The 142,474-nt window shown below is 43.6% G+C and overlaps 4 protein-coding genes across 12 annotated transcripts; 2 read left to right on the top strand and 2 right to left on the bottom strand.

Annotated features, from left to right (window-relative positions):
- Positions 1–28,933: 28,933 nt before the first annotated feature.
- On the bottom strand, positions 28,934–35,468 carry LOC309577423 (uncharacterized protein). 5 transcript variants are annotated; one of them, XM_082289432.1, is made up of 8 exons: positions 35,190–35,468; positions 33,303–34,256; positions 32,988–33,051; positions 32,015–32,452; positions 31,145–31,257; positions 30,654–30,752; positions 30,031–30,229; positions 28,934–29,703 (listed from the first exon to the last, which is right to left on the bottom strand). In XM_082289432.1, exons 2-4 carry the CDS (start codon positions 33,682–33,684, stop codon positions 32,419–32,421), a joined length of 480 nt encoding a protein of 159 aa, XP_082145558.1. In that variant the 5' UTR covers positions 33,685–34,256; positions 35,190–35,468; the 3' UTR covers positions 28,934–29,703; positions 30,031–30,229; positions 30,654–30,752; positions 31,145–31,257; positions 32,015–32,418. The 5 variants fall into 5 exon arrangements, with proteins under 5 accessions (XP_082145558.1, XP_082145560.1, XP_082145559.1 ...); XM_082289434.1 differs by having other exon boundaries at positions 30,659–30,752; XM_082289433.1 differs by having other exon boundaries at positions 30,654–31,257; positions 32,015–32,124; positions 32,288–32,452.
- Positions 35,469–39,610: 4,142 nt separating this feature from the next.
- LOC309577465 (UAP56-interacting factor-like) lies at positions 39,611–51,156 on the bottom strand. Of its 4 annotated transcripts, none has more exons than XM_082289516.1 (9): positions 51,013–51,156; positions 48,564–48,707; positions 44,683–44,825; positions 42,850–42,974; positions 41,941–42,025; positions 41,470–41,513; positions 41,314–41,388; positions 40,564–40,675; positions 39,611–39,807 (listed from the first exon to the last, which is right to left on the bottom strand). In XM_082289516.1, the coding sequence occupies exons 1-9, from the start codon at positions 51,092–51,094 to the stop codon at positions 39,712–39,714; spliced, it is 906 nt and encodes a 301-aa protein (XP_082145642.1). In that variant the 5' UTR covers positions 51,095–51,156; the 3' UTR covers positions 39,611–39,711. The 4 variants fall into 4 exon arrangements, with proteins under 4 accessions (XP_082145642.1, XP_082145644.1, XP_082145643.1 ...); XM_082289518.1 differs by having other exon boundaries at positions 41,470–41,510; XM_082289517.1 differs by having other exon boundaries at positions 41,941–42,022.
- Positions 51,157–59,400: 8,244 nt separating this feature from the next.
- LRCH2 (leucine rich repeats and calponin homology domain containing 2) lies at positions 59,401–100,820 on the top strand. 2 transcript variants are annotated; one of them, XM_082289172.1, is made up of 21 exons: positions 59,401–59,690; positions 73,441–73,585; positions 75,704–75,830; positions 76,634–76,739; positions 76,840–76,976; positions 77,199–77,332; positions 77,462–77,549; positions 77,872–77,983; positions 78,259–78,356; positions 78,457–78,524; positions 78,757–78,861; positions 84,067–84,135; positions 85,440–85,488; positions 86,601–86,717; positions 88,682–88,726; positions 89,131–89,181; positions 90,250–90,307; positions 90,946–91,058; positions 92,227–92,364; positions 92,663–92,740; positions 93,879–100,820. In XM_082289172.1, the coding sequence occupies exons 1-21, from the start codon at positions 59,405–59,407 to the stop codon at positions 93,996–93,998; spliced, it is 2,244 nt and encodes a 747-aa protein (XP_082145298.1). In that variant the 5' UTR covers positions 59,401–59,404; the 3' UTR covers positions 93,999–100,820. The 2 variants fall into 2 exon arrangements, with proteins under 2 accessions (XP_082145298.1, XP_082145299.1); XM_082289173.1 differs by lacking the exon at positions 88,682–88,726.
- Positions 100,821–117,403: 16,583 nt separating this feature from the next.
- On the top strand, positions 117,404–129,517 carry IL13RA2 (interleukin 13 receptor subunit alpha 2; the record flags this gene model as incomplete). The annotated part of the gene is made up of 9 exons (XM_082289728.1): positions 117,404–117,482; positions 120,309–120,460; positions 122,528–122,681; positions 123,151–123,271; positions 125,008–125,192; positions 126,731–126,888; positions 127,678–127,822; positions 128,460–128,562; positions 129,475–129,517. The coding sequence occupies 9 exons, from the start codon at positions 117,404–117,406 to the stop codon at positions 129,515–129,517; spliced, it is 1,140 nt and encodes a 379-aa protein (XP_082145854.1).
- Between the last annotated feature and the right edge of the window lie 12,957 nt (positions 129,518–142,474).

The following is a 142,474-nucleotide window of genomic DNA, read 5'->3' as shown; positions in this document are numbered from 1 at the left end:
AGCACACTTCCTGCACTTCATGCTGCATGTTATGGAGGAGGAAAACAAAAAGCAACAATGCTGCTGAAAAAAAACCAGAGAGGGGGATTTGTTGTTGTTTTGGTTTTTCTCACAATACCAATGCCAGACAAGCTCCACTTATAACCTGACACAGTAGGAGTAATTGAAGAAGATTATGGGATTCAAAAGGTGATGCTGCAGTCAGGTATCAGTCAAGTCTATTTCCTTTAGCAGTGCAAGAAGGTTACTTGAAATAACAGAGACAAGGAATTATCCAAAAAAAAAAACCAATCCCGAAACACTAAAATAAGCGGAACAGTCACAGCTCAAAATGCAAACTGGTACCTGACCTGCTATCTTAATTTTTTCTATATTCTTGCAGCTCATGAAACAGTTCTGTGGTTTGGTTTTTTTAATCATTGTATAGAGTTTTTTAGCTTCCCAGTGAACATGTAGAGATTTTAGCCAAATTAAAAAAAAAGCAGTGTATCACAAGCAGGACAACTGCTTTGCGTGGTGCATTTAACAGATCTAGAGGGGTACCTGAGTACACATGCAGGTGGTTCCTTCTCTATATAGTGGGTATATTCATGCTGTTGTTCAAACACACACATAACACACACAGTTTCAGTTTTTTAATCTGAAATTGGGTACATTTAATATTTATTTTCTTTTTTTTTAAGCAAGTCCCATCCAAAAAGCATGTTCTGATTCAAAACACAATACTGTAGTCTGAATTCCATCATCAGCCCCACCAACAAAGGACTCTTACCATGACCTGTAGGTGCACACACAAATAGCACCACAGAGAGCACCTGAAAACATGTTTGCCTAAAAACACAGCTTCTCCTTGTGGCACAGGTTTCATGTGTGATGTATGGTTGCTTAAAAGTTTTGCTTCTAATAGATGTTTAGTCACAGTTGTTTTCTCAGACACAAGGAAACGAGTTCCACAATTAAAGAAATGCATGATTTCTGCAGACTTCAGCAGGATAGCTCAGCAAGTACCAGTACAAGCTAACACTTAGAAAGTTCCTTCCTGACTTGTTAGAAAACCCAAACAAAACAGAACCAGCTTCAAAATAAACCAGCCATAAAGAAGAGAATGCTCCTTTTTGTAATTAATAGGCAGAAAACAAGGAGGATTCTGCAGGGAAAAGTTTTTCAATACCACTTGATGTAGACACAGCAGCTCCACCTGCAGCCCGTGACTCAAAAGTGCCACAGTGCATCAGCAGAACCAGGCTGGCTGTAAGGAAGCCCTCCCTCCACAGCCTCCATAACCTGTTCTGTCAAAACCTTATGGAAAATAATTTCTACATAGTGATTCCTTTCACAGATGTGATTACAAAATAATTAGCAGCAACAATTCTTAGACTAACAATATTCAGATAATGTTAAAATAAATACAGACGTGCCTAATGCTGTTGTTGGATTTATTTATCCACATCGTTTCACTGGTAAATAAGATTAATTAGTTTACATCACTTACTTACTCCTATGAGACAGTTCTGGAAGTAACTCAGAACAGCAGCAAATCCCAGTGTCTCCATCTCCTCAGAACCAGCTATGAGCCACATCAAAGTGCTCCAACAGCCCAGGCTTCTTCCCCAGCAGTGTATCAGCTAATTAATCATTTTACCAAGAGCCTCACAATCACTCTCACCCACAGCTGCTCCCAGCCAGCTCTCAGCTCATTTTTTGGGTCTGATCGTTCCCCAGTGCTCCTCCCCTCCAGCCTGGCACTCCAGACAGGGCAGCTGTGGGAACTCTGCTCCCCACACCTGCAGCTGCCTCCACTCTTCCTCAGCTTCCCAGGATTCTCACCTCTGACTCCATCCCAGGAGCACAAAATCTATAGCAAAACATATAATAAAAATTAATAATATAGTAAGAACAATAAATAGTAAAGTAGTGTTATTATGGGACGTGTGGCTTGGTTGGGGAGTGAGGAACAGGAGTATTCTAAGGTTTCATTTTGTTCTACCCAGGTGATTTTCTGAAATGCTAAATGAGATTAAGAACTGTTTCAGGAGCAGCTCCCTGGTAGCATTGCTATTAGTCCTGGATAACCTGTTGCTTTCACTCACTTTTAACCTAGTGTACAATCTTCAAGTGAGGCCAAAACCAGCTCATTAACCAATCTTTTGAAGGCTTTTAAATATTGTATTTTTGTATTTCAGAATACGTGTGTGTCTACATTTTCTGGAATCAGCATATGCTCTTGAAACACCTAAATTTAATATTGCAATAAATAGTGTATCCCAGGCTATTTCTTTTGTAATTCCTACCCCCACCTTAACAAATATTGTACAAAATAATTGTGTCTGTAAAAAGTACAGACACACGTTGGTTATGCTCAATTTCTATTTGTTTGCATTTGGTGACTACTTGAAGTACTGAGCTTTATTAGTATAAATGCTTTGGAAAGTGACTTTTCAGCTTATAAAAGTGACAGTTTGTGAAAGCAAAACTTAAATTTACAAATATAAACTTTTCATCTGGGAAGCATTCCTGTGTATAATTGGCTTAAACCAACAAGGTACATTGTTTGACTCATAAAAATGAGGCAAGACACCTACATTTTCAAAAGGTCCTTGACAACAGATGGAGCTTCAAACTGATGTTTGTACAGGAAATGCAACTATTACAGACAGAAATAAATCTGCTTCTGCATTTGTGACAATTAAGACAGAAGCCACATTTCAAGTTATTCCTGGTGTGTGATTTACTCAAACTCCTCTGTTAACTTAACCTTGAGGGGCTTTTATTGTGTTCTAGAGAAATTATTCTTATGCTCTCTACAAACACATTAGGGCTTGGAAATGTTGCTACCCCTGCTTCATCTCTGAACTCTTTGCTGACATTTCCATTTAAAGAGAATCTGTAGCAGATATTCAGGAGCACATTTACACTTATTTTACATAAAGCCAAAACAGCACAGTTTCCACATTAGTAGGAGAACCACAGCCTTTGCACTTGCTGTGATTTTCTCTTTTTGAAGCCAGTAAAAATTGAAATTTAGGAAGCAGTCTCATGCACTGTGCTTTGCATAAAGTTAAACTGTATTTTTACACTGATTCATTAAAGTGTCTCTATTTTATTTTCTATTCACTTTGACTCTCCACCCAAATTTTAATTCTGAGACAAGCCCTGTATGCGTTGCATAATACATCACATAGGCAAGAGGTCTTCCATCTTAAACAGCTTCATGCAGCTGTTGCATTTACTTTACAAACCAGATCAAATACTCGAGAAAATGTTACTCCTAGTCATCTTAAGGGGCAGCATCCTGTTATATGGATTAGATCCCCTTGTTTAGACCCATTGCAGTCACTCCAGGAACCAGTGGAAATCTGAGTTTTTCAGGATGCTGGTGCATGCATTGCAATTTTTTTTTTTTTTTTTTTTTTTTTTGTCAAAAACTGTTTCCAGTAACAGATCAGATACCACCTCTGAAATATTTTGGCATCAGCTGAACCACATATTCTAATTGCCTTTCCTTTTTCTTTTTTTTAATGTGTCCCAATCAGTTCTAGTCCTAAGTGTTTCTGAAATAATTGGTTTCTTTTATGGTGCAATTAATTTAATGGATTGCTTTAAATTTGTTTAGTAAAAAAACCTGTTCAGCACCGTGCAGCAAAAACACGAGACAGGTTTATCTGGACAAATTCTGCTCTTGTCTTCTTCAGTAATTCCCACAGCTGTTACTGAGAACAAAATGTCCCCATCAGCTGGAAGTCTCATAACAGCACTGTCATTGATGCATAGGAATAACTCTGAAATGTGTCCTCTTTACATCAAACAGAGCAGAGTGTTCTGCTATTACAATATTAGTAATTAACATTTAAAAAGTTACAATGCAGGATGTGAGTTGTGAGTCTTAATATATTCCTAGCCAGCCTACAGCTGGAATGAACTCTGTGAAGTATCCTGTATTAATTTATTGCTACTGTTTAAGCAGCAGGTGAGTTACAGCTGAACATTACCAGAAAATTACTGATCTAATCTGAGATACTCTGTAAGTTCCAATCACTCATGCTGAGTAATGATGAATAAAGGATGAAACACAGTTCATGAGATTTTCAGGAGTAAGAAAACTGTCCGGCTTTAAAAAGGAAATAAAAAGAAGATGGTTTGTTTTGGCAAAAGACATAGGTTCTTTAAGGGTAGAGGGGAATGTAAGAGAATTCAGAGAAAAATGCTGGCCCAAAATTTGACCAGAGTGAACTGGCTAGAAATTAGAAGTCTGCACATCAGAATGGTGAGATTCACTGCAGGGCAGTAGGTTTGGGAGGAACAAACTACCTGTTCTAAAGAGAGGGCTTGCTAAAAGTGTTGTTGCCTGTGACTGGCTATGACACAGCAAAACATTTTTTAACTGTAATACAGAATCACACTTGAAATCCTAGCAGTGTTTTGTAGTGAGTGTTAACACAATATCTATGAGCAGAGTATTTGAAGCAGACCAAGGCAAGTTCTGGATACTCTGAATGAATTGCAGTTTCATTTTGTAGAGCTTAACACTACTTGACCCTCTTGTACCCTCCTGTTGCTATACTGCTTGTACTTAAAGCAGAGGGAAATGTTCGAAAAGCTGAAACTGGTACAATAAACTAATTAAAAGTAACAGCAGATGAGCTGAAATCTGTCCTATTCATGGACCATAATGTCATAGGTTGCTCAGTGCTGACAGTAACTGCAGCAGAAATTGTGTTTTTCCTCTCTGGGGAAAAGGGCAGCATGACTGGGATGAGTGTGACTACAATGGCTCAGGGTTACATTGTTAATTTAACTCAGCTGGATCCCTTTGCCTGCGATGAGACTGCCCTTTCATGGAACCTGGCAGCTCCTTTTCGACTCTGAGGGTGTCGAGTTGCCCACACATCTAATTCAGCCACCTTTTGGTGAGCTTTGTGCTGTTCTGAGAAGAGCAGTGATGCCACGTGCCTAAAGCTGCGCTGCTTTATCTAATTGGTTATTATGAGATTGCTTATTAGAAAAACTGAAGGCACTTTTTTCTAAAAAGCCCTGCATTTCAAGGGAAATCCCTTTCCCCACAGCCAAGTGCAGAGCAGCAGCAAGGTCACTTAGAACAACGAGTCCAGGTGGCCCTTTCTCTCTCGCTGTTAAATCTTGGGTGAAATATATGCTGTCAGCCCCTGAGATTAATAGTTCTATTTGCTGTTCAGTATATTTGAGAAACTCCTATTATTAATTTAATTTGGGAAGAACTTAAAGTTCTCAGGGCCTTTTTTATAAGAGTCTATGTGTGCTGGTAAGGTTCTTTTTAACATCTTATAAAAGGCAACATAACGTGGCAAATTTATCCCCGTATAATTGTGCTCAGAAATATCTGACTGGCATATTTCTCATTCAATAATTATCCCTTATAGCTCTATTTGCTCTCACTTTACTTGCTTTAATTAAAAATAATTATCTGGAGATCAGAGATGCATTAAGTCTTGCTTTGGAATTTGTAATATATTCCCATTATTCTGGATGAGTCATATATTATTTTCTTCATTAAGCAGAAACATGATTTTGTGTCACTAGTAGTTTTAAAGTAGCGTATGCCTTGCCTTTGGGTGTTCTGGTAGAGATCGTAAAACTGAAAGATATCAGCAAAGTTTCTCATGTCTCCTTCTAATAGGACAATGTCTACATCAGTTAGTACAGCTTTTACTTCAAGCAGTAGGCATGGATGCTGAAATTGAAACTGTTTACATCCTTTTATAATGCTGGTGTAACAGGCAATTGCATTATACCCCAAAAACTGTACCTTAGACTTCTGATCACTATGAACACAATATTTTAGTTGCCATTTTAGTGAATTCGTTTAAATTTGTAATAAATGTATTATTACAAGGTAGGCTGTAAGATTAAAGTCTCATTAATAACTAAATTTCCATATGTCCTTATGTTTTTCAGTACCCTGTAGACAGCAGGTAACAAGGGTAGCTTGGATTTTCTTTACACATAAACTAAATATAACATATTCCTGCATTCTTCTTACATCTGTGGTTTGGCAAGTTCTCTCACCTGTTGCCTCGTTACTCTGGGGTGGATCCCATCAGGGCCCACAGACCTGTGAGTGTCCAACTGGCAGAGCACATCAATAATCACCCCGGGGACTACAGCGGCTTCACTCAACCCTCCATCCCCAAGTTCCAGCTCTGGGGGCTGGGTATCCTCAGGAAAACTGGCCCTGACATTAAAGACTGAGGCAAGTAATGCATTAAGTACCTCCAAATTTTGTTCCTCATCCTGTGTCACTACACCATCCTCTGCATTCAACAAATGAAGGCCTTGCCTTTCTTGGCCATCCTTTGCCCTTCCTAACAGTCCCTTGAGCTGCCTTCCCTTGCCTAACCCTTCCTTGGGTTTCCTCACCTTCCCTGTCCCTTCCTTGCCTTCCCCTCTCCTTCCTTTCCTACACCTGCTTGCCTTGCCTTGCTTTGCCTAACCTTCCCATGCCCCGCCTCGGCAACACCTCCCTTGCCTTGTTTCCCCTTCCCTTGCATACCTCTCCCAGCTCCACAGTCCCTATCCCAGCCTTACAGGGATCCCAGCTCCAGCCCCACAAGCTTTATTTCACTGCCAGTTCAGTCATGTCAGCTCCAGCTCTGCACCTCCCACCACTGCCAGGCAAAGCTGCGCCTGGTTCTCAGGGTAGGATCTTATTTATGGCTCCAGCCCCACAACTGCTCTCCCAACTCCACAGAAATTTCAGCTCCAGCCCCACAGGCCTTACGGCAGCCCGTCAGTGATTTCACATGCAGCACCAGCCTTTATCCCAGCCCTACAGTGATTTCAGCTTCAGTCCCACAAGCTTTATTTCATTGCCAGCTCTGATGTCTCAGCTTCAGCTCTGTATCTTCCCAGCACCACCAGGTGAAAAGGGGCCTGGCTGTCAGTGAAGGATGTTCTTTATGGTTCCAGCTCTGCAAGGTTTCAGCTCCCACCCCACCATCTTTATCCCAGCCCTACAATGGTTTTGTGCCCAGCCCTACTGTCTTTGTGTCTCTGCCAGCTCTGCTACCTGAGCTCCAGCTCCTCAGCTTCCCACTGCCTCTAGCTAAAAGCTGCCCTTGCTTCTCACTGCACCTCTGGGCTGTTGACAAGGGCATAAATCAGTCCCTGTCATCACTTAAATATATCTCTACAAGCTGTTACATCCATGCCCAAGGGCGCTCCCACTTTGGTGGGAGCAGCCAGTCAACCCCTGGCTCCCCTGGGACTGGTTCTGAGATCTGCCCTCCTGCCTTGTGCTCGGTATCACTGTGGGGGCTGGAGACCCCAGGGCATCTCCTGCAGCCCCTTCCCCAAGGGATTTATTTCAGCTCCACACCACTTTGGGGCTGGCTTCAGCCCCAAGGCTGTATGTTGGTGAACACAATTGGTGTTTTGGCTTTACCACCTTTATTTAATAGGCACCATGTATTAAGTAACAGAGTAAAAAATAACAAAAATGCAGTAATGCTATAGTATACTACATTAATAGAATAGTAACTAGAACACTAAAGTAATGTAATAGTAAGGTGTGGTAGTAGTAGTAGAAATAAAAGTAGAACAAAGTAATAATAAAGTGAAACAGCTTTATTGCCCTTATTTTTGATATTACTTTAACCCCCGCACCTCCGTGGGGCCAACCCCGGCCCCTTCACTCATCACCCCACGGCAGCGGCCGGTTCCCCCGCCACCCCTGCGGGTCCCGCACCAGCCTGGCGCTGCCACTGCCCTACTCCCCCCGGGGCACTCGGGGTGCCGGGCCGGGCCAGCACCACCGCCCCGGGCCAGCGCCCGCCCGAGGCCCCGGTCCTGGCCCCGGTCCTGGCGGACGCCAGCACCACCCCACAGCCGCACCCCCGCCACCACACCCAGCAGCACCACCGCGCCCGCCTTTTATACCCCAGGGCACGGCCAGCCCCGCCCCGCGCCGCCGGCCCAGCCAATCCCAGCCCGAGGCAGAGCCCGGCCCCGCCAATCGCGGCCCGCCCGTTCCCGCCCCGCTCGTCCCCCCGAACGCCGCGGTCCCCGCAGGCCCCGCTCCTGCCGCCGCCGCTCCGGGTGGGATGACGCCGCCCGCTCCCCGCCGTCCCTTCCTTCCCCCGGGAGAACTCCCGGCCGGGGCGTGAACGGCAGTGCCCGCCGGCCCTTCCCAGGCCACAACAGCACCCGCCGGGGCTGCGGCAGCGCGGCCGCGCCGGCTCCAGAAGCAGCGTCGGCGAGAGCGGGAGGAGCGTCTCAGGAAAGCCGGGCTGAGGGGCCGGGTAAGGGGCGGGGCCGCGGCTCGGTTGAAAGAGCGGCTGTGATTGGACAGGGCGGAGAAAGGCGGGCCGGGATTGGCGGGGCCTCGGGGCGGGGCGGGCGGGGCTTGGGGCCTGTGGTGCTGAGGGGGACGGGCCGGGTCCTTCGGCAGTGAGCGAGATGTGGAGAAAAATCGCTCCGAGTGACAAAGTCTGTTCTGATGTAGGTGGTGGAGCGAGCTTTATAGTGTTCTAAATTGCTGCCATGGAGAATAGTTCCCAAACCTGCTATACCGCAACTTATGTGACTCCCTTTTTACGCATGATCCAACTCGCCCAAACAAAATTCCAGATAAAAAGCAGAACGTATTCTATGCGCACTAATTTTGTAAACTTACTATCTGCAGTGAGTTATGATATATGATGGGTTTGTGTAATTCTTGGACTTTTTAAATACCTTTGACATGACTTACTGAAGAGTTTGTTTTCTGTTCTGGGGGCAGGGGGGGTTGCGGAATGTATGGAGGAAATTATACATGTGGTAGAATGTAACAGATTGCATTTTAAATAAGGAGCAAACAAAACGTGCTGGCAATCTTTCCTGAAAGAAGACTAAAGGAGTTGCCATGGAAATTATTGTAATTTATGAGCCACTACAACAACAAACATTTAATTTGTGATTTTTTTGTTCAACCTATAGATCTCATTGGAATCTTGCAAAGATAGCCAGGAGTGCTGCATCATGTTTTCATAGAGTTCATAGATTTATTATTTTTCTCATAGTTTCTAAAAATAGAATAGCTAAATTTAGATTTAAACGGCTCTGAAGTTAGAGGTAGTTCATGTTACACGCTGAATTTTCAGCTAAAATCCTTGTTTTATTAAAAGAGGGGTTTGTGCAGTGGTGGAAAAAGCAATATAAGTTCAGAAATATGCAGCTAATTTTCAGCTTTGTTACCCTACCATTTCATGCAATAGAAGAAATATTAAGAAGTATATTGACATTAAGTAGTCAATCTTTGGACCTATGTTTAAAAGATTTGCCTATGCTTGAGAGCTCAGGTTGTAGCCTAGAGCCACATTTCCTCTGCAGCCTTTGAACAACCTTCCGTTACTCTGCTTACAAAAAAGTTACTCAAGAATAAAGTTTCATGGCAACATCAATATTGTAGATTATTTCCAATTAATTTGTTGCAAATTGCTTTTGTTTACTCACTCTCCTGTGATAGCAACCATCATTCCCACTTCTGCAACTCAGGGCTTTCAAAAAATTTTGAAAATGCCCATTTAGAGGTTTTGAAAGCCTACCTTTCACATTCCAGTTGTGTCTTGTGGGGTAAGGTCAGTTGGGAAGAAGAATTTTAGTTGACAGTTTGGGGTTTTTTTAAGTAAAATCTAAACTTTCATTACTGGTTAAATAGAAAGTTAGTATTTCCAGTAGAGAAGAAATATTAGCAAGAAGGCCTTCTGAGCATAGATTTTAAAATAGATCAATTTCCTCCTCTGTTTGAGGCTATGAGAAGAATTGATTTTAAATAAGGATATTTAAGATGGGAAGGTTTTCACCAGGAAACACAGCATGTGGTTGGAGCAACAATTGCAATATTTGCCTTAAAGTCCAATTATAAAACTAATCCAAACATCATCATTTTATTTTGTTATTTTCATTAGAAACCTACTTCATTTTACTGATACATTTATTTTTTTTAAAAAATCTAATACAACTTGTTCATTTTCACATTGAGTTTTTATATTTATTTGCATAATATTACCTATAGTAGCAATATAGATAATACTCCAGCATTATAAAATGGAACATTAAAGAAAAATATGGGTATATAGCACTTACATAAACCATTAATTCAGCTTTGCTGCGGGTGGACCTCATTAAAGTCTGTGATAGTGGCATGCTAATGTTTACAAAATGGCATATATCAGCTGTAAGAATCTCTGGACCCTTTTTATTACAAAAAGGACTAGTTTTCCCAAAAAGCCTCTTTGAATTCAGCTAATTGTTTCTTTGAATAAGTATTTCTGCATCAAATAATTCATGTACAATGCTACTTGTTTATTTATCTGTTCATTCTTTGCCTCTATATATGCAGTCTAAAAGCATTTAAATCCCTGGATTTTTTTCAAAGTTATATTGGGTTTGCCTTTTGAAAAGGAGCAATTGCATTGTAGTACATTAAAAAAAAAATTTACATTTTTGAAAAAACTCGTTTTCTTTTAAATGCAGCCAGCTGAAGTGTAATTTTAAAAACCTGTGCAGTTGGAATCTGCAATCCCTCCAATAGCTGTAATTTTAATTGTAATCTGCAGAATATCTTTGAGGTAAAACGAGGTCTTAACTCTTTCAAAGTCTAAGGGACTTCAAGACAAAGAAAGCAGTTCAACTGCCACAATATTGTTGCAAAAATAAGTTTGGACACAGCAGATGCTTCCATTTGCAGCCCAGAGCCAAGGAGCATCCCACAAGTCTGGACCAAATAAGGACAGCACGAGTGGCTGTCTCTGTGGAGTGCCAGTCTGCATGGAGCACCCAAGAAACAGCAAGGAGAAGGCCCAGCTGAGGCCCTAAGTGGGATGTTGGTAGGAGAGGGCAGAGCTAAAATCACTCCAGGTATGGACTGTCTGAAATGAAGACCAGTATTGCAAAAATTTTGGTCTTTCTGTGCACTGCTCCTAATTTAAAAAAATAAATAAAGTAACAACAAAAAGCAAAAACAACCAAAAAAAACCACAAAAAAAACCCCAAACAAGCAAACAAAAAAAAAAAAAAAAAAAAAAAAAACCACATAATTACTTGCCTTTTCTTTGTTATTCAACTTTTTTAACTGGCTTTCTCAAAGAATTAACTGGGAGCTCCAGCACATTAAATGGATATAAGTGATGTACAGAAACAGTGGGCAACAAAATCAGCTGGGGAGCAGAATGACACAAATATTCTGCAATGCTGCAAATATTCAAAGCAAGGTTCTTTTTCAATATATTAGTTGACTAAAAATTAGTTTTCTTCTTCCCATGGCAGGTGAGCTGCTTAAAAGCTGCTTTAGTGCTGTGGGAGAGGTTTGGGGGAATTAGGAATGTGGCCATATCCAACTATGCTGGAAAAAGAGTTCCACCTTTTGAATCAGTAAAGTCTTGGAATATTCACCCTGAAAATCAAGAACCCACATTTCTCCACAGCAAGCTTTGAGTGGGCTTTGAGTTGGTAATTGGAATAATTGCGACTATTCTGGCCCTCTACATCCTCTTTTTTCTACGTGCTTTGTCTGTGATTGCTCAGTCCTAGCCAGAGGCTTTGAACATTTTAGTGCTCTCGGTTTGCTCAGTGCTCAGTGCTGAGACAGTGAGGCTTAATGAGGGCCTTCAAGTCATGCTGTAAAAGAAGAGTGAGAGCAACAGACACCTTTAAAATATGTTTTGCTTCCTTCCCTCTCAGCTGAGCAGGACAGAAAAGTTTACCACTTGGGTTTTGATGCACTTACCGTCTTACACAAGATGGCCATTAGTGTTCATCAGGGCGCTTTTTTCTGGTTTTGTTCGATTTCTTTTTAAAATGTTGTCATTTACGAAGAGATAAGCAGTCTGTAAATGTAAATCCACGGGGTTTTTTACAGTTCTTACATAAACAACTAAGGCTTCTCAAATCACTGAAGGTCATTAAAATTTAATGCTGTGTAAAGTTCAGTGATCAATGTATCCATTTAGTAAACATACCTTTTTGTACAAGCTTTTAGGCCTCACCTTGTATTATTCAGGTGGAACCATTATATTCTAAATATGTATTTTAAATGAAGCTTTTAAAAGCTTCCTCTGGCTTTTAAGTTTATACCCTTCAAATTAATAAAAGGTCTTCCATTATGTGATGTCATGTTTTGCAATGTTTGTTTATATAATGTTTTTCTTTCCTTGTATTTTTATCTTTTGATGCAGTTGAAAATATGAATTTTTAAAGCTGTTTCTAAAATGGAAAGCTTTCTTTTGTTTGGCCACAATATAAAGAGGACACTTATGAAGACGAACTCAAATCCTTTTATTGCTTATGTAATCTTAAAATTTCGGTCCAATAAAAATGATTTTTGCACAGCAATATTCCCATCAGTTCTGTGTCTTGCTCCAGCTAGACCAATCTACATTTATACTCTGCTGTAATACCCATGGCCTTGTTAAGCCTTGCTACATATACAGCCTTCAGCTTTCCTCATAAGAGATTATCAGGGTTATTCCAGCCTGATGGAGAGGTAGCCTGAGATAGGTAGATATTTTCTTCAACCGAGAATTGTAGCATGATATTGGAGCTGGAAATAATATGTAACTGTCCATTTAAGTCTATCTTATCTCTTTTTTTTATTTATTTAAACTGAAATAATATTTTTGCTCTAGGGTCAGCTTTTAAAAGGGATTTTATGAGCAGGTCATTCCACTTTACTGGATTCTGCAGAACTGAGGTATCTCTTCATTGCAGACTTGTTACTAAGTGTACTTGTTTCAGAATTTGCTTACGTAGTTTTGGTAGCTCTAAAACAAATGCTGTTCCAGAATCCTCCTATGAACTTAAAATCAGCATCCATTACCTAGACAAGCAATGATTTTCGTTTTCTCCCTTGTCCATGTATCTGAAAAAGTAGTTTTACATGTAATGCTTACAGCTTCCATTTATCATTACTTGTCTTGATCTGGATGATGATCTTGATTTGAACCTTAATAGGGAACATTAAATAGAAGAAATGAAGCCCAAAAAACAGCCTTGGCAGACACATAACTGAACATGCATACAGAGAGATAATTGCCCTCATCTCTTCAACTCCTCATGTAGGCACATTGATGTTCATCTTAGGCCAGCTGATGTTCACACCCCAGGGCTGCAGCAATCAGCTTGGAATGGTGGGATTGGGCTGAGAACTGAGCACAGAGCTTTGGTATTTCATACAACATCTGTGAGTGACTGTGTGTCTGTATACCCGTATATATATATGGAGAGAGAGAGAGAGACACATATGCAAATATACATACACATTTGCAAATGTTTCTCTTTTTTTCCCAAATTTATTAAACTTTATGTGTATTGACATCACTGCACAAGAGTGTATTTAAATATAATAAACATTTGTGTTCCAGCTCCTCATCATGCCTCCAGTCCTGACCATATGAAATGGGTAGAATTTGGCAATTTGGCTTCGAAGTATAATCACTCAATCATATTCACCATAATTGATAATGAGTGTTAAACTGAAGGTGAAAATTAGAAGTGAATGTTCAACCTTTGGTCTTGAATTACTATGATTTATCTCCGATTTTAAAGGACTTTTTCCTTTTTAATTATAAAAACAAACTAGGTGCCACCATTTAAAAAAGTCAATAGGAATGTGGGTTTTAGCACTGGGATGAAATGATCCTTTTTCCTCCACTCAGCTGTACTCCTCTGTTTGCAATGAGTAACAAGCCTTTTTTTTCGCCTGTCTCACAAACATACACTTGCAGATGCACTTGCAGTTCTAACCCCTTATGAGAAATAAGCTCTTCAGTTCCATCTAAGTTCCAATAATAAATGTTTTCAGACAGCAGGCTTGGGTAGTCAATTTGGCTAATCACGGCTATCTAGTCTGTCTACATGTGAATGCCACATGGTCAGAATTGTTTCTCAGGCCAAAAGAACATAAAAAAACCTGGGGGGGTTGTCATCCTCTACATGAACTATGTACTGATGTCATGGAAGTACAGGAAAACAGCTTCTCACAGATAACAAACTTGGACAAACTTTAATCCACAACCAAATTCTATGGCCAAGACTAACAAACAAGGTGTATCCACGATGATGCTCCAACATCCTCCCAGGTTTCCGGTTTGCTGTGCCCAGGATACAGTTACTGCACGGGCAGGAATGATGGCCCGAAGCTGCTCTTGATCTGGATGATGATCTCGATTTGAACCTTAATAGGGAAGATTCAATAGAAGACACACAGACACCTCTCACTCAAGGGCAGCCGGCAGATCGGGCTGTTCCAGCCAAAGGGTCAAAGAATCCCTCAGGGGTATCCAGCAGAAAAACAATCACTCACCAGAGGCAGAGGGGGGGGTAAGGGCCCTCACTCCCAGACAGTCCCTGTGGGTGCTGCCCCACGCCCCAGGAAAGATTTCCCTTCACTGCTCCAGGGAAAACTGCACTGGTGGTGCTGCTACATAGCTGGCTCCAGGCAGTGTTGCCTTCCCCTGGGCAGGAGTACAATCTGCTGCTGGCCTCCATCAGGTTCTCTGCTTTGAAGGGTAGGCTCTGTCCAAGGTTAAGACATCTCAGTGCTTGTGATTGGACTCAGGCTCTTATAAGCTCAATGCCATGCTCTGTGGAGAAAATGTGCCAAGAATTTGCATGCTTTGCTGTCCATGCCCAGTGCACTGTGAGCTTTAGGAGTCCTCCTGCCATCTTTCATCCTACAAGACTATGCACTACCCAGCAGTGAGGAATGAGCATCCTCTGTGGGGTATGTGCTGCTAAGAACATTCACTGCAGAATGATCTATCATGTTAGTAACACTTTCTTTAGTCTGTGCCCAGACTGCTGCAGGCACTTGTTTATTCTTTCTTCTCCATCTGATTTTTGTTTTAGAGTTTGCTTTAACTGAGATCTCATTCTCTCAGCTGGGTTTTGTTTAGCAGCTCAAAATAGCAGGGCCAGCAATGCCTGGAGTCACCTGAGAGCAAGATTTCTCCTTCTAAGCTTTAGAAATAAGCAGCACCCGTATTCTGTCCATTCACTTTCTTACATTGGTTTCTAGATCAAAATCTATGCGTCTAAAGGTCACTGAATTACTTGATGTGTGAATGTGCAGTTGATTCCTCTCACTCTGCTGCTGTTCTTACCAAATAGAGCACTCTTAGCTTGCTTGAATTTGAGAATCCACATTACATTTGAAAGCTTTTTCAACATGACCAGAATTGGATTCCCTCAGATGCAGCTTCACAGAGACAGAGACTGGGCTGGAATCACTCATCCGATTCACCCGGTGTGGATGTATTCTGTCAGTGGGGAGTGCATGAGGAATCTCATTCCCCTGTCTGGTTTTGTTATTATTACTGATCTCCCTGGGTCTTGCATCACAGATAGAACCTTGCACTTGCAGAAAAAGCAGAATTTATCTTTTTCTAGGTAACTGATGTACAGGCTCACACCTCAAAGAATGAGCTCTGTACTGCAGGCTAAGAACTTCATTCTGAGGCATTTCATGCCTGAGGCTACTTTGTGCTTCTAAATAAGTGCCTGAAGAGTTAAGCTGTACTTCTGGGGGAAGCAGCAAGGAGAGGGAGACCTCAAGGGAGATGTGAGATCTTGTCAAAATTCTATTTTTACACATAATTTTCTGGTCAGAACATTGTTGCACCATCAGAGCACACCCTCATGTTCCAGTGAAGATTCCTGTGTCTTCACTCCTCTTATAGGTATAAACACACTGAGACATTAACATTTGAAGTTAGCATTAGGATAGTTTTCAAAGAAAAACAATAGTTTTCAATTATTATGTAAAATAACTCTAGCAAGTAATAATTTGGATTTTATTCTATATACTGTTGCCCTTGAAGTAGCTGAAGAGATTTTGTGGTTGAAATGTTTTCTTCCAAGTCCTGTGCTGCTTTTAGGACTGTTATGAAGACTGCCATTTGTGATCTGTACAATTACATTTATCATCAGCTCCAAATAAGTTTTGGCTGATTTTCTGGTTCGTCTATCAAGAAATTATTTGGGTCATCCATGTAGGGGGCTTAATATAGTAGAAGTTTTCCAAGATGGACATAAGGCTCTCTATAAAATAAAAATGTAAGCACAAATGAATAGAGGTGTTCAAAACTTGATGAATTTTACCTGTTCTTTACATTCAGTATCCAGCTCCATAAGAACTGTCCTGAAAATTGCAATTTGACACTGCTCCATGAGCTGTTTATCCCAGGGTGTTTTTCAGCATTTCCCCTCAAATTTTTAATAGTATTTTATAGACTCAGAGACCTGTTAGTAGTTCGTTTGATTTGGGCTTACCTCTGTTTTCATTGAATTAATACCTAAAAATAGTGAAGTTTCTGTACACACTTCAAATAGCAACCCATAAAGGAAATGGAAGGAAAATTCAAACAGTTTTGTGCAGCTTATTATAACTGATAGTCCTTGGGAGAGGACTGAATAAATAACAGTAGACTGAATCACTTTGTAAACTTCATTCAAGAAACTTTAAAATGATGGAATAAATCTCATTCTCTCAGAGTTGATGGTTTGTTTTTCCTTCTTGCCCTTGCAGAGGATGCAAGTCATTTGCTAAGTACAGCAATAGTTATTCTGCAGATTACTTTACCCAAAACAAACAGGCTTTGTTCTTACCTTTCAGGTCTGCAATCTGGTAGGGTAGGTGTGCATGACAGATTCTTGATAAATAAATGCATAATAAAATGTGGCTAGACTTTATTTTTCCCCAATGTATTGTAATATCAAAAAGAGCTTGGCAGATACTTTACCTCTGCTGTGGCAGGTATGCACATAATTATTCCTCATCCTTGCAAATGTAAAAGAAAAAAGCAAAAACAAAACCAAAAACAAAACCACTTTGTTGCTGGCCAGGATTAAAATTGAAGCCTGCCTTTTGGTGATGACATGAAGAAAGGATATAACTTTGGTGATATGAATTTCATTGCCTAGCTATTCTACACATTTCATTCACTCAAATTCTTTGTTTTGAAAATAAAATGCAGGGTAGCAGGATTTTTTTGAAGCTTCCATGGCTCTCATTACTTTCTAGTGACCTTTCACTTGAGAACTGTATCCCACTCTCTTTTTACTTCTGCTTCTGTAGTGGGGACTGTCACAGACACAAATATCCACATTGCTATTTTCTTTAGAATTGTGCATAACTAAAATTTTAAAATGTATTTCAAGGACTGAACAGATTGTTAAAAACAGGAGAGGGAGAGATGGGAATTGCAAAGCCACTAGGTAAACTGGAGTGGAAACTATTGTGTGAGGAAGTTATCCAGAAGAGAAAGGCAGAAGGAGGACAGAAAGGAGAAATGATGGTCAGGAGAGTGGTCAGACAATGGAGGGAAAAATCACAGCAAAGCCTCTAGTGACACAACAGCTACATGAATGGGTAAATATTCAGTGAGCAACTGCCTTGACCAGGGTTAAGAATCAGGTGTAAATTAGCAGGAAAATATTCTGTGATCTATATGACTTACTGCACTATTAATTCAATTCAGGTTACTTCACTTTTCTTTGTCCTTCATTTTAATTCCCCATTTCACTCCCTGTTGCTCATCAACCAGATGCTTTTCTTTCTCATCTTGCTTTATCCCAACACTTTCACTGACTCAGCTAGAATCCCCTTGTCTGTACTGTTTCGGTTTGATTTTTTAACTCTAAAAAAAGCCTGGTGCCATTTTCTTCATGATTTCACTTTGTCATTTTGGGGTTTCTTTCTTTCTTTTCTTTCTTTTCCTTCCTTCCTTCCTTCCTTCTTTCTTTTCCTTCCTTCTTTCTTTTCCTTCCTTCCTTCTTTCTTTCCTTCCTTCCGAATTCCTTCCTTCCTTCCTTCCTTCCTTCCTTCCTTCCTTCCTTCCTTCCTTCCTTCCTTCCTTCCTTCCTTCCTTCCTTCCTTTCTCCTGCAGAAATAATTACTGTTTGTCTGGCAGTAATACTGAGAATAACTTGGCTTCATATATGTCAAAGCAGGCCTATGATACAATAGAGGAATCCAGAAATGCTGTTAGCAACTATGAAAATCCAGAGTTTAAACAACAACTAGTTTTTTATTGTCAGTAGAGAAACCCTTAACTTTTCATAAATGAAAGCCATCCTCTCTAATACAAGTATCCTTTTCATAAGCAAATTACTACTGATATGCAGTTAATCTATTAAATGGTTTGCTTTAGTTCAGAGACTTCATCTTTTATGGCAAATTATTTTTCTAAGAGACCAAAGCTACTTCATTAGCTTCCCAAAATATGAGGCAATTATTAATTAGATACATCTTTTTTCCTTACCAATAAATAATCTAATGCACGTTTGGTTGCAGCAAAGTCTCAGTTATGCAGTAAAATCTTCTAGCTTTGAGTTCAGAAATTAATTTTCTGTACTGAAAGCATTCCTGGGAACTGCTGAGCAATTGTGACCTCTGCTGGAAGCCTTAAAACGGCTTCGGATAGATGGCAACCACTGGAAACCATCATTATTGTTACTGTAGGCACTAATCTGCAGCGTGCTGGGCACTGTACAGACAGATTAAGAGATTGTACCTACTCTGAGGAGTTTACAGGATAAATAGAAAAGGAACATACAACATAAATAGAAAATATAAATGAAACCAAAGAGGTCATCAGTGGTAGTGGCTCTTAAACTGCACATGCTACCTTTGAAATAGTATAAGATATTGATGAATATTCACCATGCTTATGGACATGGTTATAAGTATCCTGATAAGCCAAATACTCCAAATTCTTAGATTGAAACAATATTCCTTATCATTATTTCTAAATACAACAGTGAAACGGGTAAATTTTTGTTTAGGAAGAAATTCAGTATTAAGTTTCTGCTGGAAAAAATATTATATTCACATGTGTATGACAGAGGGAGGCTTTAGTGGAAGTACAAAGAACTATATATTCATTGATCTGGGATTGCCTTAAGCCACCATTCATGATTCCAGCCCAGCGTAAACCTTGAGGTGCTTATAACCCCAGTGCTTTAAGTGATGCAAGGCTGTGAATCAGCATGAAATGTACAATTAAACACAAATTCCATTTGTATTCTTGGAAAGAGACGTTTATATTTGACAATTTATAGTGAAGAATGAACTGATTGTGGAGTTTTGAAAAATGCAAATGAATTTATGGCTGTTCTTAGAGTGGAGCATTTGCCATCCTGAACATATGGTTCATTAAGGCTTCAGCAACTGCCTACTGTGGTTAAAAACAGGGGTTTGGGAATTCTAAAAAGCAATGCAGGAAGATCAGAAGGCCCTGAAGCCAAGGCTGTCTTGCTCTTCCCAGTGCATCCCTGCTTTCTGTGATGGTCTGTACAATATGTGACTATCATTTTTAAAAATCCTTTTGTTGTGATTGTGTCAAAAAACAGGCATATCCATAAGAATCTCTTAGGTGTAAGTGTCATGTAATGAAAAATTGACCTGCATGAAACTAGTTGGGAAACAACATTAGTTTAGTACAAAGAGTAGCCCATTTACTGGATGCTCAAACCTGATTGTCACACTTGAAGGAACCAGCTTACCATCCAAATTAAACCTTTAGGCATCCTCTGAATAAATGGGAAAACTAACATTGATTTTGGTCAATGATGAGTTTAGACATAAATAGCTTACAGTGTATAAATAGCTCTTTAAGAGCAGGGGAGAAGATGCAGGGAAGAATTGAGAGATGGGATGTCTGTCTACAATAGGGAAAGAGCACTATGAGCCCTCTGCCTATTCCTAATCCTTCTAGCAAAGCAATTGGGGATGGTGTCATTTCTTAAAATTGCTGGAGAGGAAGAATATTCAGAGAAAACTTAAAAGACTATTTACTGAGGACAGAAACAAACTTGGAATGTTTCTCTTTTCCTCAAGAGAATAAGTCTTCACACAGTCCTTTTGATGAACTTAACTGAAATATAAAGCAAATACCAAACTAACCCCATTCTTTATTTCCAATGGATTTTAACTTCTTATACATCCCTATTTATTTCAGTATGTCTATTTAATCCTTCTTAGCTTTTGCAGGGACCTTCAGGGTGCTTTTTTGTCATACCTTAGTTACCATGCTTCAGCAGTATGCTTTGAATTATTCCAGATCCTTTCAGTGCAGATGCAGAGCTAATATAAATCAGGTGATGAAACTGTGAACCAAGAGGAATGTTAGATGGTATTCTTGGTTTTTTTCTTTGCAGATTCTAGAATTGTATTTTGTTGTTAACAGACTCTTAGATTTTCCTGGAGGGGAGTGGGGGGGAAAGTAATATCCTTGAAGTACTGGTGGAACAGCTGGAGCAGAATTCAGAGGAAAATAAAGGGAGTTTTCCTTATTTTTTCTGTGCTTTTAAACCAAGAAAAGTGTTTCATGCATTAGTGTCTTATAGGGATGAAGACAAGGAATTCTATACCTTTTGAGACAGCAATGAAGAACCAGCAACTAATTTGTCTTTCCAATAAAAAACAGCACAGCAAAAAGAACAATGTAATTTCAAAGCACATGTTAAGGCAAAATACTGATCCTTTTGAAATTACATCAGCATTCTGCTAGGGAATGAATAGAGAGAATATTAGTCCTCATTTCCTCACTGCCAAACAGACAAGTACAACGAGATTGGCCCAGCATGATGAGATACCTAAATGGAAGACTAATCATGTCAGGCTCCCTTTGGAATAACTGGGGAGGAAAAAAAATGTCTAACTCAGTGTTTGGAGGAGCTCCTCTGTCATTGAGCTCTCTCATGTGACTTCATGCCCACCCAGAGACCATTTAACTGGCGTGCCTGAAGTAGAGTGAATCTGTCTCAAAGATCATAGACAAAGGATGTTCATGGGGATTTCAAGGCAGGACAGTGCCTATATTTTATTGGGACTGTGAATAATTAAAATTATTGAAAATATGGGGACTCATGTTTTAGATAACTCTAGGGTTTAGAGAGTCCAAAAGGGTCATAGGTTAGATTTTGCTGCAAGCTGTAAAAATAAGTTTGCAGATGAGAAACTGAAAATGTGATTAATCTCTAAAGATGCACTCTCAAATTGTGAACAGATGTACTCATTTCGATCTGAGAAATTGCAAGGTTTGTATAAAATCTCAGTGAAGACCTAAATATTCAAAGTATATATTGTGCACTATGGTAACATTTTGAAATGGTGGGAGTGAAATGATTGAGAAAGCTTTGCCTAATATGAGAACGAGACAAATTATGACTGTCAATAACACAACTGGTATTAAATCCTAAGCAGGTGTGAATGCAAGATGGAAGGAAATGCATTTCTCAGCTCATGGGTGCCTTGCTTGAAGCTGAATGTTGCAGGCAGTAAGTACAGGCTTACCTAAGTAATATTTTATACATGATACTACTGTCCCTAGTTCCAGTAGCCCCTTTATTACATTAGTATTCTAAGTCCTTTGTGCTTCCTTTGTGGAGGAAGTGCTAACTTTGGCAATTGCAGTTTTCCAGCTCTAAGACTAATGAAACAGGAGTGCAAGTGAAAAACCTTTCATTTGTTGTGTTTCTGCTGCTGGAGGGCCAGCAGAGGGAGCTTAAGTAACAAACACTCTTCCCAGGGCTTATTAATAATACAAAGATACATAAACAAATAAACAAAAGTCTGCCATGATAGCCTATTCCCTGTAGGAAATGGGAGGAAAAAGAAAATCAGTAGCTCTTGAATGGAAAACGGTAAAATCAGCAGGGAAAGGAAACTTTCCTAGTAAACAAGAATGCACTAAAACTACCATAAAAAATAGTTTTTAAAATCTATAAATCTCTGTCAGATTTGCAGAGAATAAATGGTATTGCTATGTTCTTAAGCTTTTATCCGTACCCAAGAAATTTATTGTTAGTCTTGCTTACTTTTGCTTTTTTATGCATGCTCAGAGTTTTAAAAAGCAAAGTCTTGACTTCTTTTTTTACACACCATTGTCCTACAGGTGCTGTGACTTTAGGAAAAATAGTTGGGATAGATTTGCACTGTGCTTTCTAATGCAGTAGAATAATGTCCAAGCAATTCCTAAGTCCTTTTATCTCTTTACCTATCTCAGCAGGGCAATCAAGTTGGTAGGAAGTAAGAGATAAACAAACAGGAGAATAATATCCATCTCTTCTTCAAGGAGCTACATAAGATACCTCAGTTGGCTTTTTCAACTAAGACAAGCAAATACTGTGCTCCAGGATCACTTGACAGAGCAGTGACAGGGGAACTCCAGTTCCTGCTCACCTGAGGAGCCTGGGGCACTTTGTTAGAGTGTCATGAGCATCTTATTTCAAGTGTATAAATTTTGCCTATGCTGGAAGGAGGAACATAATTTTGGGAAACTATATGAAGGTCTGGAAAAGACATGAAAAAAAATCACAAGTGTGTTCTCAGGTGATTTTTCTTTCCTTGTTTTTAAGTATGTATACTTTTGTGCTCAATATTTATAGCACTATTAGTTATAGAAAGGTTGGGGTTTTAATCAAATTATATCAAAGATTTCCTAAGAATTGGTAGCTAGAAAGATTGGTTAGTATTGAATAAGAATTTTCTAATAACAACTTTGCTGTTAGAACCCAGTATTGATTGTGCAGCTTGTGGCAGAGCTGTCCACAGGGCACATTGTAAAATGATATCCTCTCACTTAGTTTCTTTCACTTGCAGCATATTAGGGAGCAGTTGCTGAAACAAGTGGCAGTGATCTATAGACTTGCTGAATGTATAGTTTATTTCCAGCTACACACACATTTATTTCACATTGCCACTTCTGAGTGCCAAGTTTGGGGGTGCTCTCCTTGAGAACACAAGACTTTCAAGTTATGCACACTGTTCTGATTTGCTTTTCATCTCCATAAATAAAATTGGTTTATGGCTTTGATAACAGGAAAGCAGACCCCTCAATAAAAGATTTCTGAGTTCCTTTCTCCTTCTTGTGGGTCAATACAGCACTTGGCTGCCTGCCTCTTTGCAGCCAAGCAATCAATCCCCTTCAGAAAAGACCTAGACCAATTTCACACTTGCTGTGTACTTCATAATTGGCCCAGTTCATTCCAGTGTTAAAATTATTTATTTTGTCATCATGATAATCTCTGTCCAGTAGTCCTAAAGTGTCACCTTGTGGCTTCTACTGGTTATGATTTTATATCTTCAACAGAAAACATACCCAAGCATCAAATACAGAAAATCTGTAAGTTCCTCTCTGGGTATTGATAAAATTAATTTGGGGAGTCAAGTTTATTGTATTTTAACTGAGATTGCACTATTGGGGTTTACTTTTGAAATAACTGGTGATAGGTAAGAACAAAAATCTACTAAGTAGTTCATAATCTATTTGCAAGCTACTAATAGATTTTTCTATGGTTAAATGCAGTCAAATGACTTTAGGATGTGTGAAAAAACAAGATGTAACAAATCATTAGATCTTTAAAATGCTGATTGTTAATAAACCTAATTTTCACACTACAATGAAACAAACAAATGTTTATTTTAAGAGGAAAATGTATACAGTCCCTGACTGTTTTTGCTGGTGGGTAGGGTCAGAGACACAGACACCAACTTAAGGAACAGTGGCATTTACTATGATGTAAAACTGCAAAAAATCACGAAAGGATAAGCTAAGCAATGCACCTAACCATTAGCAAAGAGTTACAAAGGGATAAGCTGAGCAATGCTAATCATTACTAGGAGAGAATGCCCACAGTGATTAAGAAAGATACATCACCACTTACCCAATAAAATAAATCATCCAAGTGCGAGAGGCATCAGCTGTGGGGGGAAGCTGTCCCAGCCAAGGACTGGAGAACCACGCCTGGAACTGGGAACTCCTGCAGTGCCTCCCCCTTTGCAGCCACGAGGCTCCCCCACTTTGCTCTGACAGGGGCCCAGTTTTTACACTGCTCAACAAACAAGCTGACATAATTTCTAATTTCATTTTCCTGCTAGACTTCTCCCAAAGCCTGGCCAGGGCTCAAGGAAGATCCAAGGGAGTTGTCCTTGATCCTACACCCCCCTAATTAGGCCAGATGTGGCCTTATCCTGTTTCTAGATCCGGAAAAGTGAATAAATTCTGCCAATAAATGAACACATATAACACTACTTCGTTAGGAGCAACTATATATATAACATTAAGTTGGAAGGTTCATCTAGAGGTCAGCTTTGGCTCAGGGCCTGTTGTTCAGGCCTGGGTACTTCAGTGACCCAGAGCACATGGGATCTAAGTTCATTTGCATAAAGGGCAGGGGAATTAATGCATAGACAAGATGATTTTTCTGAGATGAGAGTTGCTAATGAAAAATATTCCTGTTGTTTCAAGGAAAGTGTTGTTATGAGCTCATTTGTGTGTAATATTTTATACTGCATAACATGTCTTTAAAATAGATTTTTGAGTTATAAGTTGTGAATCAGCTAGCACAGATACCCACTTTAGTGATAACTTCCAATGAATTCTGCTTCTGAACTACTGCTAAGGTAAATTAGATATTGATTTCTGACAAAATGGAAGATTTGTCTCATAGCTGAATTTTGAACCTTACATATTAAATAAGAATTTGATAGCTGATGCTAAAACTTCTTGTTTTGTTTGATAGATCCAGAGTCCTAAACTGAAAGATGCCACTGCACAAATGCTCAGTTTCAAAATAAATACAAACAACAACAACAAACTGTTTTCCCAGTCAGCTCTGCTCTGCTGGAGCTTTGAGTGATGACTCTGAAGTGTTTCCTTAGCTTGAACTTCCTTTTTGCCCAATCATTTTCTTGGGGTGTCAGGTTATTTCTGCTGCAAGCAGTAAATTAATGACAACTGAGACTGGCACTGTCTGTGTTCACACACACAGGTGGATTGCTCACTGGCTGACATTGATCACTTGCTGCATGGCTCTGACTGAGAGCCACATATTGAATTCATTATTACTGTATGTCTGTTATCTGCAAATCTCATATGTTAAACCAGGCTTGCTGATAAAGCAAGAGATATTTCAAAAGCAAGAACCTCAAGAAAACAATTACTGGTAGTTTAGGATGAACAATTTAAAACTTAAATATGTGGCAAAAAAATAGATCTTTTTCTTCACCCTTTAGTACTTAACTTCTTTTTTAACATTAAAGTTATAAACCCTGTGTCAGAATATGTGATGAGATTCTGCTGAGAGTCACTAGCAATGGTATAACAATACTAAAATTATTTATGTCCAGTGACATAAGTTGAATGAGCTAGACCTTGGGTTCAAAGAAAATATGAGGTTTTACGTAAATTAAAATGGATTTTTACTGGCCACTAATCAAGTGTTTACCTGTTTCCATTAAAACTACATTGAGTTTAATCAGTATGCCTTCTAATGCATGCATTTCTCCCTAAATAAGCAGCATATTTGTCATGAATATTTAAATTGGATTTTAAGTCCATGAAAGTGTAATTTAAATAAAAAGTGAGGTGGTTTTTTCAGGGTTGGAGATTAGCATCCTCAGATCCTATTCAAAAGTTGTAAACAAATTTTCAAATTAATGGTCTCCAAATACTTTTTCTTAGCATTTGGGATTAAATGTCTTTAATTGCAAAAGGCTTAAAATGTAACTACAGTTAATATAATGCTATCTGTACATAAAAATAAAGGGGTTTTTTCTTGTAACTAAACAGAACTATTACTGAATAGTTCAGAAATGGGCAGAATACAGAGTATTTTAAATATAAAACATGGATATATAACTGCACCTTATTCAAATGTCTGTGAAAAAAAGGCCTCTGTGTGTTGATTTCTATGAATATATATTATATGTATACAAATAGAAGTGAAGCATTTCATGCTGTAAAGAGAAACCAGAATACAAGGAAGCAGGGAGTTGACAAATGATGACCAAGTAAGTAATTTTATGTTCTCTAGCGATTTAGAGCACAGCCTCTCCTAATTTCTCCTGTCTTTTCACAGGAAGTGAGACAGACCACCAACAGCTCAACTTCCTGTGAGCAGCTGATGTTTTAGGACATTTGAAGTTAAGCCCTTAATAAAACCCTGGTTCTGTCCAAGTTGATTTGACACTTACCATGGACTGGAATAAAGCCAGACAGACACCCCTATTATTCCAAAAACAGAGGTTTTCTTTGACCTTCAAGGTTTATTTCAGATAAGCCAGCAGCAATGGAGTTGTATTGAAGGTGTAGTATTGCTCAGGATGCTCTGTAACACACAGAAGTCCACGTGAGAAAGGCTGTCAGCAGGCTGGTTATCACTGCTTGTCACTGTCCCAGGGGTTTGGCATTGCTGTTCAGGCACTGAGTTAGTTAAGTGTTGCTGAAAGATGAAGGACTGGATATAAATTATGTAAATGTTCGTGAATACATGCACTGTACTGTGATACTGTCACTCGGATTCACAGAGTGTAGGAAATGTTACTCCTTGCTGGAGAAGCTTGGTCTCAGTAGTTTGAGGGGCTTTCTCGTTGTATAGAATGAAACCGAACAGACAAGATGAACTGCAAAGATGGTACCTGAGGAGAAAGTAGCAAACATGGGCAGGGATAAATGTTGACACAGGTCATTCACACTACATGCAAGTGAGGTCTGGAAAGCCATAGAACTGAAGGCAGGATTTCCTGAGGCTTTAATGCAACCAGGGTTTCGCTCTCGATTCCTAACCTGGACACTTGCTCCTTCCAAGTTTTTACATGTACTCTCCCCTGCCTTGCCTTTCAGCACTTTTGGCTTGATAAACAGCCTTGACATTGTTAAACTGACTTCAAGTGTTTTGATCAAGACTTGGCTTAACTAGGTGTGGAATGTAGCCTGCTTTCTGTTGAAATGCTAGCTCTATAAGATGTATAATAATTGCCTTTATTCAGAAATTACCTCACATTTTTATAGGTAATTTCTCTCTTAAATTCTAAAGAATTTTACCTGTGAGTCATCATTGGCCAAAACTGAACAGATTTCCTCCACTGGCAAGAATGATGGTATAAGAATCAGGCAGGGAATGGCAGTGGAGAGGTAGGAATGTTCTTGTATTCCTACTCTTGAATATAATCACTGGTCTCCAGCTTTTGACTCGTGTCTCCCACAAAAAGAAACAATAAACATAGGTTCATTACTTTTTACTTTAATAAGTAGTTCCCAAAACACTTACCATATATTTAAGAAACAGAATCTCAATTTTAGTCTTAACTGGTTTTATTTTTGCTTTTTAAAACCAACAAACAAGAACCTACTGTGGAAAATAGCTCTCGTGTGTCAGAGAACCCTAGCAAGTTTAAAGGCAGAGAAAAGGAACAGATTAAAAACTATTTTCAATCTTGAGAAAAGGAATATTAGATTTCATAAAATGCTTCTTGTAAACGCGCCTTCCCCATCCCAGTCATCGTATTTTGGTTTTTCCTGGTGACTGCCTTGGTGCAGTTGAGGCGAGTATGAGGTGCCTAACGCAGTCCTAATTTGCCATCTCGTGGCACGTTTGTGCATTACCGCGGTTACATTTCCGACAATCAATTAAGTATTTTTACATTCAAGAAAGTGTAGATTAACGTGTGTAAGCCCTCAGAAAGGCATCTAGCCTAGCCCCTCATTAGGTACTTAAAAACCTAAGGGAGGCAGGTATCCAGTGTCGGTTTATCAATCACGCCATCTTTAATTAGGCTCAAACGATGCATAAATGATGCACGGACGAGCCTGGCGGGTCCCTCCCAACTCAGCGGCCCTGCACGGCCGGTACTGCCCCGGGGCTCGGCCGGTGGGGAACGGACACAGAGTCCCGGACTAACGGACACTCGGACTAACGGACACTCGGACCAACGGACACTCGGACCAACGGACACAGTCACGGACCAACGGACCAAGGGCCCCGGCGCTCCGGCCAGCGGCGCCTCTACCGCCCCGCTCCCACTCTTGCCCGTCCTCCTCCTGTCCCTCTGCCGGGGTCCCTCTCGCGGCCTCCCGCTCCCCCGCCGCTCCCTCCCGGCCCCGGGCGGTCCCGTCGCAGTCTCGCCTCCGCCCGCTGCTGGGCGGGCAGCAGTGGCTGACTCCGGAGCTGTCCCACTGTCCCCGGGCTCCGCCTGGCTCCCGCGCCTCCCCCGGTCCCCGGCCCGAGCTCCGCCGCTCGGCAGCCCGGCCGCCGGCACCCGGTAGCGAAGCCGGGCCCGCGGCGCTCGGGGGCCGTCCGTGGGGCCGGGCCGAACGCTGACAGACGCGTCTCGCCAGCAGCGAAGGCGGAGGAGGCCCTGCAGGAGCAGTACGGGATGGGTTCCCTACGGGGCAGCGGCGGCTGTGGCAGCGTCTGCTCGGGGCCCGCCGATGAGGGGCGGGGCTGGAGGGAGTAGAAGGGCAGAGAAAGGACGGGACGGGCGACGAGCTGAGACCGATGCTTCTCTTGACTCGCAGGTGGCCACCAAATGCGTGCCCCGGGACCGCATCTCCCTGCCAACAGCCTCCAGCACCCACCCTGTGCCGGGATGGGCCTGGGTTGCTGGGAGCCAGCACGACAGAAACAAACACCCCTGAGGCTACCAGACAGAGCCCGGGAGGCTCAGAATCGCGCAAAGGACGCTTTGGTTGGTAGGGACGGAGGGGCCTCAGCTCCTCCCCTGCCCTTATTTGACTTGCCATATGATTCAAGTTTTTGGCCGAAGTGAGGGTATAAACGCATGGGTTTTCTCCGCCACTGGCCGCGCTTTTCCCTTGCACGGAATAGCTGGGCCTTCCCTGGGCCCCTTCTGCCCTCTTCTAGCACCAGGGGCATTTTTCACCACCCAAAGTTTGTAAACAAGAGTCGGATGCACTCGAGAAGGCTACAAGGGCCTCCTTCCAGCCTGGCTCTGCAGATGCTGAGGCTGCTCTGGGCTCTGCCAGGGCTCAGCTCTGGGCACGGCTGGGGCCCACTCTCCCCTCACATGGCTCCGGCCAGCTGAATCACAGGGTGAGAAGGAATACTTCAAGGGAGCTGAGGTTTAACAGAGTTTTTATTCAAAAAACGAGTGTAAAAAACTAGTTGTCCTAGCTAACAGAACAAACTAGTTGTCCTAACTAGCATAAAAAACTAGCTCTCCTAACTAGCATAACTAACCAGTTGTCCTAACTGGCATAACAAAAAGCTGTCCTCAAGTGCTTCATCTCTGCTGCTCCCTCAACTACTTTGCTGCAGTGATCAGAGGTGTCAGGCTGGAGAGAGGCTTGGCTGATGATAAAAATGGATATTGCCCAAAGAATAAAAAATAGAGAAATGAAGCATTACTTTCCAAACTCAAGCTCCTTACAGGCTCTGGTGCAATAGGACAAGGGGGAGTGGTTTTAAATTCAAGAGAGGGAAGTAGACCCAGATTAGACATCAGGAAGACTTTTTTTACAAGGAGAGTGGGGTAACACTGACAGAAGTTGCCCAGAGATGTGGTAGGTGCCTCACCCCTGCAATCATTTAAGGTCAGGTCAGGCAGGGTTCTGAGCCATCTGATCTGCTTGAAGATGGCCCTGCCCATCACAGAGCACCTGGTCCAGATGACCTTGAAAGGCCCCTGACAACCCAAACCAGTCTAGGATTCTGCCTGCTCTCCATTTGAAAAGCACCAAGACTGCAGATTACAGGACAGGGGCCTGACAAGAAAACCCCTCCCTTGTGCTACTGTTTGCCCTGCATTTACCTGCAGCAGCTCCTGGGCAGAGCAGCAGTGCTCCTCGTGGGGCTCCAGGCTGCACTCCAGGAAGTCCCGCAGCAGAGCCGACAGGCACCCGGGCTCCTGCAGGGCGGGGTCCCGTTCTGCCGGACCAGACAGCGAGCCTGGGAAAAGCCAGCACAGCACTGCACCAGTTCCCTTCATACCCACAGGTGCTCACAGCCACCCCAGGTTCTAAACCCCAGGCTCCAGAGGCAGTGTCCACCCAGACAGAGATGCTGTCCAGAGATCATTTTTCTGTACCAATAATAAAAACCCAAACCCTGATGCAGCCACAGCTACATCCAAACAAGTTTCCCCTGACAGCCAGTTTCAGTGAGTCCTCTGGGAATTCCCTTCCACCATGTGCAAAAACATCCAGCAGCTCATCCCAGTGCAGAGCCACTCTGTGCACACAGGCCCACGCAAACACTTGGACATCTGCCTCTTACCATGGCCACAGTTTGCTTGAAGTAAGGAGGTTCTCCTTCCACCACCTCGATGGTCACTATCCCAAAAGACCAGATGTCCACCTTGGGGCCATAAGGAGAACAGCTCACAACTTCTGGGGCACCATCCAGTGAGCAGTGCCCACCACAGAGCTCTGTTGATCCTGCTCAGGGGTCAGCTGAGTGCAGAAGCCAAAATCAGCTGAGGACAAAAACAAACACTGTCAGAGTCAGCGGGAATTAAAAATCCAAGCAAAAGAATTCCCAGCTCTAAGTCTAAGAATGCACCACTGACTTGCACTAAGCTGCAAAAGGCCTCAGGGCTGTAGCCAAGGAAATATGCAACTGGCCACTTAAAGATACCCTCAGGTTTTAGGCAGTGGCTTTTATGTATTCACTTGAAGCTTTAGATTCTAACTCCCTCCCCTCTGGAAGGGACATACACAAAGCAAAGCCACTCTTGACACCCTGCTTCTCTCCAGACTCCTCTGCACATTGCAGCTGCTCTCAGCTGGCAGCAGGATCCAGGCACTTCCACCAGCACCACTTTTGGGGAACTGGCCATCACTGGGAAGCAGCCCCACACCCACATCCCAGGAACACTGTGCCTGACCAAGGATATCTACCCAACTTGACAGTGCCATCCATTCCAGAAGGATGTTGGAGCTTTTCAGATCTCTCTGGATCACCTGCCTCGAATGAAGGAAATACAGGGCTTGCAGACACTGAGAACAAGAAACACGAGGGTAAAAATTAATGACCTGAATATACAAGAAAGGACAGTTTAGAATTCTGCCACCAGCAACTTTGCTTTGACAGGGCAAGAAGTGCAGTGCAGCCCAGCTCCAGACAAAAGAGTTCAAGGAAAAGTTGAGAACAGCAAATAAAATCAGAAGAGAGAGAGACAGAGTACAACAACAGTCTAAGAGTACAAAAAGAGAGCAGAAGTGCAAGGATACTGACAGGTGGTTCATTTAAGAGGCTCTCTCTTCTCCAGGGCATAAAAAACAACACAGAAACAAAGCTCTGAGCATGAAGCCGTTCCAGTTCTCACCATCTCTTTCAAAGGACCATCATGTCCAAGCCATGGGAAGCACAAGCAGGAGCCCTTACTCACGGCTGACAGCTGCCATGTCTTCTTCAGCCAGATGTGTCTGTCTATCAGCATCCTGGAAAGTTCCTCCATCCATGTACTCCATCACCAATCAGAGATCTTCATCAACAAGGTAGCTGAAAGAAGAAAACAGTGGCATGGACATGAATGTGCACAGCTAAACTACCATATGAAAAAGACTGCAGGGGAGTTTTGCTTCCAGGTCAGTTGTAAATGAACACAGAGTAAAATGGAGAGACATTCCTGTAGGCTACCATCCTTGGAATCTGCACAGTCTAAATGAGAAGGAGACACCTGTGAAAAAGGAGATGCCTTACATGGCAAGCACGTGAAAATGCAGTTTAGGAGGAGCTGAGATCAGTCTGGAACCACAACAGTTGCCACCAGCTGGTTCACCACCTTAACTCAGCAATTCCACCAGTAACTCCAGCAGCAAGGCGACACAACTCTGAGTTATGCACAGAAGGAGGCTGTGCACCACTTAGCACAAAAGTGGTCAACTGTCTGGAAAACCTTGCATAAAGAACCTTCAGAAACAGGCAAGGCAATTGAAAAATGGGCAAAATAGGTGTTTCTGGAAACAAGAACCTTGTCTTCCTGGCATCCACAGCAAGGGAAAAGAGCAGGGGAGAAGCCAAGGGAAATAATTTCTACCACACTTTATCAGCACTTCTCATAAGACACAGAAAATAGGGTCAACTTCAAGAAAAAACTAAACCAAAGCAACAAAACAACAGGGATGTACTGAACTGACAGGCTGTTGTTTTAGGAAGCTGTGGCCAAGTCAGGCTTTTTCTAAACAAGCTACAAACTACATCTGCCAGAAAAGATTAATTCAGGACCAGTGCACGGGACAATACCTGAAGCACTCACCTGTCCAAATAGCTGACAATGTTGGGATGCTTCTTGTCCTTGAGGACCAGGATCTCATTCACAGCTTGTTCCTGGTTCTGCTGTTCATGATTTATTTTCTTTATGGCCACCTAAAAGGACATTGAAGACCATTAACTGGAGAAGGCTGCGGCATGAGACCACAACAAACATGCAGCGAGTCTTTTTGGAGTGAGGGAGCCAGGCTGTGCAAAGTGCCCTGGGATGAGACACCAGAGCACAGTCAGTGATGTTCCCCCCTCAGGGGCTGCTTACAGGACACATGGCCAGAGACATTTGGCCTTGGAAGCCCTGGAGAAATGGGTCTCTCATCCATCACCCACAAAACTCTAACAACATTCTCTGCACCTACAATCTTCTCAGTTTATCACCACTATTATTAATATTCACATAGCTTGCAAGCAGGAAGCAATTCTAGTCCTGTGAAAATAGAGCAAAATAGTTGAGAAAGGATTTGGTTATTATTTCAAATGCCACTGCTGCTGTTTGGGATTGCATAACAGAGCAAACACACAGCATACATTACTAATATGATCACTGTCATGGGCTGTCACTGACACCAAACCTAAACACAACTGTAGTGTTTAGGAGAGAGCTTTGCTGCCTGTGCTGAAAAATCCCATGCAGCAAGGCAGCCCCAAGAGAGCATTTTGCTTTCCATATACATCTTCTCATTTATCTCTCCCTTTCTATGAATCTGCTGCAGGAGGACTAAAACCCAAAACTGATCCCAAGCAGGATCTCTCCTTAATTAGGTCTTGCAGTATCCTTTGAAGTTACTGTCCTAACCTGGGACTATAAATTGGCCCTCAATAACGGCAGTCTCCACCAGCTGATGCATTAAACATTTTTAGAGAATAAGACCAAGCCAGCGTGTCCTGCTCTGAAAGATACCACTGCCCTCCAGCAAAATCCCTGGCCCCTGCTTGTGTAGAGGTCACTGACTTGAACTTACCCTTGGCCAACTGCCTCAACTTCAGTGTATTTCTTGGCAGGTTCCTCCACCCTCACGGTGTTCCCTGAAAGAAACAAGAAAGGCAGTCACTCCAAGATGGAGATCCCGCCTTGCAGCGGAGCCAAAATGCAGCTCCACTCTCTGGGGCTGTGAGCCCCTTGTACTCAGGTGGGCAAGAGCAATAAATGACATCTATGACATTCAGCTGCAGAGGAACACTGAGTACAGCTGATGCTCAGACACACACACACAACAGCCTGCTCTGGCAGACAAGGCAGAGAGCAGACATACCCAGCTGCATCAGGCACCACTCACCTCTCCCCTCTGTCTGTAGGGCTGTGCTGCTGTCAGAATGCTCAGCCCATGATGCCTCAACAGAGGGAGGTTCACTGTCCTCTTCCCAAAACGATGGAGCTTCACCACCCTCTTCCCAAACAGTGGGACGTTCACGGTGCTCTTCCCACGCGGAGAGATATTGTCCCTCCTCTTCCCATGCTGCATGATGTTCCCCATCCTGGTCCCATGCTGCTGGATGTTTGCCCTCCTCTTCCCATGCTCCGAGATCTTTGCTGTTGTTCTTCCCACAACGCAGGATGTTCCTACTCCTCATCCCACGCTGCGAAACATTCACCATCCTCGATCCACACTGCTGGAGCTTTGCTGTCATCTTCCAGAATGGTGGGAAATTCACCCTCATCTTCAAGAACTGTGGGAAGTTCACAATCGTCTCCAAGAACAGAGGGAAGTTCACTTTGTTCTTCCTCTTCTCCAGCCTTCTTGTCTTCCTCCTCTTTGAAGACAGACAGAGCCAGAGGAGGCCCTAATGCAGCTTTTATGCTTTGTGGACAGACAGTAGCATGAGGGACAGCAAGTCGTATCACACTGATTATCTTATTTATCCTCAGCTACACGTCCAGCTGCACTAAAGAGAAATAGCATTCTGAGGTGTTGAAACTAACAATGGGCTAGAGTAGACATTGCCACTGATGGTTGTGAATTAGATACTCCATCACGGCTAAAACCAGCAAGCAATCTTTTGTCTGCAAAATCATTCCTGCAGCTGTTCAAAAGCTCTTCAAGAGAAAAGGAGAAAACAGCCAGGGATCCCTTAGCTTCTGCTGCTGCAAAGACACTGACAGGAACTTTCTGTCCAGGCTGGCACTCAACTGCAACACGCCAAGCTCACAACTTGCTGTACAATTCTCAACACCAAAGGTTCCTCTCCACTCCCCGAACGAGGAGTTTCTCGGTAGCCACCCGTGACGTGCCCTGCAATGAGAGAGGGAAAATTAACCAGATGCTGTCAGGAAAATAAAACGCCTGTGCTGAAAAATCCCACGCAACAAGGCAACCCCAAGAGAGAGCGTTTTACTTTCACAATATGCCATCAGGAGTCCTTTCATCGAAAGCGCCACTGCACACACGGGGACAGAGAGCACTCCATCCCGAAACACACCGAGCACCTCAGCCCGCGGTGAGCTCGGACACGCACAGCCACGTGCCCCTGCAACCACCGACAAACACAGAGCCCTGTGCCCTTCCACACTCACACACAGCCCTGTGCCCTCGCACACACAAATACACACAGCCCTGTGCCCTTCCACACTCACACACATCCCCTGTGCCCTCGCACACACAAATACGCACAGCCCTGTGCCCTTCCACACTCACACACGGCCCTGTGCTTTCGCACACGCTCACACACAGCCGCTCGCCCCCCACCTCCCCTGGCACCTCCGGGAGCCCCGCTCCGCTCGCACACACGAGGCTCAGCGTGCCCCGCTCTCAGCCCACACCTGCACGGCCGCTCGCCCCACACCCACGCGGCACAACCGGCCCCCAGGGCGCCCAGCAGGGCAGCCCCGACACTGCACCCCCACATCCTCCAGGCTCTGTCCTGCACGGAGAACCCCCCCAAACGCGGAGCCCCCCCGCTCTCCTCCACTGCCCTCACACAGCGGGGCCCCCGCTGCTCACCCAGCTCGGCCGCTCCCGTGACACCCCCTCCACTGCCCCCACAGCCCTCCCGTGTCACCACGGGGACCCCTCCGCTGCAGCCCCGCACCAGGGCCCCGCACCCGCCACCGCCCGGCCCCAGCGCCCGCCACAGCGGCAACGCGCCCCCCGCCCTCACCGCCGGGCCCGCAGCGGCCCCGCAGGACGCCCGCAGCCCCGGCCCAGCCACGGCCGGGGCCCACTCACCTGCTTGCGTGGTGTCGCTCAGGTCGCAGCCGCTGCCGGGGAAGTCGCGCAGCTTCCTCCCGCTCAGGCACAGGATGCCCGAGCTGCCCGCCTCCTCCAGGGCCCGCTCCAGGCTGCGCACCGTGTGCGACTGCGGCAGAGCTGCCGCGCCCCAGTGCGGCCCGGACGAGAAGGAGAGGGTCAGGTGCGCGGGGATCCCGAGCCCCGCCGCTCCGCTCCCGGGCGCCGTCCCGCTCCCGCTGCCGGTCCCGTTGTTGCCGCCGCCGCCCCCCTGCCCGGCCGCCATCTTGACCGGCCCCTCCACAACAACGGCCGGGGCCGCCCCGCCGCCGCTGCGCAGGCGCCGCGGGGCCCGCAGGGGGCGCCGCGGGACGGGGCGGGGCTTCGCGCCGCCCCTCGGCCGCGACAACCAATCCGCGGCGCAGGCGGTGCCGGCGGGGCGGGGCTTCCTCAGGGGGCGTGCGCGCTTGTGTGCCCGGGGGCTCCTGTGCCGCTAGGGGGCGCTGCCGGGGCGGCGGGGCCGGGGCGGAGGGGCCGGGATCGGGATCGGGATCGGGACCGGGACCGGGATCGGGACCGGGATCGGGATCGGGATCGGGATCGGGACCGGGATCGGGATCGGGATCGGGATCGGGGTCGCGACCCTCTTGGCAACGGGGGCATCCCGGGAGCCGGGGGAGCCCGGGAGGGGCGGTCCCGCAGCCGGGACGGGAGCGGGCGCGGGGCGCCGTTCGGGAGGGCGCGGCTGCGGGGAGCCCTTCGGAGCCGAAGGAACGCGCAGAGATCGCCTCGGCAGCCCCGGCGCCGCTGGGAGCGCGGCCCTGCCCGGCCGCGGGGCCCGTCGGCTCCGTCCGCTGCCCTCAGGCACCGCTCGCAGCTGCGCTCGCAGCTGCCCCGGCAGCGCAGAGCAGCGCCCGCTCCTCAGGCCCGAAGCGCTCCTGCGCCGGGAGCATCAGAGCCGCCACGGCCTCTGCCTTGCAAACCCGGCACCGGCAGAGCCGGACTGCGGATCCCCGCGTGTGGCAGCGAGAAAAAGCACCCAGGAATCGGCCGTGGCAGAACAAAGGGAAGACGAGCGAGCGGCTCACCCTGAAATGGGTCAAGGAACGCTCACACAAAAGCCCCAAAGGCACGAATGCCCGTGGCTCAGAGTGCGAAAGGGCAGTGGGGAGACATAAATCAGAAGCCGCTTGCAAGGTCCGGGGCCCAGTTACCTGAATAAAATGCTGCACGACTGCTGGGATACTCTATGGATGGATAATTGCCTCTCCTACCATGTAATCAGTTCTTGTTAGGTGCTGCATATTTACCTTCCAAAAATGCCTCTGGAGCTGTGATTAGGAAATGCTAAAGAAAGCCTCATTGAGCCACATTTTAATGCAATTGCTCTGTGTTTGGTAAGCAGAATCTGCTTTTAAGCCTCGAACCTCATGAAGATCCTTGCATTCTTCAATTGGCTTGGGTTGGTTTTTTGTTTATTTGTTTTTTGCATCCATATGTCATGCCTAATTTGGGGATCTAAGGGAAATTCCCTTTGTATGGAACACACTGGCCTTCAGTCAGCAACATATCACTGGGAGATAGCTGAGCCATTATTGATCACAAAAGGATCAGACCCGAAATATTATGTGCATGATGTCCGGGGGAAATTCAGCAGAACGGACTGAGCCAGGATCCCTGAGAAGGTACTGAAGAGTGAAGGCTTCAGTCCTGCGGTGCAGCGCTGCCTGGATTTGGGGATCACCCTGTCCTGGCACACAGACTGCCCTTCCAGCAAAGAGGTCTGTGTGCAACATGCAGGTGTAGGGGAAAAGGGTCCCTTTGTCCCCTGCAAATCCTGTGGCTGGCTGCTTCCTCTGACCTCAGCTGTGGATCCTTGTGGGGACTGTGGGATTCAAGCTTACAGATGAATATCTACCAATCAGTCTGGCTGGGCCAGAGCTTCTGCTCTTGCCCTGAAAACTCATAATACTGCCCTTTGGAATCACAGACAAATAGAAAGCAAAAAGCAATAGTGGAAGAATCCTCCACCAAGTGCTGTGAAATACTGAAGACACAGATCAGTGGTACTGGGGGTTCAGTGCAGTGACCAAGCAGGGCCACACACTTGTGCTGGTGTCTCCCCTCCCCTGGGATGCACTATGGCGGACTTTCTTCTAACCCTGTGCAGTTGCTTCTACATTTTTAAACTTCTCAGACACCATCTGAGATGTTACTCTGGACGTGGCGTTGCCTGGCCTGAAACAGTAGAAGTTTTCCAGGTGACAGATCTGCCCCTTCACAGTGGCCCCAGCCTGTGTGCAGCCATCCTGGCAGGGAGCTCGGCCAAAGCCAGCTGCTGCCACTCCCCAGGTGGGGAACTGCTGGGCCACCTGTCCAGCACAGGACACTGCACAGGAACTGTCAGACCCTGGATGAACACAGGCCACCTGTGCCCCTGGCAATGGCTCAGGAAGCAGCTGAGCACACAAGCACCCTCCCCCAAAGGACAGCCAAGCCCTGTGCAGCAGCTCACCCTGTGCACCACAGCAGGGATAATTCTGTTAGAGACAATTATTCTGTGGGTATTTTAGTACTGTAGCAGAAACGGGGATTTTATGCCTGTTGGGGTGAGCTCACACTGTGGCCTCTCCCAGTATGTTTTTAGTGTGATGGTTACACATTTCGGCTACTTGTGAATTCGGTGCAAAGCCTGTTTTATCTCCTGTACATAAAAAGTCACCCAGCACTGCAAGGGAATCAAGCTAGGAAAAAAAAGCAGTTTTTATCACCTCAGCCTTTAATTTAAGGAATGGTTCAAAGATTATAAGGTACAGATTGCTAAAAAACATTTCTGTGGAGAACAGAATCAGGGTGCACTCTGAACAGCAAGAGGATGGTGCACACTCAGCTGTTCTTTCAGGATTGAAGGGCTCCATCCCTTTGCAACTTGATTGAAGAAGTGCTCAGGTTTTCCTAGCAAGTCTGCCATCTTCTGCCCATATTTATAGTCAGGAGGCAACTGAAATCAGGGACACTGCCATTTGTGACAGTGTTTCTTGTTCAACTTTTCAACTTTCCATGACATACAGATTACTTGCATAAAGGGGTGACGTCTCCTCCAGAGTTCGTTAACCTGGGCATTGGGGTGCATTTGTTTAATTTTGAACATACTTGAAGCCAGGACTGCTCTGATAATTTTGCCAATAACATTCTAGGCAAAAGAGCTCACAGCAATGATTTTACGAAATACCTATTGAAAACCTCACACTGCTTTGGAGGCAGCTTTTAAAGCAGTAAACTGCCTGCAGGTGGGCACCAGTGGGGACCCCGTTTCCCCCAAAGCACCAGCCCATGCAGTGTCATGCTGAGAAGCTGAACTTGCACCAAACAGCTGTTGAAGGAAAGGAAATAATCAGAGGTGACATTTGACAAGTTAGGTTTTTATTCAGTGCACTGGACTCATACATCACGGCTTTGTCAACTAACATCATTTCACACATTCCTGTAAAATCAATGCCAAGTCCAGTCTCTTGTTAAAGATGCTCGGTGTAAATTGTAAAGCAGTCTATCAAATATTTCCTTTTTAAAGTACAGCTTAGAGCCCAATAACAGGCTGTGTCCAGCATGTTCAGTGTTGGGTTCCAGCAGTGGCTGGAGAATGGAGCAGTTACTCAGGGTTGATGCAGGGCTTCATTAACAACTGTCTAAACCCAGCTCATTAACATCTCAGCCAATGTTCATCAGAGTGCTGCTGCTAGTTTGATTATGCTGCTGCTTTGAGCATGGGTGGAGCTGCAACTACAAAAACCCTAATGTAGAACTACTCAGCACTGGAAAACGTGATCTGGGCTGGGGCAGCCTGTCTGTGCTCTGTGCTGAGGACAGTCACTCCAGCAGCACGGCATGGCACGTCTCACCCCGTCCCCACAGCTGGGCCAGCAGCAGCAGTCAGAACAACACAGCAATCCACAGAGAAATGCAAGGTGCTCAGGCCTGACTGTCAGGGAAAAGCAACATGTTTTCAGGGTGGAGGGGTCTTACACTGCAAACCTCTGGGCAGGGATGCCTGCAAGCACAAGCTGGGCAATTAGGTGGATGCTGGGGATTGTGGACAGGTGGAGCATCCCTGCTTCCCTGTGTCTCTCATGTGGGCAGGCACAGCATCCTCAACCCTGTCCCACCCAACAGGACAATGTAGGGAAGGCTCCATGGTACACCCTCCCACTTGCAGGAGTCACCCTGGTCAGCACAGGGTGCCCTGGCCAGAGGACTGGGCTTGTGCCAGCCCTACAGTTTCCCAGCAAATTCATCTCCACTCATCCCTGTCCACCGCCCTGCCCATGTCCCACCTGCCCTGTGCTCTGGCCCAAACTCTCATCCTGCCTCATCCCTGCCCTCAATCACTCATTCACTCTGTGTATAAGGAAGGAGACAGCACATTGCCAAATCAGCTATCTCGAAGGGAATCTAGCGACTTTTATTGAGCCCTAGTGATGGAGCCTGGACTGTTCCAGGCAGTCCCTGTGACGAGCACGCGGTGCTAAGGCATGGTGACCGTCCGTCCGGCGCTCCTGGCCGCTGTAAAGCGCCTCTTATTCCTCAGACCAGAGAACCTCTCATCCAGCGTCAGGCTGGTCTGCAGGGGAAAGCGAGAGCGAGTCAGTCCCTTGTCTTGTGGCAAAGCACAGCCAAACCTGTAGCAGGGTATTGATTAGAGCCCATCAGTCAGGCTGGTGTTTCACAGCTGGTTAGTCAATTAAATCACTCAGCACACAGAGACAGGGAGCTCGACAGACTGTGTGCGGCTGGAAAACCTCCAAGCAGCTCCCAGCCCCAAGACACAGGGCATCCTCGGCAAGAACAGGAGCAAGCAGATGGCATTTGAGCACAAGGCATCAAGTAAAACCAAACTGTCCAGACAAGAAACGCCGGCAATGAAGAAGGTGGAGCAGGATTTCTCAGCTGCCCCAGGGCTCTTGGACCATACTTCAGTGTAAAATATGACACCAAGAAGGGCACCAAAGCAAAGAGCGAGCAAAGCCCAGAAGTGCCGTGTGTCTCTGAGGAATGGGAAGCACTGACAGTGAAACAGTCCCCTCTCGCCAAGACTACTCATCAGCAGGATCTCCCTGCTCCAAGCAAGCACATGGACAGGCCAAGACAGGCCATCAGAGTGGGGAAAACTGGGCTGAGTCTGTAGTTGCTGAACAGTCTTCTCAAGTGCCTTCAGCTTTGTGAGCAACCTGGCCAACACAGCTACGGGACTTTCCTCCCAGGTTCTGTTAGATAAACCCAGCTGGCAGCCCCAGAAACCTGAGTGTGACGTTAACAGCTCAGTGGCAGGGCTGCTGCAGGGAGCCAGGAGCCTCCTGTCTCGTCGACAATCCTCTACCTGGTTGCCCATCGCGCGGAAGTTGAATCTCAGCAGCACCCCTTTGGGCTGGGGCTTGGCCACCCGTGCCGGGGGTCTCTGGCTTCGCAGGAATGGGCGCTTGGATCCAGGCCTGGGAAAAGCACACAGCTGCAGTCACTCAGGATGCTAAGGCAGCTCACTCCCCACCCTCTGCAAACCAGTGCAGAGTCAAGAAGACACCCACACCATCCATCCTATGGCGTGTCTGACCCCTGGCAGAGTCAAAAGGCAGCCAGGAGAGCAGCCGTGCAGGCAGAGTTCCAGCACTGGGGACTGTCACATCCAGGCTATTGAGGGGTGCTCTTGGCACCCAGAACATGCACAGTGCCCTCAGCCATCCTTCTCTCTGCCCCTACGTGGGTGCCAGGTCCTGCAGCTGCCCCTTTCCAGCCTCTGAGCCCCTTTGCGGCACACTGTTTCTCCCAACACCCCACAACCAGCACAACCAGCCTGCCACCTCCTCCCACAATGGTGCTTCCATTTCTCCTCACTCTGCATAACAAACAAGGGCACGTTAATTACAGATTACCACGTAATTAGAGGTAAATACAGGAGATTTTTATCTCCTTCTGATATGCTGGGAAAGGAACCAGACATCATTTACTAACCATTTTGGATCTGAACCATTCATTGCACACTCATTATAGAAGTGAAGCTGCAATAATGCTAAAGGGATTTGCAATAGCTTTTGTAGGGCTCCCACCCTAACAAATCACCTCATTTACTTACGAGCTGGTCTGGCCTGCCTGGGGATTAACCACAGAAACTGTCAGAATTGCTCCCGGGCTGGGTTTCACTTGCCACCTGCCGAGACAGGGAGATTCATCCAGCTTCAAGCGTGAAAGAGCACGTCATATTTGCATTGTGCCTTTGTTCACCAATTACCTTCTCATCCTTGGCGGTTTCCCTTCTCCTTGAGAATCCATCTGCTGTAAAATATATTTAAAAACAATTACTTAAAAGAATTAGCTCTCAGAAGCAATGGTTTTTCCAGGATTTTGTTTGGTGTATCTGAAGAGCTCCTTCCTCACAAGTTGTTAAGAAATGTGCTAATTTGGGGTTTCCCACTGGCAGTGATGTGTATGGGATGGCTTTACCTTGCCCTGCTTGTGCTGCTCTATAAACTGCAAGGTTTATTTTTATCACCCTCCCAGGATTTACTTCCCAGCTGCCAGAATACCAAGCTGCATTAAAAGTTGCCTGCAAATGCTTTCCTTTCCTACCAACACATGCAGCGTTCAGGTCATCCACCTCTCTCCCCCAGCTACTTTTGGAAGCAAAGCTACAACAAAGGCTGGTAAAATTTAAAGGTTTGTCACTACCAGCAGACTGCAGAAGAAATGTCTCAATACTGACCCCTCTCTGGAAGCGGGCTTTGGAGAACCACGGCTGCACCCGCTTCTGCTGGAATGCTGGTCCCCTGTTCAGCAGGAAAGGCCTGCTGGTAAAGGAGAGAATGACAGAGGTGAAGATGATGCCAGGTCTCTCTAATGTTTAATGCCAAAATACCTAACCCGAGGTGGTCTTAAAAAGCAGAGTAAGAAGCAAATGAGGCGGTGTGTTACCGAGTTCAGCCCAACAGGTTTTTCTGCCAGCAAAGGGTTTCAGAGGAACTTGATTTTCTGCTCAAATGAGACAACAGCTTGTGTGTTCTGAACTTTGCTCATTAAAAGCAAAAAAACATGGGAGGAAAATCACAGAGAAAAAATCAGGTCAAGAAGGACCTCTCAATGTTATTCAGTCCCTGTTCTGCTCAGAGCAGAGACAGGATTGCAAGGAGCTTCCTTTCGAGCTCAGAGAACATAATGATCTTGATGAGACAGGCACCAAGACAGTGCCCAGCACCTGGCACACTGCCTTCCTCACAGCTCTTGGGGCACAGTCTGCTCCTGCAGCCCCTCATTAGGACAGACTCCCTGTCTCTGCCTATCCCTTATGGCTGGAATCTGTATTTCCTGCCTTTATGAAAATAAATGCTATTTTGCCCTTCAAAGTGTTTCCCAAAGCGACAAAGTTTAATAAAAATACAAAGGTCACATTTTCTGTGCTTCCTGAAATAAAACGACAGATTAGTATCAGCATTATTAACTACGAGCATGAGGTTGTTTTCTTTCCAGGTGCTTTCCTAACATACCGGGGGTATTTTTCTCATATTGCACAAGCACATGCCCAGCTGGCACATATGGAGAGCAGAACCCCATGAGCTGCACTCACTTCCGGGAATCACTGAAAACCAAAGTAACCCAGAGCTACCAAAGATTTTACCTTCTCCCTGGGGTGCGGATGCTGGAAGGATCTGCTCTGAATCTCTTGGGGCCTGGAGATGGCTGTGGCTGTTCTTCCTGTTGCCCACTGCCGCTTTTGGCAAAGGCATTGCTCTTCTTGTTGCCCTGAAAGAGCAGTGAGACCTCAGCAGTTGTCACCTGTGCCACAGTCTCGGTACAAGAACGGGGAGTGAGGACAAGGGACAGCACACAACATCCTGCTCTCCACTGACTGCTGCTGACACTGCTGTCAACAGTCAGGGTGTGGGCCTTGGTTCCTGGACGTGGAACTACAAGTGCCAGGAAGAATGTTTCATTCTAATGCTGCAGAAACCAAGGAAGAAAAAAAAACAATCAGCTCATGGAGAGCAAATCTAGCAGAAGCCATGCATTATAGCCCTGCTCAGGTGTGGCAACCTGTTTACCCATTGCTTTTCCTATCCCACATTGTTCCCCCCCTGTTCCTTGCCCTGGCCATTCCCTCGGGTCCTCCCTACTGGTTCCTGTACCCCAACTCTGCCCATGGACCGCCCCTGAGCCCCTGACAAAACCCCCTGCGCCCGGATCACGAGGTCTCTCTGCCTCTGTGGGTCACTGGGACAAGATGTAACCATTAAAAGATCCTCTTAAATCCTTTTGGAGAGACCCTTCTCTCCTCCTTCACCATCACTGGCTGTAACGCTGATGGCTGACCAGAGCAAAACCGCGGAGCCGTCCGGAATGGGCTACGGGATGGCGACACGGTCACACTGCCCTAAGCAGCCCTGCTGAGCTCTCAGGAGAGCTGCAGCCTGCTAAACCAAACCTAGCATTACAACACTCAGGTTTCCTTCTGGTCATCAGCTCTTTCTTGTCTGGACACCTACATTGCCTGGACCACACCCTGAAGCATGAAACACACCAGAAGACCCCTCAGCAGCGTCTCTCCTGCAGTTCCAACACAAACTGCCCCAGGCTTCAGCCTGTTTATTTCTGTGGGACAAGTACCATCACTGTTACTACCCTCTAACCGAGCTGTGTTTCCATATTCTTCCCCCTTGGTTTATTTCTGCCAAGTGGAAGCTACTGTAGAATTATGCCTCCTAGCAACTGCTTATTACTTTCTGTAAATACCAGCCACGCTCAATATTTGAGTCATCCTGGTCTTTATCTTCGGGAATAACCTCACTCCTTGCACATGCATGCTCAGTTTAGGGCGTTCTTATTTATACCCCTACAACACATCCACTAAATGCCACCCTGATCAGCACTTGCATTTTTTTAAAAAGCTTACTGAGCATCTGTGACCTCCTAACTGAGTGGATTTTCATCAGTGCAGGAAAACCCAGCTGACTCTCACACTATCTGTCAGTACTGGGAATCAGTGTCTCTGGTGGAAAGTATGTCTCTGAACCAGAGCCACCTGACAAGTCACCAAGTCTGTCCTCTGACTTCACAGGAACTTGGAAAATGCTCTGGGTGGACAACAAATAACAAAGAATCTTAACACACCTCCTCTAAATGATAATAATAAGATGAGATGCTGTGGAATTAATTTTTATGGAAGTATTTTTAAACCTTTTAAGACCAATTCTTAAAAAATCTTTTTTTGCAAAACCCATGGGAACTGATCAGTAAAATTATGCTAAGTCAGAAGCTTTATAAAACCAACTGGAAAATTGCTATTCCATATGCATGTATGTCTGTACTCACCTATGCATACAAATGCTGTGCACAGGCGTATAAAGGATGGTGTTTTTTATGTAGATTGTTCTTTGGGGTGATCCAGGATCATAAAATCGAGCAGATTTCTACATGACATTTGGGAGAAGCCATACCTTCCTTATTCCCCTACCTCCTGAGCCGATGTCTGGCGATTTAAAGGGCTCACTCCATCGAATGCAGCAGCTGCTCTTCTCTTGCGACCAGGCAAGGTATTCCTGAATTGTCTCCGATTGAACTGCTGCTGTCCAAACCCTCTTCTGAAACGGTTAGGTCCTACAAAAAAAGCCCTCTTATTTTAGCATCCTTCAAAATTCGATTTATGACTACAGCTTTGTAAATAGATTACAAGGTTAACTTGATGTGATACAGGAGTATCTACACAAATAGTGGTGCAAGAGTCATGCTCATTCATATTAAATAATCAATTTTTCCAATGTCTCTCTGGCATTCTTACTGTATGTAGGACTGACATACACATTATTTGATGTGAGAGAATACAGAACAGAAAAGCCTTTCACAATTCTGATTCCTTGTAAAGGCAGGAACACCCACATCAGGAGACCTGTCAATCTGTTGTCAGAGCTCACATTGCTATGAATTAACTATGACACAGAAAAAGCCTTTTGATACAGATACACAAGTGATTTGAGCATCCCAAAGCCAACCCCACAGTGCCCTGAAATAGCTCTGAGTGCCCACATTATAGCATAAATTTTATTTATATATATATACTTTCATTTTCTTTGAGCTTGACATACCATTACTTCCCATATTGGAGGGGACACCTCCTGCTGGCTTTTTATGATACACGCACACCCGCAGTCCCTCTTGCATTTAACCTTTTCCCCTAAGCCTGCTGATGATTTTGAAGAGTGCTGAAGTGTTGAGCAAGAGGAAAGCCCTGTCAGACTGAGGCACAGTGCTTCCAAACCTAATTACTCCACATAATAAAATTCTGTAGCTGTAATGAGACAGAAAGTATCTGAGTCACTGTATGAGCTGATACAGACACAACAACAACCACAAACTCACAGCTGGAATGCCAGGAGGGAATTTATTTTTTACTTCACAAACCAGCAGATCCCTGAAGCAACACCTAAGCAGAGCCACTTGGGCACCACTAAGCTTGGCTCAGTGCTGGACAATCCCCAAGCTGCCATTCACACCAGTTTATCAAGGGTTTGGAGCCTGCACAGAGTTACAACCACGCTGTGTTCTGATCTCTGTACCAAGGCAGGGAGCTCAAGCATGTCCAGTAGGATGCCCCCAAGTCTACCAAACACCTCCACCATCTATAAGCAGATGTTCTACTTCTCAATGCACACAGAGGGTAAACAGCAGTAGATGTGTATTTTTCTTCACTGCTACTTCAGACTTTGCTATCCCCAGCTGCGAGGTCACTTGAGCATACAGCACCTCTGTTTTCAGCCCACTCCCCCCAACAGCTGCTACACCAGTGAGATGTGCACACATCTTGGGGTTGTATAAGTCAGGCCCAAAGCTGTGCATGGCAGAGGACAGAGAGTGCACCCAAACCCTGGATCTCACAGCAGAACCTCATTGACACAAACCACAGAGCAGTGAGCTGCGTGTATTGATCTTGTACCATCGACTGTGATGTGACAGCAATTTATACTGACTCGCAGCAGTTGGAAAGGAAGTGTTCTGAGGCAGCAGTGACATCACAGTGAGGGGCCAGCACTGCCATAATGAATGAAGGCTCCAGCCTCAGGGTGTAACACCAGCCAGCACCAGCCTGAGCTGCTTACACTGGAACGTGTGTGAAGATGATTTGAGCTGCTCTGGCTCTAAAACAAAAGGGCACCAGGGCAGGGCCGTGGGAAGTAGATCCCAAACACCATGCTTCGTGCCCTATGGCCAGAGGTGCTGGTTGGGAACACACACAAAAATGCAATGCAGTTCACAAGCTCAGGGGCCAGTTGTTATTTCCTTTGCAAACAATGCCCTCTCACTGCAGAAGTGCAGATGTGTAAACGTTCCTCTCTTGGCAAACATTCCATTTTGGCAAACTGTTTCTTTTTGACCAGGTGTGGACTTGCTTTATTTAATGGCCCTTTGATTTTTTTCTCCTGCTTCTATTCCCCCAGTTTGTTTTTGCCCAGCCTTGTTTCTCTTCAACCCCCACCCTGCACCCATCCCTATCTCTTGCCTATTTGCTGGGCTGCTCTCCTGCTGGCCACCAAGCCTTGCTGCACAGCTCTCCTACACCCTGGAGAGGACAAGAGACTGAGCTCAGCTGCCTTTCCTGAATATTCCATCAGGGCAATGGGAGGGAGCGCTGCGGAAGGCAGCCCTGACTAGAAAATCGTACCCCTGTCAGTCTGTTCCTATTAGGGAGCCTGTGCTCAGCAGCGCACTCAGGCACGGCCCACCCAACACAAATAACACATGACAGAGCCATCAGCTTCCAAGGGGGACCCCATTACACCAGCTGGGGACCAAGGCCTCGCTCTGTCATGTGTGTCCTGAAGTGTGACACATGGGAGGCTTCATCTCTGCAAAAGGCCTGGCAGATATTTAATAATGTAAGAACATTTCAGTAAAACCCCACAGCATCAGCAGCTGGGGAAGAAACCTCCCCCCACACACATCCCATGTTTGGGTGCATGCTCAGAGCCTGGTGCTGAGCACAGCTGGGATGGCCAAAAGGCATCTCTGCTCAGCCAGTCCACTCTGGGCACAAGCTCCCATGTCTGACAAGACTCTTTTTTCCAAGGAGATTTGAAATTCAAATTTCTAGTCATTAAAAATCATCTTTCCCCCACTAGGGAGATGGTTTAAGCCATATTCCAAGAGGGATTAACAGCACTTTGCTTGCTGGTTTAATCAGTGTAATACCCTTCCCCCTCCTATGTCATTACAGTGCTGGGCTTCTCAGATCATCATTTTGATAATGGTTATCACATCTCAGCCCAGAAGGGACTGCATTTCAGCAGGGACTGGAGTGAATTGAGCCCCTGATGAATTATGGGCTAAATTCCCAGTCATGCTGAGCTTCCCCAAATTGCTACCGACAATCAGCACCACACAGCATGGTGGGTCTCTGCACTTGGCATGGCTGAATTCAGACTCACTGAAAACCTATTAAATACTAAAACCAGCAGAAATAATTCTATAAATTAACAGAAAAGTTTTCCCATCTAAGGAATAGGGTAAAAAATATTTTATTGGATTTGCCTCTGGATGCAGTGCATGAGTGTGGGAGAATATCAAAGCCTGTGAATTTTGATAAAAAAATCAATTTACTAAGGGCATTTTTCATCATTCTGTTTCGAATTGGAACAATCCTCAGAAAGGCACTGTGTGGTGGACACCAAGAACACAAGGATGGGAGGCAGAGCAGAGGCAAGCAGGATTGCTCCCAGTGATCCCACTGTCCTGATGTGTGATTGGCACTCCAAAATAAGACTGCAAAGATATTTCTGCAAAATATCCCTAAAATCTTCAGGGAGTGACTTAGCAGTAATTAAAAAAAAAATAAAGTTCACAGAGATGGCATTTCATGCAGCAGATAACTTTGGTTTGTAGGTAAAAACCAGTGGAACAAAACAAAGGTGTGATCACTCGGTATTATAAAAAAAAATCACCATAAAAATAGCATGCTTGGCAAAAGTGACAATTTAGCTTCAATAACTGAGCTATCAAATACAGTTACTGAGGGGGTAATTGGGATAATTTAAGTCTGCTCTGGGAAAATGAGGATTAGGAAGAGGCATAATTAAAATATGCAAAGCCAAGGGGAATAGAGAATAGATATTAAGTCACTTTAAATTAGTAATTCATGAGAGAGTGGAAGGGAGAGAAATGGATGAATTATGCTCTGAAAGGGCCCTGATATTCCATTGTTACGGGGAGAAAAGCTAATCAGAGCCCGAGCACATCTTATACACACAGAGAAATGAGATAGGAGAAGGATTTAAGAGCCGGATTTTGCTACAAAAATGCATTTTCCAGCCTGGCAGGCCTCTGCTGTCTCAAGTGCCCATCTACCTTGCAAATTCCTCTGCTTCCAGGCGCGATATCGGGGCCGCCCATAGCCCGAGGCTGAACTCCTGTTCTTGACCGGCTGCCTTCTGCTGTCGCCCGCGGCACTGGCATCTGTCTGCTCTTTCCTGTGGAGCTTTATGATGTCATCTAGAATGAAAGGAGAAGAGCAGAAACGCATAGCACCTGCACTTTCCACCCACAGTGATTCCCTCTTTGGGTGCTTGCAATTGTCCGCAGTAAACACGGAGCTTGCTGTTCTGTGAGCTACGCTGGACAGACAATGGAAGATTAAGCTTAGCTTAGAAAGTATAGGATCAATTTACCGGGCTCCTGCGAGCTGGAGATTAGAGTGCAGCAAATGATTTAAAAATGTGCTACCATCCAGCACGTCCCCACCGTGGGCAGGACAAAGATTTCAGACCCACATCCACCAAGGGATCTGATCCTGCAGGCTTCCCACAAGCCTAAGGGAAGATGTTTTTGCAGAGGCACCAGGAGCTCAGTGCTGGGCAGAGAACTTTTTTGAGAAGGTCTGACTCGAGTGGCTCTAGGAAAGGTGGTCAAAGGGAGGAGGATGTCACAGGTGTTGAGCTACTTGGATCACACACAAAGTACTTTCAGATGCAGAGCTGTATCAAGAAACAGCTCAGGTGCCTCTGTTCTCAATCAGCTGGTCTGCAATCAACGGGATCTTCTTAATTCAAGCTGTTCAGATGAAGAGGAATGGAAAAGGCAAAGGGACATATCTTCATTAATTCATATTTTCCAACCTCAAATCTTCCAGAAAATACTTCGCAAATAATAAAAGCCACATCTGTGAAGCTCCACGCAGAATGTTTTTAACTTGAATAAATTAGCAAGAAATGAAGTGTCCAAACAAGGCCCTTTCCCAGGCAGTGGCTACTCCAGCTCCTTAATGTATCACTGGAGTCAAAGGACAGAAGTACCATTTGCTTTCAGGGGGTGCTTACCATGAGTTATCATAGCCCCAGCACTGGTCCCTTGTAATTTTCCATCAAGAACTCCTGTGTCCAAATTAATACAAAGCCCAAGGAAAAGAAACGAGAGCAGATGTAAGAATAGGCTGCTTTTATGATTTCTCTTTCAAGTCTGCCAGGAAAAGAATAGGCTGGGAGATGCTGGGCCATGTTCTTGGGATGAATTTGCTAATGGTATCAGCTAAGTGTGCCTTTGGGACATGTGTGATTTGGAGCACAGGATGCTGTGAAGCATTTTGAAAGCATCCCTGCACACTCTGCAGGGAAGAGACCGCACGCATCCAAGGGTGGGCTGTCTACAGCGTGAGGAAATGAGAGGAGCTGAATGCTCAGGTGCCTGATCTGCCACCTTTCAATGTCTTTTTTGTTTGGGTATGAGTTGTTACCCTTCTTTTCTGCCCATAAACATGATGGGATTAACAGAGCGTTGTAATGGACTTCTACACAAGGCTGCAAGGGGATTCTGAGAGGTCACTTATGGTACATCTATGCCCTCAAGGCAGAATTAAATCTATCAGGGCAGCTTTAGAGCAACTCCTGCAGTTTTTTTGTGACTGCTAACTCGTGTAAGGCACAAATATATCTGAAAGCATAGAAAAACCACCTGATGGAAAAAGTTCTTCACCAACGGGCTCTTGTTTTTCAATTCTCTCTTCTACCCTGAGTAAGGTGTATTCTGGATAGAATATGGAGTGGGACCACAGGAGGTGATCGAGAGAAGCTCTAAGGGAGAGCAAAAGCAAAGGGAGCATCCCACATCAGCAAAGAGAAAAAGGGTGTGCAATACTATGGGAGAAAAATAAATAAAAAATGAGGGATCTGCTGTTGCGGATATAGCTCCTCATAGAGATATTAAAATAAAGGTGCATCAGCCAAGGGATCAATTTGAGTTTGCAGCGGAAAATGTCCTGCTGTTCCTGACAGATGGCTCTTTGCTGGAAATAAATGACACAAGGTTTCAGTTAGGAAGCTGACCCAATAATAAAAGGTGCTGGTGGACTTTCCTTTCACAGCAGAGACGCCAACACGATAATCCACCAAGATCTCTCGTCCATGCGTCAGAATCCAGGCCTCGGGAGCTCATGACAGGGCGGTTGCTGGTTGTTTATGCACACTCCACATTCCCAGTGCCAAAGGAATGGCGAACATCGGAGCAAGCTGCTATAAATAGCAGCACGGCGAGGCCGTGGCTCCCCTTCCCATGTCCAGGGGGCTGGTTTGCGTGAGCCCCCCCGGGCCGCTCTCCCTGAGCTCCGGGCTGCTGCCAGCCCAGCGCCGAGGCCGGGGCCCCGCACACACCTTCTCCTCCTCCGCCGCTGCCACCCGGACAGGGCCACCCGCACGGCGGGGCCACCGCACGGCCTCTGCCCGGCCCGGCCCATCCCGCGCACACCCACCCCGGCTCCCTTCGCCGCACGGAGCCCCCGCGGGGCCCGGCAGCGCCCCGCACCTACCGAGGGACATGTCGATCTCCTCGGCCGCCGGCTGCGGCCCCGCCGCGGGGCCCGGCACGGGCTGCGGCCCCGCCGCCTCCATGGGCCCGCAGCGCTGTGCGCTCACTGCGCCTGCCCGGAATGTGCCGGCCCCGCACCGGCCCCCGCCCGCCCCGGCTGCCCCGGCCCTCGCCCCGGCTGTCCCGGCCCCCTGTGCCCGGCTCCCTGTGCCCGGCTCCCTTCTCCCCGCACTCAGCGGCCCCTGCGTCGCCCACAGCCAGCGCTGCTCCCCCGCCTGCGCTCAGCCCTGCCCTGGCTCCCTGCCCTCCGCACCCTCCCCGGCGGTCCTTTCCATCAGCACCTCCCCTCTATCCTTCTCTGCCTTAAGCAGCGTTCTCCAGGCTCTGGGCTGACACTCTTCCTCTTCTCCCCCTGCATCCTCTTCCTCTGGAGTTTATGCCAGCAGCAGATGTATCTTAACAACCCAGCAGTCATTTCTGAACCAGAAAAACAAGGCAACTCTGCAGAGATACTCTTGGCTCATATTCGTGCGTGAAGTCTGTTCTCGTATTTGTGAGCGCCTTGCAGAGGAAGCACCCATTTGGGATTAGTGTTAGGGCAGCATCCCGAACTCACAGAACTCAGGTTCGTCAGATCTTTCAGTCTCTGTGTCACATTGGTTATGGCACCGAAACTATTCTACAGTTTGAATACAAAATGTGAGCTAAACCATCTTCCTCTACTTCTAAAGACGAGTGAAGACAATAAAAAAGAGATGGGAGAACAATATCTTCCAAAGGGCTGCCATGCATCAAGTGAGGAGCATGCTTTTCTCTGAAGTTTCCGTATGATAATACCCTGAAATAAACCTTCTCATCACGTACATAATAGGGGCCACATAAACAGTGAACAATGTCGGCATGTTTTGTGTTTTCAAGTCAGGTTTTTTTTCCCCACCTTGCACTTCAAATGGGAGAAAAATCTCTACACGCAGATCAATCAGGGCAAGGATTGCCTCCTGGTATGTGTACAGCTCTTAGAAAGATCAAGTGCTTCTGAAAGTGTTGGTTTAGGGAGGTGTTCTTTCACGAAAGAAAATAATAGAACAGTGTTGAGAGAGCAACAAATAACCTTTGCTATCTTTTGCAGTGACACTGCGGAATGACCATGAAAGCAGATTAAGGTGAGATGTGAGGAACTGGGGTCATGACACCCTGTTTGCAACATTCTGTGGTACACAACGTGTGCTGGGGGCTCTGCTGCTTTCTGGGGAACCCTGGCACTAATGCTGCCCGAGTCCAACAGCTTTCCTCCAAAGAGAATCCTTGAAATTTCCCAGCAATTTGGCCAGAGCAGCCAGGGAATCTGTGGCTGCTGGGAAAGGACTGGAAGTATCCATATAAGCCCAGTTTTTAGCAATAGACTGGAAGAGGAGGTTTACAGCAGTATCATTTTCTGCCACCTAAGGAGGGTGTTGGAGCAGGGCTCTGGGCAGTGTCCTGCAAAGCAGCAGCTGTCTAGAGACACGAGGGAAGGACTGCAGGAGGGATCTGGAGTCTCCTTGGGTACAGGCCAGCCGTGAGCTGAATGACCCAGGTTTCCACATGGGGCAGCAGCTGGAGTTGGTCCCTTTGTGAGAACAGTGTCATGAAAGCTTTCGTGGCTTTCTGTAAAATCTTGCACATTTGTATCTTCAGAAAATCTGAAAGCAACAGTTGAGAGATTTCCAGCAGTGTTTCTATTTGATCATTTTTAGTGAAACAAACATTTGAGACCAAAGAAGACAAAGGCAGAGTTTAGAAAGGGCAACTTATAAAATATTCAAAGAACATTTTTTTCATGGAACTACACCACAGCTTTTTCAGCAAATTCCACTTCACCAGCCGAGAGCTTTAATTAGCTGCTTTCCTTCAAGTGCATTAAAGGCAGTGATAAAACCTCTCCAAGCCATATTTCTTCATCTGGGAAGTATGAGCTGATATGTGCTCTTATCTCTCAACTGCCAGTCTGTGACCTCTTAACATTTTGGCAAGTGTCCCATTTCCTTAGTATGTCTAAGCACTGCCGTCATCTCAGTTCTGAGTAATTTCTCACATCAACAGTGTAAGTGACACATACTGGAGGTGGTGAAAAGGCCTGAAGAGCCAGAACCTCCTCTAAAGCACAATCCCCCTGCACTGGAGAGGACTGCAGGTGTCTGGCAGACAGACTTGACTCTACATCCTAAAAAAAGGATGTCAGGAATGTGACTTTCACAACGAAAAAGCAGGATTAATAAAAGAACAATGAGAAAAGAAAGGAAGAAGGGGGGGGAAGTATTTATGTTATGCTTTCTTCTAGAAGTGTTTTGTGTTGGCTCACTGATACTGTGGCAGCAAGGCATCAAGTTGAGCCCTCAAAGAGCACTGTGGCACCTCTGCCACAGGCACCAGGTATTCCTTCCCCTTGTTTGGCACAGGCAGGACCAACTTGTTCCAAAAGACCAAGTGTTACTTTGGGACACTGGGCCTTTCCATTTATCAGACGCTCTTCTTGCCATATAATGAAACCCCAAGGAACCCTAGAAGGCTTTTAGTTAAAACTAAACAAAAATAAACTCAGTGGGAGAAAGGAACATATGCCAGCAGTCATACACTTGTATTATCTGAAATGTTTTCTTGGTCTCTCAGTAGATTTAGTGAATCTTTTACATGTTAAATTACTTGTCATGATTTATTGTTGCAACAAATCTTACGCCGTGATCTCAGAATTAACACTGGTCACTTTGTCTGTTATTCCCAGGGGTACCTCATATCACAGTTATTTAATACAAAATTGCAAAATATATGACTGTTCACTTTAAGTGAAGTGGACTCAAAACTACATTACTCAATTGCTAATAAATAGTTATTGGGGTTTTTTTCTTGGGAACTAAGCCTGGATGGCTGTAGGAATGTGTGTTAAGGAAAGGCTTGGAATCTGCATGCACACACTTTTTTTCTGAGGATATGGAAGCTTTCCAGCCTCTCCAGAATTGCTCAAAGCATAAACAATCACTTAATTCAATGGGCCAGAACTCTGATCACTTTTGTGACACTGTGTTTTGCCCACAAGGGGGATGCTTAGGCCTTTTAATTTATGGGAACCCCACAACCATCAGCTCTTCATGAGGAACGGCTGCAAAGCTGTTCCAAAATTGGTGAACCACCACTAGAAAGAGCTTATGTTTTATTGTTAGATGCTGGACATGGCCTTTCAACCATGTGTTACCACTTGAAAATCATCTTCTTGCGAAGATAGAAGAAAACAAAACCCTTCTTCAGGCTTTTTGAAGAAAATTCTAGTTACACCAATATTTCTTTATTTTAGCCATTCCCAAAATGAACTACATTGATAATGATAATTCAGTTTTTATGCAGAAGTTTTATGCTAACTGTGTATATCTCAGCCACTGTATGCTATAAAGTGTCTGAGGTACACACATCACTGAGTTCTGCTTAGGGAAAACAAGATCAACCACGGATAATGACAAAATCCTTGCTTTGCTTCTTACAAATTTAGCAGATGCAGCCTGAATAAAGCAAAATTGTGAGTTATTTAGAGAGGGGCTGTTGGCTTTTTCTCCGCCTCTCTTTCTGTATGTGTATTAAAATTGTCATTTCAGCCTGGCACATGCAAAACTACTGCTACAACACCCATAAGCTGTACCTCTGGACTATGCAGAATGTCCCCATAGTCATCCCATAAAAAAGCACATGTACAGGATGACAAGGAGCTGGTAGCTTCAGTGCAATCTGTAACCAGCCAAGCTACATTCCAGTAAATGGAGATCCACAGATACACCACCCTGTGTTGGCTGTGCTGCTTGTTGTCGTGTAGGAGTAGTTTCAGTTTATGCTGCTTTTAGGGATCTCTCAATATTAAAGCAAACTGAAAGGGCTACGTTTCTAATCTCTCCAGGAAACAAGCAAGGCAAGTATGCTACTGCACAGCAAACAAGTTATTAAAAATAGAATAAAAAGACAAATCCTGTTTGAAATCACACCAAAATGATCAGCGAAGGACAAAAGCCTCTGCAGCACCACAACAAGGTATTTCCAGTGCATGTAGTGTGAATAGGTGGGGATTGAAATGACATCTTTAAGGAGAGATGCTCCCCTCCCCACTGCCTTCAGAACTGTGTTTCCTTGTGCTCAATGAAGCATTGCTAGCTGTGCAATGAATCAGATGCTCCCAATGGGAAAGGTATCAGGAATATTCTCATTAATGGATCTGCTCGCTTACTGTGGTCTGTTAATGACTGTTAAGAACAGATACTGCTTCCCATAGCAGGTAGACAGAATCCTGCTTGCTTCTTTTCTATTCAAGCATCAGATGCTGGAGTATTTTGAGCTATTTCTAGCTCTTTAAAATGGCGTTTCAGATAAATGACTGCCCTTTAGCAGAGATAGAGTGGCATTTGCCTTTTGATCTAAGTGGGAATATATGTATGATTTGCTTGCTTCACTTTCAAAATGGGCCAGATGGTGCCACTTTAGTATGAATCTTGAAGCCAGGTATTTGGAGATTATTTTAACTGCCTGTGGGAAGACTTGCAGGTCTCGAAGAAGAAAAGCAATATCCATGACACATAGAGCATGTGCTGATAAGCAAAGTAAACACAAAGAAATTGAAGAGGCATCAAGGAGATGGCACCAGGATCATGGGAGTGTTGAAGGAACAGTGACTGTGTTACCTCAGTGTCTCATCCATTGAAGAGTACTGAGGCTACTCATAAAGTAGCACAGCAAGAACAGTAGGAAAGCTCTCATGTTTAATTGCTTAAAGCAAAAGAAAGTCTCTAAAGGATGCAAAAAAAGCTCAGTGCTGACATTTCAGGAGGATTTAATTTCTCTAAGCAAATGGCAGTCTAGACTGACAAAGCCCTGCTCTGTATTCACCTCAAGTACTTAACTCAGGAACACTGAAAGCTTCAGGGGTCTCCCTCCTGTCAACAATCCCTGTTGCTTGGCCATAGGTGCCCAGAGCTTGTGTGGCCTGGCAAGCACTGTGGAGGTGTCGAGGGAGCATCACACTGCACTACGCCCTGGGCAGCACCTCAGCTTTGCCACTGTGCTTTGATGTCCTTACCACAGGCACTGGCCTGCCCTGGGACACAGCCTGCAGCACACGCTGCAGAGTGAGAGGTAACCAAGGAGTCCACTCTTGCTGTCCCTACTGTCATAATCAATTTCACACCAACAGGACAGATAATCCTGTCTAGCTCTCTCCAGAAGGCAGTGCCCTGGGGAACTCTGGGTCCGTGAGCAATGACGCTGAGCAGGGCTAAGAGGTGCAGCAGCGCAGGCAGAGCAGCAGGACGGGCACACAGCTCTCACTCACTTGTTCTGAGCATGCCTTGGGCCAACTGTGCCAAGGGCTACCTCACTGCAAGAGTTGTGAGGAACCACATCTTGCATTCCGTGTTGAATGTTAGACAGATCAAAGCCTGATACAGATCTCATTCCTTGAGGCATTAACATGAAATTTGTCAAAGTCATATCTTCATGAGTTTTCATCTCATCTGGAGCAGATGTGGGTAACCACAAAGACTTTCAAAGTGGAAGCTCTTCACGGAAGTGTGGGATTTTCACAAATTTTCAGACTCCTGAAACTCAACTCTGGCATGGCTGCAAGAAAATATGTTTGTCTTCTGCATTCTCATGACAACACCTGGGCGTTTCCACCTTGTCCTGAACTCACCTTTCACAATAAATAAGGAAATGCAACAATCTCTGTTTTATAGGAGAAACTGAGGGATGGCACATATACGGCTTACTGCTCATTGTGCCAGGAAGGTTGGTTTGGGGAGCCTTCTGCCACTAGACTAGTAACTCTGGTTTTGCTTGTGAAATGACAAAGAAAGGAGGGCATGGGGAAAAAGACCTGTTGAGATCCTGTGAAATCCATTATAAATAAAAGTAATTAGAGGTTAGCATTCCAGACATCTGTTCTGGTTCTGCAGCTATTGGAGCTGATAAATGACCCCCACAGGTAAATCTGCTCTACCACAGGCACGTGCAATCAGTTTTCAAGCTTTTGCCTGAGTAAGCAGCAATTTGCTCAAGACAGTTTGCAGATTGGGAAATTTTGGTGAGCTGTTAGGAAAAGCCTCAGACATTGCTTCCAGCCTACTGTATGGGAAACCTCAGTTCCCGTGAAGATGTGTGTGTCTGAGCAGACTAAGCAAGCTTGGCTTGCTTTTTGTAGGAGCACCTGCAGGTACAGTGAGTATCTGGTTAAAGATAAAAAGGCCCCTCATACGTGAGAACTCCAGGGTGACAAAAAAGCATTTTGACTCTTCTGGCAATTTCTCAGGCCTATTTCATACAAAGAGAGCTGAACTTCTTTCTCTTTCTAACTTGGGCTCTAGACAGAGTGGCTGAGTGATGTGGCTGAGAGGGAGGACAGCAAATCTGCATCTCTGAGCTGGCCCTATGCCAAGCCACACACTTTGGATACTCAGAGCAACTATCTCTAACATTTAGTAGAAGTTATATGCTGGAGCTGCTCCTGGCTCCTGCTCTGCCTCACTCTTGCCAGCTGGAGAGACTCTGTGCCTCCTGCTCCATGTCTGCAGGCAAAATCATCCTACACACTTGGCCCAATATCAGTCTGAGTTTATTCACCCTCCACCCTCTCTGGCTGGAACCTCAACTGAGGGCAGAAGTCAGCAGTAATTATACAGGTTTGCCTGATTTTCTTGTTGTGAATGCAGGGAATGATCAGCTTTTTTAGGACAAGAGCAGAAGCTCTGGCCCAGCCAGACTGATTGGTAGATATTCATCTGTAAGCTTGAATCCCACAGTCCCCACAAGGATCCACAGCTGAGGTCAGAGGAAGCAGCCAGCCACAGGATTTGCAGGGGACAAAGGGACCCTTTTCCCCTACACCTGCATGTTGCACACAGACCTCTTTGCTGGAAGGGCAGTCTGTGTGCTAGGACAGGGTGATCCCCAAATCCAGGCAGCGCTGCACCGCAGGACTGAAGCCTTCACTCTTCAGTACCTTCTCAGGGATCCTGGCTCAGTCCGTTCTGCTGAATTTCCCCCAGACATCATGCACATAATATTTTGGGTCTGATCCTTTTGTGATCAATAATGGCTCAGCTATCTCCCAGTGATATGTTGCTGACTGAAGGCCAGTGTGTTCCATACAAGGGGAATTTCCCTTAGATCCCCAAATTAGGCATGACATATGGATGCAAAAAACAAATAAACAAAAAACCAACCCAAGCCAATTGAAGAATGCAAGGATCTTCATGAGGTTCGAGGCTTAAAAGCAGATTCTGCTTACCAAACACAGAGCAATTGCATTAAAATGTGGTTCAATGAGGCTTTCTTTAGCATTTCCTAATCACAGCTCCAGAGGCATTTTTGGAAGGTAAATATGCAGCACCTAACAAGAACTGATTACATGGTAGGAGAGGCAATTATCCATCCATAGAGTATCCCAGCAGTCGTGCAGCATTTTATTCAGGTAACTGGGCCCCGGACCTTGCAAGCGGCTTCTGATTTATGTCTCCCCACTGCCCTTTCGCACTCTGAGCCACGGGCATTCGTGCCTTTGGGGCTTTTGTGTGAGCGTTCCTTGACCCATTTCAGGGTGAGCCGCTCGCTCGTCTTCCCTTTGTTCTGCCACGGCCGATTCCTGGGTGCTTTTTCTCGCTGCCACACGCGGGGATCCGCAGTCCGGCTCTGCCGGTGCCGGGTTTGCAAGGCAGAGGCCGTGGCGGCTCTGATGCTCCCGGCGCAGGAGCGCTTCGGGCCTGAGGAGCGGGCGCTGCTCTGCGCTGCCGGGGCAGCTGCGAGCGCAGCTGCGAGCGGTGCCTGAGGGCAGCGGACGGAGCCGACGGGCCCCGCGGCCGGGCAGGGCCGCGCTCCCAGCGGCGCCGGGGCTGCCGAGGCGATCTCTGCGCGTTCCTTCGGCTCCGAAGGGCTCCCCGCAGCCGCGCCCTCCCGAACGGCGCCCCGCGCCCGCTCCCGTCCCGGCTGCGGGACCGCCCCTCCCGGGCTCCCCCGGCTCCCGGGATGCCCCCGTTGCCAAGAGGGTCGCGACCCCGATCCCGGTCCCGGTCCCGATCCCGATCCCGATCCCGATCCCGATCCCGATCCCGATCCCGGTCCCGATCCCGATCCCGATCCCGGCCCCGCCGCCCCGGCCCCTCCGCCCCGGCAGCGCCCCCTAGCGGCACAGGAGCCCCCGGGCACACAAGCGCGCACGCCCCCTGAGGAAGCCCCGCCCCGCCGGCACCGCCTGCGCCGCGGATTGGTTGTCGCGGCCGAGGGGCGGCGCGAAGCCCCGCCCCGTCCCGCGGCGCCCCCTGCGGGCCCCGCGGCGCCTGCGCAGCGGCGGCGGGGCGGCCCCGGCCGTTGTTGTGGAGGGGCCGGTCAAGATGGCGGCCGGGCAGGGGGGCGGCGGCGGCAACAACGGGACCGGCAGCGGGAGCGGGACGGCGCCCGGGAGCGGAGCGGCGGGGCTCGGGATCCCCGCGCACCTGACCCTCTCCTTCTCGTCCGGGCCGCACTGGGGCGCGGCAGCTCTGCCGCAGTCGCACACGGTGCGCAGCCTGGAGCGGGCCCTGGAGGAGGCGGGCAGCTCGGGCATCCTGTGCCTGAGCGGGAGGAAGCTGCGCGACTTCCCCGGCAGCGGCTGCGACCTGAGCGACACCACGCAAGCAGGTGAGTGGGCCCCGGCCGTGGCTGGGCCGGGGCTGCGGGCGTCCTGCGGGGCCGCTGCGGGCCCGGCGGTGAGGGCGGGGGGCGCGTTGCCGCTGTGGTGGGCGCTGGGGCCGGGCGGTGGCGGGTGCGGGGCCCTGGTGCGGGGCTGCAGCGGAGGGGTCCCCGTGGTGACACGGGAGGGCTGTGGGGGCAGTGGAGGGGGTGTCACGGGAGCGGCCGCGCTGGGTGAGCAGCGGGGGCCCCGCTGTGTGAGGGCAGTGGAGGAGAGCGGGGGGGCTCCGCGTTTGGGGGGGTTCTCCGTGCAGGACAGGGCCTGGAGGATGTGGGGGTGCAGTGTCGGGGCTGCCCTGCTGGGCGTCCTGGGGGCCGGTTGTGCCGCGTGGGTGTGGGGCGAGCGGCCGTGCAGGTGTGGGCTGAGAGCGGGGCACGCTGAGCCTCGTGTGTGCGAGCGGAGCGGGGCTCCCGGAGGTGCCAGGGGAGGTGGGGGGCGAGCGGCTGTGTGTGAGCGTGTGCGAAAGCACAGGGCCGTGTGTGAGTGTGGAAGGGCACAGGGCTGTGCGTATTTGTGTGTGCGAGGGCACAGGGCTGTGTGTGAGTGTGGAAAGGCACAGGGCTGTGCGTATTTGTGTGTGCGAGGGCACAGGGATGGATGTGTGTGAGTGTGGAAGGGCACAGGGCTGTGCGTATTTGTGTGTGCGAGGGCACAGGGCTGTGTGTGAGTGTGGAAGGGCACAGGGCTGTGTGTATTTGTGTGTGCGAGGGCACAGGGGATGTGTGTGAGTGTGGAAGGGCACAGGGGTGTGTGTATTTGTGTGTGCGAGGGCACAGGGCTGTGTGTGAGTGTGGAAGGGCACAGGGCTGTGTGTATCTGTGTGTGCGAAAGCACAGGGGTGTGTGTGAGTGTGGAAGGGCACAGGGCTGTGTGTATTTGTGTGTGCGAGGGCACAGGGCTGTGTGTGAGTGTGGAAGGGCACAGGGCTGTGTGTATTTGTGTGTGCGAGGGCACAGGGGTGTGTGTGAGTGTGGAAGGGCACAGGGCTGTGTGTATTTGTGTGTGAGAGGGCACAGGGTTGTGCGGGCTGAGGGGGCTCCGTGCACCGCCCAGCTGTGCGTGTCCGAGCTCTCCGCGGTGCTCGGTGTGTTCCGGGGGGTGGAAGTCGCTGTCCCCCGGGTGGTGGGAGCGGAGCCGGCGCTGTCAGTGTGCTCGGGCTGCCGGGGAGGGGGGCTGTGAGGGGAGGAGAAAGGCTCTGTGTGCGGCGAGGGGAAGGTGCTGCGGTCTGCCTGCGTGCAGGGAAGGGGGGCGGTCTCAGGGAATCGGGCGTTCGTCCCCTGTGTCCGTCTGTACGTGCCCTAAGGACGGGGAATTGCAGTTGTTGTGCCCTGAGCAGGGTGTGCAGGGTGAGGGGAGCGCTTGAGTTCGCGCTGGGGGAAAGGAGAGCTCCGTGTTGTGGTTGGGTTGTACCTTCAAGGGTATTGGATCCTTTGCAGTAAAGCTGTATCGCCTGGGGTATCGCGGTCCCGACTCCGCAGGACGATGGTTCCAAGTGCGGGTGCGAGGGATGTGTGAGCATCCAGCAGCGAGTATGGGGAGCTTGATGTGTTCACTGTGTTGGTAAATGCTTGGATGCCGTGAGTGTGGGCCTGGATTTACCCAGGCTTTTAGGTGAAGTAAACATGGAGGCATTTTTCTATACAGTTCCTAGAAGACAAAGCTACATTTTCCACGGAGGTTCTCTCATATTGTGGCTCATCCCCGAAGTGCTTGTGGTTTTTTTTGCTGCTGGGGTAGTTGCTTAAAGTGGATTATTTTGAATAATGTGCTAGACGAAAATATTACTGAGAGGCCCAGGGTCTTTTGTTCACAAATAGTAGTGGCTTTCGAAAATGTTTGAGTGAATTAATGCTGTGGGGCTTTTTGTTTTGTTTTGGGGCTTTTCTTTCCCCATGGTTTAATAATAGCTGGTATATTGTTTGGAATAGGAAATTGTCCATGATGGTACCTGGAAATAAAAAGAGGTTCCATGAAATAATGGAAGCTGGAGTTTTCCTTGTAGCAGCATAAAAATGTATTTAGCAATGTTGTTGGTCACTGCTTTGTGAAGGTATTCAGTAACCAAAGCATTCAGAAAGAAAGAAGCATTGTAGGCATATAGGCAATCTATTATTTAAAAGACTTTCTGTATCCTGAAGCTGGTCCATCAAGAATCTATACTTTTTGTTTGCTTCTAATTATTGCTGTTTGCATTTTGGTAGGTTTTTTTGTCCATTTATTTTGAGTCCCAACATTTGAGTCAGAGCTGTCTTCAGTGATCTTGTTTCTCTGTTTTAGGATGTAGTAGAGCCCAGTCATTCCCATCAGGATTGAATTGTTGTTGTGAATGATGGTGTGAAAATGTTTTAAGGGCTGCCTCTGACAGAAGTAGCTTTATTGCTTGCTGCTCTAAAATCCTGTACTGAAATAATCAATCTGGGTCTATGAAAGTACTGTCTCAGAAGAATCCTGATTTAATGTAGTCCTGGTTTATGAATGAATCCTGATGAAGTACAAATTTTAGACATCTTTCAGATGATGCTTGTAAACAAAAGATCTGTAGTCTTTATTTTGATTTAATCTGTAGAAATTTTTGTCAAGTGGATAAACAGTGTTCTGCTGGTGAATCATGGACATCCTTGACAGTGTCAGTGTGGCCTGGAGCTTGGTGGGGAATTAGCAGCAGCCTCAGAGGCAACAGTCATGCAATTACTGGTGTTTCTGTAGCAGTTATCCTTGTTTCACATGCAAATATCCCTGTGAACAAGGTTCTAGATGGAGTCAGAGATGTGGGAGATGGGGGCTTGGGTCAGAAATATTTGCAGAGTTTCACTTTCTGTTTTAAGTCAGTGACTACGAAATTCAATTCTGTGGTATTAGGAACAAATATTTAAAAAAAGCAGCCTCTGACCATTGTGGATGTAAGCAATTTCTTCTCTGTATCACCAACCCTTAGGCAGTAGATCTGCAGCGTTACTGTAAACCCAAAATATTCTGTCTTTATCTCAATAAAGTCAGCAAGAGCTGTGTTGAAGCACAACTGCTGATTTATCAAAAATAGCTTGGGATTTTATATTGCATCTAACTTACATAATGGCTTGCCAATATTTAATTTGCAAATACTGAGGCATACTTTTTGCATCTTAAATTAGGTGTCTAACGCGCAGTGACCAAATCTGGCTGCTTAGCTCTTTTTTCTGGTTTTTTTAACTGTGAATTGTCCGTGCAGCACTTTGGCCAGGAAATCCTTATTTTGTTATCTATCTAAATTTGTCTTCTGGCTGCCCAAACAGATCGTGTGCTGCTTTTAATGAACTTCAAAAAAAAGTAAAATCATAGTATCAAGAGAGATCTTGAATATTCCACTAATTTTATGTGTAATTTTGCTTCTCTGTGTCTGAGCAACATTAGGCCCCCTGGCAGTTAAGTAATTGAGTCTATCACATCTGTGTAATCACAGTCTGCTTAGCTGAAGAGTTGTGTGTTTGCTGTTTTATTTTCTTAGATAGTTCAGGATGACAGTGTAGCACAGGAGCCTAAGTCAACCTGTGCCTTTAGCAATTTGCTCCCTTTTTAGTGAACACTTTTAAAAAAATGAATTTAGTAAATACGGAAGGTGCATGACCGACAGTTCTAGTTAAATGCAGCGGTGCCATCAGGCTTAATAGTTTATAGCTTTGTCACAGCAGCTTAAATTCCCACTTTTTAATTCTGAGGGAGCTTCCAGGCAATTATAAGTAGGTGAATAATTGCCTGTAGATAGATGAATGTTGAAATTTCTCCTTTCTCACCACCTGCTTCCTCATAGCTGAGGAGTAACACCAGTATATTCCAGTATGACTTGAGAGTGAGCCCTCCTGTCATGGCCAGTAACAGTCTGGGCATGGCATTGTTACAGATGCCATTGTCACCATTACTTGCATGTCTCACTTTTTTTACATCCTAATTCTGGCCCTTCTAAGGTATATTGTCATTCATGTGATTACAGATTAAACCCCAAAGCTTAATATTGAGGGTGAAATGCATAAGAATGTTAATTTATAATGCGGTTCTGCCTCTACAGTATGCACTTCCAAACCAATTATATTTTCCTTTCTGAATACAATTATTTCTGTTGGTGGAGCCAATGTTGATTAAATTGAGGATGGCAGTAACTGAAGAGCAGCAACAAATCCACTATTCGGCTAAAAAAACTAGCACTCATATTTGACATATATCCTAAATCTAGACTACATTCTGGAAATGTTGCAAAATGCAGTTTTTCAGCAGCATTTCCTTCAGATTTGAACAAAAAGAGGAACTCTTTGGGGGAGAGGGACCAGTGTTTATGCTCTGAAATGCATCTGATGCAAAATCTGGTAGTGACAGTTTATAAACAAACAATTGTGGAAATTTTCCACGGTGTTTTCACAGCCTGTCCAGTGTTTGGGCTAAGGGGAAATGAGTTGTGTGTGCTTGAGGCCTTCTTGCTGAAGGCCAGTAATAAGGATCCTTGTTGAGGATACTTGGTGTGATGGGCAGGTTAGGAAAAGTCTCAGTTCAGTGACTTGAAGTCAAAGGAGCTGATTATTACTATTTGCCTGCCTAAAAGGATTGTATTATGAAAAATACTACTTATATCTTAATATTAAAAAACCCCTATAACGCAGTGTTATAGCCTTAGCTGAAATACTGACCTACAGAAAACATGCCATGTGTAATTTTTTGACTTCTTACCGTCTCCATCCATCAAAATTAAATTTGCTATTGCATTGACTATTTTTGTGTTTTGTAATATCCAACATCTAGCACTGGTAGTATTTCTGTGTTTGATCAACTAAGGAATTTTTTTTGATACTTCATTACTGATTATTTGCAGAGGGAGCAAATTATTTAGATTGCGAATTGTATTGCAAAAACTTGTGTGATAAAGAAAAAGGGAGTAGCTTTTGCTTTTTGAGATACTCTTTTTGGTGAAGTGTGTTTTCCCATTTGAGTTGTGCTGCTTGGTTGGAGCTGATTCAAAAGTACATACTCATATTCCCTGCAAGCCTGGCATTTAAAGCTGAAATCTGTCCTTAGCAAAAAGGTAACAAAACCAGGGCTAAAGGCTGGAGTTGTGCAGAAAACGCAAAGATACTTGGATATTTGATATGTTTTTTGGGATTTTTTAGGGGGTTTTTTGGTGATAAAAGTTTTACATGACAGTGTGAAGAGACTTCTGAGTTCTCTGCTTTTCTGTGGCTGTCCAACAGTCTAATGTTCATCGGTCTTCCAACTAGCCTGGAATTGTTTGCCACTTGCTAGGAGAATGTGCTGACAGGTCTAGAGAAGGTCACACACTTCAGGTGAAAATAAAAAATAAAAGTCTTATTCTCCAGTATAGAACTGAAATAGTTTTGTGCTTGGCAGACATAATTATCACAAATGTGTTCCCAATGTCAACATATGACTTCTGAAAAAACGTTTGTGTAGTTAAAAGGCTTGAAGGAGCCCTGAGCCCAGCCTTCTGGCAGCTGAGCAGCAGGTGTAACTGCACCGTGAGCAAATCCCCGACCATCTGGGTATTAAACCAAACACTCCTGCCATTTGTCACTTTACTTCTGTTTCCATAGGTGGAAGCAGGATGAAGTGGACGAGAACTTGTTCTTTTGAAGACTCACCTAGAACTAAAAGGTTTCTGAGAGTGTTTGCTTCAAGTCATTACATGCGGTAATGAGAGATACTACATAATTATTTTTAAGCTAATAGAAGTGGCTGTGGCCATTCTTAAACGCTGCCATGAGGTCTGGCATGAGTAGGACAGAGTCGGCAGGAGGCACCAGCCAATAAGAACAGATGCTGAAGTTGCTACAGCAGGGGCCTCCAGGTCTCAGGAGAACGTGCTGGAGTTGTTGCTAGACCCTGCTTACTCAGTGCTCACGGACTGCTGCTTTACCCGGTTTCTTCAGGTTTTTTTCTGCTTTCATCTTAGTGCATTTGCCTTGTTTTCCAGTGTTCTTTGTCTTCCAGTAGTTCAGCTTACTTGAAAAATGTTTCTGCTTAGTTTATTCAGTGACAAGCCATTTTATCTGCACAAAAGATAAGTCATGTAGTAAACGCTGATTACTGCAGGTTGATTGTAGCTTCTGTCTCTGCCTCATGTCTATTTAGAATGTAAGCTCATCAGGACAAAGGCTTGGATGTGTGTTACTGAGCATACAGATGCTGATGTAAGTCTTTCCTTGGGAATTTTGTGTATATTTGAGCTATTCCTTAACAAACCCAGGCTTTGCTTCATTGCTGAATGAGGGTTACTTTACCTTATATTGTCTGGGAAACAGAAATTTGGAGTTAAAACATTTCAAAGCCAAAAAAGAAATTGTCAGAATTAAACCAGTAAGTGATGGTGAGTTTAAGTGGGAGGAAGATGCCCTGTGCTTACGGCAGCTTAAGAAATCTTGCTGACTTGTCAAGAAAATACATTTCACTCTTTCTGGTAGAAAAGCATTTTAATAATTATAGTCTAGACTAAATACTAAAGTGCCAAAACAAAATAGCTTCCAGTGGGATTTTCTTCTTACCACTTTAAACCCCAAAAGCTCTGTGGAGCCAAGACACCTTCAGTAATGGAGAGGAAGATAATCCTTGACATGAGGTAATGTCCTTTTGACATGGTATTTGAATTTACATCTTCATGTGCCAGATTGAGGAGTGATCCTGGTGATGTGTTCTTTATTTTGCATTTAAATCAAAATTAAATAGCTGAACACACTCCAGAGCTGGAGCACTGTGGTATCTTGTGCTGGAAATGTCTGGATCTTTCTAATGTTGCAACATGGTGAAGAATTCGCTGAATTCATCTGTTGGGTTCATCCTCATGTTGCAAAATGTGGAATATGTGAGATTTTCTTAAGAATGGATATTCTCTGATGTTTGATCTTTGTGTACTTTCAAGCCTACTCAGCAAGGAGGGAGATTTAATCGGTGAAACAGATAGCAACTAACATGTAAGTCCTAAGTGATGTCCAGGTGTTAGAAAAACAAATTACTGGTTTAAGAATTGCCTTGTTAAGATTTAGGGCTTGACAGGCTTCAGTGATCTCAGATGTGGAGGGTGGTTTACAAGGCTTGGGAAGAAGGATGTACCACTGATAGTGGGCACAGGGAGTGCAGAATTTAAGGGCCACAAGGACAGAACTCCCAAGATAAGGATGAAACCTATAAAGGCAACTCAGCATCTCTGTTGAATCAGTTCTGAGTGGGTCAAAGGTAATTCCAGCATGGGGAGATCACAACACCAACTCACAGACCACCAACCCAAGTAACCCACTGACCCAAACGAAGAGAGACTGGGCACATGGACTAATTAGCGAGAGAGGTCATTACCCAATAGAAGGTAGAATACTGGTTATTGAGAGAACCATGTAACTTGCAGCCAATGAACACTAATTCCTTTCTTTGCTAAAATGTATAAATAGTAAAAAGTTTTTATAATTGGTGTGCTTGACTCGTGGAATATCACTGAGCACCCACACTTGCACAACTCCAAAATAAATAATCAGTGCCTCTCTCAAGTGTGTAATTATTGGCTTGTTGCACCTCGAGTAACAAGTCTGATTTGTATGGACGACACTGGCATTGGTGTGCAGCAGATCAGCACCAGCATGCCCCCCAGTTATTCCAACCTTTAGATCAGAGCTTCTGGTTTAGTTTTGTGCTGGTACAGATTTCAGGAAAAACCTCACATACCTGAACCAGCATGTGGTGAGTGGAGGCAACTTACATGAAAAACAAGAATTGCTTGAACCAAACTGCCAATTTAGACATGTTCGGTGTAGATGCATCCGATACAGACTGGGAGACTGGGCTCAGAGAGGGTGGACTGGAATAGTGGGTTCCTTAAGGCTACTTTGATTTCAGAGCCAGTGTGCTGGATCTCAGTTCTTTCTCCCTGGTAGCAGAAGTGTGAGAGAGAACCATTGGTCTATTCCAGTTACAGAAACATTTCCTTCATGTGGAAGAACTATGGTTCAGTCTGACAGGGTGTTTTATTTTTTATTGAAGTCTCTAAAGCAATAAAAGTGTATTTTTGAAAAGGATTTTGGTTTTTTTTGGAAGTGCTGATTAGCATGAAAAGCCAAGAACTCAGAATCTGTCAAATGGAGTTTCTGGTTGCCTGTACAACCCTCCCTCTATACTTGATGAGAAACCTCAATTATATGGTTGTGTACAGTTTCTTTGTTTGTCATTTTAATTGCACAGATCAAGTCTGTAACTAAACTTGGGGGTGGGGGTAACCATAAAGCAAGTATCTCCTAGCACTTCAGCTGTTGGATCTAGAATCCAAATACCATTTTGATACCTGTTTGTAATATGTTTTCACAAAACCAGAAGCTATTCCATGCTGTCGAAGAGCCAGCTGAAAAAAAGTAAAAGCTGCTTGTAGCCACCTCTAGTCTTGGGACTGTTTTTTCTTTCTTTTAAACAGAAGACAGCCTGCTTCTACTTGACTTGAGTATACACAACACATGAAAATCAAGTTAAATATTGGTACATAAGCTTTTAAGAATAGACTTTAAATGTATGTAGCTTTTCTTGTGACAATTTGTGGTCCAGTTAGTTTCGTGGGAGCTGCAGGGTTTTGGCAGGCATGCTCAGTTCCCTTACTGTGCATAAGAGTTGATGGGTGCTCAGTTTGTTCTGTGTTGTCCTTCACCATAGCTCTTAGTGTTGGAGAGGAAATGTTGATTTTTATGTGAAATTCACAGTTACATGTAGAAATTATGTTGCTGTAATTCTTGACCATTCTTTGCCGGTATGATCTAAATTTTTGGTCTCTGCAACTGAAATGGTTGCTGTTTATATCAGTATGGGCAATCATTCTACATCTGGATGTATTTTAATTGTTCAGTACTTCATTTTGCAGCATAAGTAGGTCTGAAGAATTCTGATACTTATTATTTAATTACGCAGGTTCATTTTTCTTTTGAAGGGAAAATTTTAAAACATTTCTGTGTTTAACAATGCTAGTCATTCATTAGGATTGAAACTGTGAAACTGCAAGTAGATGTGTAGAGTTTGAGGGAAATGCTAGAGAGACGTACATCCCATTTGAGGTGAGCTTGGGAATCTTAAGAGTTCCTTTCTTCTGAGGCTCCTTCTCCAATTTCTTGAGAAGCTAAGAAAGTCAGGAAGAGATCTGTCTCCTGTTACTAACCACAGAAATGGCACTTAGCATGAACAAACCAATTTCACTGTTTATGTAACAAAGCTTTTTTCAATCAGAATGATGGTGGTTTGTGGACATGGACAGCTTGTGCCTCCCGGAATTACCACATGCAGGTGTTTCTGTAGTGTTTGAAGCTACTTTTTTCTTCTCCAGAACCATCTTGCATCTGACAGACAAATGAGTGTTCTGTGTGATGATCTCAGATTTATGTTTAGATTGACTAAAAGAGTATCTTTGGGATCAGCTCTGAACACTTGTTTTATGCATCCATTGTCTTCATTAGTAGGACTAATTATACAGTTACAACTTTTCTTAGACTTTGGTTGGGTTAGGCTAAAGCATTGCTAGAAAAGCTGGCTAGGAAAATCTGTATCTGTGATGAGTTAGAGCAGTTCTGGCTTTTGTGGGGTGAGGAATGTGAGGCTTTTATGATCTCGTTTCTTAGTGCCATTTTGGAGCAAACAAAAGCCTAACACCAATATCCTGGATCAGCAACGTATTTTTATGAAAAGAGTATAATATCAAGATCAGGTTCAAGTGTAAATTTCCGAGCTGAGCCTTGTATTTCAAATTCAACATTTAGTGTATGTAATATGTGAATACAAAAGGGATTGTACTGGCTTAAATAAAAGGCCAGTCTGTTATATCAGGATGTTCCTGATGGTAAGCAGTACTGCATCGTTAGGGAAAAGTGCAAAAACAAGGCAAATGTGATGTTAGTACTACTTAACTACCTTGCTGCACACTGCTATAACCTGACAGCTTGAGCTTTTTGTTCTCCCTTTTGATCATGGCTTAAATTTTTACAAGATAACTTCTTATAGCTTCCCTTCCAGACTGATTTCCTAAAATTCTTTCCTTTTTATCTTTCTATATATTGTTTTTTAATCACTGTTTTATAGTAACTAAAGACTTTACTTTTTCTGTCAAAAAACTAAACTGCAACTGACTTCTTCATATTTTTCTAGTTCCTCTTTCAAATTTAACCTTAGTAATGGTGTACTTCTCACTTTTATTGTTCCTGCAGAGATAGTGTATTGAAATACCCTGTGATTCATGAGCAGGCATGGATAGTGTCTTCTATTTAGTCCTCACATAACACTCCCACTGAGAGTTTTCCAGTCTAAACTGGTTAAGCAAAGGATTCCTATAATCTCACTTCTAGAGTTGTCGTCCTAAATCATCTGTGCTTCTGCATTTAGCAGCTTTCCTTGCTTCTCCAGTCTATTAACCCTTACAAAGCCATTCTCAAGTGCTAGCAGCCTGTTTTCATTTCAAGTGAGATGAAAGCCGTCTTGTTTATAGAGAAGCACCCTATTCCTAAAAATTTTTCCTTTTTTCAGACCACATTTTCTTGGTCATCCATTGTGTTATTAGTCTTCAAAAAGTACCTAAATTGCATAAGTTTCACATCTACATTTTATTTACCATAATAGACAATACTGTCTCATAAACTTCTTGCTTGTTATGAAAACATTTTTGGAGTAGAAATCATTCTTTAGTTTGGATAAAAATAGCTTTACTTGTTTTAAAAAAGCTGCAAGTACATTCAATATGAGAATATTGTGGAAAACTATAGATACTCAAATCTTTCTCTTCAGAAAAATCTGAACCAACGCCTGGAGCTATTCTAATGCTATTTTGCAATGTTGGAATGAAAAATTGCTTCGACTAGAAGTCATGCTATCTCCCACCTCTTTATTTACCTTTTTTATTTTACTATTGAGAGATAGTGGGTATAATTTCCTGTTTTAATAGGATTTCTGGGTTTCGTAATAAAAAAGTTTAATCCTTCCCCCAGAGTGTCTTCAAAGGCATTGTTTTCAGAGAAGTGGTCCTAAAGTAATACACAAATGATGTGACCTTGGTATATATTTTGATGTGCAGCTGTATGGGGTTTTTGCTGAGGGGCTTCAGCCAGACTGTGCTGATGTGATTTGTGTCAGGCCAGGGTAGAAACCACAGCCGGTTTATGTTGCCTGTATTACACTGCTGGTCCACTTGTCCAGAGCAGAGAGTTGGTGAATCCTCTGCTTGTTTTCTGGTCTGCCTCTAGAATTTATTTCTGCAGAAGAAATAGCAAAGCTGGTTTTTAACCTGGGACTTTCTAAGATTTGTGCTTGAGGTATGGCTGGAAGCAAATAAAGCAGCAAAATTTTCATGGTGCCCTTGAGCCTTCTTGTTCAGGTGTAACCTACAGTCCTGCTCCTGGGACCAGTGGCAGTAGGGTGGGATTCTTCATTTCTGTTTTTTGGACTAGGTCTTTGTACTAGCCTTCAGTCACCTTTCCAGCTGCTGATAAAACAAATCAGGAAGAGGCTTAGACCTGGTTTTTTTCAGAATGGGGTTGTATCAAAGACTTCAGCATGTGGTGGAGGTTGTAGAACTGTGCCAGCAATAAAACTGTGGGCATCTTTTCTGCATGCAGGTGTCACACTCTGCTGAACATTAGAACACACAGCATTTGTTTAAGAAGGGTTTTGCAGAAAACTTTCATGTGAAAGCTGTCATTTTTCTGTAACATTTTGAAATTCGATGTAGTGGAAAACAGAAAGTGAACCTCTCTGGTTGTAAAAACTCTTTCAAGTGTGCAAAATTTTTAAATAAGCTTTTTATTTTTTGTTGAGGTGTTCAGTTTTAGTTAACTTTGTTCCATTTTTCTCACAGTTCATTAGGAATGCCACTCCTCCAACCTAGGAGTGTCTTTTTTTGCATCTTGCAGGTAAAGTTTGCAGAATTCAGTATTCGCAGTGGATACTCTGATCTATTGGAAGACTCTGTGATACTTAAGCTTGAGAATGTTTCTTAGAAATAATGGAGTGACAGCCAGATGACACACAAAATTTCACATATTCTAGACTTCAAGAAGTAAAATTAAAGCTGCTGCCAAAAATGACTCCACGGGAAGGTGGTGTTTCATTGCACCAGTCCATTTTATTTGCTGGTCACCTGCAGCACGCTGTGGATGGCCATTCCCTCTGCTCAGCACCCCGGTATCTTGCATTCAGCCTGTTGTGTACCAGCATCACAGGGTGTTCTCTGCACAGCTTTCCTCTACCCTTCTGTCCTGCAGCTCACACTGGTGTGAGCAGGTATCTGCCACAGGTGCAGGTCTTTGCACTGGCCTTTATTCAAGGTGAGTGTCTGCCAGGTGAGGTCCTGGCTCTCATCCCATCCCTCCAGCATGTGAGTTGCCTCTTTGCTCCCTCCAGCTGGGTGCTGCCTGTGCACTTCTGAAGGCACATTCTATCCTGTTTGCCAGGTTGGTGATGAAGAAACTAAACAATATTTGATTCCAGTGTTGGCCCTGAGAAATGCTGCTTGTAGCTGGTTTGTCAGTTAAACTTCAGGTCATTGAGCTCTCTTTGAACCAGATAATGACTTTGAGCCAATTTTCCAACCCCTTTCTAGACTTTTTGCAGAACTGTATGTTCATTCCAATGTTAATAGAATGGGAGCTAAGCAGAAACAGTTATTCCATGTGAGTGTTAAAAACTGAGAACTAAAGCCTGAAATAGCAAGAGATCTGTATTACTTCTCTGTTAAGAGAGTTTGTTCAGCATTTCTGAGAAACCACATCCTTTTAAAATGTCTTGAGTTGGGAACCACAGTTACTTTCAGAAGACTGGGCAGTTGTTCTCAAATAAATACCTCTTTCTTCCAAGGTAGTTGGTGGACTTTTGATGACACAGGTTTTGGTAGTTTAGCTGATAATTTTCAGGATTCTTGGGTCACATTTCATTTGTATTTTCTGGTTCTTTTCAAGGTTTCATACAGTCAGAGGTGCTGTGCATTTTGGTAATGGCGCGGTTTTGTCGTAACTCCTGCATGCAGATTTGCATAATGCAGTCATGCATTGTCAGAATAAATCTAGCTCAACTATTGTATTCCCATGGTCAAAGATATCTCCTCTTTCCGTTTTTAGGCCAGGCTAAATTGCATCTTGACTTTTATACATAAATACGTGTGGCATTGGTTTTTGCAACTTTATGCTCTTTTTAGCTAAGTTACAAATGTGCAGCTGGAGAATGTCAGGTACTGTGTAAGGGTGTTTTGGGAGCTTGGCTTTAGCATTGCAGATACATTGTACAACGACATTGGATTCTAACGTAGCTGTCAAACAGGAAAAATGACATTGCCTGGGTTTGTACCTTGACTTACTGTTGTGCCCAGAGTTGGAGGGGAAGAAATCCAAGAATTGCACAGAACAAAGACCTGATAGAGGAGGGACAATCATAATTGATATTCAGTGTCATTGTGACTATGTAGTATGAAATGTATTTTTGAATTCCTGTCGTTCTTCTACTTTCTGTTGTAATTGCATATTGAGCAATAATCTTTTAGTATGTTAAGGCTCTTTTGTGTATTAATTATATGCGGTAGCATCTGGTAAAACTGAATTATTTTACACTGCCTGCAACACCTTAATTTTTAGGAGCATGACAAGAATAACAGTGGGTACTCATCTCCTCTTACTGCAGGGAAAATCTTGACTAAAAAAGGATTTTTTTTTTCCCATTTGCTTCTAGATCTTTCAAAGAACAGATTTACTGAAATTCCTCCTGATGTCTGGCTTTTTGCACCACTGGAAACTTTAAATTTGTATCACAACTGCATCAAATCCATTCCAGAATCTATTAAAAACCTGCAAATGCTTACCTACCTTAACATTAGGTGAGTAATGGTGGTCGGTTTTGGTTTTTATATAATGTATCTCATTGGAGACTTGGAATTTTGCTTCATCAGGTGATTGTGTTTGCAGTTTTCTTTGTTTCTGATGTTATGTAGACAGAAACTAGTGTTCAGAAACTACAGGTACGAAAATTTGCTGCCATCAAGAGGGTAAATTACTCTGGCTCATTTTGCACATTATTTACATCCACTGCTGTACTGCTCTTTTTAAACTTGGAAAACATATGGTTGGATTTTCTCACAAGAACAGAAGATGGATATGAGCTCTGGCAGGAGAGGGAATCTAAAAAACTCTCCTGACCCTGTTTTCCACGATATTCCTTGTTTCTGATATTGGCTGCATCAAATCCAAAACAGTTTTCTCAGTTAAGAGCTATTTAAATCCCCAAAACCTACTCTGTCTCAAAATCTGCAAATATCAGTTCTTCTAGTGCTAATTCATGAGTAATGTGCTCTGTGGCACTTCTAAAGAGGATTAATATGATACAAAACTGCAAAATTTTCTGAAAGAAATATGGCCTTTCTTCAGCAGCAGCCCATTTCTCTTTTGATGGTGTTTGAGGTGCTGAATACATTTCTTTACACAGAAATGCTGTGTAGTTCTAACTCTTCTTTCAAGAGTTGACTCTCCTGATCATCCTTTGCCAAACTGTGCTTTGTCCTCATTTCTGTGCTCCTATCCAAAGACTGTTTTCACAGCGCAGGAACGTGTGGGCTGTAGTATTGGAGAGCAGGCTAAAATCCTTCCTTCCTAGCTCAGATGCTTTGTTACAGAAGAAAACCACACGATCTCAGATTCTAATTTGGGATTCAGATGGTGGAAGAATCGTATTGTGCATTTCATAGTAAAGCAGGCAGCTCCTAAAAAAACCCAAAACCTGAAAAACCAGAGGAAATCTATGTAAGCGACATGAATGACTGCTTCATTGGCACTCTTTTATAGTCAGTTCAAGAAAAGCTTACTTGCACATTGTGGTTTTGCTTCTCGTACCATCAACCAAAAAAGCCTGGCATATCTGCCTGAAATGCAACATAAAAAGAGACTTAATGCACACCTATATACAGAATTTATTTGTATTGTCCACTTTAAATTTTACAGAATAAATCCATTGCTTTTATAGAGAGACTGTGAAAAGGTTCTAGTCATTTTATGGTGTAACTTGCAAGAGTATGTTTTTGTTGATTTTGCAGTTCTGTAAACTGTAGTCGTGGAGAAAATATTAAAAACCCCCAAGATTTGTAGATTGAGAACAATGCTCTGAATACATATCAATTAAGCACTAAAACTTCTGTATTTTTCTTAATGTAGTCTGAGGACTTAAAAGTTTTTTTTGGTCAAAAATAGAGCGACCTCTACCTAAATCAACAGCAATTACTGATTTTAATTTTTTTTACTTTTATATGTGAAAGGAATTGCTTTCATTTCATACCGTATCTGAACAAGCTTGTTTTCCAATGACTTTTTAAAATGTACCTTATTAGAAACATTTTATGTATTTCTGGCAGTGATAGTCCATCAATGTGGATAGCTTTTTCAATATAGATTTAAATCCAGTAGTGGGTAAGAATGTATTTCATAGCAGGTACACATGCATGCAGCTGGAAAATGATATACACAGAAGAAATATATTTTAATTAAGACTTACTTTCCAGACTGTGCTCAGCAAAATAAATAAATGTTTAGGGCTTTTTGTGTTGGCTCAGGAGAGACACAACAACATGACATGAGAAGCAATGGCCTTATATAATGTTCTGGTTTGGCAAACTATCACATCAGGTGGTTCTTCTGAAGGTATCAGCAGGATAAAAGCAAGTGTCAAACATTATTTCTTTTAACACATTTCTCTGTACATTTTGGTGTTAGATTCTGTCCTAGTACATACTCATTTCATCAAGTAAAATGGGGATCTAAAATTCACATACCTGAGATAGGCTGTATCTGATAAGGAAATTGTGGTGGAGATTGTAGATGAAGTTGTAATAGGTGGAGAAAGTAATCTGTGATGGGAAAAAAGTTGTACAATATTCATCTCAGACTCCCTGAGAGCTAAAAAAGAGATTATAATCTAGTCTTGCTTGTCCCTTTTTCTTTCTTTCAAGTCGAAATCTTTTGTCAACATTGCCAAAATACCTGTTTGATCTTCCTCTGAAAGTTCTGGTTGTCAGTAATAACAAGCTGGTCTCCATTCCAGAAGAAATTGGAAAGTTGAGAGATCTAATGGAGTTGGTAAATACAACTGTGAATCTTTGTACTAAGTAAACTTATAAGCAGTGTATTTTCAGTATAATAAATTATTAATATTTCTTTAAATATAGAACTACAAAATTTCAATTCAGCTACTGTGTTTTATTAGTATTTTTGGTTTATTTTTCAAGGTTATCAAACCCAGAATGCATGCTCGATGATGATTAAGGACATAGAAGAGAGAGTTTCATTCCAGTACCTGTGATATACCTGTTTAGAACATAAGAAGGCTAGAAAGACTCTGTGTGATTGTCTAATCACTCTGGTCTACATAAATTAATACTAAATTAGTGTCAGAAATAGCTGTAGTCTGTGTTCACTTGATGCAGTTTTGTCACCCTCTAGTGCTTGTATCCAAAAAGCTGGTGAGCCTGCTATTGCTGTCTGTACTTTTTTTAGTTTTATGGGTTGGTTCAAGGTTTATTAAGGAAAAAGAATTTTTAGAAGAGGGCAGAATGCCAGTCAATTTCCAGCAATAGCACAAGAAGTTTTTGACAGATACAGGAACTATACCAGAAATGCCTGATTCCTAGGCTGCAGAGTTAGTTTCAAACCCAGTATTTTATCATTCATTGATTTAACTTCTTGAATTGTACTTCTGGAACATGAATCACTAAATAGTTTAAAAATCCGCAAGATCTGTTATGGTTCGTGCTCTCTGTGGAAAATCCAAGGTAGTTGGGATTTCTTCTAATAGTATGCTTTAAAATAGTTTTGACCGCAGTATTCCTTTGTGTAATTTCACTTAAGATGTTCAGTTGATTTATTAATTATATCTTTCTTAGGATATTAGCTGTAATGAACTTCAAGTTCTTCCCCAGCAAATAGGAAAATTGCAGTCACTTAGAGAATTGAACATTAGAAGAAATAATCTCCATATGTTGCCAGATGGTGAGCTACTCATCTTCTTCCCATTGATGTAGGCAAATTAGGTGAAGTGTTAAGAAGATAACTGATTCTTTTTTTGTTTTCTTCTTTTCCCCAAATGCAGAATTAGGAGACCTTCCCTTGGTAAAGCTGGATTTTTCTTGTAATAAAATTACAGAAATTCCAATTTGTTACAGAAAGTTACGTCACTTACAAGTTATAGTTTTGGATAACAATCCAATGCAGATACCACCAGCACAGGTTAGTATTAAAGCACACTAATACAGAAATTTGTATTAGGATCTTAGAGGAAGCTGTTCTAATTTATACCAATCAAGTTTTCATTTTTTTAACGTGTATTTCTTGTATTTCTCCTTTTGGGGTGTTTTGGCTGCAGATGCAGTACAGAAGGTATTTCTTGGGGTATATTCTCAGGGACCATGCTGTGTAATTAAGACTTTTTGTTCATTTGTTTCCCAACAGATATGTTTAAAGGGCAAAGTACATATATTTAAATTCCTCAGTATTCAGGCGTGCCTCAGAATAGATAAAAAACCAGATTCTTTGGATCTTCCATCATTAGGTAAACGAATCCCCTCCCAGCCACTCACAGACAGGTGAGTAGTGGGATTTTTGAGTATAGAGAACGTACTTTGAAAAGGATGTTTGTTTTATTTTAGGAAAGTGAAACTACTGTTTCTGTAATTCTTGTGTGGGTTTTTAATGTGTTGTTTTTCTTAATGTAGCATGGAGGACTTTTATCCCAATAAAAATCATGGACCAGACTCTGGCATTGGAAGTGATAATGGGGATAAAAGGTTGTCCACTACAGAAGTGAGTATTTTTTCACTGTTGAATTTTTAATTTGTGGATCTTTAGAATTTTTTTCCTTTGTATTTTGTATCATTTGAGAAATACCTCAGTAAGTTGCATTTAATATCCTTTCAGTATCTGCACAGTTGAGTTTAAACCATTAGACTGCCATATCAGACACAAATTTTTTATGTATTTCTTTAACTTTTCTGGTTAAGGTCAAGTCTAATCAATATGATATGACTGGAATATATTGATATCCCAGTCAGTAAGATTTATTAGGAAATCATATAATAATATCATTTCCATGTCAGTTCTGTACTAAATGTGAGTGTCTTTGCAGCCATCTGATGATGATACAATCAGCCTTCACTCCCAGGTATCAGAGTCAACAAGGGAACAGACATTAAGGAATGACAATCACATAATGGGAAGTAAACTTGATCCACAAAAAGGTAATACCAGTTGTGCATTTGTCATTTTAGGTAACAGATACTTTGCCTGGGTAATCTAATGTAAAAAATGGCACAAAATCACAGGATCATGTGTTGGTATTGTATTTTCATCATTTCATAAAATAACGTAATAGTCATAAACAGACAAGGCTAGAAAGAAAGGGGGGAAAAAGATTATTTCCAGCTTAAGAAGGTACAATTTCTACATTTTATCTTTATCTGACATCGGTCGAGAGAACTGTTCAATATCTCTCCTCTTCATAAATCCTCACTAGACCAGGAGGCGTATGACTACATTGATCCCAATGCCGAGGAGGGAGCTCTTCCTGAGCAGGGAGAGGCACAGATTGGCCCACTGCTGTCCTATGTCAAGGTACCAGAGATTGACAAAAGAAAAACTGTTGAGTAGCCTTGATTTTTTTTCTTTTTCCCCCCCCTAATTAAATTCTAACATTTGTTTTGTTTTGTTTAAGGAACGGGGAAAACATCCTGAGAAATCCCAGAAAATAGAACAAAATGAGGACTGGCGAGATGAAAAAAGGTAAATCATCTTCATCTTTTTTGAGTAGGTTTTACTAGTAGTGGCAGGGGTGAAAGCAAGGGTTTTTTAGCTCCTTGCATATGGAGGAAGCAGTTCTCCTATTGAACACTGAGTGCTTCTCTTGGACAGAGAATACATTTATAGGAAGCACTGCTTAGGTATTGCCATAATGAGCTGTTTCTGAGTCTTGCTTCACTGAAGTCAGGTAGGTCACTAATGTTTAATTTTTCAGACTCCAGAAAGAGCAGCTGCTGGCTGAAGATGATGAGGAACTCAAAGAAGTGACTGACTTGAGAAAAATAGCAGCTCAGTTGTTGCAGCAAGAACAAAAACACAGGTATAACAATAACTTTTGTTACAATTAATTTATTCTTTAACCTCTCTTATACCCAAAAGCTTTTGACACCTTATTTTGAGAACAGTTTTGTCCAGCTGCTGAAGAGTGAAGTGACAGACTCTGTCAGGATACCTGCCTTGTGTTTCTTGTCTGAATTACACAACCTGCATACAGTTTGTTTGTGACTGGTTATTTTTATTCAGACACAAACTAATTTAGGTGGCACTTCCTTCAGTCAATATCCTGCGGACTAAGGGGAAATTTGTTTGAACATTATTCTGTCAAATGATATTATCTGTGTATAAAAATAAATCATTTCAACTGCCTGCCTTTCTCTGCTTCATTATGGGCATCTCAACAGAACAATTCTTGAAAAGGAGCCAAGGAACAAGCAGCAGATTAAAGGAATGTAACAGAACAAGTTAACAACTGTGTAAAATGAAGAACAGGAAGGAATACCTGGAGTCACATAGGATATGGCCAGGCTGGGGTAGGAGCAGTTTCTGTACTGTTCCTTTACCAAGCAGGCAAATGCTGTAAGGTACTTCAAGAGTAAGCTCTTCTGAGAGGTGAAAGTTTTAGTTAATAGTAGTTCATTAACTAAAATACTTCCTAACACTCATTCAGTATCCCACAGTAATAGATGTAAGTTCATACCAACTTAATATAGTGCTTTTTTCTTTCAAATTTCTGTATAATTATGAGACTCTCCTGCTTTATTTTCAAGATGGTTGAAATACATGTGAAGCCCTCAGAGAAACTGAGATCACAATACCATGATTTGCAGGGTCTTAAAAATTCACCAGCATTTTATATTAGTTGAACAGAGTAAGAGTAGTGTGCATGTGTGGAAGATAAAATAGGTTTTTCTTAGAACTCCATGCTCTGCTTTCAAGAATTAGTTGTTGTTCACAGGAAAGGGAAAAATAAGAATGAAATCTTAATGCTAGTGTATTCTTAGTATCAAAAGTACTGCAAATAAGACCAAGAATGCGTAATTTTCTCGTATTACTGAAGAGAGAATGAGGGTGTTTTTTCTTATATTAGGTTTTTATATGATGGTTATTTATGCTGCATGGGGGTCTTGTTTGATTACGTATTTCCTGGTTATCTAATCATTTGAAATACCAAGCCACTCCTCTTCTGAAGTACTGCAACTTGAATTTTACTTGTCGTACGTTGTTGTGTCTTACTGCAGTGGTCTTGCTAATTGTTCTGCTTTGTCTTGAATTATGCAGGTAATGCAATCTTAATAGTTCTTAAGTTTTACTTCTTAGTTTAGCATTTAGATTTTAAAGTTTGTTTATGTATCTTTAGGTACATGAGCTCAAAATCTCCTCTGATAGAAAATGTAGCCCTGATTTTGAATCCATGGGGTTTTTTAATCAGCAATAAGAATAATATTTAGTATTTAGTGAAGATATTTCTATGCCTATTTGTGGAATATATGTTCAATCAGTAAAGAGAATCCTCAGGGAAGTTAAGCATCACAAAATAATTCCTTACTAATCACATTTCTGTTTGTTCAGTGTATGTTTTTGTAATATTATGCAGTCTCCTTTCCTTTTGCTTGCTATGCTAATGACTTCCCTGTCCTCTCCCATCAACCTATCCTGCTTCCTTCCTCCGTCTTTGGCTTTGGTGTGCATGAAATGTGAATACAGACGAAGGCCACTAAGCTATAGAACTTCATTCAGTGAGAAACTCTTCCAGAGGACCAGGGCGGCAGGACGTGCATCAAGGTATAAAGTGTTTGTAGAGCTTCAGATTTCCAGAGTTAAAATGTGGACAAAAGAAATGCTCTTGGCCATTTCTAAAACAAAAACAGAGTTCAAGGGATTGGCTGAGCTACCCTAAGATGTTTGTTATCAAAAATAGCTTCCAATACATTGCTTGTTCTTTAGGATGAAATACTAATTAAGAAAAATACTTAGGCAATTCTCCGAAGAGCACTTTGAGTCCAAACCTAAAACCTTTTATTTTTCTTTAAGTGTACAACCTCAGATACAGTGCCTCAGGCAAAGTGGTGCTTCTGGTTTTTTGGGGTTTTGTTTGTTTGGTGGTTTTGTGTTGTTTGTTTGATACTTTGGTTTTAAAGTGATCATTTTCAAGTTAGCATGACCAGAGATAATTTGTTTTGCATTTGACCCATGGTGGAAGAATTTGTAACATGCAAACCTCACCAGTAACATGAAACTTGAGTATAGTGTAGACAATACTCAAACATGTAGGTGTTGAATGATTTCAAACTTTGTTACCTTATAAATTGAAGCTCTGTAACTTAGTCTGGATACTCCTTGTCTTTTTCAAAAGGCAGTAGAGTCGTTTAGATTAAATAATTTTCTTTGGTTCCAAATGAGCCTGTTTGAATTTACATCAAAATTCAGTCTGGGTTCTTACTTGGCAGCAGTGATTTCCTAAAACTGTCTAAATCCAGAAGAGCACAACTTCAATCACAAAGCAGAGACAGATGTGAGTCAGTGGACTGCTCTGGAATGAATTGAAAATAAATCATCTTTGTCTCACTGTACAAGATTTCTAGTGTCTTTTTACACTTTAGAGACTCAAGGTAGTACTTGCTTGCCCAAACTTGAGGATAGCTAACCTTAAGTAACACTACCATTGTTCACTTCATCTGTGTCCATTAATCGTTGTTATGTTTGCACAAAATGTGAAAGTGTAAGTGGCTGAGAAGAGATTCCACTCTTCAAATCCTGAAACTTGAGAAAATATTTTCCAGTATCATATTTGGTTTTGCCATTGCCTTTTTCTCTCATCTGGTCAAGCACTTCAGTGCAGATGTTGTGCTTGCATAATATAGAAGTAGAAAAATGAATCACTATGTTCATTTTGTGTTTAGTATGTAAATATATGTCAAATATATATAAATATGTGGTGTTGATTAATTTAGATTTTGAAATTTGTGTGAGTATTAGAACCCTTTCAGAGGATTAATTGTTATGCTGCATCTGTAACAACTGAATTGGTGTGATCTGTAAGACTCATGAGCAGGAAATTGGTTGCAGTTCTGGAACAGATGTCCTGTGCAAGTTCTTAGTTCACTAAATCAGAAAGATCATCAGTATTTGGCACAGTAATTGACCTGTACAATAAAGGTTTTGGATTTAATGAATGATAGTAGGAATGGCAACAGTTGCTGAAACTGTTGGACCATCAACGTCATGTAACTTCTGAACCTTAGCTACTTCTACTTTCATTTTATATACTCTGCATTGTATTTCTTGAAAGACAGTAATTAACATGCCTGCAGTGATTGCCCCAGACCCCCTTCAAACTGAACAAATTATTTTGCCAATTTTCTGCAATTTAGTAAATTCAGATTAATTTTCTTCAGTTTTCTTTAGTTAAAAGCTTTCAAGTTCGTTATTCCGCAGGAAATTGAGATTTCTGTAACTGAGCTTAGCAACGTGTCAAATACTGAACTGGCTGTTACTTCCCCATCAGTATTCTTCAGTTTTTAAACAGGAAGTTTCAAAAATTACTGGCTCTGTTTTAGAAAGTATAAAAATACACTTTGTTTAAATATTTTTAGTTCATGATAAACTCAGTCATTAATTATATACGTGTTGCACAGAAACGGTATACCTGAAAAGTGTATGTATATATATGTTAGAATTAGCTTGAATAGTTTTTCCTTGCATTTCATATAATAAGTTTCAAAAAGGAATAGCCTTTATTATATACAATCATTGCATTTGTACTATAGTGTCAGTTTTGGTGCAAGTGTTGCATCAAACTGAATATAATTTTTTTTTAATTGTAGTCATCACTTGCTACAAAGTGTCTCTGAATTTCTCATTGCTTTCAGTTAAGACTAAGCTAGTTTAAATGGGGAGTCTCTGTAAAAGGTAATGACTTTAGAATAGCATGAGATTCTGGTTTGATGACCCATGCTCTGAATATTTTTTTTTTGGTTACACTTTTTTCAGGCTGTAGTATAAATTAAGTCTGTAATGCACCCTCAAAGCTAAGTTTCTGAACACAAAATATAGGAAGCAGATGCTACAGACTGAGTGCAGCAGACATTTACAGGCTTAACTTTTACAGGCTTAAACTTTTACAGACATTTACAGGTTTACAGGCTTAACTTCTCATAATCCCATTAAACTGAGGGTCACACAATGAGGGGTTTATACTGCAAATGAGATTACTGAGTTCAAAGTTATCACCCTAATCAGAGAAGTTTGATTGAAAAATCATCAATCATTTAAAGTTAATGACTGTGCTGCGCTGTGGAATAGTAATGAAGTATTAAAAGGTGACTACTGTTTTACTTTCTTCCATTGAAGAGTTGGTTGTGTTCTGATTCTTAATACATTCTAATTCTATATTTAATTCTGTGTAAATACACTTCCATCACACTTCTGCACATGAAGTCACTGTCAAAATGTAATATTGCTACCCTCAAGAGTTCAGAATTTGTCACTTAAGTTCAATGTGATGCTTACTTAAAAACAGTTTTAAGTGTTACTGATTGATTTGTTATTTTTAACACTTAAAACATCCATAATAGCTTATATCCTCTTCCTGTGCACTCACACATGATATGTGTTTGCTCCAGATGAAAACACATTTCTGAATCTCGTTGAGTTTAGGCTTTTCTGACTGTTTACCATTTAGAAAAATGGAATTTCCATTGGTTCACTTCTGCATTAAACTTTTCTTTTACTTCTTAGCCTGTGTTTCTCCATTTTCCACCCCTCCTTTTTCTCTTCAATTCCTTTGCACTTGCAGTGTTTCTTACATCTTCGCATCTGTTACTGACTGACTTTCCTGTGCTTGGTCTGTCTCTATCCTTTCTGGTCTGCTTTAAGTTGACTATCTTTCATCTTCTAATTTTAGTGAACAGTGGGTCTTTTGTGTTGAGAGCAGCATGACTTTACACAGGTGTGAGATCAGCTGATATAGTATCTATTTAGGGAGAAAAATAAGAGGAGACTTCATTTTGGTTTGAATTATCACCAAGTTTTGCTAACTTGAAATACTTCAAGAGCTGGGAATGATACTGCTAATTCAAATGGAAGCAGGAATGGGCTTGGATTTCATATGTGTACACACACATTTTAGTTTTATGGAAGATGCCACTTAATGTTCAAAACTTGTTTATTTACAGGAAATGTGATGCAGTGAAAGTGACATACTGTAAGAAAATTGTTTTAAATACCTTTTTTTTTTTTGTTCTAGGCTTCTTAATCATTCAGTTTCAGTAAACACAAGGAACAGGCCAAAGCAGCCAATGGAATCTGAAAAATGGTATTGTTACACTTAAATGTATCACAGCTTTCAATATTTTATTAGCTTCATTTTTGTTTATTGTGTCACTACTGCCATCTTCTGTCATAATGCTTTTAGCTCATGGTGAAATAGCAGCTACAAGAGTAATCTATTCTTGAGCTTCTTTCTTTCAGATTGAAAAAAAAATAGCCGTTCTTCTGAGTATTTAGGAAAATTGATGTAATCCAGAAACAAATTTGTAGGTCTGATTATGGTGCTGATTATGGCAGCAATTCATTTATGTTTTAGACCTCCAATTCCAGTGTGGAAGGTTGTACCTCTTCCCATAGGAGATTGTGTTGTGCAGGTATTTTAGATTCTGTGTTACACAAGGTGGCACTGGAGCTGTGCTTAGGCATCTAGATTTTCCTCCCTGGCAGTCCTTTTGTGCTCTCAGGAGCTGTTGGAAAAGTGTTACTGGGAGTTCAGCCTACAAAACCTTTATTGTTTGTGGAGCATGTGTAACTGAGGAATCCACTGTCTGCAGGAGCTGTACTTAGGCTTTTTCTTTGAATTTAAAAAAAAAAAGTACAACCCCCACATACAAAACAAAGCCAAAAAAAAAACAAAAAAAAAAAAAAACAGAAACCATCAATAATCAAAAATACCCAAAGCCTTGTCTTTAGGGAATTGGGAAATGTCCAAACTGCAGTGGGGTGGGAATGGCTCTCTGCAGTTCAGCTACACCTCAGGGGAGCATCTTGACCCAGTACAGCTGCTTCAGTGTGATACATCTTATTTTGTGTCTCCTCTCTCATTGGTACCTGTGGTTTTGCAGAGCTGGCTGCACACGTCCTGTGGTTGTGTGAATCATGCTGTAGCTGTTCCTTGGAACCTTCCAGGCTTTGCTCACTTACCACAGGTTCTTCTCTTTGAGTTGCTGCCACCTATTCAAGTGTACAGCTCTGTTAGGCTTTTTTATTATAGGGTAATGCAGGAAAAATTAATTTGCCTTTTCCTTGTTTGTTAATGAAACAGGCAGTTCTGAGACTTAAAACCAAAACAAACTTTAAACCTTCAAGAGAAGCTTTTTCTAAATAAAGTACTGGTGGGTGGAAGACCCATTGTCAAGTTATGGTAAAGGAGAGTCAAATATGATTTCTGTTAAGTAGTCATACTTTTAAACCACATTGTGACATCCATATACCGATGGCTGAAAAATACTGTAGTGCTGTGGAGAAGCCACTTTTTAAGTGTTCACTTTTTTTATATTTTCAAGTACTTTGTTTTAAAGTACACAAAAAAATAGTATGCTTCATAATGCCTTTCATCTCACTTTTTAGTGTCTCAACAAATGAAGTGAATTCCCCAGTGTCCCCATACAGCTGGCAGGTAAATATTCAAATGTAAATGTAGTGGCTTTATATTTGAGTGGTGGTGGTGGTGTCTCCTTGGTTTTGTCTCTATGGCAGAAAACTTGTAATACATTCATATGGTTGCTTATACATGTAGTTCTTGAAGGTGTCTTAATTGTGGTGGAAAATGTAAGATCTTTGAAGATCTTATGCTTCAAGATAATTTGACTTGTTTGTAATGGAGCCCTTTTGTTTTAATAGCATATGGTACCATCTTTAAGGTCTTGAAACTAATGAGGCATAAGTTTTACTTTCTTGGTTTTAGTGTATCTTTCCATATAAATAAAGCTACTGCCTCACTATAATGTTCAGTTTGGTTTTTAGATGCAACTTCTAGATGGATTGGAGTATGTAGGCTTTCATTTTCCATCCCTCAATGAGAAGCTTGCATGATATGATAAAATTTCAAGTTAAACTGTAGAGAGTACTTTTTTATTATTTTTATCTATTAGTTATCTGCAACTGCTTTAAATGCCCTCATGTTCTAGTTGTGGTACATTTAGGAAACAGTCCATCCAGATTGTCTGCTTTCAGTTTTCATCAAGCAGACAGTCATATATATTTATTATTATTTAAGAATCAGTCTACTTTAGCTGTCTCCTCAGTATATATTGCATAATACAGTACTTTAAAAGAGAGGTTTCACTTACAGCTTCTTGGGGTGTATAATCTTTTAGATAGGAACAGCCAACAAATGCTCAAACTGATTTTGTTACAGCCATCCTTTCTCTGTGTGATTATTCATAGTGAGAAATTAGATGTGCTAGTGGCTAACCACATTTGAAACTCGTGTATTTCTGGCAGCCTTTGGTGGATTCCTCACCTACCTGCACAACTGGTCTCAATGCAGAAAACTGTTATTTTCTGAAGAATTATTTCATAGATTCTTTTTCTTCTATGAAATACATTTTAGGATTTGAACAGAAATAAGTGGTTTCTACCAGAATCACCATTAAGACTGTTAAACTTTCAGGTCATAAAGCTAGATTGAGACAGGCAAATAATTAACAACTGTAGTTCTTCATAATTTGTGCTAATGCACAAGAGTTATATTTACATTTTACATAGAAGTATTTCTGACCATTATAGCCGCTGGAAAACCAGAAGGATTCAATGGATGAGCAGCATTGGCCAGAAACACAGCCAGTAATCTGGCAGAATGAAGAAAGAAGGAGAAGTAAACAAATTAGAAAAGAGTATTTCAAGGTAATGGAGGGAGTGAGGGTGGGTGACACTTTTTTTTAAAATAAGAGAGAAGAGACTATAAAACCTAAGTAAAGGTAAATCCTCAAAGGTCATGATGCTTTTAAATTTGCATGTAACATAATTGTTGATTTGACTCTTTTGATTAAAAAATAGATATATGTATGTATTTAGGATGATTTGAGAGTGCTGGACAATCAAGAAGAAAAAATTCATCAAAGATTTTGTTTATCCTTTCAATAAAAGAAAGTAATTCATTGTTGTTTTCTGGCAAAACCAAAACCTAATCTTGTCATTGGTCCTCCACCATCTATTGGTGGGATTTTGTTTAGTTATTTATTTACTTAATTTTAGTGCAAAGAAAATACACGTTGCCTTTTCTTTGCAGCAGGGTTCTAGGAATGATTTATGCATTTTGGGTCTTATGGCATTAGTTTGCATTTCAGAAGGGAAGTTCTGTCTGTGTTCCGTTGCTGCTGTAGTGTGCACCCTCAGTCAGCAGGTGCCAGTGTCTGCTTTCTGCAGAACACAGGGGAAGTTCTGGGTAACATTTATTTTGGGCTATGTAGAGTAATAGGAGAGTTCTGAGCAGTGCTGGGTTGAGTTAAAATTAAATTGGTCACTTATGAAATTAGTTTCTTGGGTCTTTGCCATCGAACATATCTGTGAAATGCCAGGAAACTTCAAAGAAATTAAATTCTTGGGAGAACAGAGCATGCCATACAGCTCAGATACATTGTTGTGATTACAGAAAGCTTTTTTTTTTTCCTGAAGAGATAATGGAGTTGTATTCTCTTTCCAGGGTTTTCATCCTGAAATTATTTTTTTTTTTCTGCGGAATTTGAGGAGAGAGAGAAACTTTTAAGTAAAACAGAATTCGGGTGTTTGACTGGCTAAAGAGCTGTGCTACCAATACAGAAGTGGCTCCTCATAGTTTACCAGCACAGCTTTAAATGCCAGTCAGTAGTGAGCTCTGTGATGGAAGCAGATGCCTGAAATCACATTACATACAGCTATAGATGGGTCTCCAAAGTGAATTAAACAGTCTATACCAGTAACAAAATATACACAGCTTCATTTTCAAAAACAAGGCAGTAAACCACTGAAACAGAGGCTGTCTTCCATGGCAAGCTGGGAAAAAAAATAGGTACCACTGCTGTTGAGAGAAAGCAGTGACAATGCAGTTAGAGTCTTGCTTAGCCCACATTGAGTGTCACATCCTGAAGATGAGTGGCCTGGTCACATGCACTCAACAAACTTAGACTTTTGTAGTCATGGTCTTTAATTCTATCTGCATGGGGCTTTTCCTCCTTTTTGTATACTTGCTCTGTGGACAATGAAATACATTTATTTTTTTAAATACCACTTCTGTAAATTTTTTCCTTCAATTCCTCCTTAATTTCCTACACTTTTAGCATAATCAGGGAAGTGGGACAGTGATGAAGGCAACACACAATAAATCACACAGACCTGTGGGAAAAGCATTGTCTTAAATATGTAAAAGGATGTGATTAGACTTTGAAGTTTTAAAGGCAACCTTAATCTTTTTTAATTTAAATTTTTACAATGTCAAGTCAGTCTCTTAAAATGTAAGCAATCTTAGTCACATAAAAAACATATTATAAAACTAGCTTTCACAGGTTGCATAATTTTTCCTAAGAAACAGTGCGTCATGTTAGCAATTGTTAAGATGTTTTCACTTGGATCAGCTGTCACATGCAGAGTTGACATTATAAAAGTATTCAGTTTTAAAATGCTCTTATCCCTTCAACTGATGAAGATCTTGACTAGCCTAGAAATGTCGTGTTCTTTAATGTTGCTTCTTTCTTGCTCCTTTGTTTCTGTAACATGGCTTTTTTTCTCAGCGGCTCCATCAGTAATAAGTAACATCTGAGTGAAAGCAAGCCATTTAGTTCAAATGAAAACCATGCTTTCATTTTAAAGTAATAATTGTGTGTGTTTTGCAGTATAAGTCTTCCAGAAAGAGTTCAAGTGGAAATGAAAATGATGAGGTGAGATGTAGTAATCGTGTGAAATATTAAGAAATAATTTTATTCACTTGTCTTTTTTGAACAAATTAACTTTGCATTCCAAAGCCATAGCAGAAACAACTATTACACTCCTTTATTTGAAAAAAAAAAAAAAAAAAAAAGCTCATGATTACCTGCTGGGGAACAGTAGGACATTTGCTTGCTTTGGTAAGAGCAAAGTTAATTCACCTATCAAGCAGAGGTGATGTAAAACTAATATTTGACATAAACAGCGGACAGTGGCTCCTTGCCTTACATATTTCAAAATTTAGTTGCTGCCAGTTTGTAGCATACTTGACAAATGTCCTGTGTATTTCATAATTTCCTGTTTCTTGTTAAATCATCGTTTTCATTTTTATAATTTCATCTCTTTGATTTCTTTTTAGCAAGACAGTGATAATACTAATGTGTCCCCACAGTCTCCTGTGTCGTCTGAGGTACAAGTTTGTGGGTTTGTTTTTCATTCAACAAACATTTCTTTGTGTTCATTGCTGTCACCAGGTTTTTCATGCAGATACAAAGTTGTTAGTTTCCTTGGAAATTAAAATTAGAACTACTTCATCATAATAAAAATACAAAACCAGAATGAGAGACAGATGTTACAGCTTGTTTTACCTTTGCAACTCTGATCTCCCCTAGAGTTCTTCTTTTTGACTGGTGTGAGGAAAGGTGCATTTCTCTGTCTCCATTATCTTTCCTGATGAAAATACTAATGAAACAAAAATCAGATTTGCCATATTTGATAGGCCTTCCTAAGGAAGACTGTTCTTCGAGGCACATAGTCACTGAGAGATTTGAAGCTTGTGGTTTAGTACTTTATACATCACCCATGTATACGGTTCCATACGGGAACCCAAGGTGCTGACACTTCTCAAGGAGTTTCATCCTTCACAATCCTGGGTGTCACCTTTGTGGTGCAGCCTTCCAGCTTCATTCAGGGGTGTCATCCATGGAGTCTTGCTGTGAGAGCACTGCCCTGCTTAGCTTGAAATAAAGCAAATATTATTAACATTCCCACCTCATGTCAATAAGGAGCCTGAGAGAGCAGAATTAAAACATGTCCCAGAATACAGTGAAACGAGTTGAAACAAAGATATCTCATGGACATACCAAAATATTGAGTGCATTTCTCTTTTTAGATGGTGAAATGAGAAAAACCTAGTCTTCATAGTTGGAAGTAGCTTTTGAATCTAAGCATTGGGAGAATATTTGAATCTGCTTACAGCTGGCTTAAACTCTGTTCACAGAATGGTTGCAGTAGTTTGAAATATTTTGCAATAGATTTTAAATAATCTGGTGCTGCTTTTCTTTCTCATTATGACAATTTTATCTGTATGTAGTAGGGTTACGTTCATTCAATTTATTTTATATTGTCCTCTTCAAAAGACCGTTTTACAGTTAAGCAGAAGGACTCTAGGCAAGAATAATTTTAACAGTATCTTGATGGGAACAAAAGTTATTTCTTTTAATGAGTGGAAGAAAATTGACTTCATCTCTTTTAACAGGACTATGAAAGAACAGATAGTAACACTCACGGTCCATTTGGTCTCAAACCAAGGTCAGGTAAGCTGCTGTTCTCTAACGTAGTGTGTTTATTTCCCAGGCTGCAAGAGGCAGTAAGCATAGCAGATGTCACAGTACTGCAGTTCACTCAATTTACTTATCACTGGATAGTACTAGGAAAGACATACACAGCAGCTTTGGCAAACAAATAATTGGAAGCTCCTCAAGTTGTACAGTGATTTGGTTGGTTGGTTTGTTTGTTTGTTAAGGTTTTTTTTTCCCACTCCTTTATTTTCTGCATATTTAGTCACTTTCAAAGAACAGGGAAACAGTATACAATTGTTCTTGAGGTTTGATGGCTTAAAGACTTTATACTTGACTAAAAGTAAAACACATGAAAATACTTTCAAAGCTAGATTGAGATTCTTGAAGAAGTGCAAATGGAGTTGTATGTCCCAAACTGATACTTCAGTATTGAAGTCAGTTCTGTCTCCCATATTTTCCAATTATCCATTTACACTTAAGTAAGATGATCTCTGCATTTTATTTGAAAGATGTTTCATAGGCAGCATCTTTTATAGCAGGAAGCTTAAATGTATTTGTTCTTAAAAGTTCTGCATTTTTTTCCTGTTTTTAACCTCAGTTATAGATCTTCAGTTTTTGAATGTTTTTGATCTGACTTCCCTCATGTTTGATAGCTTTCAGCCGTGCCTCACGCCAGGACTACGGTGCAGTGGATCCTGGATTTACTATGAGGAGGAAAATGGAACATTTAAGGGAAGAAAGGGAACAAATCAGACAGCTTCGCAATGTAGGTACCTTTATTCACTGTATGGCTGCAGTGCATTTAGTTTGCTCTGTACCACAATGTAAACCTTTGTTTTAAAGGCCTCCAAATGGTTGCAGTTGTACAAGGGCATCTCTGTAGTGGTATTTCTTCCTAAGGAATTTCATATAACAGGCTACACTGGTACTAGTTTGGGTCCAACAAAAATACCAACTGAGAAGTAGTCAAGGTTTTTTTCTTTCTAGAAAACAAAGTGAAATTTTTTTTTTTTTCTGAGGTGTTAAATTTTCTAAGGGAGACAATGTCTGCTTGTGTTTGCTATGGTTTGACCTGAGATCTGAAGAAGAATGATTATTGTTTTATAAATAGCCAAATGCTTTTTGAGTGTAGAAAGTTGCTATAAGTTACATAATCCTGAATGGGATCTACATTTCAGATTTCCAGTAAATTGGCTTTTGTGTAGTTGTGTTTTCAAGGCATTTAAGAGTTAGAGTTGTTGAATCATAGCTGCTCTGCTGTTCAGGGCAGTGCTAATTTATGGTGTGACTTTTATGAAGAATGTTTGTTTTGTCTGGTTCACTTCCTGAGCAGTAAAGTCTTGTTGTTGGGGTGGGAAAAATCATTGTTTGCCTTCTCTGTAACAACACAAGTGTGGCCCTTGGCCACCTCAGCTTAATTGTCATCTGTACAAGTGAAATAGCCTTTCCCACAGTTGTGTTTCCTTCTTTTTCTTTTCTTCCTTCTCATTAAATCCTGTATGGTTTCAACTCACGGATTCTGCCCACTAAGCACTGATGACATATTCAGCACAACACTTCTGTCCTTAAATTCTGTGCTTTCCTGTTATGAGCAGTGTAGGGTCACTGCTCATAACAGGAGGGTCACTCTCATAGGGTCTTGAGAGCTGTGTATTGTGGTCATTGTTGGCAGAATGTCTTTCTCAGTGTATGTTGTTGTGTCATTTAAAAAACTCCAAACAATAAAATAACATACCCCCAAGAAAAACCTAACAATACAAACAATGGGAACATGGGGCCAATAGGGAGAAAAGGATGTTTATACTGAGTAAAGTGTAAGTTTATTTAGTATTTAAATTGTTCCTTTTAAACTTCTGCGTGCTTTCAAATACCCTGGATTTAAAATGAAAAATTATCTGATGTTGAGAGTAACTTACTTATGGCCCTTTTCCTAGAATCTTGAATCCAGGTTGAAGGTAATTTTGCCAGATGACATTGGAGCTGCATTGATGGATGGGGTGGTTCTTTGCCATTTAGCCAATCACATAAGGCCACGTTCTGTTGCCAGCATTCATGTCCCATCGCCAGCAGTGGTAAGGCATAAGTCATTTATCTCATTTTTTGGTACATCTTGCATGAAAACAAGCTTTTGAATTTCAATACTAAAACATTGTGACTCAGGTTTACCATATTAATTTGCTACATTATTCACTTCAGTTTTTCTGGAAGATGCATTATAAAAGGCTCAGAAGTTTAGTTTAAGAGCTGTTTTCCTCATACTGAGTCCTCATAGAACGTGTCTTGTGTTTTAGTAACTGTAAGTGAATTTACATCAGAAATATACAGTCCTTCATGAATGTCTGATGAAAATCTGATATCCTGTCTTCACAGCCTAAACTCAGCATGGCAAAGTGCCGAAGAAATGTTGAAAACTTTCTTGATGCTTGTAAAAAATTGGGCGTTCCACAGGTACACTAATTGCTTTATTGATTTATTAATAACCACTGAAAACGTCAGCAAGTACTGATGTTGGGGGTTTAGAGGAGCTTTATTCAGGGAGCAGTAGTGATTATGACACTGACCAGAGGTCTTGAAGATATGAAGAGAAACTCCATTTCAGGCTTATAGGGTGAATTTGAGGAAGCTACTTTATGGGTTTCTAGTCAGTTCTTTATAGTAAAAATAACTGACCTCCTTGTAAAATGAATTGTCATCTAAACAAGGGAAGGGACTTGAGAGGGTGATGTTCTTTTATTTGAAAATCTTGAGTTTAGCAACTTGCTTTGGCATGAATTCAGTCTGTCTAGGAAATATCCTGCAATTACAGAAGTCTGTAGCCTGAATGATTTGCTATCTTTTTTAGCATGGCTGTAGTTGTAGTTCATTACTTATGCTTCTGTTGCTTAAGTTTATCCTCTTACCTCCTTTTATGAGGGGAAAAAACCTGAAAATTCAATCATTTCCTGCATATTATGAGGCACAAAATTCCCTTGATCTATTTCAGTGCAAGAAGAAAATTAGTTCATTGATTTAGAGCCTGGTTTACTGCTCTGCCATAGCTTCTGTCTAGTGTGGAGCCACAGGCCATTCAGAAGCTAGAGATGCTGAGATTTACCTCATGAATTACTTGTAACACCAGCTGGAAGTTGGGAAAATTGTCCAGCTTGTGCTCAATTTTGAGACTGAATGATTACTTTCTTGGAGAATGGTTCATTATTGAGTCTATCAGCACTTCTAAATTATCCCAAGGGAAAAATTGGTACTAAGCCTACAAAATAGGGGAAGGGGGAAGAAGGCCACTGAGCCAACAGCACCCATCAGCTTGTTTTTCTTATCTGCTTATGAAAAGAAAGTCCTTTACTTTATGAATTTAGCAGTCTCTTATGTATCTTCTGATGTTGTCATAGTTTAACACTTTAAACAGATAGTTACTGTAACAGGTTTCTGCCCATTCTGTTACTGTAGAGAACCACCTGTGACATTCAGGGCCAAAGGTGTTTTCTCTGCAAGTGTCTTCATGACATGTGTGGCTTCAGAGAATGTGTTTGTTACCCACCCTGGGGACAAAGGCATGGAACTAGTTAAATGTCCTATGTTTTTTTTGCAGGAGAGACTTTGCTTGCCCCATCACATTCTGGAGGAAAGGGGTCTGGTGAAGGTTGGCCTCACAGTTCAAGCTCTGCTTGAGTTGCCTGCATTGAAAGTATCTCAGCTTTCTTCCATGTGACGTGACTTCTTGGCAGCTAGACAACTTCCCATTTGCTCTGTTGATATGGATTGCTCTGAGGCAGTTCAGCCTCCCACATGGGAACACCCAAGCCATCAAAAACTGAAATCTGTCCAGATGCTGTAGAGAGCCTTACTTTGGAGCTGTGTGTGAAAACCTTGGAGTCAGTTCACAGTTAAAAGAACATAACTATTCTTTTTTTTTTTCTCTTGTAATTGGATGTACAAAGAGAATGTGGTAGCATCAGGTTCTCTTTCTAGTTAGGTTAAAAGCTGCCATTTAACATCTCAGTGTTAGAGTTAAATGCTGGATTTCTTTTTTTACGTTGAAAATGTCGTTTGAATTACTTTGGAAAGTACAAAGCACACTCCCCCCGTCACTTTAATTTTTCAAGTCAATCATTTGATTTAAAGATAATACAAAAATGTAGCGATGGTATGATGGTAAAAACATGAGCAACTGATCACTTGTAATCCCTTTTCACTCTCTGAAAGCTTAATATTTGCATTCTTTGTTTTTTGCACTCCTGATTGTAACTTACGCACTTCTAACATTGCCAGTATTGAGTCTGAGTGTATGGTGATTACACAGAACAGGATACAATGGGAAAAGGACACAGTTTATTGAGTTTTTCCAGTCTTCTAGGTTGGTGCCAAATATTTTTTTTCAGTTGTACTGTAGATTGTTTACATGTGAAGTGCCTGTGTAATTGATAACTCTTAATAGTCTTAAACATTTTTGAAATTTCTTTGTTTAAAATAGATAAAATGGAAATTTTTTAATATTTTAATAGTTTTTTTGTAAAATCAGTATGTGAAGATTTAAGTAATACTTCACTTTTTTGACGTTGGGTGTTTTAAGTTTGTTGCACAATTTAATTGGTTATTTGTTGTCTAATAATTAGAAAATACTGTAAATACTTTTTATTTATGATATTTAATTTGATAATACCTAATTACTTTTGGTTTAATGTATTGTTGGACAAAAAAAAAGTTGTCTACTTTTCTTTGTTTGGGACAAACAAATACACATGATGAATAAGACATGAGAACTAGTGATTCATACAGAGTAATTTAGGACATTTTGATAAAACTGCCAAAATCTCAGGTTTATGCTGTGATGTTCAGGATTTTGTGTAATATTGCTCCTGATCTCACATTACATTTTTACAACAGGTATATCCATAATTTAGTTGGGAAGTATCAGTGTTTTCTCTTTTTGGTGTTTGCAGGATTTGTTGTGTAATTTACTTGACTGTGGCATTAGCACACAGGTCAGTTTGTACAAATGTCACTGTGCTGAGACATTAGATTGATTGATAAATGTGAAGAAAAGAAATTTCCACTGTGGTGGTTTTTTGAAACTTCTGAGTTTATGTATTTGTTTGTTTCCGCACAAAATCTTGGTGTTTTGAGAACATTTTGAAACCATACACAGTTGAGTTCTCTAAACAAATTGCAAATAATTTCATCATTTTGGTAGTAGATCTGTTTGTATTAATTTGTTTTTCATGACTAGGTAGCTCCATTAAAAAAACATTTTGACTGCCACAGATTTTCTATTTCAGGCTAAGTTATTTTCAGTTGAGGGATGTGTTTGCCAAGCATGTCACAAAATTTGGTTCTGCTCTTTCCAATTGATCAAGATCCCATGTAATATAATTCATAAAAGAATGAGGGGAGGAGTATTGTGTATTCCTTCTACTGTAGTACTTAGAGGCAATAGCTGACAGGAAAAATAACTTTTTTCTGATGATAAGTTTTAAAAACTTATTTTTAAATCCATTGAAGCAAGTTGGTGTATATGTAATAGTTTAAATCCTCTATTGTTCATATAGTGTTGTCTTAAAATACAGCTTATGGAGAGGCTGGTGTATAAATTAATTTGCAAAGTCCTAGATATAAATCTTAGGTTAGGTAAATATGTGTTTAAGGAAACTGGATTGCTTTGACATTTGAAATATCGAATTTCAAATCTATCTCTAATTGGTTTTTATATCTCTTCTTAATGGTTATTTTAACAACTTCAATCTCTGTTTTCATTAAAGGCATTATCTGAAAAGTCATGCAAAAACTAATGAAAAAGTTATAATTCACTAAGCAAAATGCTTGCCTGCTATATTTGAAGAACCCAGCCATTCAAAAAGAATAAATCCTTGTCTTTCATGTCACTGTTGTTGCTACTACCAGAGCAAAGTTTTAGTTCAGTGTTAGCCATGCAAGTGCTAACTATAAATTGTCAGTTAGCTGAAAACTGGTCTCCACTGCTATTTCATTGTCATATTTAAATATATTTTCTGATCTTAAAATAACTTCTTTCCTTTTTGAACTAATTTTATTGAGTTATATCACAGTGTAAACATTAAGAATTCCCATAATGTAGCATGGCAGCTGCTTACCAGTTAGGGATTTTTAAGGTCTTCTTAGTAAGTTGAAAACTGGGTATGAAACTTATGTACTCATTTTAAACTGAAAACTACTAAAATATTGGTTGGTTGGTTGGTTGGTTGGTTTTAGTACTCTGAAGTTCTTCCCCACAGACATGCTAGCAACAGTCTTGCTTTGACATGCCTTGGAAATTATTGTGGCTATCTTCTTGCTTATGGGGACGGATAATCACGATTCTTCTGAGGCTTCCCTTTTAGTATGGCAAAGATTAGAGCCTTCAACTACTCTTAGGAGCAGTCTGAGAAATGATCCACAGTGCTTGGATGAATCTCTCTCACATCTCTGACTGCTTTTACAAATAATAATAATAATAATAATTATCTAAAGCCTTCCTAACATTGACTTGTACCCACTGTGATTTCTTTAAGAGCAATTTCAAATATGATGCTAAAAAGATTTGAATTTTAAGTTTTCATTTCCAAGCAGCCTGTGGAAATATTGTGTCTCCTCTGTACAAGAATCTGCATACTCTACTGCCTTTTCCCTTTCCTTTTGATTCCAAGCATCTTACTTTTTGTGCATTCTCATATCTAGTGCATTTTTGTTGTTGGGTAACTCTGGGCCACTTTCCTCCTTCTTCTTTAATTTTTTAAGAAATGGTTCCAGTGGCATTGGTGAACTATTGTGATTCCAGAATCCCTGCTTCAAACATTTGCAATGTTTGAGATACCCTTTTCTCATTTTGTTTAGGATGTGATGCCATTACTTAGTACTGGTATAGCTGATAGGATTCTTAAAAACAGTCCTGCCCAGTTCTTGTTGCAGTTGGTCCGTTTTCACTTACGACATGAAGAAAAGTTAACATTAAAAGCTTTAGGAAGCTGCATTAAGTTTTCCTAATGAACTTAAGAGTTAACTGCAATAATGTGGCATGAACTGTAAATTACAGAGTGAATCAGCATAGTGGCTGAGCTTCTGTCCTCGTGTATTTTTTCTGGTTTATGTCACTGGATGCAGTATGTCACACATGACTGATCTTTCACTTGAGCAATAATGTCCCAGATATGGTGAGGTCTTAAAGCAGTGACAGTAAAATAATTGTTGTGAAGTGTGGTGCCTTCCCACAGAGTATCTTGGAAATGCTTCACATCTGTTCTCCAACACTCCTAATCCAGTGTGCCCACTGGGGCAGTGCTGGGGATGCAGAAACCATCTAGACCCCTGTATCTGGAGGCCTTCCAAAATCTAACCAAGAACTATGAGCATAAAATAGGGAGCAATTGATTTGAAACATTAAATAACTGACATGAATCATAAGAATTTCTTTTTTAAAAAATCCTGGCCTTACTGAAGTCAAGGCAAGTTTTAGCCACGACTTCAGTAAGTTCTCACCTTTTTGATTTGTGGAACACCTGAGCTGGAGACCATAGCAAACATGGCTTAAACTTGTTTGACACTGGCAAACTTTAGTGTCAGATTCTTGACTAAAACAGTGATCTCTGGTAAGTCAAATGAAGTTGCAAAATGTTACGTGGATTCATTTAATAAAAATTTTCTGGTAAGCCAAATACAGTATTGAGATGGTAGGAAAAATTACGTTGTCATGAGGTGGGAAGCTGTATGACCTTAATAAAATTGTAGGCAAGGACCACTAGTTTTTTACTGCACTAAAAACTTTATTTCAAATATCATATCATTTAGTGACAGTTTCCTCAGATTTTGACATAAATCTGTAGCCAAATCCAAACAAAAATGCAGACGTGTTTTCACAAAAATGGAACTTGCATGTGTTATGTTGGTACTGAAGAGAAGGACGAAGGTCTGGCAGTTCTTCCTTCTGCTGGTTCCTTAAATGTTTGTTTGAAAGGCTGATTCCACTGGTTCCAACTGACAGCAACCTGTGGGAGTTTTTAGCACTTCTGCAGATAGGAGATGTGATTTGGTATTGGTAAATCAAATGTCACTTTTTCCTCACCAAGTCAGGCTTATGTCTGTGTTCTTTTGGAGGATTTCTACTTGAAAACCAAAAGCAAAAACACACCCCAACATAAACAAATTTGGAATTAAAAAATATCATTAAGACCAGGAATGGGAAAGGCAAAGTATAGTTGTCCAAGCAGAGAGTGCTCTGAGTTGATTTCATGTTGAATTGCTTCACCAGGAAAAGCCTTTAGTCTTAGCAGAGAAAGAAGGACGTGTTTTGTAGCTGAGGGATGTGGATCCTTGAGCATGTGGATCTTTCAGTAGAGCTTAGAACAACAAGGAATTTGTCATCTTTGGTTTGGGTAGCTGTGTTGCAGTGCTGCAGGAAGAGTGGCTGGTGGTGCAGAGAGCACTGCCCGTGCCCAGCCCTGGGCAGGGAACCTGGCGTGTGCCACTTGTGATCCCCTGTTTTTGTGCCATTGTCTGTGCATGACAACTGCTGACAGAAACACCTCCTTGCTCTTAAAGAGATGCTGCAACCTTAACAAAAACACTGAGTGATAACTTTGAGAGTAATCAATAATAGATGTTTACCAATATATAACTTTCACCAGCAGTGAATGATGTAGTAAAGCAGAGGAAGCTTTTGCTCTGGGAACTACAGACCTTTCCTGATTGAAAATTGCACCATGGCTCTGAACAGGTTCATGTGGCCCTCGTGCACTTCCATGAGGGAATGAAAACAGCATTACTGGGTTTGTTCCATCTGCAACACACTGGGTTGTGTGTAATTAATTCATTTACAGAGAGAGGAAAAGGTGAACTGTATTCTTAATGAGGAATGTTATGGTACAGGTTTGTTTTGTAAAACACGAAGATAAATTTTCTTCCTGTGAAGAAAAATCCTGCTGATCTTCACTGATTAAATAGAGAATATATGTGATTAATTGAATTTTAGTTTAAACTTGCCACTGCACAGGAGCAGTTCTGGCTCCTGTGTTTGTTACATAATAAAAAGCCCTTTGCTTTATTTAAGTATTTCACATTGTACAATTTTGGCAACATATTATCATAAAATTGTGGTTATATGAAGTGTTTGTTCCCTCATTGGGTTTGACCATTTTTTTTTCAGCATGAGAGGCAATGGGCAGTGAAATTGCTGCAAGCTACCTGATCAGCTTCTAGGGAAGGACCACCAGTTATAAAATGACATGTAATCAATCATTTTTAGTTCAAATTATATATAGCCAGTTACATTTTCAAAAAACTATTTTCAGAGTGTTTTTTACATTTGAGAGTCCTAATCTTAAAACAAGCAAAAACCAAAACTTTTTTCCATGGTTACTCTAGTATCTCAGCAAATTCTAAAGGAGAATAGCTCAGACTGACAGCAAATTTAATTGTTGTGGAAAAATTTTGATTTTGGCAGTGTTAAATTTTGTGGTTGAACTTGATCAGTCTTTTCCAACCTAAATGAGTCTATCATTGTAAGACTTCAGTGAGACCAGAATTTCCCTCCAGAGTTTTGCAACTCAGTTACAACATAAAGTCAGTCATTTAAAGTAAATTCTTGGCACTAAGGAGGGTTTCCTCACTTTATTCAAAGTTGTGTGAAGTAAGGCAAACATAACTTTTTCCATCATAGTTTTATGAAGGCAGATTGTAAAATAGAGCATATTTGGAAATGCCACAAGGGTATTTTTTTGCTTTGTTTCATTTTAAAATGAGTGAACCAGTGAACTATTTCCAAAATTACTTTATTTGCGTAGGGTTTGGTTGTGCCATAGCTGGCACAGGAACTTGCAGTAACTGTCCAGTATTAATATGTATTCTGAAGCTGTGCAAGACTGTCTTCACATGCAGATGTTGATGCAGTTGTGTTTGCTGAAGGGATGTGTTACATGGAGCATTCCTGCAGCCATGGGAGTTCCTGGCTGCAGCTGTTCTTGGCTGTTGGCACCAGCAGCAAAGCAAGGCTGAGATTCCCAGGAGGAGCATACACAGGTGTAGTGAAAAAGGGTGCATTGGTGGAATACATTGGGAATAATGTGAATACTTTTTACTATGATGTAATGTCTAGAACAATGAAAATGTGATTGCTTTACAATTATCATTCAGTTGGTATTCAGTTACTTTATTTTGTAACTTGTCGTTATAAAACTCAGAAGATGCAATGTAACCAAATGGTCAATATGTAAATGTGTGCAGGATGTGGCAGAAGTAGTTCTGAGGGCACAGATGGAGAGTGATCATTAAAAATAGATGCTCAAATTGTGTATATACTTGCAAAACTTTTTGATAGTGCATTTCAATTGATTTCGCATTTCATGTTCTTGTAAAGTGCATCTTTCACACTTTTGAAGATTGTCTACTTGTACTATACTGTATTAAGCCTTTTTTTAGGATTTCCATTATTGCTGGAGCTTCCAACATACATGTTTCTTTCAAAAAATGCTCTTACTGTTTATTTCTTTTTGTAAATAGTGTTTTGTATTAAATTTGCATGGATAAAACCCACATTTCCAAAACCAGTGTACATACGCTGTGTATAAAATACAAACTGTTTCATAATTTTCATGTAGTCAAGTTATTCAATTTGCTTTCATTTCAGTTTATATATTTGTAGTAAATAATGAGAATTTGTTGTATGTTCTCTCTAATGTCTGTGTTGTCATTTTGATAAGTGGCCTGCCTCATTATGTCAGGAAATACATCCTCTGACAAACAAAAGAAAAGCTAACTCCTGGTTCAGGGAAGTAGGACACATTATGAGGTAGGTATGTTGGGATTTTGGTTTTGACCAACAGTGGTGGGAATATGTGAGGATCGAGATGCCTTCACTTGTAACAATCTTTATACATGTACACACTTTGCTGTGAAAACCACCCAACTCTTCTAGCATATATATTTGGAACAACAAAGATTTTTGAACCTTGTTAATGATAAGCTTAAACCAGTACAGAAATTCGTCCCCACAGAGGTGATCTGCTTCCCTTCTGTTCCCTGGGCTGGGTCTGGCAATAGCACAGATAATCATCTGCATGGTTTGCAGGCATCAATTGCTTGATCCAGCATTGAGGAAACAGAGCTGCCAGGTTTGGAGCTGTAGTTAAGTTGTGTTATTCAAATGTAGGTTAACAGAATTTTATATGACCAAATTTATTTTACCTTAATTTCTTTTTGATTATTCAAAGATGTAGACAATTTTATTTTTAGACCTGAATATTGAAAGTAAATACTTTATTTTGAGAGATGTTTTCCCCTCTGAGACCTTGTTCTGCACCTGCACATATCCAGCTGCTCTTTTGTTTTCTGATGAGGCACATTTGGGGACTGTAAAGCAGAAATTGAGGAACAACTTTACAAAGAAAGTGAACACCATTCCTTGACAAAAGCATCTCAACAGCTGGACCTTTTTTTTTTGCAGTTACCAGTGAGGGGTTTCTGGTTCTCTGAGAGTCTCTTGTTCAGTTTCCAGCTCTGAAGAAAACTTTCCTCTTATGAAAAGGCTTTTTGGATTTTCAAGGGCAATGATACCCTGTTCAGAAACCTCTGTTCCAAGCTGAGCTCCATAAAGTTCAAGTCTGATGAGGAGCAGCTGAGGGAGCTGGGGGTGTTTAGCTTGGAGAAAAAGAGGCTCAGGGGTGTCCTTATCACTCTCTACAGCTCCCAGAAGTGAGGTTGTAGCCAGGTGAGGATTAGTCTCTTCTCCCAGGTAACAAGTGACAGGACGAGAGGACACAGCCTTAAGTTGTGCAGGGGGGGGGTTGATTGAATATTAGGAAAAATTTCTTTTCTGAAAGGGTGGTCAAGCATTGGACCAGGCTGCCCAGGGCAGTGGTGGAATCACCATGCCTTGAAGTGGTCAAAAGCTGTGTGGATGTGGAACCTGGGAAAAGGGTTTAGTGATGAACTCAGTGGTGCTGGGCTAATGGTTGAACTCAGTGGTCTCAGGATTCTTTTCCAACCTTAATTTTCGTCTCAGAATCAAATAATCATTAACTCTGTCCCTGTTGAAACCAAGACAGTGACATACTACCATTTTTATCTTCCACAAAACTGTTAGAGGTACATTTCCTACTGTTCGGCAGCGCAAAGATGTTTGTTGCTTTTTCTCTTAATGCATTTCCAGATATTTTTCTTCTCCACAGTTAGTGGAAGCTGAAATCCTTTTGCATCTTGAGTGAGAAATCCTGATATCTTCAGTGTAAATGTTAATTTGCATTAATAAGAATATGACATTCCAGATAGACAGGTATAAATTCATGAGCTGATGCCATGTTGTTTGTTTCATCCACTCCCTTTTGATCTCCAAAACCTCCAGCTCTCTGAAAGAGAAGAAAAAGGCAAAGCAACAGACAACACTGTATTTCCTAGCAGAAGATTCCAAGTGCATGAACTTCTGAAGAATACTTAATAAGACAAACCCTCCCACATTCCGTGTATTCTTCAGCCCCTAAGAAAAGGAAGCAAAAGAAAGCAGGATTAGCTTGGAAAACTTTCAGGGGTATAATTTAGAAACAGATAAGTAGTATTGAATTCAGTTGCAAATAATGTTTATGTGAAAGCTGCTCTTCTAACTCCACTAACCCCTGGGCCATGTATCGAGCTTGCACTTTTCACGGCGTACTGAAATAGCTCATTCTGTTCTTTCTCCAGTAAGGACATTTATACAGTGATGAAATTGAGATGCTCCTGCCAACAGTGATCATTTTGTAATTTTTGGCTCAAGCAACGTAAACTTCTCTTTCCCAGGAATATCAGTTTAAATGATGGTTTTATTTTTTTTTCTGGTGAAATGAAAGGGGAGTTCCCAAAGTTTTCTTCCCCCTGTATATGCAAACAGGATTACAAAAGTGAGGTAGCAGATAGACCACTCCAGTGAGTGAACCATAATTTATTACTTGGTGTTAACTGCCCTTCTGTGAGCAGTGCCATGCTGGCTTATCTGTTTTTGTAGCATTGCCTGTTTATGGCATTATTGAGCCTTATTTGAGTATTTGGGAACTTCGAAACTCTCATTCCCAGTTTTTACTTTTGCTGCTGGCTTAGAAACAGCCTTATCACACAGACTGCTTCTGTTGTGTGCTCTTTTTGATAACTTGAATTAACATTTTATTCAAAGTACTTTCATTGCAAATTGAGGAGTTGTGTTTGATGCATAAATTGAAATGACAAACATTTTATTTAGGAAAAATACTTGATTCTTTCAGGATTTATGTGCTGCCATACTGGGGTACATTCCTTTGTTTTGGTTTGGTTTTCTTTTTTTTGTTACATTGTCTGGCCTTTCAGATATTAACAAATTACAAGGAGTTCTGTTTTGACTAAAAGCAAACTCAGAATTGCTATAATGTGCTTAGAAGACATCTATAAAACAGCAGATCTCACCACTTCTGTTCCCACAGGTACAGATGGGGAAAGAAACCTCGCCACCATCTGGCGTTTCTCACTTGGACTTTCACATAAACCAAGAAAGCCTTATGCAAAAAAGGGTAAATTTAGTTTCTCTAAAATACAATTTTTGTAAAACTAAATTTATTATTGTCTTTTTAAAAGCCACAACAAATTCATGTCTAAATTGACAGTTTACTCAACAATGGTAGAAACATGAGGTATTTTTCACTTTCTGATGGACTGCGTCTGCTTGACAATATTGCAACTTAAATTAATCCTGTGTTCGCTTCTGAGTGCAGGTTGTGCTCTGCCTGCAGACAGTGAAGCCCCTTTGTTTTGGCCAGAGAACTGCTCCTGCACTCTGGTTTCCAGAACTACAGAGCATTCTGCTGTTTGCCACTTTTGCAGCTTGTTTATACAAATAAACACTCGATGATGCCACTGAAGCTGTTACCCTTCCATGCTCGTAAACGTGAAAAAGCCAAGCAAAGGATGTGGGAGTCAGGGTCTGGGCAGTGCTCAGGGCTGCCTGAAGGAGGTTCAGCTCTCCACCAGCTTCCAGCAGAGTCACTGAGTGTGGCTGCATCCCTTCACCCCCTCACCACACTAGGTGAGCTCCACGCCTGCCTCCCCTACAGGGCTAAAACACATTCTGCTTAGATTTTAAACCAGGTGCCCAACTGTTGGTGTGTTTGACCCATCCCTGCCAGGGGGGTGGGATAGACAGTCTTCTGCAGTCCCTTCCAGCCTCAGCACTGATCTGCAGTGTCCTGCCCTGCTTGCTGGCTCTGGGTTCCCCAGGATGGTGCCTCAGGAAGTCCATGTTGGCCAGCAGGCTTTAGACAGCTGTGGATGCTGGTTTGTGCCAAATCCCATGATTTTTTTAGGAAAATGTCTGGGGAGCACACAGGTACTCCTGTCAGCTGGCAGAACAGGGTGGGATGTTTCTTCACAAGCAAGAGCATCATATGCTCTGATATTTTCAAAATGAACAGCTGCATTTAAATGAAATATATCTCAACTGCTGGTTAATTTGTCAGGCATACTGTGATTTTGATGGACCGAAGGAGGATTACAAAGGCATTTTTACCCTGCCCCACACCACACTCTTTAGTTGGGCTCACAGTTTTGAGTGGACAGTTCATGCACTGTGGTGCCATGAAAAGCACCCACAAGAAGTGCTTGTGTGGGCCACAATTTTTTCAGACAGTGTAGGAGACAAATTGCAAGTCACAATAAGGCATTTGAAACAGGGCTGTCAAAAGTAGTTAAGGCTGGGGAGTTTATTTACTTACCTCCCACCCAGCAGGAAGAAGACAGTGGTTGTGTTCTCTTGACCAGTCCTTCTCACAGGGGATGAATTTCTGACCTCTGATGGATGTTTTCTGTGCCAGACATTACAGAAACAAAACCTAAAAGTATAAGAAAATTTGCTTCATGCTTGATGCTCCCAGAGTGTGAAATAGGAAACCAGTGAGGGACAGATGGTGTGGACTGAAGATGAGCCAAGGCTGTGGCTCATTAGCTTCAACTGGAGCGATGTCCCTTTTGTTCTGGGCAGTGCCCTCTCTTATCCTTTTTCCTCTCCTCTCCTCAGCACACTCACAACCAGCACAGTATCCCCAGTGCTCACCCCCTTGCCCAAGGCAGGGCAGGCTGGGCACCAGGCTGGACTGGCAGCTCTTGCCTGAGCAGAGACAGCAGGACCAGCTCTCCTTTGCTACCTGCAATCCCAGCCTGTGGAATTAAAGGTGATGCCCTGGAGCAGCAAAGCCGTGACCACTTCAGTGGCTGCATGTTTGGGGAGACTTTCCCTGCTTATCCTTTCCCTGGCAATATAGTGGTTTATTTAAATATGTTTTGGGCTGAGCCAGTGCATGGATCAAGGGAGTTCAGGCCTTGAGGGGCTTCGTGTGCAGTAGGACTTCACAAAGAAGGCATCACAAGGTGCTTCTGTTCCCGTGGCAAGTTTCCAGGGGCTTTCTGCAGAGACAGGTGGTGTAGGACTGGGAGATGCTTGTGAAGAAGGAAACTCTTCAAGATTCAAGTCTAGTAGCTGGATTAAAAATATATTGTAAAGTCACTGCTCAGTCCCCTTGTGGGGAACTAAGGAGAGCGCAACTCAATTTTAGAAGAAGGCAGATCTCTGCACCCACAGGGTTAAGGAATGTCTTTCACAAAAGCAGGCAAACTACTGAGATCCTTTCATTAAAATAAATATTTTTCTTTTCTCTATTAAGGCAAATCCTCCCCCATCAGCTAAAATCCATCTTGTAAGTGGCAATTGATTAATATATTGGTGAAGGATTTTTTGGTATATCTCTTAAAGCCTGTTGAAATATTTGTTTTTCCTGTTGTAGATTTACAACAGGAATCCGAAAGTCACCTCTAACAAACGGAAAACCCCAAGAACAGAGCAGGACATCAGTGAAATTCAGAAAAGGGAAGAGCTTGTCAACTCTAATGAACGGAAAACCCCAAGAACAGAGCAGAACATCAGTGAAATTCAGAAAAGGGAAGAGCTTTTAGGAAAGGAAATAACATGATGATCTTTGGGCTTAATCCTGCACACCTACAAGAGCCAGTACCTGTATTTCTCAAGCATTATATGTCAGTTATAAGGTGTTAGCTAATATTTTTGTTTGCAAGAGCAGTCTTGAAACTGTTTGAGCCCTGCCTTCAAGGTGAAACTGGAGTGCTCATTCTTTCTTAACAGCAACTGATCTGCAATTAAACCTTCCCAGCCTGGGTTTGTTTTGTTAAGTGTTGATTCACAGCAGAAATGTAACTCCTTAGATTCCTTTAACCTAAGGTAAAGTGCAATGGTTGGTGCAAATGCTGCTTGGTGATCTTCAAAAGGAAAACCCAACACAGCCTCTATTGAAAAGGATCCTCAGGAGACTTGCATGGGAATGGCCCTCCCAGGGCTCCAGCTTTGGCAATTTGCTGTGGTTTTGCAGAGGTTTGAGCAGTGTTAACTTCAGGTCTGGTCACACTGACCTAAGTCTTTATCAGTACTATGAATTGTTGGTAAATTGTCTGGCAGAAACATCTGGCCACAACACCCCAGGGACAGCTCTGGCCAGAACTGGTGCCTCCCACTGTCAGAGCTCGCCTTTCCAAGCACGGCTGAGTGGGATTAGCCAGACCACTCCCTCAAGAGGGTCTGTGTGTCCCACCCTCGGCCCCCCTGCAGACCACAGCCCTGCAGCAGCTGCTGGACGAAGGAATCCTGCCAGTAACGCCTGCCAGTAATGCACAGCAGCTCATCCATCTCCCCTGGATTGCTGCTCCTCTGCTTCCCTTTCACTGTTCCCTGATGTGTGCATGCTCCTGGGCTGTACAGGGATTTCAGTGCTACCAGAACAGTCTGGTCTACCCTTTTTCCCTAACCATATTTCCTGCTGTGGAACAAACCTATGTAAGAGCATCCACAAACCTGCTGAGATCAAACCTTTTCCTGATTTCACTGGTCAGGTGGTGCTGGGAAGAGCAACCAGCCATGCCTTGGAGGGCAGCCCTGCCAGCACTTCCTTCAGCACAATGATTTATAGCTGGAGAGCCAGCATCTTCCTCTGGATGTGAGGTCTGAGCTCTCAGTGAATCAGCTGGATCCCACCAGTGTCACTTCTGCCTGTAACTGCTTGATGCAGTTTTTTCCAGCAGCTGAGTTGCTGTCTGAAAGCTGCAGTCATCTAGTCAGGACCTTGGTCAAAGCATATTTCACAGGAAATAACAATGGAGTGAGGTTTTTCTTTGATGAAGGAGCCCCATCCAATTTGAAAGCACCCAGTGGAAGCTAAGAACAAAATTTCTCATTGGATAAAAAGTGTTCTACTTTCCAACACTTGTGTTTGTTTTTTGGGGTTTTTCCCCAGAAATGAAGAAGTCCAGTGGTCATCTGCCTACAGACAGTTGTGCCCAGCTAAGATGCTGGTGTTAGTCCAGGATGTGCAGAGCTGCAGCAGTCACCATGTTGCAGGTGATGGGAGCTGGGAGACCTGTGACTGGGAGACCTGTGACTGCGAGACCAGCCAGGATTGCCAAGGTTTTCCCATCTGCTGGACACAGAGCCCCCAGCCCCAAGCCCAGACCCTGGCTGCAGTGAGCCCCTCCGTGCTGGGGTCTGCCTGTGGCACTGTCCCACAGTGTCCTACAGTGTCCCACAGCCAGGCAGGGCTCAGCTGGAACCACAAAGCTCTTCAGGTCACAGTAATCAAGTTTTTCCCAATCAAATTACATCCTGTGATGGGAAAGTCCCTCACACATCGTGTGGGGCTGTTTGCTACCACCCACATGTGCAGTGTGCTTTGCTGCCTGGGAGGGGATGTTGAGCCTGACGTCTGTGAGCACTGAGTGTCTGCTCTATTTCTTCGTGAGCATCCTACACACAGAACACTTTCAGGCTGCCTGGTCAGATGCAGATGATTGAAGCTTACTCTCTAGGAACAGGAACATATGCAGGACTGGTTTTTTTCCATTTTACTGTTACAGCTTTCTTTTTTTAAGAGCTAATAAGTATTTTGTCTTATACGTTACCTAGCTTAAAGGAAAATCCCAAAGTGTGATGGTAAGTTATAACTACTTTATATTATGATTTTATTTTGAATGTGTGTGTGTGTTTGAAACTCAGCATAGCTGTTCAGTTGCAGTGCAGAATTTGGATTTATGCATACCATAATTTCTATATAACTTTGAGAGTTTTCTAGGACCTCTTTATTTTTAAGTTGATTTCAAGAACACACACTGACGTTTGTGTTCTTGAAATAACTTTGGTGCATCTGCTCAGAGTGCAGGGTGTTTAAGTTGCAGATTTTCAGACAGCTGTGTATGTGTATCTGTGTTTACACTATTGTTGCACCAATATGTGTCTCATCCATTTCAAGCCACATTCTGGCTGTTTTGAAATCCGTCCTGTGGTCATTCCTAACTTAAGTATCTTCCTATACTTTTCCTTTTATGGGAAGATATAAACAGCTTTTCATATAACTTACATTCTTTAGGCTTGTCTTAATCGAGCACTGGCTTGCTGCTAAGAGCTGTCAGCAGATATCATGCTGTCCTGGTCAAGCAGTTATTCTGGGCCAACACTTCTCTCTTAGGGGAGGTGTCAAAGATCTGCATCTGGAAAGAACAAATCCTTTCAGGATTTTTGGACTGGTGGTTTTTTTTTTTTTTTTTTTTTTTTTTTTTTTTTTTTTTTTTTTGAATAATTTCTTCTCAGTTTGTTCACTGTCAGGCCAAATTGTACTTTTAATAAAACATTTCACAAAGCAGCTACCCCCTCAGACTCCAGGAAAACCTCCTGCCCCCAGGGAAAATGCTATTTTATATACCCAGGGTTGCAGCTCAGGGTTCAAGGACCAGTCTGTGAGGATGACCTGGACCTTGCCCTTTCTCCTGCATGTGCCAGCTGGCCAGTTCAGGCACTGACCCTGTGCCCATCCCTCTGGACCTGGCTGCCACATCCTGCTCACAGCAGCAAAGGGAGGATTAGATTCTGGCTGCAAGGTGCCCCCAGGGCTCCCTGGCTGCATTGTTATTGGGATGGACCACTTCTCCCAGCTGGCCTGCCGGGGGTGCCTGGCTGTCCTGGTGTCCCTGGGGATGCCCTTTTCCTACATGTGGCCCCAGCACCGACGGTGGGGGTGACAGCTGCTCAGCCCCTGGCAGATCCTGCTGTGCTCAAGGCAGCAGCAGTGCTCCATCCCCGTTGGAGACCAAGGCAGGAAGCAAAAAGGAAGAGACTGGGAATTGCCAGATTCCCTGGCAGCCCAGGTCAGGGCGTTTAACTCTACAGAATATCTGTTTTTTCACTTATTACTCCCACTGCACAGTGATTGCACCAGAACACCTCTGTCAACATGTCTGCAAACTCGCTGATGCAAGGCATTGGATGGAGTTTAAAGGAGAAGGGAAGGGAGATTTATTTTGCATATCCCAAGGACTTGGAGGCTTGTGGAGAATAAATCAGTTTTTAAAGACAAGGCAGGGAAGCAGAAGCCAGGAAGTTACTCTCTCTTTAGGATGGCCTGAATGCTGAGTGGGAGCATTGGCTCCCTTTGCTGCCTGTGCCAGAGCCATCAGAGGCAGCTGATCCCTGCATGTCAGGAATGCTGCTTTGTTGCCTTCCCCCTCCACACTCCCAGGGCCAACCTGCAGAGTGCTGCCCTGCTGCCAGCCTTGTTTTCACAGTAACTGTGACAGCACTTCAGGTGAAATGTTTCTGCTTTAATAACAACTCTCAACCTCTTATTTTATGTGTCTGTCTAATTCTGGACCAACCTGAAAACGAGGCTGGAAGTACTTACCACTGGGAGTAAATACTTTTATCACAAAAGTAATTACTTTTGGGGGCAAATGCTGCTGGGATAAGATTGGTACAAGGCAGGGCAGGTGGCCAGTGGAGATGGTGAATGCCCACCAGCAGGATGTGCTGGAAGGAGGCTGGGCTGAGACGTGGGCATTCACCACAGGCAAAAGGTTGAGTGTGGCTCTGGCAGGAGAGTCCCAATGAGGTGTCAGCCCCTTCCAGGATTTAGCACTGGAGAAGAGATTGAATATCACGTCGCTCTGGTGACAAAACTGCTCTCATGGAAAGGCACCAGGCTCCTGGCACAGTGCTGCACTCAGGTTTTCAGCAGCAGGATGGCAGCCAGCCTGGGAGCTTGCTCTGCTCACTCCAGTAACTGCAGCTCAGACTGTGATCAGGATTGCACCAAGATTTAAGACTTCCGCCTTTCCAGGTAAGCTCAGTTTTGAAGTGGAGAGATTTTGGTCTTTCCTAAGGCAGCCTCTGGGCCAGGGGTGGGACCAGTTGTATCCACCTTCCCCCTCAGCAGGCTGGTGGATTTGGTGGGAGGCAGCAAATGGAGGTTTTCTCTTAATGAGCGCCTACATGGTCAGAGCCTGCTGCCCAGGAGGCTGTGGTGGGCTCCTGCCCAACCTGCAGGACAGGCAGGGGGAGATGGTGTGGGTGAGAACAATTTGTCTTTGGATGTCTTCATGTTCTCTGCTCCACTGGGGCTCACAGCTCAGCCTGTTTTGTACGACGTGTTATTTCTGTCTGCTCTTGCCTGAAGAGCAGAAAGTGGTCCTGGAGCAGCCCTGGGCTTTCCTGCATGGGGTCAGCAGCTCCCCCTGACTCTGGGCAGCACAGATCCGAGTCTGCAGGCAGGGAGGAACAGGAGCAACAGGGGAAAGGCACCTTCCTGAGGAACAGGAATGCACAGATCTTCCATGTAAGCCCTGTGTCCCCTGGCAGAGCCTGCCATAGCCACAGGACCCCACTGCACCCAGTGCTGATGGTGCTGGGACCGGCCAGGTCTGCCAAGAGCAGCCATGTGGCAGAGCTCTGTCTCTGGTACAAGGGCTCTTTGTCACCACTAAACTCTTTCTGGGAGCTGTGGCAGAGCCTCTCTGTTCTGGAGATAACTTTTAGCTTCTTTTACATCTCCCTCTGGATGTATTCTTAACCCATTGCAGTTGTTACTCTGCCAGCTTTGTGTCTTCATTTCAGTTTTTTCTGTAATGCCCTGGTGCATTTAGCAGCAGAATTTGGGCCCTGGCATTCCAGGCTGTGCTCCTGATCCCCTTCCAGCCTCTCCCCATCATGCCCTGCACACCCTCAGCCCCTGGAACCCTTTTTTCCTGCAGGCTGATTATCAGACATTGCTACACACATTGCTCAGCGCTGTCTAATTCCTCAGCCCTGCTTTGTAATTCTTTTCTACAAAAGTTTTACATGCCAGAGTACAGTCACTGAGTCCTTTATTAAACCTGACACTGTGCCATGACAAGAACTAAATTATTCTCACAGTCTCTGCTAAAACCCCAGCCTAAGCCCAGTTGCATCAGAGGGAGAGTCAGAGCAAGTCCTTGTGTGAGCGAAGAGTACATGCAGGCTGTGGAAGAAATTGCTCCAGGAGTGAAAGATGACTCAGTGTGAAGACAGAAGCCAGCAGGTTGTGGATCCTTCAGTGCTCCCAAGGTAGCAGACACACCACACAGAAACCATTCCATCAGGGGTTGCAGGAAAATGTTGATGGATCTGTGTAAGGAGTGCCTCGTAGGCAGTGGGGAGGCTGCCACGGAGTCAGCTGAAAGGCAGAGGGAGTGTGTGATGCCTGACTTTGGGCTGGATGGGTTTTTCTGGGAACAACACTGATTACAGAAAGCAAAGATGTCAGTGGAGCCAGCTCCACGGCAGCTGCCTTGCTGGCTCACATGACACAGGCACATTCAAACAGCTGCTGTCTCTTCTTAGGATGCTGTCTAAGCCGGGAGAGCAGCCATCAGCAAAGAAATATGGAAAACTGAGGTCTCCATGCACCGGAAAAATAAATATTGATACTGGGTATTGCTAGAGAGTCTGGATTCGTTCCATCGTTTCCTGAAATCCCATAACAGCCACAAGTGTTTAATTTATGAACGCAAAGAAGGGATTTCTTTCCTTGCAACACTCAGTCTGTTGCCAGTGCCCCGTGTTCCTTTTCCTAGCATTTGACCTTGTGGTGACATCCCCTTTCCAGTGCAATCCGTAACACTGCACTGGAGGCCACTGGTCTGCTTGGAATTACTGAGTCCTTTATCCCAGCGCCTTGGAAAGAGCTTGTTTAATGCAAGTTTTGTAAAAGAGACTGATTTCCCTGAAACATGAGGCAGTTAAAAGGCTTTTACAAATCATCCATTTTCCAACGCACTGGCAATTTCAAAACTATCCTTTTGGATCAAATGAAACATGCTATTTCACACCAAATGGTCTCTTCATAGCTGGAGCCTTTCAGTTGTTACTTCAGTGATTAGAAAGCTGCTTCTAAACATGGAGGTTGCAAAGTTGAAAGCTTTTATTTTGAACTATCACATCCCAATATTTTAATCTAGCTTTACAACGGATTGCTTGACAGAACCAATTTAGCACAAATGGGATGAATATATCAAATATATTTTAACCAAAAAGGATTTGGCCCATTTTTTATATTTAGCTCCACTAATGGTCTTTGCCAACTGCTTTTCCATTTGCAATGAAATATTTCAGCAATGATGCTGCTGTTCCTTTATTTCCTCCGGCAGAAGCAGATTTTTACAGAAGAGCTTTTTAATTTCTGCATGCAGCTGCATATCTGTCATAGTCCAAGAACCCAGCTCAGGGGATTCTCAGCTCTTTGAAATCTCTCATTCAGCCTGGTGGCACCTTCACAAGTTTGCATTCCCCTGGCTTTAGTGCTTTTATTAATCTTTCCCCAGAGAGCAGCTGTGAGGCTCTGGGAGCTGACCATGCTCTGGGAGGAGGAGGAAGCTCCTGTGAGATGGTTCTGAGCACACAGAGACTCCAGGAGTCACTCACTCAGCTGACAAATCCTAAAAAATCTCATTCATGAGCAAACCAGATGAGTCACCCTCCAAATACTGTTGCAACAGGGAAGGCAGACAATCAAAGGGGAAACAGTCCCTGTGGCTTTGCTCCTTGCTGTGCTCAGGGGAGTTTTGCTGCTGCTACCAGGGGCCTCCAAGGACAGGTGGGCACGGGGAACACAGGGCAGGCTGAGCCCTGCCAGCAGTGATGCCACCAGGTTCTGCTCAGTGCACAGAGCTCTGGCAGGACACCCTCCCCGTTGTGTGCAGGGCTTGCTGGTGAGCCAGAGCTGGCTTGGTTTTATTTTCGTCTTCTTCCATGACTTTATCATCACCTTATGACAGAAATTTTTTTTGTAACTGAATCCCATTTACAGAATAGTTACTAAGATGCAAATCACCTGCCTGTCCCTGCCCTGACTTCGGGGCCCTGAGGCTCTGGTCCAGCGCAGCCAGGGATTGTCCCTGCCTGTCTCACAGCTTGTTGGGACACTGCTCAAGCTACAATCAGTAAGGGTGGTACCAGCTAAGGTCTGAGTCCTGTGCAGAGGTGTGCCCTGGGCCACTGATGTCTCTCCCACCCACGGGCAGTGCCTCCCCCCAGCTTTGCTGGAATGGGGCATGGATCCCCTCTGGTGTGCCCTCAGCTGAGCTCCTCCAGGACCAGCTTGGAGGTTGCACCAACACTGGCAGGGGCAGGAACAGAGCAGGAACAGCAGGTACCAGCACAATGGCACAAGGAGAGGATGAGAAAAGCATCTGTTGTTCACAAAGGGAGTTGTTCTGAGCAGGAGGGTGGCCAGAGCAGCTGGACCAGCAGGCACTGCTCAGTGCAGACCTGCACTCTCTGCTCCTTCCTGGGTGCTCCAGCGCTGCTGGTTGTGGTGTGGAGTCCTATCTCTGCAAATCCCAGCTATGCATTTTTGTCCAATCTAATTTTCTCAGGAATTGAGCCTGTTCTAGCATTCGGGAACTGGCATTCACTCTGCTGGCAAATGCTTCTTATTTGTTCCAAACAATGTGTCCAGTGTGACCTTTTCTGCTTAAATAGCTTACACAACGAGAATACATTAATGCTCAGTTCTAATCTTGCATAACTCTGAAAGCAAGGCCATACATTTACCAGCAGCAAGGGACTTTTTTTGCCATTCTTTGCACAAAGTAAGAAGGAAAAGCCAGCACTGTGCAATTCCAGTGAAGGGACAACTCACACATAACTCCCTTACCCCCAAAATTCACAGGGGCTCTCAAGGAGAGAGTTTTAGCACTACACATTTCTGCATGTGTTCACACACACACAGAGAAATGCAGAGGACAGCTGGCACCTGGAAAGGGGCCTCGTCCTGCCTTTGCTGCTCCAAAACATTCTCATTGACTACGGCTGGGAAGGGGTAACACATTCATTCAGGCCTCAAATCAAACAGCGATACCGTAAGACTTGTGCAGGTGCTTGGAGCACATTTTTCTTCCTAGCAAGAAGCACTCCTTCAGTTCCTGGTGCCATTTCTCATCTCCTTTGTAGGGCTGAATTCTTTCTCAAGATGCCTATGTTTGGCCATGGGAAGAGTCAGCCTGAGCCACAGCCTGCTGCTTGTCAGGGCATGTGCACCACAGCTCTGCTCTTCCCGAAACATCCCCCTTGTCCCTCCTGGAGGGGAGTTGCTGCAGTCAAATTCCTTCAGCTCACAGGAGGCAACACAGCCATAACTGACTCGTGTGTTCCTGGCCATGACCTTGAATGGTCCTTAGAGCAGCAGGAACCATCAGATTCCTTTTTTCAGCAAGGTGTATTCAGTAACAGATTTCTCACCTGGGATAAACCAGGTCTGGTTGAAGCACCTGCTCCTTGCAAGAGTTCTCCAGGCTGGGGCAAGGGAGAGCTTGCAGGGTGATGCAGGAAAGCAGGGGTGAAGTAAATGGCTGCAGGCAAGGCTGTAGAAGGCTCAGGGCTGATATGCCTGGCCACAGCAGAGGGGCGAGGGGAGGGATAATTCACTGTATTTCCTGCAGAGCCCCAGGAGCCAGGAGAGGCTGGATTTGCTCCAGAGCCAGCAAGCTTATGGGAAGGCTCTGTGGTGGGGATGGCCCTGGGGACCCCCAGGTAGAGCCACGTGGGCTGAGGTGATGCGTGGGGCTGCAGTGAGTGGTGGGGCTGTGGGTGCCAGCTGCTGGGGACAGCTGTGTGCCTCCAGCAGAGAGCCTGCGCTGGTTCTGCCATTTGGTTTTCATCTTAATTAATCACTTCAGTATTTCAAACATACCTTTGACCCACTTGAGTACATAACAGCAACAATTAACACCAGCACCTCATAAATCACAGCAATGTTCCCTCTGGTGCTTAATAAAGCCTCTGACTGTGTGGCCCATGCCGTTACATTGCAATGTGATTTCTGATCCCTGGGGAGAACAGAGAGGAGTCTTTAAAAACCACAAGATTTCTGTGAAATACAAAGCTTTGAGCAGAGCAGACATGAAGCTGCTGAGGAGCCCTACACTCCTGAGGTAGATGGGCTCCCATGCACTTAGAGGTCCAGGTAAGAGCACTTTGAAGGTTTTAAACCTCTCTGTGAAAGCCTTTTTTTATTTGTACTCGCCTTGTGAAATCCTATTAGTATATTCAAATAACTGTCCTGGAAATGAAAAGAAGATTTTTGTGCTAACACTCACACACAGTGCTTGGATGCTGCTGCTCATCAGCTCCGAGTTAGAGCTGCTGCTTCTCCCAGTTCTGTAAGCTGCCTCTCCTTGTCACTGCATCCTTGGACCTTTCTGAAACACAGACTCACTGCCTACAGCCAGGTTTGTACTGACACAAGTTTTATGCTGTGTTTGATAGGTTAAAGAAGTAATTCCAGTAATTTTTTCTGACTACACGTTCTCATTTCACAGCAAAGCAGAAAAATTACTGGTATTGCTGAAATAATAATACTTATGTAACAAGGATACATACGTGATGGGTTTATGTGATGTAATAGTTAGAATTATGTGATGGACTGGGGGGATTTGATATTAATTTAAATTGAAAATTTGCTTTTAAAATTGTTGTGTATTTTTAGTTGCTGCTATGTGTTGCCAGCTAGAATTTCTGGTTTATTTTAAACACATACAGATACCCTGGCCAGCACAGCCTGTCTCCTCCTCTGGCTACCCTGAACCACTTTTTCCAGTGATGGGGGTTTTTTTTGGCTCCAATCCTCCAATCAGATTTCTAAAGATCCCTGCAACTTGGAGTTCTGTTGTTCAGCAGAGCCCCAATTACACATTGTTGCATGGTAGCTGTGGGTGCTGAGGAGGAAGCAGCTGTGCCAGAGTCTGACCTGGGATTTCACCTACTTAAGCCAGGCTTGCATGGGCAATATAAAATGAATTTGTTTTCTGAATAGATCTCAGTGATAAATTGCATGCTCACATTGATCCTGCCAAGTTCTTACTCAACTGGAGCTCGAGCAGTGGCCTCAAGCTTCCAGGAATAGGAAGCTTCCTATTTATGTACCTAGATCTGTATATATATATATATACAATCTCTAGATCTCTCTCATCCTCCATCTCTATGTAATCTATAACTACACCTGTATCTGTATGAAAAAAATTAAAACCCTGTCAGCATGTGCTTCCTGGCATGGGGAAGCTTGCCGAGCTGGGGTGTCTGTAGGCAGTAATTTCTACCCAGCTTCAGCATGAAATCTGAAAGAAGGAGTAGCCCCCTCCCTGGAAACTCTGCTCCTCTCCCTCTCAGTCCCCATCTTCCTTCCAGCAGACCTGCACAAATATAAATTTGTCCCCTTCAAATATTGCCATGACAACTAAGAAGAACTCTCAGGAGCATTCCTACCATTCCTACCAAGTCCTGGAACAGGAAAGGCAAAAGGTGGCGATAGCTGCATAAGATGTGTCTGTTTATTGGATAAGGCAAGGCTCAGGCATTTTGGTTTCTTTTTTTTTTTTTTTTTATGAAAATATCATTGGTCCAAGGCATTTCCCGTGGCAGAGTGTCAGTCTCTTGGTTGAATCACTTTCCACAGAAGACGTGAGACAGAGGGCGGGTGACTGGAGTACAGACTGACACACTTGTGGAGAGTGTACTTAGCTGGCCAGAAATTATTTCAAAGCCATGCGCCACCATCACCAAAAGTTGCAAAGAGAAGTCCTCTGGGAAATGATTAATCAGCCTTGGTAAACAAGTAAAGCCAGCTTATTGTCAGTGCTGAGCCTGCAGAGATAACACCAGGGCCCCTCGGTGAGGCTGAAGCTGTGAACTCCGCTGTGTCTCCGCAGCCCCCTGGCACCCACGCTGCTGGACTGCTCTTCTGACCTGCACCTGGCCAGTGGAACCCCTGACCTCTGATGGCTCCCTGGAGGCTTCCCGTGCTCCCCGTGGCTCTGGTGTGGGGCTGGGTGTTGGCCTCCTCCTCCCCCACCACAGGTAAAACCCGGTGTGCTGTTGTGTCACTGCCTAACTCCGGCTTCGTGTTAACTTGGGCCCTTTGTGGAGCTTGTCCTTCAACCAAAACTTCTGTGTGTGTGCACTGCTGTGTGAGTGGCTGGTTTATAAACCTGTAATCCATTGTCTAAATATATTATGTGTTTAGTGGATGTTTTTCTGAGCGAATTTGAAAGAAGAGACTGCCTTTGGTGCACAGCAAATACACTGTTTGATAGAGAGTTATCAAATATAAACTCTGCTCAGATACATAAATGCTCCTGGGCGTGGTCCCTGCCAGACAGACTGTGCTGGGTGTAAGAAACACAAAGCTTATTTGTACTTGGAGAATGATGCTTCTAAGACAATACTGCTCTTCAAGCTATCACTCCTGGCAATGGCACTTGAAGCACCCTTTGCTTCAAGCCCTTGAGCATCTCTTTGCTGCACTGCACCTGCTGGCTCTTTTGGCCTCTGGCAGCTGGCACTTCACACCCAGAGAGGTGGTGAGCAGGTCTGGCCCTCCCTCCCTGCTGTAACCAGTGCGTGGTGCAGAGGTGAGAACTTGCCCAGGAGGCCACTGAGAGACTGCCTGTCTTGGCAGCCAGCACACACAGAAAGCTGCCAGCAACCCCCCTGCTGCCACGCTGAGCAGAGCAGGCTGCCTTTGAAATGGGTTTCAGAAAACATAAGTGTCACCTCCACCTCTCTGAGCAGCACAGGGAAGTGCAGACACAGAGGTGGAAGATAAGAGGGGGACACCTGGCAGGCTGCCATTTTTCCACTGGCAAAATAGGTGGAAATTTGCAAACCCCACGTGCTGCTTGCACTGCCTCAGAGGGCATGGTGTGGACAGAGGTGGTGGGGGGCAGCTGGGGACAGGCAGGGGTTTGTCACCAAAGCAGTGATGTTGGTGACATCAGCGTGCCCAGCAGCCAGGAGGGGTGGCTGTGAGGGCAGTGGGTATCCCACAGCCAGCTCAGCATCACCTGACTCACCACCACAAACATCAGGGGGAAATGCTGTTAGTTTGGGTTTTTTACAAGAAACATCCAGGAGCAACTTTCCTTCAGGAGTGGATGATGGAATAGAGCATTTCTAGCCCTGTGTTCTGTGTGGGTGATGTGAGAAGGTAATGCATTTTTGTGAGAATGAGAAACTGCAAGAGGCGGTGCTGACATTTAAAAAACAATCAAATCCCAGAATGCCAGCAACATCCCAAAAAGAAGCTTTTCTGTTCCCTCTGAAATCCAGTCAAAATTTATTTTGCAAGAATTGCTGTTTACAATTACAATTGTTTTGAAAAAACACTGCTGTTTTCCTCAAGCTCAGGATGTAAATAAATTTCAGAGCATACTCACAGCCAGTCAGAAATTCCAGTTCTGACCAATCTAATCATCTCTTGACAGCTTATCACCTGGCTCATGACAAAGGCTAGCAGCTTTTTGCTTCCTTGTTTGCAGTGCTGTGAGGCTCAGCATTTATACACTCAGGAGGGGCTTCCCAAGCACTTGCTCCAGTATCATCCTAAATACATCTCCTACTTCACCATCTACTGTAGCAACAAATCTCCCATGGAGTTTCACATATGGGGGAAAGTGGGATTTTCAAGTGGCTGCCCCAAGTGTGTTTTGTTTCATTTGTGAAAATTTCTGTAGAAGAAACATCCTCCAGCAATGTACCCTGCAAACTTTTCAGGGAGCACATTAAAGCTGGACTTATGTCACCATATTCCACTGAAAAATATTCTTATGGTCTGCTTTCACCACGGGTTTATAAAAATAATAAAAGGGAAAAATGGTATAAATCCTGATGAAGACATGAAAAAGGTGTTAGAGAAGCCAGTGATCTGGAGGCCAGATTCAAAGGGAGAATGGTGGTAGTGCTGGACTGACACTGACAGGAGATGGGCTCCAAATTCCTGGGAAATAAAGTGTATCATGCAGAAACCAAATGGATAATCTCACCTCTAGACAGTGGAGAAAAATGACCTTAGATATCAACAAAAGTTGGTTTTGTTTCAGCTAATAAAACTGAGCAGCCAAACAGCTGTTGTTATGTGAATGACAACTCCATACAGAGCTAGACCATTAGGACACACCTTAGTATGGAATTAATCCACAATACTTACTTATTTATTGACATATATCAGCATTTTATACTCTTATAAAAGCTAGATCAACTGTAAAGGCACTTTTTGTCTAGTATTGGTAGATGTCCAAAATAAGAATTATTCTAATTCTCTGCATTTTGCCCTTTTTTTTTCCTGTTTTGTTTTTTTTTTTCCCCCATTGATCTTTAATATACTTGAAAGGAATATTTAAAGCAATATGGGTGATTTGTGTCTATAATGGTAAAGGAATAGAAATCCCCCTGGCAGCACGTTTTGACCTGTCATCCTGCATTGGTGTGTGTGCTGAACACAATGTTTGCAGGGATAATTGTCCTGAAGGTTGGTAAATATAATGAGTTGAAGGTCAGCAAATAGAGGACATGAAAGGTCACCCCAGGACAGCAGTTTTGCTTAAAACATCTTGAAAGAGAGTGTCAAAAAGTGGCATTCTGTGTGCATTTTCAATGGTCCTCAAGTGTTTTCTCTGAGCACCAGTAAAACTGGTTTTTGGGGGGGTGGGCAGGAGCAGAGCTTGTGTGGTTTGTTGAGAACAGGGTATTAAACATCCAGGGCTGCAGCCAGCAGCACTTCACATCCAGCAGCTGCATTTCAACAAATCATATCAACTTATCATACCAACAAATTTCATGACTGCTTTGTGTTTGTTTTCTTCACTTTGACACCCGGTTTTACCCTCTGCTTTGTTTTTAATGTAGTTGCTCCCCCACGAGACCTTCAGATCACTGACCCTGGGCTCCTGGGTTCTCTGGATGTAGAGTGGAAGCCTCCACCCCACGTACAAACCTTCAACGAATGCACGGTGAAATACAAGTTTGAATATCGCAACAGCGGGGACAGAGACTGGAAGGTAGGGCAAAGCATGAATTAGTCCTCCCAAACCAGGGCTATTGTTCTGCCTTTACTTCCTGCGCAGGTTTATGTTTGCATTTCAAGGAGGAGTGGAGCCAAAGCAGTTCCAGTTTTCCATGAAAAACCAGAATGTTTCAGTGGTTTGAATGGGAATGTGTTTTGAAATGTAACAGCAGGGGCAGCAGCCATGGAGAGGTTATTTCTGTCAGAGGGCTGGGGTGTTTGCTGCCCAAAATATTTCAATAACATTCCTCACTGTAAAAGGAAAAAAAATTTACACTTTTCAAAAGCAGCTTTATGGGGCTTGAACTGAGACAACAGATCCTTAGGGATGCAGAGTGGTGAACAAATAAAAGTGAAATTTCACTAATTATCCTAATGTTCCAACATTCCCTCTATCCAGAAGTGTGTTTTAAGTACCATTTGCTTCTCTCTTTTAGATATGGTTGACTCTAACTCAGCTCTTTAATAAAATTGTCAGTTTTCTCTCACTGGTGTGCAGCAGGGCAGTAGCAGGCACGGCACAGAAAGGGTTGTTGGAACATATTTTGTGAGTGCTTAGAAGATGAAAGCTGCTGCACACTTAGGAAGGTAAATGGAATGGGGAGAGGAGAAACCCAGCAGTGGTTGGCACAAGGTACTGAGGAAAAATATGCTGAGGATCTTTCCCAACAACCTAAAATACAGACTGGTATCCTGAAAGAAAAAAGGGATTTTTTTTGTACAATCCTAAGGCAGGAGTGCTAGAGGGCTTTCCAGCTCAAGAGACCAGGAAGAGAGAAGGAGCAATCCATCAGGCTGGCAGTGCTGTGGAGCCCAGCTGCTTGCTGGAACAGCTCATCTGCTTCACCTGCCTGAGTCAGCAAAGCCAAGGCTGTCAGGCCGTGCTCTGCCACCACAGAAATGGGGTTAGCCCTGGCCATCCCATGGGAGCCTGCAGAGGTGGAAAGTCCAGTTTCAGCCGTGCATTGCGAATGCAAGGGCATGGAAAGGGGCCCTTGGGCCTGATGTTGGTCACGATGCACCTCACACTCCCAGATGTGCAGCAGGGTGCGTCTGTGCAGATTCCTCCAGGATGGTTTTAACTGCAATTTAAAAGAAAAACATACACTCTTTCAAAAAACACATCAGAATTCCTGAAATTATGAGTAACAAAAGTTTCTTGTATGAGGCAGAAGTACAGACTAGAACAAAATCACCTCTGACACCTTGCCAAAATCTTGACCTCAGATAAGGTCATGAAGAACGGTCAGGCTGAAGAAAATCCACTGGACATCAGCAGAAGCAAACATTGATATCTGTCAGAAATACCTGGCTCAACACAGCTCTCACACTTGGGGAGTGCTGAGGGCAGCCTGACTGTGGGCTGTGCCAGTGCTGTTCCCACTGCAGTACATGGATGCATTTTATGGCACAGATGCATTTTACAGCACGTTACCTCAGTCCTATGTGGACAACACTTTGTCTCATCACTTGTTGTAAATCTCTGTCAACTTTGTTTTCCTTGCATTAAGTGATGGGGAGTAAGTCTGAGGAAAAAAAAAATAGCAAAACCCTCATAGGGGGTGCTCAGAAAGTCCCACAAAAGGCTGAGCCCGGTGGTACACAGTGGTGGGCGAGCCTGTGCTGCCCTGCCTGGCTGCTGGTCCACCCTTGCAGGGTGTGGCTGTGCTTCCCACAAGAACCAGCCTTACAAGACTCATTGTTCCTTCTGTTTCTGATTATCTCACACCATAAACAAATGCCTTTTATCTGGATTTGTGGTGGTATCCTCCTGAGGTGGTCCACAGTGCTCCTTGCTGCTGGGGGTCCCGTTAATCAGCCTGCTCTGCCTTGTCATTGCTGTGTCCTGTGGGGTGAAGGGACTCACAGCCAGCAAGGCTGGGCACAGCAGGTGTAAATTAGTGCTGGAGGAGCACTGGGCAAGTGAGGCAGGACAGAAATGTCAAGAGACAATAAAGCACACCAATGAGACTATCTGCAGCTGGAGCAAGAGCAAGGGTACCTAATTCTGCAGCCCACTTAGCGACAGAAGAGGTGCTTAAACAGTCTGTCTTTCAACCAGGTTATTTTTACTAGGAAGCTAAAATTCAGAGTTGGATTTGACCTCAGCAGGACCGCTGAAGTGAGGCTGCAGACACTGCTCAAAGGGTGGTGTACAGATGACGTGGAAGTGCAAAGTGACTGGATTTATGCCACCTTTCAGGTCCCACCACAAGGTTAGGAGCAGTCTGGGGTACCTGGTGTAGTTCTGTGCTTTGCATGAGCCTGTTGCATGAAACAATGCTGGCTTGAGGGTTCCTGGATGGATAAGTCGTTGCAGGGCTTGCTGATGTTTAAGGCACCAGAGCAGGTTTGCTACCAAAGGCTGTGGTTGTGGTTACTGGATACTTGGGGCTCCTTTCCCTCTGCCTGTGTCCAGACTCTGCTCAGCTACCCTGCAAGAGCTCCACCACTGAATGAAAGGGTCAGTTAAGTATCTTTCTGCTCTAAGATGGACTGGCTTTTATGAGGAACAGAGCACTTGGCAGTAAAACTAATAATTCTGACTGGCAGCCTTTTCTTCTCCTCTCTTTTCATTTTCTGTCTTTCACTGCAGCACACGGTTGTTCAAAGGCAAAAAATTATATTTTGCTTGGTCTGACTGGTACATTGTTACACAGTGATTATTTCCTTCTCATCTGACAGGAAAACTGGAATCAGAGGTCCAGAATTTCCACTGCATCTATCATGACTGGGAATACCTGAAGTGCAGCTGGCAGCCAGGTCTCCTCACACCTCATGGCGTACATTATGGGCTGTATTATTGGTAGGTAACAGCAAAATAGGAAAACATCCAGGCAGCAACCAAGTGAACCACTCAGAGTACAAAAATGACCCAGTAAATATGCTTTTATGACTGGCAATGCTATTGCCCAATTCACCCAGAATGAGCTGAAATAACGTCCCAAGCAACACATGCCTTCTGGCAAGAAAACACCAAATCCTTTCTCACTTTCTTAAAATCAGGCTTCTGCTGACTTTTGCCAGGAAATGCCTTCTCACTTCCTCCTTTCCTTCTATTCATCCCCGTGAGGTGTTTACTGCGTGTTGTCTGGCATAAAGATTTGTGCTTTCTCTTTGCTGAATACACCTGGATAGTTCTGGCTGCACATTTCCCATGATCACACTGCTTATATCTCAATAGGACAGGATTTAGCATGAGGCTACCAAGCTCAGTGAGCCCTAGATACAGAGTGGAGCTTCTCAGCAACTTGGAGTTTTAGTGTTCAAATATGTTTTCATAGCCTCAGCACATCTCATACAAGCAAACATGCTGCCACAAGGTAATAATAATAATAATAATACATATTTCTCAGCTGTTTCTTTTAAACTGGTGCCTAGATTCTGTTCTGTAGGAAAACCATAGCTAGAATTAGTGGTTTGGGCCAAAGTAAATACTGTATTTGTGCTTCAGCTCCTATGATATTTTGGAAAGGATGACTTAGACTGGGTTTCATGCCACTGGGCTACGTGAAGAAAAGCATAGCTGCATTTTAAAGAGGTTCCATGTAACTCTTGGAAGTAGTCTTCAAAGCAGAAGCACTGATTCAAAACCATTTTGCTAACTGCAAAGATCTGCTTGAAAGAAACCATGGAAATGCATGATTCATGCCTAAAAGAAAAACAAACACTAAAAAACTCCAACCTGTATTTAATTGCCTTCAACAAAACCAGGCATCTGGATCTGGGTCCCATTTTATCCCAAGATTGCGTGGACACCACGGCATCCTTTGATCCCTGTGAGCAACTTTTTATTGTACTAAAACATGAAGTTTTCCCCCAAACATAATGTGCTTTGCAGGGAGACTTTCGTTAGGTCTGGAGTACAGGGGCCAGATTCAGCCCCGCCTTGAGGGCATAAACTAGCAGGAATCTTAAAATTTAATATGAAACACCAGTCAGTATTTCCAGGATGGAGCCAGCAGCTCAGCTTTGGGGAGTGGCCCCCAAAGGCAGAAGGGGTAGGGTTGTGGTTGTACATTAGGTAATATTCAGCAAATCCCTCCCAGGTCCCACCCTGAGTTTCCATGTGCCCATGGAGAGCCAGAGCAGCTCAGCAGCACTCAGTACATTCATGGCACACATCACCTGCCTGAAAACATTTCATTTTGGCTTGGGAGGGCACCTTTCTGCAACTCCAGAGTCTGTGACTGATGGAGCAGGAAGGGCCCTAGGGGAGGATGACTGTCTCCATGAGCAAGGCCAGATTCTTCCCTGGCTCCAGTCACACAGTGGCACCTCTTGTGCTCCAGGAATGCGTTTGGGGAGAGCCTGACACAGCCTACAAACCAGCCTGGGAAGCTGCCTGTGCATGTTAATTTTGTGTTTTCTCCACACTTTAGCCATAGCAGGAGTCCAGGTGCTGATCCACAGCTCTGTGCTTTGGACAAAGGGTGGGATATGGGCAATACTCAAGGCTTAGGTCCAATCTTACAAAAAAACTCTTTACCCAAGTAGTAAATTGCCTTGGTTATTTTTTTCTGTTTCCCTCTCCACTGCTAGGTACGAGGGGCTGGACCACGCAGTGCCATGCGATCACTACATCCAGGATCGCGGCGTGAACATCGGCTGCGTGCTGAGAAACCTCAGCCAGGCAGAATACCAGGATCTGAACATTTGTGTCAATGGTTCAGCAGCAGCCACCCTGCTACGGCCCCTGTATACCACCCTTCGCCTTCACAACCTCGGTAATGACAGCAGGGAAGCAACAGGGGACCCTTGTGGCCACCACAAACCCCAGGCCCACCTCCTGCATTAGGGGTCTCAAATGAATGTCTGCTTTTGTAGGTGGGTGGTTGGAATGTGTGCATTTCCCCCAGGGAAGGGGCTGTGGCATGTGCAAAACAGGACTTTAGCTTCCAGGAGTGTTTGTGGGCAAGCAACACCACCCAGCACAACCCTGGAGGGTCAGTGGGTGCCTCCAAGTGCTGCATTTGGCAGCTGGACAGCTGGAGATATAAATGGCCTGCTGGGCATACAGCAGAGCAGCTATGGGGTTTTGGCTCTAGTAGCAAGGTCACAGAGATATCTTCATTTACTGCTGATGGAATTGAAACCACTGGTCCACTCCTTACAAGCACAGGAGAGATCTTTAGGCTTTGCTGTTCAAACCAACGTAAGGTCTGGGGTGAGCTGAGTGCAAGGTGTGATGGGGTCTGTCAGAACAGAGATGGATTTCAAACCCATGAGAGACAGGGAAAGAGAGTGATGCCTGAGATGGCCACCTAAAAATAGAAATTAGACAAGAATAAGGGAACAAAGGTAGGTATTGATTTGAAGGGCCTTCAAAGGTGCACCCTGGGCAGTCAAAAGGCTACGCCCAAGATGGACCCCAGGTCACGAGTTCTTCCCATTTTTATAAGTTTGGTCCATTTGCATGTCAGGATCAATTCTCCAATTACAACCCCAGTTAATGACACAACTACCCCAAGTTTGCCCTCCTCTTCAGAGGCCTTAGTTTACATATTTTGGGGCCTGGGACAATCTAAGTGTCCCTGGAGAGCAAACCTAGAGTGGCTTTTTATGTCTAACCAGCATGAGAGAACAGCAGCTAACAGACCACAAGAAACTTCAGAGTTACACACTAAACAGTACAGGATTTGAAGAATATAAAAGTTAAACCCTAAGGCATCAGGAGCAAGGCACGGCATGATGTGCAAACATTACATGTACATGGGCTTTATTATAGACACCATGCTGGTGCATTTGCCTACAAGCCAGAAGGAAAAATAACCAGTCCTCCAGCTAAACCACGGGGCTAATGAGCAGGATTTCTGAATTCCATTAATGCTGCCACGTGCTTCGTGTGTGGCTTTGGGCATCTGACACAAACCAGAGTGTTTTCTGAGATGCAGAGAGTGTGGGATCAGCAGTGCAGTGGAGTGACACTGCAGGGGCCAAGGCTGCCCCAGCAGCACAGGGAGGGCTGGCGGCTGCGAGGGGAACGTGCCGAGCACAGTGCTCACAGCCCTGTGCTTCAAATCCCCTGCACTGCAGCCCAGAGCAAGGACCTCATCCAGCCTGTGTGTCAAGTTAAAATAAATAATCCACCCTCCAGACTCTGTGGTATCTTGCTATTCCAGCATCGTGGCTCAGAGCCAGGAGAGCTCAGAAACCCCGTCAACGGGGAAAAGGGACAGAGGCTGGCGGTGATGAATGGAAGCCTTTCCACCAGGAGCTGTCTGAGAGCACCTCCTGACCTCCCCTCTTTTTTCTCCCCTCCTAGCAAAGCCCTCAGCCCCAAAGCAGCTGGTGGTTTCCATGTCTGCAGCTGAGGAGCTCCTCGTGGCCTGGAGCCCACCGGGAGGGAGAATGCCGCCACACTGCCTGGAGTACGAGGTGCAGGTGGCAGAAGATGTGGGGGAAGCCACGGCTGCCTGGGCGGTAGGGACAGCACCCGGGGTGCCCCAGGGAGGGGAAGGGGAGGTGGGGAGGCACAGGCTGCAGCAGGGTGTGGGTTACCCTGGGCACAGACTGTGCACAGCCCCGGCCGGCGCTGCTGGTGGAAATCACTGACCGGCTGCTGCACTGCACATGTTCCTCTTTAACCTCCTTAACCTCCAGCTTCAGCTTTGCTTTAGCAGTAACAGATCCCAGCAGGAGGCTCCAAGTGAGCATTTCCTCATACCTCCTGCCTGTTTTCTCAGAAAACTGTCATTGAAGAAATTTAAAGGTTGCTGTGGCTTGTTTCCCTGAATAGGGTGGCACAACTTGAACCAAGGAAACTATAATTCTAATCTCCCAAAAGGAGTGGCCTGGGGCAGAACACATCTTTTATGCATGATGCTTTCTTCTTGTGAATGATCCAGGTGCAGTTTGGACGGCAAAAATGAAAAGGACTAATTAATCATAGGGGACATCTTTCTTTTAATTGTCGTATTTCACTCATGAATCACCTTAGGTGATTAAAAGAATTATTCCGTAAATTAACAGGCATAAATGGCAACATACATGATGACACCTCCAGAAATTATTTTCAGTAGATTTGTCTTCATAGTCATGTTATTTACATTAGCTTGCACAAAACTATTATGAAATCACTTAAAAGTGCCAAAAGATAATCCAAAGGTTTGCAGAGCCTGGACAGTGTTCAGGAACATCAGGCCACACCAGACAGATCCTGATGGTGGCACGTACTTCTGTGATATTTCTTCTTTCTGTTTTGTTCCTCAGTTTGTGTCGACCCAAATGGAAACTGCTTTAACGATTTCCAGAGCAAACCAAAGCCACGTTTCATGTGTTCGTGTCAGGGGGAGAACAAACATTTTTTGTGCTGACCAGGGCTTTTGGAGTGAATGGACACAGGATTGTTTCTCTGGTATGGAGCTCAAAGTAAACCGTGTTTCTTCTACATCCTTTATAAAACCTGTTTGGGTGCAAGTGCTGATGGCTGCCATGGCATCTGCTGGTGTCCAGCACTGGAGGTGGGATGCTGCCTTAGTTACACCTTCAGCCTCCTCCAGTACAGCCATTCCTACAGCTTTGCATCTCCAGTGCAGTTAGCAAGCAAGACCCAAAAAATTAATGCTTCTGCAGCAGCACCTTTCCCTGCTGCATGGGGACAGCTGAGGTGGAGGAGCGACTGCTGAGCAAGAGAGGGCACGGGGTACTTGCAGTATCTCCACAGGGCATCCTGCTGCCTGTCCTGCACCACAGATCAGCTCCTTCAAACCCTGTAGGCTGTCTTGGGCGGTCCTTGTGTGCACTGGTTCTGGTGCAAGATGCAGAAGGCAGGGGAGAGGCACATAGCAGTGACTGCATCTATTTGCAGGAGATATATGACCCTGAAGGAGGATGTTAGCCCACCCAGTAGCATATACCTGTAGCAAACAAATGAATAAGTAAATAAAAACATGTAGGGTAATGTGGACACGATGAGATCTGAGCCCAAGCTTTGTAGGAGGTAATACAATCCGTTCTAACATCTTCTTACTTCCTGTCATTTATCTTTGCAGTGTCCAGAAAAGAGGACAAGAAGCTATTTATCCTCATTCCAGTCATCCTGAGTTTGTCAATTAGCCTCATAATATTTATGTTGATTGGCCAGTGCAAGAAAAGGTAAGCACCAAGGCAGCCTGTCCAAGCCATGTGCTTTTATGTTGGTGTCTGTAACTATTTATAACTGCAGTTATAACTGAAACATCACACTAAGTGTCTAAGGGCCAAACATTAATAGATGCTCTAAGACTGGACGCCAAACAATAGTTTATTTTCAGTAAGCAGCCTTCCTGAGTGTGTCTGTTTCTGATATGAAATGCCCCTATAGCAACCCATAAACTCGCTGCAGAGACTCAAATACAGCTCTTAAGAGCTCAGACTGTTTCTGTTAAATGCAGCAGTTACTTGCATGCACAGCAGCATAAATAAAGCTATTATCATGTCCCAAACCACTCAAGAGCAGAGATTTGTCCTAGCTGTGTTAAAGCAGTGCCATTTTAATGGGCTAAATCCTCATTCTCTTGGCACTCTCGTCCCAGCTGTTTACATTCATGTCAGTGATGGCACGAGGGGAAAGCAGATGCAGTGGATGAATTTGTCTGTTTTTACTGATGATAATTTCTTCGGGTCACTTGGAGAGAACTGATCCCCCAGCACTGGTAACTTATCTTTTCCTGATGGCCAAAAAGCATGAGCAAGCAGGAAGCTTTTCTAATAAGCCTTTTAAGGCATCACTCATGAGGGAGACCTGGCTCTAGAAATACCTTTTTGTGGTCCCCAGAAACAAACTGACACCTGTTTGGCAGTCGAATGCACGGAGTCCCAGACACACACTCCTTCATCTTTGCTTCACATCCATCTTCCAAATGTTTTGGTTTGTGAAATTCGAACAAAGCGTAGATGCTAGTGATAAATCTGTGGAAAGCAAATGCTTCCTGCATTGCCATTGGGATGTGGCAGTGTGTGACAGGGATGCTGGAGCACGTCCTCAGCTCTCTCAGTGTTGGGAATAACAGGCTGTGTCCATTTCAGACCCCCGGCAGGAAAGCCATTGCACGCGTCTGTGGGATGCTAACTCTGCCAGTGCCTGCTGCACTGCTTGTGTTTGGTGGGTTGCTCATGGAACACCATCCCAAGGACAGCAGAGGAGCCCTGAGCTCTCTGCAGCCTGGATGGGTCTTCCCTGCCTGCTGCCATTGGTGAAGCCAGCTGTTGCAACTCCACTCCTTAACAGCCCCAGGAAAACTGGAGGGGTTTAAAGTGACTGCAGGAAAACTGGAAGAAATCTAAACTGACTCAGAAGAAAGGTGTTTCTGATAACAGGACAAGGGAGAAAAAAGGGGCAGTGGAAACTGCCATGAATAAAGATAACACGTTGTTCTGTGGGTTTGTTTGGTTTTTTTCTTTTGTGAGGACTAGAAATCTGTCAGCAGGACACACATTGAAGGGCAGCAGCTCACACCCAATGCTACATGCATGCAAACACCTGCATCCAGCCCCTGGACCCCACCTTGCTCTCACCAGGTCTTCCCTGTCCCCAAACACTCAGCCTGCTGAAAGCATCTAAATGCTGAAAGGAGCTACCTGAGCTATTTATTCCATTAGCTGATATGCCTTATCTGTTGAAAAGCTCAAGTGGGGAGACCTTGAGAGAAACTTTTGCTATAAAGAAGCATGACCACAGCTACTGCAAAGGACAGAAGATTCAGAGGAGAAGCAAGGGTTACTCCAGCAAATGTGACATGGGAATTTCTCTAGGAAGTGGACATTGACACCAGAATTCAATGAAGCACACCTGATGTTTCTCAACAACAGGTATTCAGAAGATGAAATCGCTGACCAATTTTTAGGAAACATTCCCTATGATGATGATAGAAAAAAAATTTTTTAAATCATCACTGGATGAGATACCCTTTCCTAAGCCCATTCTGGGTTTTTTTGAAGAACTAACCAAGACAAACACTGAGGTTTAGTGTGGTTTCATTTCATCTGAACTACCCTGAAAACATATTTCATTGCAGGAGCAGTTATTCAAAGGGGGAATTTCTAATGAACAGTGGAAGCTCAGAGAGAAAATCAAGTTTGTGTCAATCAGCCATGTAAAGAGCCATACTAATCCAATCAGGAACAAAACATCACAGCAAGTGCTGTCTTACACATCCAACTGCAAAATTATTCAATCACTATCAGCTGCTTCCACTGCTAAATAGGCAACAGCCCAATGTAATTTGGGGAGCAACCAAAGGAGGAAAAAACCAGGGAAAAAATGGTCAGTGCACAAACTGAAGCAGAAAGGAAGTTTCATGATTGTTGTAATTCTGCTGAGACAAGACCTCTGCCTCTACTGTCTCCTGGGGCTCCTGGCCAGCCACCATGGGATGGCTTTACTTGGAACAATTTGGATTTTCAGAACTGCCATCAGGCCTCTGATGTTCTGCCAGCCTCTTAAACTGTTAAAATGTCTACTAAAAACATGTGAGTGCATTGTGAATGTCCCCAACGGGAAAAGTAGGGCAGGCAGCCAGGCCCAGCCTGTTGTCCTGGGTACATCTGGTGTGATCTCACCTACTTTACCAGGTGGGAATGCTGGGCACAGGCATTTGGATTGGGACAAATACAGCAGCAGCCCCAACATGCTGGATGGGTTTAAACTGGGCTAAAGCCTCTAGTCTATTTTTACCCAAAAAAGGTAAGAAGGGAGGAAGAATTAAAGTGCATGGGTGCAAGTAAGAGATAGCAAAGGAAAGGCTGTTGTACCTCCACAGCTAGAACTCATCCCAAAAAAGATCAGAGCTATTTCAGTAACCACAAAATATAAAAGTTAGGCTGAAGCCTGCCTAGAAACCTGCCTAGTAACAGAGTGATAAATTAAGTACATCTACTTATGGTATCTCTACGCTGCAGCTCTACAGGAGCATTTAGGTAAGGAAAGCTGGGCTTGGCCCCAGGGCAGTGCTCCCTGCTCCCCAAACTCGACCCTGAAGAGGGTCCTCACTGCAGCAGCAGCAAAACACCTCCCACCTGCTTTCTCACAGCATCACATCTGCAGCATTTGCAAAATTTAGCCCTAATAGATGTCCACTCGCCTTCCCAACATCCTGAACCTCACTAGAATTTCAGTAGTAGGCTTTTATCCCATGCTTATATAATTACACCAGTGCATTTCACACAGTAGTCTCATTACAGTGTTTTAGTTCATTTGCTGTAGTCCATAATTAATACTTTTAGTAAAGGACTTTTAAAATCCCTCCTTTGGCATGCTCTGCTCTTATTGTTCCCAGCTGATGTCCGGGTTCCACGTGTTTTTACCATCTAAGCTCCACATGTTTAGTGAGACATGTCTTTGTCTTAGCATACCCATGAGTTTAGAGTCTTCTTTCTGTCTTTGACTGATAAAGTCTTAGAGCCATTTGCTGAAGAATAAGCCCAACTTTTCCTACACAGCTTTTCTGTCTCTAGAGAACGTCAATACTTGTCACACATACCAAAGCATGATCCTGTGCATGCTGCAGGGAAACGCAAAATCCATTTTGTCTGTCATATGCTAACTGCTTTTGGGAAGTAGCAAAACAGGGAAGATGAATGCCAAGGTCTCTGAACTCAAAAATCAGCCCTTCTTCTCTCACTGAGGTATATTTTCAAGCTGCCAGCAAGAGAATAATCTGAAAATCAGTTTACATTCCGTTTCCTCACATCCATCCTCACATTTTTAAATTTTTCTGTCTGGCCTCTCAGTACAAGTGTTTCAACCCCCATATCTTGCCAATGGCTGCAAGACATAAAGCAAGGCTGGCATCTTGCACAGGAACATAGGAATTTCCACCTGAACATGAGGAGGAACTTCTCTGTTCCCTCTGTGAGGGAGACAAAGCACTGGAACAGGCTGCCTGGAGAGGTTGTGGAGTCTCCTCTGGAGATATTTAAAAGCTGTCTGGACACAATCCTAACTAAAGCACGCTTGGGGATCCTGCTGGAGATGGGGTTGAACAAGATGAGCTCCAGTGTTCCCTTCCAGACTTACCCATTCTGTGATCTCTCAGGAACTCTTTACTTCTCTTGCACTTGAGGAAATGGAAAGGTGGATGTTGTATCTCACCGGCTGAGGCATCCGTGCTGAAATTTTCCCTCTTGTACAGGAGCTGGAAATTCCATGGCCACTGGGTGTCAGCATCTGTGCTTGGATGCAAAGGACGTGGAAAGCAGGTGCAGCATCGGTGCGGCCAGAATTTGGTATTTAGTGCATGAAAATTAAATAGGGGGGGATAATGGCTCTGTCACCATTAGAAAGAGGAGTCCTGTTCTTTCTGTCCTGCTAAGCAGAGAGGTGTCACCCCTTTGCTCCATCATTTGGCTCGGGTGTGACTGAGGGGTAACATCGCCTTGTGCCTCGTGGCATCGTCACCATGGCCCAGTGCTGCTACACTGCCCAGATCTGCATCTCCCAGGGTACATGCCAGCCAAAACCAGCCCTTGCTGCTGCCCTCCCCCATGCTCGAGGCACTGAGCACCCTCAGAAATGTCCCACCAGCCCAAACTGGAGGTTTGGCCCTGCCCTGCTGTGCATCCCTGACTCACTCTGGCAGCAGCTCCTGCACCCCTGAGCCACCATGGATCTCAGCACCCATCCCTGAGCCACTGCAGCTCCAGGGAGTGCCTAGATCTTGGAAGGACAGCACAGCCCTTCTGCCTGCAGCTTCTAGATGTCAAGGCTTTGGGATGCAGTAGCTAATGATATAATCTAAAGAGCTTCACAGGCCATGGCAGGTTTGCAGCTCGCTGCCTTGTGTGGCATTTGTACATTTGAGAGCATTTTCAATCTCTTTATTTCTATGTAGGAGCTAAATTTTCTCAGGAGGGTCTCTGGTTTTCACAGCTTCAAGGCAAACAAATACAGCTGATGCATGTGCTTAACAGAACAATTTGAGGCAACATATTGTGGCTGAGCCGTCAGAACAGCTGAAATTGCTCTGCAAACTGTCTGTGTCAAGATACTCTTCCTAGAGTATGGAGAGATAAAACAACCAGCTGAAAAATGACAGACACCACAAGGCTTAGCCCAAAATTGAGGATTCATGTCCTTGCCATCCTGGGCTGCTTGCCTCCTGTGTGGATCTGCATCCAGACACAACACAGGACTGCTACATTCAGGAAATAAAATGCCATTTCAGCAAGTTTTACACCATTAAAAACATTTTTTTTTAAAAAAAAAAAAAAGGAAACTAATAACTAATTTAAAAATATTAAACATGGTTTTGATATTTGCTTTCTTGATGGGTCTGCCCAGGAAACAATCTCAGTGTTTTAAGTGGGTCTCACTGCAGGGAGAGCTCAATGTGTGTGCTTCCTTAAGCTGGGAGGCTGGATGAGCACGGTGGCAGCGCTGCTGTGGTCCCCAGTGGTGCCTGCACTCATCTCTGACAGTAAGGACAGCCTGCACAGCACCTCTGGCTTCTCTGAGATGCCAAATGAGGTTGCCCTGCCTTGCCTTTGATGGAAGGTGGGAAACGTTCCTGCAGTTGCAGTGAGGGGATTTGAGCCACGGCCATCAGTGATCATCCACAAACGATGTTTTTTGTTTCCTTGCCCGGGAAGCTGTGAATGGAGGTGGCAAAGGCATGCCACACCTTTGGTGTGCTTGGATGTCCCACCTCACCAAAGCACCAGTGACTTGCAGGAGTTATTTTCATTTGGGGAAAAAAAAAAGTACTTAAAATCAGGGGTTTTTACAAACCAAGGAACACCTTCCTTTAATGTTGTCTAAATATCCTTGTGATTTAAAAACAAACAAAGGGTGGCAGAATACTCTTCACTGGAATTCATGCGGTAGTGGAGAAAACATGCATAGCAGACAAACATGCAGAGCCTGATCTTCCTAAGGATTAAAACCTCTCTCCAAGGCTGCTCTTGGCCATGCCACCCTCCCCAGGCACTCTCCCTGCATGGCCATGGCACACAAGTAACAGCAAACAGATGCCCACAGTGTGTTAAACCACCCAGAGCAACAGCTCTCCTGCAGAAGACACCAACACCAGCAGCACACGCAGATGTGAAGCTGCTCTAAATTTTAACAAATGCAACCAGGCAGTGGCCTGACGTGAGGTGAGTGTAACATAAAATGGCTACAGAAAATTTACACAGGAGAAGGAAACAGAGACAGCAGACACAGGATCCCATTCTGTCTCTTGGTATCCAAACATCCCAACAGGGTCTGACTGCAAAGCCAGGGCTGCCCAGGGAGCCTGAGTCATTGTGCCACCAAGAGGTCCCCACCTGAGGCATGAAGCCCAGAAGAGAATAGTCCTTGCCTTTTATCTGATGATGTTCCAGCTCTTAACTGTTGAAATGGAAATATGTCCCAACCTTTGGGACTCTCAAATTGATCTTGGCTGGTAGCTCCCCAGAAGTTTGTGCCTGTGATGCCAATTCATTTAGAAACACTCACACTGAGAAAACAATAACCTTGTTGCCTGCCAGGTTCAGCAAAGTTCACTCTTAACAACAGAGAGCTTAAAAGACCAACAGCACAATTTACTTTACTGAAGCAAAAGCCTGAAGTTCCTGGCTACAGCAACAAAGAAAAGTGTTTTAAAAGTCAGGCAGTGCAAGCACAAAGCAGGGTCAGCCCTGAAAGCTTCTCACCAGTGTTTGTTCAACCACACCAGCTGAAGGCAGCCCAAAAGGGTATTACCTCAGTGTTGTGGCTCTCCTGAGCAGACTGAGACTATCTCCAGTAACACCAAATGTCCACGAAAATGCTGTTGTATAAACAAAACACACTGACGTGACTGCATGCAGCCAGGCCTGGGCTAGCCAAGCTGGCTGATTCTGGATGCTTCTGAGAATGCAAGTGAAATATTGCTTCACACAGTTTGGGGCTGGCTCAGGGCTGAGAACACGCAGCCTTCGCAATGCCTTGACTTCATCTTGTCCTGCGTGTGGGAGATGCACTGACTTGGCACGGCCTCACCTGCCTTCCTCCAAAATTGTGGCATTTTTCGTGGCTTTGCTACGACTTGGAAGGACCATAGCCCAAAAATAGCGTTTCCTTTTCAGGATGTTTGTTCCTCCCACATTTTGGGACGTGTCCCTGGGGAGGTGCTGCTGCGCAGATGGCTGGCTTGGTGCCTGAGCTCTGCCAAACCAGAGGATGAGGATAAGTGGGCTGACTTGGGCCCTCCTGCTGTACCTAGGGGATAAATTCCTGTGTGAATGCAAGAGCTGAGCCCTCACTAAGCATTTCAGTTGCTGTTACTGCTGCCTCACCTGGAAGTGCAGTCCCAGACTTGGAATGCCCCACTTGTTAGAAACCTGCTTCTAATTCTTACTTTATTTCTGCCCTTTCTGTATATCAGTGCCTTCCTCTAGCTTAAATAGCTCCTCTCTCTCCTTAGTCAGAACAAGAACTCCCCGATATCATGATGGAGAGCCTTTTTTGCCCATCTTTGGCTGCTAGGAGGAAAAAGCCAAGGTTTCTGCTCTTTTCTCATAAGGCCCTTGTGTCCTCACACTGTGCCTATCACCAGGGCTGCTGCTCAGGCCCAACACAGAGTCCCACCTGTTCTTTAAAGCAAAAGTATCAGCTACCTACAAACCAACAGGGAATCACATTTATTTACCCTTAAGGTAAGGGGTGAAGGTCTGGCAAAGGAAAACCACCACTGCTGACCATGGTTGGCTGCACCACCGGCTGTGTTGCAGTCAGTAACTCATCCCTGCACTTTGCTAAATGCTATCACAGGACAGCCTGGTGCAGGATGCAGGCAGCTTTGTCTTCAGTACACCTAGAGAAGGTACAAGAGAGAACAAATGCTCACTTTAGGGTTATCCCACCCGTGCTCCAGCCTTCTGGCCGCACTGTAAAAAGAAGAGGGGGTGAGTACTTAGCTGAGGGGGCCAGACCTTGCCACGGCTTCACTGGTGAGTCACTGCAGCCTGTGGATCTTCTCTGGACACCTTCTGGGACATGAATTACTGGTGCCTGTAGGGAAGGAACCCCCAACACAGCTGAGATCTCTGCTGGGAATTTGCACTTCTCTGTTGCTTTGAGCAGTGTCATGATCTTTGGGAAGTGCGGGCTCCACAGGAGAGGCACTGAAGTCTTCCTCCCCAGAATGTCACAGAAAATGTTCTAGCTGTCAGTCAGAGAAAAGGACCCAGATTAAAATCTCCAGTGTCTTTGATGAGCATCTGTCACTGGCACCCACCTGTCCTTCTGCAGGAGGAGACACCAACATCAGCAGCACACACAGATGTGAAACCGCTCTCAGTTTTAACAAATGCAACCAGGCAGTGGACTAACAGGCACTAGTTTACAGATATTTTTTTTAGTGTATCAGAAATTTAAATCAAAGTGCCACAATTAGATCCTATTAAAATGATACGTGGGATAATTTGGCTGTATTTTAACTAAACATTAATTTATCCAATTTATGCAATTCAAGCACAGGAAAATTCAGAACAGTGGATTTAACATGCCCCTGTGTGGTGCTGCATGATTCATTTTTCAAGTCACTTAAGTGTTGGTGCCCACTAGAGTAACAAAGCAGCCACCATTGTCCCGGGAAATTGCTGGGGAAATTGTATTTATCTGCTGAGAGATCCTTTGGTTTTGGGGGAAGCAGAACATAAGACAACATTCATGAGAGATGTAATACAGAAGAAAGATTGTTCCAGAGTCTCAGTCTTCCACAATAATTTGTCACCCGTTGCCTGCTGTGAGCAGTCTGTATAATTCTATTGTTGTCACCACCCCAGAGCAACCAGAGTTTTTTGGCCTCTGCCACCACTAGACACTTAGCCACTTGCCAGGCCCCTCCACAGATCCTTGGAGCTGTGGCCCAGGAGGACGGGCTTGTGCAAGCTTTTCAGTGGTTGCAGTGCTCAGCAAAGGGTGGAGCAAATCCCACTGGGCAGTGCACCGGGACACGCTGTGCTGGGCCCTAAAACAAGCACCCTCTTGGAGGAACCATGTGGGAGATCTGCCCTGAGCAGAAACCCTGCTGCTGCTGCACTGCCTCCACGTGTACCCACACACCCTCCTGCTGTTAGCAAAAGCTGGGATTTAGGACAGTCTTAAGCAAAATTTTTCAGTGTGTAGCTCATGCACTTGATTGTTCATTAAAGATGTTCTGGTGTGGTTCTTTAATCAGCAAGTGTGCCTCGTTGCATTGATTGTCTGTCTTGTGTAGATCCAAAATCCCTCACCTGAAGCCTCCCCATCTCCATGTTGTTATGGGATTGCAGCATCCCTGCACAGCTGAGAGGGGAGGGCACATCACAGAGATGTTTTCGGACAGCTTCAGAGCACAGGTTTCAGTGTGTGCAAAAGCAAACAAGCAGAAGACCTGAGACTTAGAGAAAAATGAGGGAGAGACAGAACAGACAGTAACAACTTCATAGCTAAAACTGAAAGAAACAAAAGCTTTTTTTTTGATACAGGCACCACCACAAACTACATTATGACTGGAACAGCCCCCATCTCACAGTGACATCGGCACTTACATTTGATCTCCCTGTCACAGGTTTCCTCCCCGGCTTTTCAGATACTCCCATGTTATCAAGAGAAGACTAAAGTGTGATGACATCTCCTGTGGCTCTCTGGGGTCTCTGGGCTGTGTGTGTTCATGTGCACAGATGTGAGCACACATCTGTCTATCTCTGTCCTCCTGCTTCACCTGCTCAAGGCTTGGTGGTCTTCGTGTGCCTCTTCCCAGGAAAAAGCTTCTGATGCCTTTTCCGCCCCCGAAATGGAGACAAAGCCAAGTGCAGTTCTTGGCATGTAGCTATCCTGATGATACTGTGACACAGAGAGGAAAGCCATCCAAGAGACATCTGCTCCTTTGTCACATGACGGACTCTGCTTTTGGAATGCACAATTTGTCTGCCGCAGTATCAGACACCCTTCATGAGCTCGAAGTTAAACGATATTTCTGAAGGGCTGCTTGTGGTTTGCTTTTCTTCCTTAAAAGATGTTTCTTCTTTGGAATTTGGATCTCCGTATCCAGGGCCCTCATGGCTCCAACACCTTGGATGCTGACTGGAAAGAGAACTGGACACACTCCACACCAATGATGAAACTCTTCGCAGGGCTCTCCAGAAGAAAGGCTCTAAGGATTGACACGAGTGTCTCTGTAGGGAAAACAGCAAGACCCACACTGCTCATGGTGATTATTCACACATCACCTAACATTTACATCTTGAAATGATCACTCAGATAAAAACTATTGCGGACTCACAGTTGTTCAGACAATAGAGAGCTGTGCTGAGGTGGGATGCCTTGAGACTCCTCAGCATTGGCTTTGAACCCTCTCGCCTTCCAAATGCTACAGCCTCTGGGTATCTGCTCTTATCTTCAGCAAGCACAGGGAGGAGCAGGCCTTCTCCTCAAAGCACAGTCTGTGAGGCTCACACAGGTCCCCAAAGCCACCATGGCTGATCTCACAGATGCTACACCCCAGACCTGGCTGTGTGGGGCAACATGGAACAGATGCAGATGAGCCAGCTCAGGTCTGGAAACCAGACTGCCCAGCCATGAGGTTTTTTACACCATGGCCAGCCTTGCTTCTGACCTCAGGCAGGGAAGACTGCAAGGCCCTACAGCTCAGGAAAACACCAGTTCCGACCTGGGCTGCCCCCAGAGCAGATTCTCCAGTGCAAGTCAAAGGGGGTGGTCTGTTTGTTGCGTGTGTGCTGTCCCGTGAGCCCACTCACACAGCTCCATCTGGTTTGGGAAACAAAGCAGACAACATATCTCAGCCTCCAACCATTTCCAAGGAATTATCTTCATTTCTTCAGTCCAAATCAAAACAAAATATTACCAACAGACATTACTTGTAAGACAAAACCGTACCTGAGCTGAGATTTGAGGACTCACACAGAGCTTCCAGCAGGTGTTCCCGCAGGACAGCCCCAGGCAGGGCTTCTGGAGGCACCAGAATGGCTACATCTCAGGAGAAGCAAGGGAGCTGTGGGGACAACTTGACTTTGGTTAAGTTTCAGAGAACTAAATTGATTCTTCAAATTTACGTAGTTTAAAAATTGTAAATTTTAACAGTTATTCCTGGAGGGAGCAATTTGAAGAGGGAGAATAGTCTATCACTGCTTTCACATTTAACAAGTTTTGGGGTTGGGAGTGTTGGGACATCTGCTGACACTAATTCCTGTGACTCAGCAGCTGTGGGTCATACTTTAAGTATACATCCTTATCCTCCTTTGTTATTGATTTGGTTTTTTGGTCAGGACATATTTTAACTGGGGACAGATGAAAGAAAGAGAGGGCACGTTCACTTATTTATTTTCTGATAACCATAAAAAAAAAAAAAGAAGAATGATTAAACCAACAAACTTTCTTTAATAAATTAATAGCAGCATCACAAAACCCTGATGTGAATGACCCAAAGAAAGTTGGGTACGTGACAGTATTTAACCATTCACAGAAGTGTTCTCCCCCACTGGCTGGGAGGAACGCAGGCGCTGTAAGGCAGTCCCCTTGGCTCTTCATCCAAACAAGAGATGGACATCAGAACAGGTCCAGCTGAGGTTGGCATATTTACAGTTCTGGCGCTGAATTTTTTTAAAAACACTTATAAAAATTCTGAAAATTCTCTGTTCAATTCTCGTTATTTACATCCAAATATAGCAGGTTCCCTTTTTGCCCATACAACAGAACTGGCAAGGGTGAGACATGAAGGCTCCTATGCAAAGACAATGCCTGTGTGCAAACTTACACTGAGCTCGAGGGTGCTGTGGAAAATGAGCTATTCACACACACACAGATGTGCTAGAAGCTACTGTAATTCAACTTATTGCTAAATGCTTTCAAAATCTGGTCGGTTCTTGTATATATATGTGTGTATATATAAGTACAAACTCACATGTGTATATACACACATATACGTGCTTGGAAGAGATGTGCTATAAATTCACCCAAAGGGGAAATAAAGTTTTAAATGCACTGTTATTTTTCTGATTTTTCTGTACTGTTTGAGATAATAAAATCTGACTCAGGGTAAAGGGCAGTCACTGAAGGTGCAAGTTTTTGTTTCTGGCCAGTTGTTTCCCTATGGATTACCTGACCTTTTTGGAGAGGCAAGTGGGTTCCCAAGCATTCAAGCCCACGGTGGTATCTGCAGGCTGGCACACGGAGCAGCTCTGCTGCCTTCTGCAAGCAGTAAGCTGCACTCTGCACTGGGATATCTCATCTGCCTGCAGGTTAAAACTATGGATTTATCCCAGGAGGGGATGAGGGGGAAAAGAAGATAATCAACTTCAATACATCAGTCTGGGATCAACCCCGCAGCAGATACAACCCATATGTTGTGTTTTAGTAGTGGCCTCAGCAAGGTTGTTGCTGCACACAGCAGTGCAACAGCACAATGTCACAACTGGCAGAATTTTCCAGTTCTTCTACAAGTTAATTTTAGTGGAATGAACAGAGCAAGCTTAGAGTACAAGCAATTCATGCAAATAAAATGCAATTTATCCATGCCTAGCGTAAGCTTCTCTGTTCTGACAATTATCTTAGCCAGAGGCTGTCAGTGATGCTAAATGCATCCATGTTAGATGGGCACTGCAGCATCTGTGTAGTAGTTAATGAAGATATAAAAACCTTATGGGTGATATCTGGTGTTAGACAATGCTCCACATAAGGAAATCTGTGTGAGAGGCATCACCCCAGAGGCACAGTGCCAGAAAGACACAGTGCCCTGGAGGGTTTGCATACACAGGAATGCAGAGGAAAAATAATTCAAATTATACATGGTGTCTATTAAAAGCAGATTACTTAAACTGCATTCAATCCCAATGTGGATGCTTTCATTAAATATGTAAGTAGTGTTAATATGATATACTATAATTTACTTTGGGAGTAAAATGGAATAAATCAAATTCAAAAGTTACTCCAGATTAACATTCCGTGTAGACTAGCTCCAGGTCTGCTTCCTTCCTGCCCCTGGTCACCGTTTGCTTTAGGGCCATGACACCAGCAAATGATTCCAATCACGTGCCCTGTTCAGCCCTCCTGAGACAGGAAGAGGGACCCTGGCTTACACCTCTCTCCAACATTCCCCAGGGAGGCACATCCTGCCCCTCACAGCTTGACCCTGGCCAGCTCCACACACAGAGAACCTTCTGCTTTAGGCCCAAAGCAGTGTCCTATCACCAGCAATGTGCTGAAAAATAAAAGCAAGTGCCAAACCAACTAATGAATGAGGAGAGGGAGAGGGAGAGGGAGAGGGAGAGGGAGAGGGAGAGGGAGAGGGAGAGGGAGAGGGAGAGGGAGAGGGAGAGGGAGAGGGAGAGGGAGAGGGAGAGGGAGAGGGAGAGGGAGAGGGAGAGGGAGAGGGAGAGGGAGAGGGAGAGGGAGAGGAGAGGAGAGGAGAGGAGAGGAGAGGAGAGGAGAGGAGAGGAGAGGAGAGGAGAGGAGAGGAGAGGAGAGGAGAGGAGAGAAGAGAAGAGAAGAGAAGAGAAGAGAAGAGAAGAGAAGAGAAGAGAAGAGAAGAGAAGAGAAGAGAAGAGAAGAGAAGAGAAGAGAAGAGAAGAGAAGAGAAGAGAAGAGAAGAGAAGAGAAGAGAAGAGAAGAGAAGAGAAGAGAAGAGAAGAGAAGAGAAGAGAAGAGAAGAGAAGAGAAGAGAAGAGAAGAGAAGAGAAGAGAAGAGAAGAGAAAAGAGAAGAGAAGAGAAGAGAAAAGAGAAGAGGAGAGAAGAGAAAAGAGAAGAGGAGAGAAGAGAAGAGAAAAGAGAAGAGGAGAGAAGAGAAAAGAGAAGAGGAGAGAAGAGAAAAGAGAAGAGGAGAGAAGAGAAGATTTGGGCTCTTCCAAAGCTAGAGTGCTCTTCTTCAGGTAGGCCAAAGCCCCTGATCCTCCAGCAATCTATGAGGCCAGTGCTGGCCACACTGAGCACACAGCCTGCTCCATCCCAGAGCTGATGGTTATCTGCAAGACTAAAAGAGGGCTTTTAATGAATCTCAGGCTTTCCATTTATTGAATGTTTGAAATAGGTAACTGGGGATCACTGTTTCTCACAGCTCTTCTCCA

Source organism: Coloeus monedula (assembly GCF_965178545.1).
Source record: "Coloeus monedula genome assembly, chromosome: 12".
Classification (NCBI taxonomy): Eukaryota; Metazoa; Chordata; class Aves; order Passeriformes; family Corvidae; genus Coloeus; species Coloeus monedula.
The sequence above is the reverse complement of the archived record's forward strand: the minus strand, read 5'-3'. Positions and strand labels throughout refer to the sequence as shown.

Bases quoted from the DNA above. Each gene is read 5' to 3' on its own strand.
- LOC309577423 (XM_082289431.1), bottom strand. From the start codon at position 33,684: ATGAGGGTGAATTTCCCACCATTCTGGAAGATGACAGCAAAGCTCCAG. The intron at 33,052-33,302 runs GTGAGTGGTGCC...TGTTTCTTTCAG, and splicing joins CCTACAGACAGAGGGGAGAG to GGAACACCGTGAGGGTGGAG. The intron at 32,453-32,987 runs GTAAGTTCAAGT...CTATTTTCACAG, and splicing joins GTTGAGGCAGTTGGCCAAGG to GACTAGAATTGCTTCCTGCT.
- LOC309577465 (XM_082289516.1), bottom strand. From the start codon at position 51,094: ATGGAGGCGGCGGGGCCGCAGCCCGTGCCGGGCCCCGCGGCGGGGCCG. The intron at 42,975-44,682 runs GTAGGGGAATAA...CTGCTCTTTCAG, and splicing joins GCCAGACATCGGCTCAGGAG to GGCAACAAGAAGAGCAATGC. The intron at 39,808-40,563 runs GTAGAGGATTGT...TTTCCCCTGCAG, and splicing joins TCCGCGCGATGGGCAACCAG to ACCAGCCTGACGCTGGATGA.
- LRCH2 (XM_082289172.1), top strand. From the start codon at position 59,405: ATGGCGGCCGGGCAGGGGGGCGGCGGCGGCAACAACGGGACCGGCAGC. The intron at 78,357-78,456 runs GTACCAGAGATT...GTTTTGTTTAAG, and splicing joins CACTGCTGTCCTATGTCAAG to GAACGGGGAAAACATCCTGA. The intron at 88,727-89,130 runs GTGAGATGTAGT...ATTTCTTTTTAG, and splicing joins GTGGAAATGAAAATGATGAG to CAAGACAGTGATAATACTAA.